Source organism: Bos grunniens, chromosome 4 (assembly GCF_055505025.1).
Source record: "Bos grunniens cultivar Pamir isolate PY7600 chromosome 4, Bosgru_T2T1.0, whole genome shotgun sequence".
Taxonomy (NCBI): Eukaryota; Metazoa; Chordata; class Mammalia; order Artiodactyla; family Bovidae; genus Bos; species Bos grunniens.
The window spans coordinates 14,648,491-14,752,024 of record NC_141168.1 but is presented as its reverse complement, the minus strand read 5'-3'; the positions used below and the strand labels follow the sequence as shown (position 1 = coordinate 14,752,024).

The following is a 103,534-nucleotide window of genomic DNA, read 5'->3' as shown; positions in this document are numbered from 1 at the left end:
CTGTCCCTAATGCCACTATATCTTCCCCTATAAATACTACTACTCATAGCACTAATGTTACTCTTCCAGTCACAACCATGTCTTACATAACAACTACTGCTGAAGTTTCAACGAGTACTACTGTCCCTAATGCCACTATATCTTCCCCTATAAATACTACTACTCATAGCACTAATGTTACTCTTCCAGTCACAACCATGCCTTACATAACAACTACTGCTGAAGTTTCAATGAGTACTACTGTCCCTAATGCCACTATATCTTCCCCTATAAATACTACTACTCATAGCACTAATGTTACTCTTCCAGTCACAACCATGCCTTACATAACAACTACTGCTGAAGTTTCAACTAGTACTACTGTCCCTAATGCCACTGTATCTTCCCCTATAAATACTACTGCTGATAGCACTAATGTTACTCTTCCAGTCACAACCATGCCTTATACAACAAGTACTGCTGAAGTTTCAACTACTACTACTTTCCTTAATGCCACTATATCTTCTCCTATTTATACTACTCTGGATAGCACTAATGTTACTCTTCATATCACGGACACCCCATACACAACAAGTGCTACTCAAGTTTCAACTAGTACTACTGTCCCTAATGCCACTATATCTTCCCCTATAAATACTTCTATGGATAGCACAGATATTACTCTTCCTATCACGGACATGCCATACACAACAAGTGCTACTCAAGTTTCAGCTAGTACTACTGTCCTTAATGCCACTATATCTTCCCCTATTAATACTACGACCGATAGCACTATTCTTACTCTTTCTGTCACAACCATGCTTTACCCAACAAGTGCTACTGAAGTTTCAACTAGTACTACTGTCCCTAATGCCACTATATCTTCCCCTATAAATACTACTACTGATGGCACTAATGTTACTCTTCCAGTCACAGACATGCTATACACAACAAGTGCTTCTCAAGTTTCAACAAGTACTACTGTCCCTAATGCCACTATATCTTCCCCTATAAATACTGCTACTGGTACCACTGATATTACTTTTCCTATCACGGACACGCCATACACAACAACTGCTTCTCAAGTTTCAACAAGTACTACTGTCCCTAATGCCACTATATCTTCCCCTATAAATACTACTACTGATACCACTGATATTACTCTTCCTATCACGGACACGCCATACACAACAAGTGCTACTCAAGTTTCAACTAGTACTACTGTCCCTAATGCCACTATATCTTCCCCTATAAATACTACTATGGATAGCACAGATATTACTCTTCCTATCACAGACATGCCATACACAACAAGTGCTACTCAAGTTTCAGCTAGTACTACTGTCCTTAATGCCACTATATCTTCCCCTATTAATACTACGACCGATAGCACTATTCTTACTCTTTCTGTCACAACCATGCTTTACCCAACAAGTGCTACTGAAGTTTCAACTAGTACTACTGTCCCTAATGCCACTATATCTTCCCCTATAAATACTACTACTGATGGCACTAATGTTACTCTTCCAGTCACAGACATGCTATACACAACAAGTGCTTCTCAAGTTTCAACAAGTACTACTGTCCCTAATGCCACTATATCTTCCCCTATAAATACTACTACTGGTACCACTGATATTACTTTTCCTATCACGGACACGCCATACACAACAACTGCTTCTCAAGTTTCAACAAGTACTACTGTCCCTAATGCCACTATATCTTCCCCTATAAATACTACTACTGATACCACTGATATTACTCTTCCTATCACGGACACGCCATACACAACAAGTGCTACTCAAATTTCAACTAGTACTACTGTCCCTAATGCCACTATATCTTCCCCTATAAATACTACTACTGATAGCACTAATGTTACTCTTCCAGTCACAACCATGCCTTATACAACAAGTACTGCTGAAGTTTCAACTACTACTACTTTCCCTAATGCTACTATGTCTTCCCCTATAAATGCTTCTATGGATAGCACTGACATCACTCTTCCTATCACAGACACGCCATACACAAGTGCTACTCAAGTTTCAGCTAGTACTACTGCCTCTAATAATACCACTATATCTTCCACTATAAATACTACTATTGATAGCACTAATGTTACTCTTCCGGTCACAACCATGCCTTTCCCAACAAGTAGTACTGAAGTTTCAACTAGTACTGCTGTCTCTAATACTACTGTATCTTCCCCTACAAACAGTACTGTCTAGCACTAATAGTTTTCTTCCTGTCACAATCATGCCTTTCCCAGCAAGTGCTATTGAAGTTATTAACACTAATGTTCCTAATTCTACTGTGCCTTTCCCTGCAAATACTACTACTGCTAGAACTAGTGCTACTCTTTCTATCACAGCTACTTCTTTCCCACAAGTACTACTGATACTAGCACTGGTACTACTCTCTTATTACCACTACTCATTCTTCAACAAATACTACTGCTACTAGCACTAATAACACTCACCCATTACCACTGTATTCCTACAGATACTGCTGCTGATACTACTAGCAATAGTTTTCTATTGTGACTAGTTTCTCTGAAAGTATTTATGATAAGAACACTACTTTTGCTACAGTAACCTCTCCTCCTACAGTAACCACTTCTCCAACTGCCAGCCTTGGTAATGATGCTCTGATTACAAATTATCCTTCCCCTACAACATCTGGGGACAATAGTACTAGTAATGCTTTTTCTACAATGACTACTTACCCTTCATAAACTCTTGCCATTTGCACTAATACTCCTTCTCCTGTGACTACTTTTTTTCTGTATGTAGGGGGGCTGCCAGCAATGGTAATATAATTCCTGATGAGTACTCTTTCTTCTCCAAGTACTGATGCTATTAGTACTTATTTATGAGATAATACTAGATTGTTGCTGTTCCCTCTAATGGTTGAATTAACTTACAAAGTGCTAACTCTTCTACAGACCAGAAATCACCCAGACAGAGATAAGTGTGTAAAGATATGACATAGGGGAGACAATCTCTACCCTGGGATCAGAGTTCATAGTTTTGTTTGCTTTGTCTTCTTCTTACCAGCTTTTCCCTTCTTGTTTTACTATCTAGACTCTCCTTCAGTGTGCTAAGACTTTCAGCATGTTCTTGGACTTTCATACCCACAATCACCATTTATTCCTGGTCTATTATTTTCTAAGATCACCCCTGTGCATAGGCTCATGGTCATAACCAAATATTGCCATTTAGGTGCTATTGAAGGCTTAACCCTAGGACAGTATTTTGAAAATGTAGTTTGGGGAACCAGGGGAGACCCCAGAACTCTTTCTGGGGTCTACAAGGTCAAGCCTCTTCTCACATAAATACTCTGTTGTTTTTGACATTTTCACTCATCCTCTCATTGATATACAGTGCCACTTTCCAGAGACTGTGCTCTGTGGTGTCACAATAGATGAATACGGAAACTGATGCAGGAATCCAGCTGTCTTCTATTAAGCCAGACATTAAACAGATTTACAAATTATACAACAATGTCATTCTTCTCACTAACTGTTTTTGCTTTGGAAAATATAGTGGTCTTTCATTAAAAATATATTATTTATGTCAACATGTATTTGATATATTGTTATTTTTAATGAATGAAGAAATAAATATTTCACAAAACATTTTACAAATGACTCCATTTTTCTTAATGCAGCAAATGTTTGGAGATATAATCCACCCAAACAAAGCACAGGGTCTTCACTAAATTTGAAAGTAAAGAGATCCTGAGACCAAGAAGTTTGAGAATCACTTCTCTAGGACAATAGTGTCCCAGCTTCACTGTCGGGTCCTGGTCACACATAGTGTGAAAACAAAACCAAGCAAAACTCATCATTCTAAACTGTGTCAAGGGATTTGCTCCCAGGCTCCCTCACGTGTATGTTTATTGAGGGAGCTCCAAGACATTTCTCTTGTTGGCACCATGAAACCTGATCCTGGACAAAGAGCTCTGTGTCCCATGGCATACAGGACCCTATGGCCAGGCTGCCACACGGGGGCAGATTCATTGGCCAAAGGCCTCACTTTTTTTTTTGAAGCCCTTGGGACTTGAAAGAGGAATTTGTTCAAACAACCATAGTTCTCTAGTTACTGGACTTCAATCCCATTGTGTATATAAATGGATTGTAATTATAAACATGGAATTTTGAAAAGGTAAGTGCTCCTGAAAAAAGAACAACAGCCAAAACCAACAAATACAGAGCTATATTTAGAACAGACAACCAACAAGTCCTACTGTACAGCAAAGGGAACTCTGCTCAATATTCTTTAATAACCTGAATGGGAAAAGAATTTTAAAAAGAATAGATACATGCATATGTATAATTGAATCACTTTGCACTATACTGGAAATTAACATACTATTGTTAATCAACTAGACTCCAATAAAAAATAAAGTTTTTAATAAAATAAAAAATCATGATCACATAAGCAACAACAACAAAAACAGAAAAAAAAAAAAAAAAAAGACAATCTGGCCTTACTTCAGACATTTGAAGAAACTTGAGAATTGAAACTCCAGTCCATGTACAAGATGTGGTCCTGGAACCAGGTTCAGAAAGCTGGGAGACGCAAGGGGTGAAAGAGAGCATTAGCTTGCTGCTTCTGAGCCTTAGGCTTTGACGACGCCTTAGTCGTCATGGTCTTAAGATGACACCTATGCTTACTTCTAAAATGCACGGAACCCTTCATTGGACCAGTTCTAGAAACACCACCTGTACAGACTGGTCCAGGGACGACTGCTTCAGGTGGACACCACTGTCTTTTACTTGTCTCAGTTTCCTCATCTACAAGGTTGAGTCAACATTGGAAATGCATTTTCATTCTGTAACACACTATACAAAGTTTTATTATGATGATTATATAATCCCTTGAGTCTTCTTATATCTATTTAAACTTTTTCTCACAGTAGTCAAAATCTCTTGCTTAGAAAAGCTGGCATTTTTCTAAATTGAATTTTTTTCTAGCTAACGCTTTATGTGTCTTTAAAATTTTCTTTTGCTCCATTTTCATACTCTCTTTGTGTAGATCTCATGCTTATTTCTTTTTTTAAAAATTAACATTTTTGTTTTGAAATAAGCTTGGAGAAAAGTTGCAAAAATAGCTAAAGACCTTCACTATCCTCTTCACCCGGTTTTCCCAAATATCATCCACAAATTGTAAATTATGTACCATGTTTACTCTCTCTCACACACACACATACTTAGACACACACACACCTGTGTAATTTGAGAGTTGTAGACACAATGTCTCAACATCACAAAATGCTTTGGTATAAATTTCCTAAAACACAAGGACATATTCTCACATAATCACAATACAATCAGACAAGTCAGAAGGTTGATATTCATACAGTGCCACCATATGATGCAGAGACATTAGTCAAATTTTGCCAATCACCCCAATAATGTTCTTTATAAAGAACACTACACACGGACTTCCCTGGCGGTCCAGTGGGTGTCCACTGACGTGGACATGGGTTCAATCCCTGGTTGGGAAACTAAGATCCTGCATGTCTTGTGGCACAGCCAAAAACATTTTGAAAAAGAAAGGAAAAAAACCTAAACAAGAATAATGACAAGGCACACATGTTGCATTTGCCTAATAGAATTTTTTTTGTTTTTCAGTCTTCTCTACTGTGGAACTATTCATCAGCCCCTCTTTTTCTTCTTTGATTTTGATGATTACAAGTCAGATCTTTGTAGAATATTCCTCACTGGGGGTTTGTCTAATACTTTCTCATGATTATATTGAGGTTGTATATTTCTTGGACAGATATAACATAGGATTGATGTTATGTCCTTGCTGGTATTCCTGTCAGGAGGTAAGTGATGTTTGTCCATGATTGGTGATGCCAGCTGGCTGACTTGGTGGAAGTGGTGACTCTCAGTCCTCTCCATGGGAAAGTTACAACTTTTTCTCATCATAATGAATAGCTATATTATGTGGAGATACTTTGAGGCTATGTAGCTATCTGGTTCCTCTTCTAGTAGTTTTTATCACCATCTATTGATGATTCTTATCTGATTCAATTATTACTATGAATTTATTAAATGGTGATTTTCTAACTTCACATTTTTTTCTGTATTTGTTACTTGGCATTATAAGGGCTCTTCTTTCTTTGCTATTTATTTTTTTAATTAATTTATTTATTTTAATTGGAGGCTAATTACTTTACAACACTGTAGTGGTTTTTGCCATACATTGACATGAATCAGCCATGGGTATACATGTATTCCCCATCCTGAACCCCCCTCCCACCTCCCTCCTCATCTCATCCCTCAGGGTCATCCCAGTGCACCAGCCCTGAGCACCCTGTCTCATGCATCGAACCTGGGCTGGTGATCTGTTTCACATATGATAGTATACATGTTTCAGTGCTATTTATTTTTTGAGTGATGTTTAGTAAGTAGCCACTTCCCTGAGTCCCCCACATGCACCCCTTCTCTGAGATCCCCATACGCCCTCACAATCTAACAATTAAAAGTCTAGCTCTTGTTCATGGATTGGAAGAATCAATATAGTGAAAATGAGTATACTACCCAAAGCAATTTATAGATTCAATGCAATCCCTATCAAGCTACCAACAGTATTCTTCACAGAGCTAGAACAAATAATTTCACAATTTGTATGGAAATACAAAAAACCTCGAATAGCCAAAGCGATCTTGAGAAAGAAAAATGGAACTGGAGGAATCAACCTACCTGACTTCAGGCTCTACTACAAAGCCACAGTTATCAAGACAGTATGGTACTGGCACAAAGACAGAAATATAGATCAATGGAACAAAATAGAAAGCCCAGAGATAAATCCACGCACATATGGACACCTTATCTTTGACAAAGGAGGCAAGAATATACAGTGGATTAAAGACAATCTCTTTAACAAGTGGTGCTGGGAAATCTGGTCAACCACTTGTAAAAGAATGAAACTAGAACACTTTCTAACACCATATACAAAAATAAACTCAAAATGGATTAAAGATCTCAACATAAGACCAGAAACTATAAAACTCCTAGAGGAGAACATAGGCAAGACACTCTCTGACATACGTCACAGCAGGATCCTCTATGACCCACCTCCCAGAATATTGGAAATAAAAGCAAAAATAAACAAATGGGACCTAATTAAACTTAAAAGCTTCTGCACATCAAAGGAAACTATTAGCAAGGTGAAAAGACAGCCTTCAGAATGGGAGAAAATAATAGCAAATGAAGCAACCGACAAACAACTAATCTCAAAAATATACAAGCAACTCCTACAGCTCAACTCCAGAAAAATAAATGACCCAATCAAAAAATGGGCCAAAGATCTAAATAGACATTTCTCCAAAGAAGACATACAGAAGGCTAACAAACACTTGAAAAGATGCTCAACATCACTCTTTATCAGAGAAATGCAAATCAAAACCACTATGAGGTACCATTTCACACCAGTCAGAATGGCTGCGATCCAAAAGTCTACAAATAATAAATGCTGGAGAGGGTGTGGAGAAAAGGGAACCCTCTTACACTGTTGGTGGGAATGCAAACTAGTACAGCCACTATGGAGAACAGTGTGGAGATTCCTTAAAAAACTGGAAATAGAACTGCCTTATGATCCAGCAATCCCACTGCTGGGCATACACACTGAGGAAACCAGAAGGGAAAGAGACACATGTACCCCAATGTTCATCGCAGCACTGTTTATAATAGCCAGGACATGGAAGCAACCTAGATGTCCATCAGCAGATGAATGGATAAGAAAGCTGTGGTACATATACACAATGGAGTATTACTCAGCCATTAAAAAGAATACATTTGAATCAGTTCTAATGAGGTGGATGAAACTGGAGCCTATTATACAGAGTGAAGTAAGCCAGAAGGAAAAACATAAATACAGTATACTAACGCATATATATGGAATTTAGAAAGATGGTAACGATAACCCTGTATACAAGACAGCAAAAGAGACACTGATGTATAGAACAGTCTTATGGACTCTGTGGGAGAGGGTGGGAAGATTTGGGAGAATGGCATTGAAACATATGAAATGTCATGTATGAAACGAGATGCCAGTCCAGGTTCAGTGCACGATGCTGGATGCTTGGGGCTGGTGCGCTGGGAAGGCCCAGGGGGATGGTATGGGGAGGGGGGAGGGAGGAGGGTTCAGGATGGGGAGCATGTGTGTATCTGAAATTAAAAAAAAGAAAAAAAAAAAAAAGAGAATCCCCTGTAATAGGCTATTAGAAAGGAACCCTCAAGCATATACCCTTTTGGGATAATAATCTCTAAATTGCTATTTCTCATTTCCTAAATATGAACATCATTAAATCAAAAGCTTTAAAACTAAAAAAAAAAAAAAAAAAAGTCTAGCTCTTGGAATTCAGGGAGCTTCCAGGGCTCCTCATTGCTGGTGTTCACTCAGACTGGTCAGCCCTTGTGCTGTCACCCCAACATGTGAAGCCAGAGTGGGATTCCTGCCCATTCAGGAAGTTGACTAGTTAAGAGCAATGGAACTTCTGGTTCAGTGGTCCTCAAGCTCAGGTGCATATTGGGAACACCTGGAGAGTGTAATGATGGATGCTAATGCCTGGACGCTGCCCCCATCACCCAGATGACTCTAACATGCCATCAAGGTTGGCAGCCACTGGGGTGGGGGAGCAATGGAGTTGAGAAGCTTTCTTGCTCAATCTCAGCTATGTATAGCAGGAATTGAGATGTGATGAGAACTCTAGCAAACAGGAGTAACAAATTAAGTTATCAACTTCATGAAGGAGAGGAAGACAAAAAGCCAGGGGAAGGACAAAGAAGTGGGTAGTGGGGGTAGGGGCAAGGAGCAGAGAAAAAGAGAAGAGATGGCAAGAGAGGAGAGAGAAGGAGAGAGAAACAGGGCAAAATGTAAATGCATAAAGCTCGTTTAAAGGGCTTATGGGAATTCTGGTGATGATAAATTTGAAATTGTATCAAAATATTATTCCACGGGAAAGACCAGAATCCTTGTAAACATTATGGGCCCTCTTGTCTTCTACGGCTTCCCAGGTAGCTCCAGTGGTAAAGAACCCTCCTGCCAATGCAGGAGACACAAGGAGATGCAGGTTTGATTCCTGGGTCAGGAGGGTCCCCTGGAGGGGGGCATGGCAACCCACTCTAGTATCCTTGCTTGGAGAATCCCACGGACCGAGGAGCCCGGTGGGCTACAGCCCATAGGGTCACAAAGAGTCGGACGTGACTGAAGCAACTTAGCACGCATACACCTCTTGTCTTCACACACAAAAAAGCAATGAGGGAATAAATAATTTATTTACCCTCCACATTTAAGATGGAGTTTTGAGTAGAGGAGGTAAGATGGAAAAAAAGTTACAGTCTCAGAGTCACTCAGAGCTGACCTGAACTTAGAGACCAACTGAGGGGTGAGGTGTGACAGACACCCAAGTACCAAGATGTTCTAAGGAGGAAGTAGGGGTCATCCTTTTCTACCTCAACACTGAGCCCATCTATTTGGAGTATATCATTAGGCTTTCTGGAAATAGTTACAAAAAATATAAATTGGAAAAAAAAAAACTTGAGGTCATATAATTCCCAGCAGTATTGTCTAACGTTCCATCGCCCAGTCATGTCCGACTCTTTGAGACCCCATGGACTGCAGCATGCCAAGCTTCTCTGTACTGTCTAAAAGTGAAAGTCTCTCAGTTGTGTCCCACTCTTTGCGACCCCACAGATTATACAGTCCATGGGATTCTCCGGGCCAGAATACTGGAGTGGGTAGCCTTTCCCTTCTCCAGGGGACCTTCCCAACCCAGGGATCAAACCCAGGTCTCCCACATTGCAGGTGGATTCTTTACCAGCTAAGCCACAAAGACCCCGGTATAATACATATGCATAAGATAAATGCATCCTCTTTAAATATAGAAGCACGTCACTATCCATAAGTTAATATAAATTATAGTTTCTCTCTGGAGGCAGTCAATGGGGAGAAATGGTCCATGTACTAGGAAAGGCTTAGAGGAGTGTGCCCTGAACCCAAGGAAAAAATGGCCAGCCAAGGGCTCCTAGAAGTTTGATCACAGCTCCACAAGGGTGGGGCAGAGGGGCAGGGAAGGTAGTGCTGTCCATTTCCTGTTCATTTCAGTAGCTCCTATTCTGACCTAATGTCAAGCTCACAGGTGGTGCTCAGTGAATATGTACATGATGACTAAATGCTGAGATCAGGAGATGGAGAGGAAAATAAAATGAAAGAAGGAAAACCAAAGTGGGTACAGAGGAGTGCAATAGTGTGAGGGATGTGCACCAGTCTCTGGGCTGGACAAATGGAGCATTGGAAGATTCTGACTGCAGAACTCTGGGGAGGTCACTCAGCTGACTTGAACTTATCAGGACAGACCTGAGAATAAGGCTGCAGCACAGACTGAGGTTTGACATCAGAAACCCATCCAGGAGGTTCTTCTATTTTCTTTTTGTTTTTATCTGAAAGATCGAGGGTGGAAGAATTTGTTTGCAGGGGTTGGGGGTGGGGGCGCTTGAAGTAACACAGTTTTGAATAGAAAGGTCAGACTTTTTTGTGAATTGGGCAGACCAGAGAAAAAAGGTCTGTTTTGCTTTTGTTTAATGTTTATTTATTTGTTTGCTCCAGGTCTTAGTTGTGGTACTATGGATCTTCAGTTGCATCATGTGGGATGGAATCTGTTTCCCTGAGGAGAGATTGAACCCAGGCCGCCTGCAATGGGAGTGCAGAGTCTTAGCCACTGGGCCACCAGGGAGATGCCCAAAAGGTCTGTTTTGATTGTTTAAGTTTCAGTCTAGATTAGTTTTGATCTGTGTGTTTCTTCATGCTGTAGAAAGTAATTTGTGGACCTCAAACTACTGCCAAAGGGCCTTAACCATGTTTTAATATTATTACTTAAAGAAAAGCCTCCATTTCCCTTGAATAGTGACCACAGCGAAGCCCAGTAGTGAACTCTGGCTTCGGGTAAGCCATGTTTTCTGCTTTTCTTGGAAACCCACTCCAGTATTCTTATCCGGAGAACCCCACGGACAGAGGAGTGCAGCTGGCTATGGTCCATAGGGTTGCACAGAGTTGGACATGACTGAAGCGACTTGGCATGCACACACGTGAACTCAAGCAGCGGCAAGAAATTTAGAGACCAGATCTCTACGGCAATTCACAGGCTGGCATGCCCTCGACCTGTTTTCAGAGCCCAGGTCAGCCTCCCTGGGCAAGCAGGCTCTTGACACCTGGTGATCTGAGTGTTGAGAATGTGATACATATTGAGGAACTAAAGATCACCTGGCAGTCAAGGCACAATTGAGGCAAGCGAACGATGCTGTGTTTGGGGCAACCGGATCCTCAGATGCCCTCTGGATGCCTCAGCCTAGGCCTTTAAGAGACCACCTTAGTGGTAGCTGCTTCACCTGGACCAAAGGCTCAAAGGAAAGAGATGGCACTGGGAAGTGATTTGAATTCTGTTTAATTTGGAGCCTTAAACTTTGTCCCTTATAAACAGAGCCTCTCCCTTCACCACAAGAAGCACACATGTGGCTGCCTCTGCCTCACAGGGAGGGTTGGACAAAGCTGTCAGCAGAAAAGAGAAACAGGAGCCCCTCCAGGGCCAGCATGAGCTGAGGAGAGTTTACAGGGCTCCCTCTACGCATTCAAGCACCCTCCTCCCCACACAGCATCTCCTTGAGTAAGCCTGGGTACCGGACTGCTCAGAGACCCAGTCCCTCACTCAGCCTTGAATTCAGATTTCGTTAGAGGACGTGTGGTCCTACCAGTGCTTCTAGGATGCTTTGAAGGATGGATTGTCAAGCTTGTCATGGGACAGGCTCTGTGGTCTCTGTGCCATGCCCAGGCCTCCAGTCATGACTGAGGTCATGGGAAGGGGCACAGATGGGGACTTTGGGGGCCAAGGGGGAGTTTGTGTGACGGTAAGGGGAGGTATGACCAGGGAAGAGGGCTAAGTATGTAGCTGAGGAGACGGTATCAGATTCCAGACTGCAGGGTGGCAAGGAGCCAAGACAGGGCCCCCTGCCCAAACAAGAGGGCGGCCAGGGGGAGGCACCTCAGGGTGGCACTGCTGGCCCTTGAGAGGACAATGGGGGCCTCCCTGAAGCCTGCAGGGGTTTTGTCCTGGGGTTCCACTTTGCCTCCAGAGGACTCCAAACAAGGACCCCGGGGAGTAGGGTTGATGTCCTGAATCCAGCCTGTTGTGTTTTCCACTAGCTCCTGCAGAAGAAGGAGGAAAAAGGGTGAAACTAGAAGCGCCCCCACCTCCTTTCATCTTCTAAGACCTTCCTTGGTCACCCCCAGTCCCTGCAGCCTCACAGGCTGACTGGGAGACGCCCACCCACACCCAGAGCAGCATCAGCCCTCCTCTGCTCGCTCAGCTTCTTCTCTGATCCAGCATTCCTGCCATTGTCATCCACACCCCCTTTCTCCTCTTTTCTTTCATCCAAACCATCCCTCACTCCTTTAGCCCTAACCCTGAGAGCGCAGTGTCTCCTGGGACACTTACATCAATGGTCTTTATTATCACTGTCTGCTGGGCCTCCTTGCAGGCCTTCTCAACCTTCTTAATGCTCTCCGGGGTCCACTCCACATTGCTCATGGCCATCATGCCCTCCATGGAGCTGCCAATGGGCAGAAAGAGCAGACACTAGTTCAGGGGTGACTTAAAGCTTTGCCAAAATGTGTAAAAAGTAGCCTCACTTTTGTTAGCATCAGTTCGATATCGGCGTAAACCATAAGGAATGTCTTACAACTCAGTAAGACAACCGTGAGCATGGCAGAAGGTGAAATCATCAGAATTAGAGATGAGAATTTTTTTAAAGTGAAAAAGAGGAAGTGCTGACTCTTTTAAAGAAGTGTTTCTTGATCTGGGGACCATGAAGTCCAAGAAGGTTGATGGGATGACTTATGGGAACCTATACATGTCCTGAAATTGTCTGTGAAATGGAATGTGTTTGCAAATATGTGCATTTTTCTTGGAAAGGAGCTTCAGCATTTTCATCAGAGCCTCAGGGAGGACCTTAGTCCCAAGTAATTAAAAGGTTACTGCATGCGTGCTCAGTCATTTCCAACTCTTTGTGACTCCATGAACTCGATAGGTCTTGATAAGTATCATGGTGAAGGCATTACATTAGTCAATGATTATCCATTAAAATTATTAATGTGTGAAAAGTGAAAGTTGCTCAGTCATGTCTGACTGTTTGCGACCCTGTGAACTGTAGCCTGCCAGGTTCCTCTGTCCATGGGATTGTCCAGGCAAGAATATTAGAATGGGTTGCCATTTCCTACTCCAGTGGATCTTCCCAATCCAGGAGCTGAAATCGCATCTCTTGTGTTTCCTGCATTGGCAGACAGAATCTTTACCACTGCACCACCTGGAAAGCCCCAATTAAAAGTCATTCCTTGAAAGCAAACAGTGTTCGAAGCAGGTAAATACATGAGAAAAAGGCAAATACTTTGCACACAAGTGATCTAACTTCTAGAAGTCAGTCTTGATCTTATCTTCCAGGATGACTCACTCTGATACCTCCTCCCCCAGCTCGTGGGCCACGTAGATGATGTCAGGGTACCCCTGGCAGCTGGAGACGTTGTTTCGGGGATAGTAGAAGAAAAAGATGAGGCACATCTCATTGATGGTGCTGGGACCCCCCTGGAGAAGAAGAGAGAGCTAGCGACAATCTTAGTGAGTCACTGACTGAGAAAATGCGAATCCTGGTACCCATCTTATAGTCATGGGATGTGAGAGCAACCCTAACCATTGGAGAAAGAAACGGGTTTCAACTGGAATCATCTGAGTCATGGGATAGCCAAGACCAGGGGTAAAGCTATTCTGAGGCTTATTGTCATTAACCACGGTGGGGAGATGGGTACTTACAAATGTCAAGGAGTTGCGGTCCAGCGTCTGGTAGCGACACTCTACCAGCAATTCATCCCCCTGTGCAGAGAGAAACAAACGCTGAAAGTAAGAGGCAGAAGGACCGGTCCAGCCTTAGACCTCTTGGCTAACAATAACAAGTGCTGATCCTGCCTTCTCCGGATGTCAGCCATGCCTCCCCCAGCCCGGCTCGCACCGGCTTGATCACCACTCGATAAGGTAAATCTCGAGTCTCCTGTAGGTTGAAGTCGTAGGCATCATCTTTACAGATTACGCGGAGTTGAGTTCCGTTTCTGGAGGGAGACAATGTGGGGAGAGGAGTAAGGTGAGGCCGGTGCGGGGAGGGGGGGGGGTCTGTCAACAAAGCAGCAGCATGTGGGCTCATTCTGTGGGCACAGATGGCCTGTGAAACAAAAACCTCCATCCTCCATCATCTCTACTCCAGGAACAGTTCTTGCTTCTCCTGCTCCAACCTCACACTGCAGAATAAACAACTGTTCCTAAAATTTATTTCCAAACACAGAAGGGAGTGCTTCCAATCTGTGTCTTTCTTACCTGTACTGCACCGCCTGTATAGCACGGCCAGCCAAGTGGGTGTGGAGCAGGTAGCCAAAGACCTGGATATCGGGCACTGGAGCCCCGTTCATCTGTGGCAGGGAGGAGACCACCTGGTCCGTTAGGAACTCTCCTCTGCTCTTCGGTTTCCTCCTTTACTATCTGACACCTTCCTCTGAAGATTGGAACATACCCCTTTAGTCTCTGCTGGGCCTCCTGGCCCAGCCATGACTCCCGCCTCCCCTGCACCAGCCAGGTTGGGTCAATTGCCCAAAGCACCAGGTGGTGGCCCTTCTCCAGCTTGGGGACTCGGGCTGCACGCTGGTGGATCACACTAGATCTATGATTGGGAACGGGGAATCTCAGGGGAAGTGGGCGGTGGGGGGAACACCTTCTGGCTTCACCTCTTCAAACTTCTCCGTCTTACACAGTCCGTAGGACATGAAGGACTCAGCGCCGGGGGGGATGAAGTGGATGGGGAAAGTGAAGACGCCCAGCTGCAGGACGCCCATGTCAAACTTGCGCAGGTGTGCGGTGTAGTATACTCGGATCCCCGAGGAGTCGTACAGACCTGGGGCAGGCGGGACCGATCAGAGGAGGCGGGGAACAGGTCACAGGCTGTGGAGAAAGAGGCCTGGGAAGGCAAGGGAGGGGCTGCGAGCAGGAGTCAGCAGGCCTCCTGCATCAATGCCTAGAGGACTCAGCCAGCCCCATCCACGGGCGCTTCCATAAATGCTCTAGAGGCTCACCAGGCAGATTGTGAAAATTGCTGTAATGAATCTCCAGGCGGATCCACTGGGGGTCCAAGGGCGTCCCAATAGAGATGCCCACGTCATCTGGAAACTGGTAACTCTGGTGGAAGGAGGGAGGTTTGGCAGCAAGAATGGCTGGGAAGTAGATGCTGGGGACCCCCAGGGGCTCACCCATGTCTTCTCACCTCCATCCCAGACCTCCCTTGTCTCCATCTTCCACCCATCCACCAATCCCCATTGCCTGACCACACATGTCCCCTTAGCCACCGATTTCCCTCATCACACAGACTCACTGTGCCCCCGACAGCCCAGCCCACGATGACCTGTGTGCAGAGGGAGAAGGCGGGGTCGGCCCCATAGCAGTCGCTGATGCCCGTGGGGAGAGCGCTGGCATTGCCACAGGCGTACACCAGGATGTGGTGCACAATCGTCTCATTGTGTTGGACCAACTTGGGCTCGAACTGGGCACCGGATGCAAGACACAGCACAGTCAAGATCTTCCGGGTCAAGTCCTTATCCCTCGAGCCCCCACCCCCACCTTGCTTTCTTTTCCTCAAATATTAATAAAACTATGCCCACGTCTCTACCCCTCTTCCTCTTCCATTTCCTCTGTTTCCTCCTTCCCCAACCTGTGATTTCCCTGGCACTCCACCTGACTCCTCTCTCAGCCCTCATTCTTTTTAAAACCCTTTTCCTGAGAACACAGCACAGGTCTAGCCAGGAATATCCCAAGACTTCCGATTTTCCTTTAATAACCTCATCAGTTCCCTATATCTGAGCATGTGGCCACAGCTTACTGGAGTCATGCTCTAAAGAAAACCATGGCTTGCACACTTTGGCCATTCACGATAAGGCCACACTTTCATTTATTCAATCAAAACTGTAATCACTCAAATGTGAAATCAGGTGACCGACCCGAGTCTCCTCTAGCCAGACTTTGCCGACCTGACAGCCTTTGGCCACGTGTCCTCACCCCCACCCCCCCCACCCGCCCACCAACCTGCACTTCCTCCAGGGCTAAAAGAACACATTTCTTGGCCCAGGGTAGGGCTCATCCTTTGGTCTTTGCAGGAACTTAGTAACTAATGACAATCATCAAAATCACTGTTGCACCATGGGACATGGGTAAAACAGTGCTGGGAGCTGTAGCTCTGGGCTCAGGAAATCCTGGAACTGCCACCTCCACCAGACCTGGCCTGGCCCCCAGGTCCTCCTGGACACGTTCATCCTACACCTCTTCAGAGTCAACCGTGCCCACTGCCTGTCTCAACCACCTAGACAACGTCCCGTCGTCTGGTTCACGGTACCTTGTAGATGTGGTGCTTCTTGCTAACGATGGGGAGAGGGAGGAAGGTGCAGGCGTACGTGGTGTCATCCTCTGGGATGAGGAACTAGAGGGGGACACGCAGAGGCTGAATGGGTGGGAGGGAGGCTCCCAGAGAAACAGGGGAAGGAACAGGTCAGGGAAGGGCAACCACTTGAGGGCCAGTTTGACCATCCTCGGGGGACCAAGGGGAGTCAGAGGAACCTGGGTTCCAGGAATGTACTGAATATTGGGTGCAAGAGGAAGGTCTGGATTGAGCGGAAGGCATGGAGGGGGCTGGAGGTGACTGAGCAGGAGGGAGGGGGTCTTACATCAGTGATCTCCAAGTCATGGATGATGGTGTCCTCAGGGGCATCGAGATCATCAGGGTGGACGATTTGGAGCAGGAAGATGGACTTCACAAAAGTACGTTCCCGATCCATCTTTGGGGTGTCATCCAGGCCGTAGGCGGCCAGTACCCTCACAGTGTCGCTCTGTGGGTGTCAAGGGCATCCAGGTGCTGCCACCCACAAGCAGCACTTTGCACACACCCACACCCAACCACTGACACAAGTCACTGGCTCACAGTGCAACTGATAGGGACAGAGTGAAGGGACAAAGTGGGTGATTAAATAGTTAATCCCACTAAGGGATTAAAAGTATGAGAGACCCCTGTGAATTAAAGATTACTCAAGAAAACAGGTTTGCGTATGCTAAGTCGCTTCATTCATGTTCGACCCTTTGCAACCGTATGGACCAGAGCCTGCCAGGCTTCTCTGTCCATGGGATTCTCCAGGCAGGAACACTGGAGTGGGTTGCCAGTGCTCTCTCTAGGGGATCTTCTGGACCCAGGGATGGAACCTGGGCCTCTTGCATCGCAGGCAGATTGTTTACCATCTAAGCCACCAGGGAAGCTCCTATAGGCCACCAGGGAACTCTGACCAAAGCAGGTTTACTTAGTCACAAAACCAAAGAGGCTTATTTAGCAACAAAACTGCAGCAGAAGCAGGAGACACGCACCCAAACAATAAAACAATGGTGGTGTGAAACACACATCCTGCCGGTGAGCTCAGTTAATGACCACCTAGGACATACTCTCTCCACACACAAAAAACAGTAATTTGTGGAAAGGTGACATGCGAAAGTGAAAGACCCTCATTGTACTGAGACCCGAAACAATTTTTCCATAGCACCATGACAGTCCTGTCTTGACCACGTAGAGACAAGCAAACTCCCCCACCTGATGCGGAGGAGGAACTGAGGATGGAAGTGTGATGTCTACTCAAGAATGAGGCAGAAGGTGGTCTTCCCCCCGCCTTCCCACTTTTCCTTTGATTATAAATCTGTAGTGCACTAGGTTCTCAGGGGCAGCACCCTATCACCCACCCGATGTAAGCGGGTATCCTCTTCTAGGATATCCCTTCTCATCTATCACTTTGCCTTTTGCTGAATTTTGTTCTGTGCCGAGACATAAAGAACCAGAGTTCCTTGGAGCTCTCCCCAGAACGCCACGTTGTAGTTTCAGAATGGAGAGGGCTTGAGATTAGGGATCAGAACTAGTTGGGTTCTGGTTCTGCCTAGAGGCTGACCTGTTGGAGATTCTGGGCAAGCCACACCCCCTCTCCCAGCCCATCTCTGAGCCCACAGGTGTGGGCTGTCACAGGTGGTCACCTGTCCACAGGTGGTTCAAGACACCCTGCAGTTCAAGGAGATCAGGCAAGGGTCTTCAAGAGGCGATGCCAGGGAAGGAGGCATGGGCTGTCAGGGGGAGGCCCATAGAGGGCTGGTGGAGTCACAGGCAGCAGGATTGGGGGGTGGCCATGCTGGGGAATGCTGAGAGAGATGGCGGCCCTGGGAACCGAGACTGGCTGCCCGATGGGCACGGCCACTCCAGGTTGGGGTGATGTCACCACCCAGGAGGAAAGGCTGCTTGCGACCAAATGCTCGTCTCCCCTCTCTCTTTTACCGTGATGTCTTGGTCGTGAGGGTCGCAGGAGCGGAAGGGCCTGGAGAAGCGCATGGTGGTGTAGACGGCATCTTCTGTTAGCCCCTGCAGCTCTGCATCCTGGCTCCCATCCTCCTCCAGCGTGTCTTCATCCACCAGGTGCTGGTCCTGGGGCCCAGGGAGGGTCACGGGGTGAAAACCAGGAGCCCTAAGTGCTCACGGCTTGGAGTAGCCTGAGTCCCTTTAGCCCCGCTAAGGTACCAAATCAGCAGAATATACAATATAGTTCACCCCTGGGACAGAGCATGGCGTCAAGGGGGGATTCATGAGGAAGAGGGAAGGCTGGTTATCTGATCCCGCTGTACTTCTCCCATTTCAAATCTCATCTCCACGAATCCTAATGTTCCTATATCCCCAAGTCTTAAAAACCCACTTATTCTCCAAAAGCTCTATGCTCTTCATCATTTCAGGGGGCTCTTAACATTGACCCTTCCCCATATAAATGCAGTTCAGAATGAGACTGGGAGACAGGTGAGCTGCTTCTTCATCCATAAAGTGGAAGAATAATCATCTACTTCCTGGTGATGCTGGGAGGTTTAATATGCAAAGATTTGGACCAACCCCTGCTTAACCAAAAGTGCATAACAATTTAAGCTATTATTATTGTGGGCACTGATGTCATTACTAGACTATTTTATGTGTGGTCTCTCAGCCTAAAGGTAACAGAAGATGACGACTGTACCCTAAACAGCTTGGATTCTCCCCCAGTGACCTGCACTGGGACTGTGGCCCAGGATGCTCTCTCTTTCAGTCCAATGCCTCCATTCCCTGGGCACTTTAGGGACATTCAGTCTGGAAGACCTAGATTCAACCTCTCCAACGGACCATTTCTGTAGGGAGAGGTCAGCCATCAGCTGGTGTTCTGGGCCTATGCTCAAATATGTTTGGAAAATATGGATCCTTCCTGGATTCAGAGTCATCTTCCACCCAGCAAGAGACCCAACATGCTTGGGAGAGAGCCACCCTCAGACTCACCGAGAAATAGACATTGCCGTCAGGCGAGACGCCTCCGACAACCAGGTCGCTTCCCGCTCTGCTGTAGCGATCTGTGACACCCAAACCCACCCAGCCAGCTGTCCGGACCTGGAGCTCGAAAGTGATGATCTCAGCCTCAAAGTCAAAGTCCCAGCGCAGGAAAACAGCGTTAGAAGGGTCTAGAAACCTGGAATAACGCAGACGCGGCATGGGGCCAAGGCGATTGCATTGGGAGGGAGTTGCAAGGGCTGTAAATAGGAGAAGCCAGGAGAGAAGGGCACAGGCCATGGCTTCTGGGGTCTGGAGCACCTCTCCTTAGATGGACACTCAAGAAGTACGGACTTATATGCTCCTGCATCTGCGCCAGGCACCATGCCACGGGGGAGGGGCAGACTGGGGCCCCTCTGATCTGATTATCTCTGGGTTCAGAGTGGAGCCACTTACATAACTCAGGAGGTGTGAGGTGTTCAGAGAGAAGGTGCTCTTGCCCTGGAGTAGGCACCTGGCGTGGAATGCTCAGGAATGAATCACTCTGGCTCTCCCCTGCCAACCCGAGGCAAGTGTCCTGCCCATGGGGACTCCGTGGGATCAAGGAGGTTTTGCTTCTCCCTTCCTCACTTTCTCTCCCTCCTTTTTTTATTTTTTGCAATGCTTCTCTCCCTTTATTTCTCTCTCTGCCTCCCTCCATTCTTTCCCTTCCTGCCCCCCATCCCTGTATTCCTGGATGTTCTTACTGAGCCCTCCCTCTGCCCTCTGGCACATGTTCCCCACCCCAGTTTTCATGAGCGTTTCTATTTTGTCTTTGCCCAGAAGTGATGCACAGACTGGGAGTGGGGGTGGGACTCCAGCCTCCCTACAGCGCAGGAAGGAGAAGAGGTGCTGGCAGGGGGCGAGGGGAAGGCTTCGATTTCCATCTCCCGGAGGAGTCTTGACTACTAATCCCTGGAAGGACATGTAGAGGTGAGGGAGACATAATCAGCTTTCCAGATGGGCAAGTCTGGGGCAGCTTCAAGTTTCTGCACATCACTGGGGAGGAACAAGGAGGATGAGATGGAGAAAATGGGGAATAAACATGAATTTGCCTTTGGGATGCTCTGCACTTTCCCCTTCTTCCCATGAATTGCCTTTCAGAGAAATCATATTCAGGGACCCTCCACCAGAGGCTTGGCCAGCTTCCCCGCTGGCAGCTGGCAAGCTGTTCAGTGCGATGCAAACCACAGAAGCCCAGAAGGAATATTATAGCATCGGAACACTGGGATGAAAAAGAACTTCAGATCCACTTGATTTTCCAAGCACCCCAGCCCATTTAATTTTTGGATGAGGAAATGGAATCATCAAGGAGTGACTTGATCAGTGTCTGAGCTCCCATCCAGTCAGTGGCAGAGCAAACATGAGACTCCAGGCGCCCGGGAGAGTGAATACACCCTTAGGTCACCGACAGGCACCAAGAACTCCTCTCCCTGCAGGCATTTCCACCATAGCTTGTCCTGGTGGAGGCAGCTGGTGTCATTCACTGGCTGCTCCTTAGGAAAGGGACAAAAGTCTCTCACCCTAGAATTCTTTCTTCCATTGTCTGATAGACCCCGTCCTCACCTGACCCTCAGTGTTCTTCCATCAGACAATGGAGAGGATCTGAAAAAACAAAACAAGGCTAGCCTGGAAGGCCTCCTCCATCACAGAGTCCAGGCCACACATTTCTACAGGAATTCAGCTTAAATGAGGGTGGATAGACACTGGAGCCTCTGTCTGAGCCTCCAGATAGGGCAGATGATTCTTCTCATCACCTGCTGAGCTCATCAAAGCTGGTAAGAACCTAGCTGAGGTTGTTTGCAGCTGCTGGGAGCACCTGAGTAGCAGCTGGGGTGCAGCTGGGAGAAAGCACCTTTCTCAAGAGGACAACCGTATCACCCACCCTGAGCAGGGCAGGGAAGGTAAGGAGCTAGGCAGCCATCTGGAAGGAAGAGGCTTACCTTGGCCCTGGATAGGAACTGGGCCAAGAGCAGAGCAGGAGCTTGGGGAGGCACCGAGCTTGAAGAGCAGGAGCCTGGGGAGGAGATAACAGGGGTGTCAGAGACATGCTGATCCCAATCGTATTTGGGGATTAAGGCGAAGGGAAAAGGGAGAAGGGGCTGGGAGACAGGACAGCCAGGCCTGTAAACCGAGATGGGCCCAGGATCCCTTTCCCTGCAATCTGCTCACTGGCCAGAGCACTGGCCTGGGGAGAGCCAGTAACCACTGCAACGGAGGGGATCCCTGCTCCTGGGTCCCCTCTGTGTGGCTTTTCATGAGGCTTTTCTCTACTCTTTCTCCCCTTTTCCCTGGATTACCATTTTCTCCCCTCTCCCAGCCCACTTTCCTCTCATCGTCTAAACCCCAGAGTGACTCTTATGGGAGCAAACATCAGGATTAAGTGCTTGAGTCTTGTGAGGGTGAGCACATATCTTGGCATGCCTGTTAGCCTGGTATTCAAGAGGTGTGATTTTGGGAATGCTTCCCTAAGCTCATTTCTCTCCTTCTCTGGAGTCCTGATGCTGGGAATAGGTAAGGGGGCTGAAGGCAAGAGTGACTCAGCACAGGAGATCAGAGGAGTGGTTACCTGAGAGAAAGGACATCAACAGCACGGTGATGGATGCTTACCAGACTTGTGATCACTTTGCAGAGTGTTCAGGTGTTGCATTATAATGCTGTACATCTGAAACAGGTCTTCCCAGGTGGCTCAGATGGTAAAGAATTTGCCTGCAACGCAGGAGACCCAGGTTCAATCCCTGGGTCAGGAAAATCCCCTTGAGAAGGGATGGCAGCCCACTTCAGTATTCTTGCCTGGAGAACTCCATGGTCAGAGGAGCCTGGTGGGCTACAGTCCATGGAGTCTCAAAGTGATGGAAACGACTGAGTGGCTGACACTTTCAGGCCTGAAACTTCTGAGAAATGGAATATTTCCTGCCATGTTGGTAAACAAAGGATGTCACAGTCATCAGAAATTTCAGCCACCACCATATGGTGAGCTGGTGAGCTCCAGGCTACTCAGGAAGAATACCTTCTATCTAGCAGCCTTCAGACTATAGCTACTTTCTACCGTGAGCCCTGAAGAAACTCAGGAAGTGAAAACACAGGATACTGGCCCCAGATAGCTGAGGTGGATTTCAAAAGAATGATTTCCAATACAAAGAAAAGTCTCAATTCCTTAACTCTAGATAGCTGGTTTTCTTTAATTAACAATTACCTATTGATGCTCAGTGGAGAAGGCAATGGCACCCCACTCCGGTACTCTTGCCTGGAAAATCCCATAGGCAGAGGAGCCCGGTAGGCTGCAGCCCATGGGGTCACTAAGAGTCAGACACGACTGAGTGACTTCACTTTCATTTTTCACTTTCATGTATTGGAGAAGGAAATGGCAACCCACTCCAGTGTCCTTGCCTGGAGAATCCCAGGGATGGGGAAGCCTAGTGGGCTGCCGTCTATGGGGTCACACAGAGTCGGACATGACTGAAGCGACTTAGCAGCAGCAGCAGCATTGATGCTCAGACTACCTGAACTTTGTTGCAAAACTCCAAATACCTTGGCTCCCTCCCTTGCTTCCCCCTCAGCAGTTCTCAGGGTTACTTGAGATGTACCCTCCTTGGCTTGAAGTCATAAAAATTCCATCAAATGAACCATAACTCTCAACTTTTAGGTTGTGAATAATTTTGTAGTCAACAGTTAAATATAAAAAAGGTAGATCCTTCCCCAACAACAAAAAAAGGGGGGAATCAGCACATGTTACTTAGAATATAGTGCAATTCACATTTTGTGCACATTTAGATTATGCAAACTTGAAAGTGTGATATAGAAAATATTAATGAAGTTACTTTATACATGTTGTTAGTGTTGAGTAAGTAAGTTGTGTTTATCTGACTCTTTGCAACCGCATGGACTGCAGCATGCCAGGAGATTAAAGACCAGTATGGGTGTGTGCTTAGTTGCTCAGTCATGTCCAACTCTTTGCGACCTCATGGACTGTAGCTCACCAGGCTCCTCTGTTCATGGGGATTCTCCAGGCAAAAATACTGGAGTGGGTTGCCACGCCTTCTCCAGGGGATCTTCCCAACCTAGGGACTGAACCCAGGTTTCCCACATTACAGGCAGATTCTTTACTGTCTGAGCCACCAGGGAAGCCCACAAAGACCAGTAAAAGTGACTATAATTGTCATATTTTTATTGAATTGGAAGTGTACAATTGCAACATTAGAGGTCAACTCCTACTAAGTGAGTCTTAGTAGGAGCTCTATTCTAAGAAATGTTCATGTATTAACCCACTTACTCCTATGAACTAGCTTCCAGGATTATTTCCATCTTACAGAGAAATGAACTGAGATCCAAGGCCACGCTGCCAGGAGGTGGCAGCACTGTGATTTGCTGGGACAATACAATAAAAAATAAGACTGACAGTTAAAGTCGTGCAGTCGTGTCCGGCTCTTTGTGACCCTGTGGAATATACAGTCCATGGAATTCTCCAGGCCAGAATACTGGAGTGGGTAGCCTTTCCCTTCTCCAGGGGATCTTCCTAACCCAGGGATCGAATGCAGGTCTCCCGCATTGCAGGCGGATTCTTTACCAGCTGAGCCACAAGGGAAGCCCTAAGAGAAGCAATAACTAGTCCTCAAATGAGAGGACTTGGCAGTCTGTTTTGGTAATCCGAAGTCCATGCTGAAGTCCCTGGGGAATTGGGGTGTCTATCTGTGTTTGCTAATCGGCTTTACCAAGGAAAAATAAATGTAATGGTATTTTTCTATTTTTTTCGCCACCCCCTGTGGCATGTGGTATCTTAATTCCCTGACCAGGGATCAAACCTGGGTCCCCTGCAGTGAAAGTGCAGCGTCTTAACCCCTGGACAGCCAGGGAAGTCCCTATATCATATCTTTATGAGGAAATCATTTTGCAATGTGGTGCCAGGCATCTGCTGTAGACCAAGTTAGGCTTATCTTCTTTGATGATTTTATTCCAAAGAAATGGTTGCAGGTCCTTGAGAAAGACATGCCTGGGTCTTAATACTGGAAAGAGGTGATTTAGCTTTTAAGGAGTGTATGGTATGTACATTTCAAAGAGACAGAGAAAGAACTTAGAAGTTTTCTAAATAAATGCTCTAAGAAAATGGAGGGGAAGGAAGTCTGTTCCCTTATTTTCTTCTGTTTTGTTTGTATTTGCTTTTACAGAGGAAAACACAGGTCATCAGAGATGAGTGTTCCTTACCTACCACCAAAGTTGCCCTGCAGGAGCCTCTATGCATATGGGAAAATGTCTGTTCAATCTGCAAGTTTGACTTGGTTGTTGTTTAGTTGCTCAGTCGTTGTCCGACTCTTTTGAAAACCCTATGGCCTATAGCCCTCCAGGCTCTTCTGTCCATGGATTTCCCAGGCCAGAATATTGGAGTGGGTTGCCATGCCCTCCTCCAGGGGATCTTCCTGACCCAGGGACCAAACCTGTGTCTCCTGCATTGGCAGGAGGATTATTTACCACTGAGCCACCATGGAAGCCCTGTGACTTGGTTTTATCGAGTTATTTTAATTCCTTGTGAAGATTTGAGACACAGATTCAGTGTCATGTTTCTAGGAATCTCTCTGCAAAGCAGCTGAGAGGGTGCAGGTCCAGGTACACTCACCGAGGCCCCCGGGGTGAGTGTGGGGAGTGTGTACGTGTGTGTGAGTGCGCTCTGGTGTGCTGAAACAGGAAACTCCAGTTTGAGGTTTGAGCTTCAGTGAGAAGATGAGACAAGATACTGAGTTTCCTGGAAAAGCCACTCCCTTTTGAGTGTCAGGCCCGGAGAGTCTCAGCCTCTAATCAGGCTTCCCAGGTCAGCGTCTGCTCTCCTGCCTGGTGGCCCCATCCCCCTGCCCTGCTGGAGAGGCGAGGGAATGGCCCCGTTTCCCATCCTGTGGGGCTGGGTGCTCCTGGCTGCCGTGAGTACAGGTCAGGGGCCTGGCAGAGACAACCACTTGGTGGACTTAGGGAGGAAAAGGGGGCTGGGTCACAGGGGTGCCTGTAGGTGCAGAAAGTTCTGCTCCGACCCCAGCCTTGCCAAGAGCGCCCTGCAGTCCCCTCACCCTGTGAAAGGACCCCTTCTGCAAGAGCCTCCTCCTGGCACTACTCATGGGATCCCTCTTCAGGTTTTGGCTGCAGCTAGAGATCTGGTGGTGACCACTGCCCCCAGGAGCTTCAGCCTGGCTGGCCTGTGTGTTTCAGATGCAGCCACGAGCTTGGTGGAGCAAAAGCCCAGGTGGGTCCTGGTACCTCGCGGACAGGCTGAAACCCTGCGGTGCATCCTGAAGGATTCCCAGTACCCCTGGATGAGCTGGTACCAGCAGGATCTCCGGGGGCAAGTACAGGTGCTGGCCAGTCTGCGACGTACCGGGGATAAGGAAGTCATAAACCTCCCTGGAGCGAATTACCGGGCCACGCGGGTCAGTGAGAGCGAGCTGAGCCTACACGTGGCCAATGTGACCCAGGGCAGAACGCTCTTCTGCACCTGCAGTAAAGACACAGTGAGACACCCTAACTGGGAAAATGAATAAAAACCACCCTCTGGGCGCCAACCCCAGACCCAGCCTCCTCCTCCTCTTCCCCCTCTGCCCTGATGGCCCTCCCCAACCTGGATCTTCCCTTCTGGCCTCTTTATTACAAACAGACTCTCCCTGTGCTTCAGAGAACACTCAGCCCAGTGAATTCAAGCTCGATCCATGGCCCCAGCAGCCACTTGTGACTCTGGGGAAGACTTCTTCTCCTTGAAGCTTAGGTTCTGTGTCTGCAAAGTACTGATGCTAACTCCTGACTCAGAAGGTTGCTTCTTGGATTAAACAACCCAGTTCAAGCGAAGCCTTTAGGAAAATACAGAGTCATGTAGGAAGGACTTGGTCACTGTTGGCTATTCTCTCCACAGTGGTGGTATTGTGCTAAGTTGCTTCACTCATGTCCAGCTCTTTGTGACCCCAAGGACCATAGCCTGCCAGGCTCCTCTGTCCATGGGATTCTCCAGGCAAGACTACTGGACCGGGTTGCTGTGCCCCTCTCCAGGGATCTTCCTGACCCAGGGATCGAACCTGGGTCTCAACGTCTCCTGCATTGGCAGGTGGGTTCTTTACCTCTAGTCCCACCTGGGAAGACTTAATCACTGTGAACTATTTTCTCCACATGTATAAGAAGCATATTGCATTTTAAGACCAGTATCAATGCCCAGAGGAAAGAAGGACACCCAAAGAGATCCTGGGAGCTCAGAAAAGAGGTAGAGTGAATATCTCAATGTATGACACACACACAGACACCCCTCCACCACAAACACTGCTTGCATAAACAAGCATGCACACATTTTCCCAATTAGATCTACATTCTCTGCACTCAGCACCTCCTGAACTTCTCACGCCTCAATCTCCAGTTGACCTTTTTAAAAGCAAGATCCACAGAGAGGGCCTGACCTAGAAAGGACCAGGGTCTGGGTTCCAGAGTGGAGGGCTCACCAAATATTGACCTAATGCCATGGCTCAGAAATGGATCTGCAGCCTGAGGAAGGGTACTTGTGGACTGAGGGCAGAACAGCAGGCTCAGCCCCAGATGAATGGCCGGGAACCACAGGGACGGGTGTTATGAGAAAGACGCCGGTCCTGAGACCCCTGCAGAGAAGGGAGACTGGACTGCCGTTGACCCACCCCGCTTCCAGCTCAGAGCTTCTCCATCCCAGACAGTGTGGTCCACACAGCAGGTGACTGGGATGCAGGGTGGGCGTGAGTTAATGCAGAGGCATTTCAAAGGCAGCCCCATCTCTGATGGCACAGTGGGTGGGTGGTTTGCCAGGCAGAACTACCAGCACCTACCTGCTCTTTCCTCTGCGCTTATGGGGAGTGAGAAACTTTCTCCACCAGGGGGCGCCATCTGCCCGCGGATCTCCATGACCTGCACAGAGGTCATGATGGCAGCCATAGTATTGATCTTCTCTCAGCCCTTCTCAGGTGTGGTGGTGAACACCTGCCTGGCTCCAGAAGACAAGGACAACGAGGAGGAGGAGACAGACAGCCTGGCATTTGGATACCCGAGTCCTCTCTCTTTGGCATTTTGGTTGAATTTTGCTCAGAGCAGTTGCCAGAAATCCCAAAGTGAGATAATCAAGGTGCCTAGTACTGCACTGAGTTTTCAAAGGGTCTGGGAGTGATGGCCTTGGGATTCCTCAATCCCTGGCTCCCCATCTTTAGCTTCCAGTGGATGATTTTTTTTTTAATTTAAAATTTTTATTATTGTCTTGCTCAGTTTCATCAAGAACCACAGCTTTGTTTTCTTTTGGTCACACTGTGATGGCATGTAGACACTTCCCTGATAAGGGATCAAACCCACACCCCTTGCATTGGAAGCATGGAATCTTAACCACTGGATCTCCAGGGAAGCCCCCAGTAGGCAATTTTATTCTATTCCAGTTGTCATAGCTGATGACTTAAAACCAGGGCTTTTTTCCCACCCTGGTTTCCTACTGAGCAGAACTCATTTTACGGTTTCTCAAACCCTCCCATCCTTGAAGGAAATACACAGAGGAAAGAAACTCTAAATTCTATGAAGTCTTTGAAAGCCTCATCATTGCAGTAGCTGCTGTTTATTTCTGTGCACAGGCGCAAGCTCTAGCCTGATCTTCACCTGGCTTTTGTATGATCCTGGCCCATCCAGTCACAGCTTTGGGGATCATAGCTTTTCAGCCTGGAGAATGGTGTTTATAGGAAGTATCCCCTTACTAATCAGCATGATCTTCAGATCCTAATGTCTTATTAGGATCTGAGGAGGCTAATAAGTGACACCCCTATTTTCTTTACAGAAATTCTGAACAAAGTGAGAGAGATAAAGGAGGAGGCAGATGAAGAGGGAAATTTCTAGCAACGTGACTTACAGAGCTGATAGAGAATATGGCTCAGACACGTGACAACAGCAGGCTTCCTAAGGCTGTGACTTACAATTAGAAAGACTTATCCCACCCTTCAGGATACTGAGTCATAGATGCCATCCTATTTTCTCTTAAAAATCCAACATGCAAATGAACAGAGAAGGCTTGAAGAAGAACTTTGCAGGGGTCACATTTTCTCCTCTTTCAGTATCATTTAGCTCCTACTAAAGAACTTTTTTGCATTTTAAAGTGTAATAGCTTGCTAAATGACTGAAGTGACTTAGCAGCAGCAGCAGCAGCTTGCTAAAGGAAAATAGACAATGTCAAGTTACTCATTTCACCTGCTTCTCCAACTCCTAAAATGGAAATGAATGACAACACGGTAATGTTTTGAGCCTTTAAGAGGATTCTTTCAAGGACTCTCCATTAAAATGGGATCCCAGGAGTGAAACCGACAGACAGGTCAAGTTATTTGACTGATAGAACCAAAAGTAGGCCAAAACAACCCCAACAGATTTGATAGCAGTGGAGTGATGTGAGTCAATAAGCTGAAGTATTCCAGCCTCCTTCTTCACTTGCAAACTTGTTAGTTATATTAACTGATTTAATTCCCTTTGAGCCAAAGAGAGCCTGGGTGCCCTAGAGCAGGGGTCCCCAATCTCCAGATCTACAGCCGATGATCTGAGGTGGAACTGATGTAATAATAACAGAAACAAAGTGCACAGTGAATGTAATGCCCTTGAATCATCCCCCAACCATCCCTGGGCCCTGGTCTGTGGAAAAATTGTCTTTCATGAAACCAGTCCCTGGTGCCAAAAAGGTTGGGAACCACTGCCCTAGAGAATGGATCCTGTGCTAAGACTGAGTCTTCTTTTAAGCCTATAAAAGAAGAGCCCCTATTTACTTGGTGACTTAGGCATGCTAGGTTGCTTCAGTCATGTCTGACTCTTTGTGACCCCATGGACTGTAGCCCATCAGGCTCCTCTGTCCATGGGATTCTCCAGGCAAGAATACTGGAGTGGGTTGCCATGCCCTCCTCCTCTTGTGATATTAAAACTCCTCGGAGAGATGCCACGAAGGAAGAAGTAGAATTGAATTCTTCTCAGGAGCCAGAAGATCAATCAACATTATCTAGTTCTCATTCCTGAGATCAAGATTAATGTGAATTTCTTGAGAGTGGCTGATGCTCTGCCCTGGTAGACACTTGGAAGGAGCAGAATGGGGACATGGGGATAAGCTATTTGAGGAAGAATTAATGTACTACAGTTTTTCAAGGTCAGTTTGGAGGAGGAAAATATGGTATCCCTGAGAATTCTCACCAAAATACTCTCACTGCAGAAGACTTGAATGAGCAGATAGACAAGCTGATCTGTTCTAAAGTCCTTCTTCATTGTTCTCATTGTTTTTAAATGGCTCCACAAGCAAAATGAGCAATGGAACCAAATGGAGCATGTGCAGAGACTTCTTGCAAAGACCTAATTTACAAAAATGTCACTGACCCATCTCACTCTTAATATAATACGGGTCAAAGGCCACTCCCCAAGGAAATCTATCAAGTAAAGCTCTCAGGTGGTAACTGGAGCTGCAGAAGTGAGATGAAAAGAGAAGAAGGAAGGAAGAAAAAGGCAAGAGTGTTTAACCGGGGGAGAATGAAGCTCCTGGGGCAGCTGGCATCATAGAAAGAGTACATTGGGAAAATCCATCCTGTGTTCTGTGTTCATCTGCTGTGTCCTAAACCCCAGTTACCTTTGGTATTAACCTCTCAGAGCTAAGTCCCTACTGAGAATGCTGCAAAATGAATGTCCAGAATCCATGTCTGGTGCTGAGAGTTGTGTGGGTAACACATGTCCCCCCTTAAACCTTCTTTCCTTCCTGGGAATTCTATTTAGTTTAATCCTTCTCAGACTTCCAGCTGGCATGTATAACTTGCCCAAAGCACATGTGATTGAATCAGTGCAAGTAGTAGGTGTTTTGTTACCCAAAATGGCAATCAAGTAACCTTTTTAAATTTTTTTCCCCAGTAAGGCAATGATCAGTTCATTAGCGAGAACACAGTCGCCACTTCATAAATTCCAAGAGGTGTGGAGTTTACCATCATCGTCAGTAGGGGAGGAGGAAGCGCTGCCATGCATAGTCACATACAGGGAGGTACCAGCCACCCACCCTGTGGGGCAGGAGTGAGACAGACGTGTGGGATGCAATTCAGGACACCTGGTTAATTCTGAGGCTGGATTTAGGAACGGGTGTTGTCACAGGGTCTAGAATTCCTGCCATGAGAACTCAGTTATTCTGGATGGTATTTTCAATCCAGGGTATGTAGTTAATGATCCTGGTATAGATGCCCACATCGGCTCTCAAAACACACCCATCCGCAAACGTCAGGATTCCTTGAAGTACGCCATTGCACACCGCTGGGGCAGCTGTGACTTCCTGCCAGGGAAAAGGAGACCGAGTTATTTTTCGGGCAAAGGATGCAATAAGATGGGGACATTAAGGCACAGAGAGCACACTACCTTGCAGGGCTGCCTCCGTCCTGGCACAATGCCCACGCACATCATACTGTCTCTGATGTGCATGTATTTATAGGCTTTGAGGCACTCAACTTTGGAGATTACAGATATATTCACATTCTGCAGTGAGTCAGGGTCCTTGTCTGGAAGAAAGAAAGAAATAGAACTTCCTTAAGAGTTATGAGATACCAATCTTCCTTCTTTCCTTTCCTTCGTTTTCAACATAGTTCCTTTCCTGGTAGAAACAAAAAAGAGTTCAAACACAGAGAAATCAAAACCGTGGCCACTAAGACAGTAGGAAGTGATCAGATTAACAATTTCTCATGATACAAAGCGTCTATTTATAAAAGAGGTTAAATTCTTGGAAGTTAGATGGGAATACAAGACATTTCTGCAATGAAGTGAAATAAATTACTTACAATTTTTTCTGGCAATTCAGACATTTTAAAAGCATCCTTTATGTTGGAATTTTTATTTATTCAGTTTAATTTTATTTTACTTTTTGAGCTTTCAGGTTTATGATTTGTCCCACAGTTTACACTCATCACCTATTCCTTTCTAATTTTTCAGTTGAAACACACTGACATGAAACACTGCATAAATTAGGTATACAGTATATTGATTTGACACATTTGAATATTGTAGTATTGAGTCAGAGGTAGATGCCCCCCCCTGCCCCCGCAATGGTAAAATGATAGGAGATTCATTCTCTGTGGACCAAAAACGCCAAGAGGAGAATAGTAGGGCGATTAAGGGAGGAGGCTGGGCCACATATGCATAGAAAGTTTCCTTAGAGGTCAAAGTGGAGTGATATCAAGGGATGCTCTACCCATAGGCCTTTGTGGTAGAATCCATCTTGGTTAAGAGATGCATGCCCACACATAGGAGAATCCTGAGATATACCAAATATGGACTGTGAGCCTGGCAAATCAAAATGATTGGCCTCAGGGAACCTGGAAAAAATGCCCCATACAAGTGATTTAACTTGCTATGAGGTCTCAACTCTCTCTTTCCCCGTCTGAGTCTGCCCGTGTGGCTATGAACACATACTGTACTCTTTCCTCCTAATACTTTACTTGTTTCACTACTTTCTGTCTTTGTGGGAATTCTTTTCTGGAAAACTGAAGAGCCACGGTCCTTGTCACTGACCACTGGTCTAGTGGCTAGAATTTGGTGTTCTCACTGCTGCAACCTGGCCTCACTGTTCAACCTGGCTGGGAACTCAAGCCCCACTTCAAGCCACTGGAGGTCAAGACCACTAGAGATCAATATGATTGGCCATAGTCCCCCTCTATCACCTCACAAAATTATAATTTCTTTTTTTCTTTTTTTTGGTGGGAAAAATTAAGATCTAATCCCTCGGCAAGTTTGATTATAATACAATGTCGCTATCTATATTCACTTTGTGTGCTTAGCTGCTCAGTCTTGTCCAGCTCTTTGCAATCTCATGGACTGTAGTCTGCCAGGCTCCTCTATCCATGGGAATTCTCCAGGCAAGAATAGTGGAGTGGGTTGTCATGCCCTCCTTCAGGGGATCATCCTATACTGTGTATTAGATTTCCAGAACTTATTTATCTACTAGTTGCAAGTTTGTACCATTAGACAATGTCTCTCTTATTAATATTTTGAGAGTCTGAAGGAATTTAGAAAGATCTAAGCCTAGTTTTTCATTCATCAGATCAAAAGTATCCAGTATCTGCTTAAAAAAAATCATGCAAAAAGTGGTTTCTCTTAAATCCATAAAACTTTGATTTTAAACTAGGTCTCCTCATTTCTAATTCAAATTATTTCCTTTATATCAGTGGTTCACACATATTGTGAACTCTGAAGATCCATAACAAAATTTTTCCAACCTGCAACAAAATGAGAGAAATAAGAACAAAGAAGTTTCTATGCACATGTTGGGTGTTCTTGCCAAGGATTCTTCTTTGGGAGGAAGTATATTATTTTGAGATTTTGCTTTTTAGGGGTGTGTTTATTTGAGTATCTTTATTTGAAAATAATATATTAATTTTTTAAAAGAAAATGAGATTCTTTGCCTTATTTTCTAATCTAGCAATAACTGTATAGCTCAACTTTTCTTTTGGAAAGGCCTTTTTAAAAAATGCTCACTTAACTACTTCATGAGCCAGATCAAAATAAACTGCATTTTTTGGTAAGTTATGTCTCTTTTTAATTAAAATGACATAACACAGATAAATAAAACATACTGCTTAACAGAAAAGCGTTTGCCTATTTCCAAAACTCAAGTTGTCTCTCAAAGGACAAGGAATTTCTACTTTTTTTTTTCTTTTACTGGAATACAGTTATTTATAATGTTGTGTTAGTTTCAGGCATACAGCAAAGTGAGTCAATTATACATATATCCTTTCTTTTTAAGATTCTTTTCCCATATAGATAATTACAGACTACTGAGTAGACTTACCTGCGCTATATATATAGATCCTTATTAGTTATCTATTTCATGTATAGTAGTGTATATGTCAATTCCAATCTCCCAATTTATCCCTTCCAATTTTCTGATGAAGTGAGTGAATATTCATTTTTAAAATGTTACCAGTTAAAAATCTTAAACTTTTGTTGATCTGTATCACAATTTTGCATAAAGAAGTTCTGCATGATTTAGCACAATATTGTGTATTTATCTTGTGTTTACTACATAAACATCATTTTGCTCTATTTCAGGGCTTTAAGTTTCTTTAATGCCTGCAATGGTTTGAAACCATCTAATGTAGTTTATGCCTCATTTCTGAATTAAGAAAATTAAGGCTTCAAAGGTAAAGTGACCAATGAGCTGTCATACAGCAAATGAAGCCCAGAATACAAATGTCTTCTTCCCACAAACACATCTATCAGATATGGAAGCAAAGATGTAGAAAGATACAGAAAAGAGGTCAGGACTCCTACAGTGAGACTCCGGAGAAGGGAAAGGAGATGAAAGGATGAATGGAAAGGTTAGAAGAAAGCTCAGTGGGAAAAACGGCAGGAGCTAAGGAAGAGTGGAAGTCGGAGGGGCGCGTGTCTGGTTCTGAGAGCCACCCACAGTGGTCACACAGGTTGTAGGCCCAGGTGGAGACGGTGCACGTGTCGTCTTCAGCGGCAGGCTCTTCGGGCAGGCTGACTATTTTCACGTAGTTGTTGAGTTCAATATGGGTTTGCAGCTTGATTAACATGAGGTTGTGCTCAATAGAAGTGATGGAAAATTGTGGGTGATGAATCATCTTCTCATAACCAACCACTTGTACATATTTTTCTTCATCTATATTGGATGGTTTTGTAACTCCCAGTATTAACTGAAGCCTCCTAGAACAATAGAGATGTTTGTGAGAAGACTGAACAGACATGGATTATCCATCCTTCTGGACTTTTATGGGGCTTTCCTAGTGGCTCAGATGGTAGAGAATCTGCCTGCAATGCAGGAGACTTGAGTTCAATCTCTGGGTTGCAAAGATCCCCTAGAGAAGGAAATGGCAACCAACTCCAGTTTTCTTGCCTGGAGAATTCCATGGACAGAGGAGCTTGGTGGTCCAAGCTCCATGAGGTCACAAAGAATCGGATATATGACTGAGCAATTAACACACTATAGGCCTTGATGAGCTCCTCCACAAAGCCTTTTCTCTACTACTGAACATCCCCAGGACATCTCTCAAATCCCATTTAACTGAGTGGACCCCAGGGAGGATTCTGGTCTGTGCCCAACCTGAGAACTCAAAGCATAGGGTGATGTTGGAGGCTTCTTACTCACGGTAAGTTACAGTTTGCAGCTGTGATCACCCAAAGAGGGTGGATCAGGACTCCAACACAAGGCAAGTAATCAGACTTCAAGTAGATCAGGTAGGGGGGAGTGATGGCGTCTTTGAAGTTTGGATCAAAGGTCAAAGCAACTGGACAGAGACACGTAGAGCACAAATTCTGAGATTGTTTTTCAGGTATTATTTGAAAAAAACAAAGGAAGAGAACTCAATAGACACATTGCCCCACCCTTCTCTCCAGGAATTTTATCTGTAAGTTGAATATGTAAACTGGATCAGTTTGTTCTAAAACATGAAGAAAATGATAAAAACATATATATTTCATAAGATGAAAGGTGTTTTCCCTTTTAGTTGTCATTATGTGCTCTTCAAAGTATTGATCAAATACAACCTTCCTTAAATACCTTCCAAGATTCAGTAGGCATATGACACATCAGCTCATGGAGAACTTCCTATCTTTGCCATGTTTAGAATGCTTTGGCCAATATTATCCCTTTCTCCTGAAAATGCAAGGCTGAATGATAACGTTTCATTTGAAGAACAGAGCAAATGCTAACAGAGTCTGACAAGGGAGGTAACCATTCATTCAATGAATAAATATTGAGCATCTAGTATGTGGCAGGCTCTAAGGGCTTGGGCTACATAGTGAACAAAACAGAGATATGCCCCTGCAGTCCTACATTCTGATGAGTGGAGACATTCAGTAATAGTAAATACAGGAATACATCAATGGTATAGTATGTTGAGTGGCAATTAGTGCAGGGAGCAAGGGAGGGGAAGTATCAGAGGTGTGCATGCATGTGGGTATGTGGGAGCCATTGTGCAGTATTGCATCAGCAGTTGGGAAGACCTCAGGGCCAATGTGAGAGGTCAGCGATGTAATGAAGACGTGGGAGTTAATCGGGTGTCTAGGGAAAGGAATTCCAGTGAGAGAATATGTCTGGAGCAAGAGTCCTCAGGCCTGTTTAAGGCACATCAGAGAGGCCAGGGAGAAAGGCAGGAAGGAAAGAGGCCATGAGGTGATACAAGATTTTGTAGAGTGTTGTAAGGACATGAACTTGTCTCCTAAGTGACACATGGAATCGCTTCAGGGTGTTGTGTAAAGGATGATAATTTCCTTACAGAGAAGTGTGGCATGTAGGTTTATAAAGCAAAGAACCCTGTTAGGAGAATGATTTGGTAATAAAGACAGAAGAGGGTGTCTTGAGCCATAGCGATCCATGGAGGTGGTGACATGTGATTTGATTTAGGAAATGTTTAGAAGACAGAGACAGCAACAGGTTCCGATCAGGTTGATATGGGGTATAAGAGGGGGTTCATGAATACTTCCAGGGTTTTTGTTTGAATAACTGGAACCATGTCTGGACAAGACCTAAACCCCTGAATGTTCTGCTTTGTCCATTAGCTGGACCCCTGTTTTCCACCCTGGACTCCACTTTTCATTCGCCCATACCAAGCATCAGTCCTGTTCGCCACAGGCCCAGAGTCAGGCCCCTGTCTTCCTTAGAGAGTCTAGGGTCAGGTTTCAGGGTCCATGCCTCCCCCAAAAGCACTCAGGCAATCACCCTAAGGCAAAGACACAGGAAGAAACCTGGTGGGGAATGCTGAAGAAGAGTCAGTCCTGTGCTTGCAGTCTGGAACCTTGCTCCTGTCTTCACCCATCTTTCGTGATTCCCTCAGGATTTCTCTTGGGCAATTAAGGAGAAAGATATGCAGTTACTCACCAGGCAGGTTCAAGAGAGCCCACAGAAGGATTAAATTCATAATCATGTTGAAAGCCTTTTCAAAAGATGAGGTTCAGTGCCTTGAAAAGGATGCCAAGGAAGGAGAGAAGAACACTAAGATGAAGCTGGAAGCGGTTCTAGGCTTGGAACAACTGTCATCTGAATTCTTTCAATTGCAGGATTGAGTTCCAAAAGAGTAGGATGTGGTGCCAGATATTAGAGGTCCTTCAACAAAGACCAGATGACTTGGTCTTCAACACAGTGGAGAACAGATCTGGAATCCAGCATTTCTCTCCCCCTTTTCAGGGAAAGATGCACCTAATTTGAGAGATGCTGAAATTCACAGTGCTCCCTGCTGTGTAAGTCTCTGACACCATGTCTCTCTCTGAACTACAGACTGGTTCCTCCTACCTTTGTGATGCTAACCCTCACCTGTGTGACACTGACATTTATTTCCAGTGACCATCACCCCAGCCTCGGGGGCTGATCTTGACCCATTTCCCTGACACTAAACTCCTCATTGAGATACGTGAGTCCTTTCTTCCATGTCACTACTTGTCCATTTATTTTCTCAGCCAGCCAGTGATTTACACTATGTGTCTGATGTGTGCGGGCTGTATGCTGATGTAAGAGGTACCCAGATGTGAAGACACTGCCCCAACTGCAAAGAGTTATAGACTAGTGGGAACAACAGGTCTATAAACAGGCAATTGCGAAACAAAATATTCAGAACTAAAAATCTAGATATACCCCTCTCTAGGGAGAAATATTTGCCAAACATGTATCTGTTAAATGATGTGCATCCAAAACATACTATGGAATCTGAAAATTCAACAATATGAAAAACAAACAGCCAGGTTAAAAAGTGGGCCAAAGATCTGAACAGTTTACCAAATGCATTAGCCTGCCCAAGCTGCTATAATGAAATACCACAGACCAGGTGGCTTCAACAACAGACTTTTATGATCTGTTACGTAAAACATGAAGAAAATAATGGAATCAGTTGTAGTAATTCAACACGCATGATCAAGGTACTAACACATTCAGTTCCTGGTGAGAGCTGTCATTCCAGTTTGTGGCCAGCAGCCTCTCACCTTATTATAATATGATCTTTTCTGTCTATAAGCAGAGTAGTAGTAATAGTGCTCGGTTGCTCAAAGAGTGAGCTGCTCACGGGGTCATGTCTGACTTTTTGCAACCTCATGGACTATAGGCCTCTAGGCTCCTCTGTTCCTGGGATTTCCCAGGCATAAATACTGGAGCGGGTTGCCATTTCCTCCTCCAGGGGATCTTCCCAACCAAGGGACCAAACCTGTGTGTCCTGCATTGGCAGGTTGATTCTTTACTACTGAGCCACCTGGAAAGGCCCCAACTGAAAGTTACATGAAGTTAACTGAATCACTTTGCTGTAGGCCTGAAACTAACACAATGTAGTAAATCAAGTATGCTGATGCTGCTAAGTCACTTCAGTCGTGTCCGACTCTGTGCGATCCCATAGACGGCAGCCCACCAGGCTCCCCCGTCCCTGGGATTCTCCAGGCAAGAACACTGGAGTGGGTTGCCATTTCCAAATCAAGTATAGATCAATTTAAAAAGAAAAAAGTAAAAGAAGTGATCAGATGAGCATTTTATTAAAAACTCTGGAACAAATAGAGATGTGATTCAATAAAGAGTGCTGGGGGCACTGGTCAGTGAGTCAGAGACAGGAAGCAGGGTATAACTAGAGACAAGCCCACTGGAGAAGACAAGCAAACAGAGGGGCTTGTGGTTTAGATGGACCAAAGATTACAAGACAAAGAATCGGTGTTGAATTAAATGAGGTTAGTGTCCAAAGTGTCCGGAGTCGGACACGACTGAAGCGACTTAGCAGCAGCAGCAGTGTCCAAATTTGAGAATTTGGTTTTCCTGTATGTGCCAGGATAAGCTGTGGTGTTCATCATAACCCAGCCATTTTTTTTCTGTTTTGTTATTGTTTTATTTTGTTTTGCTTTGCTTTGATAGGAGAAATGCATCCACACTCAGAGGGTATCAATATAAAAAAACCAAACCGTCTCAGCAATCTCTGCAGATACAGATTCACCATGTCCCTCATGAGATGAACTCCAAATCTCTTTACTCTTTGCAGTCTTTTTCTCCTCTGGGGTGAGTCTCTCTGTTCATCTCTCTGTTCCTTTTTCCCTTTTTAACAGATAATCCCATGTCACGCTGTCCCTCTCCTACATGTAACTCCATGCTGCTGCTGCTAAATCACTGCAGTCGTGTCCGACTCTGTGCGACACCCAGAGACGGCAGCCCACCAGGCTCCCCCGTCCCTGGGATTCTCCAAGCAAGGACACTGGAGTGGGTTGCCATTTCCTTCTCCAGTGCATGAAAGTAAAAAGTGAAAGTGAAGTCACTCAGTCGTGTCCGACTCTTAGCGACCCCATGGACTGCAGCCCACCAGGCTCCTCCATCCATGGGATTTTCCAGGCAAGAGTACTGGAGTGGGGTGCCATTGCCTTCTCTGTGTAATTCCATAGCCTCTCATATGTAACTCCATAGTCTCTCATATATCACTCGATCCCCTATTTTTAGGTCATTTGACATCTTGTCAATTCTGTAATTTTAGGTGTCTTGGTCTATGGGTTGGGGATGCTGTACATTGCCACTTTATGCCAGTGTGAGAGATGCACTTAACATGGATCAAAGATCCTCCCAATAGCATAGAAATTTACTTAAGTCTGCACTTACTGCCTATAAACACAGAAACCGCCTCATTGTTTCATTATCATCAGAGATCCAGATCTTTGCTAGAAATGGCCACCTCTATTTCCTTCAAGGATCTCAAATATAGCATGCCCCACCTTGCTCCTGATCCATTACAGATGGAAACATTACTTCTCTTTATATTACCATCTAGAGTTCTTGCCTGGAGAATCCCAGGAACAGGGGAGCCTGGTGGGCTGCCGTCTATGGGGTCGCACAGAGTCAGACACGACTGATATGACTTAGCAGCAGCAGCAGCAGAACCACCATCTACCTTGTTGTTCAAGTTAGAAACAGGGGTGATCCCTGACTCTGCCCCTTCTGTTTCTACTCACAGTCACTGTGTTTAAAGCTTACAGACTCTGTGTTCTTACATCTCCCAACTCAGACATTTGATGTTCTATTTACCATGGTGACTTTAATGACTAAGCCTCTGATGCCTACAAGATAAAAAAAATCTAAATTCCTTTACCAAACAGGTCAGGCCTTTTGCTATCTAACCCTTACCTGCATAAATAATACTTTTCTATCACATTCTCTCTTCCCTTCTATGAACAATTTATTTTCCACCTTTCAGTATTACTTATTTACATGTATTTTCCAAAACATAACGGTTTGTATGCTTTTCTTTTACCTAACTATACCTCAGTTCTATAATACTCTCCTCTAATTTGTTGGCCCCTTGATGGTACCTCCTGTGCCTCTGACACCCTGATTTTTTCCTATATTCTCATGGAACTTATTGCTCATCTCCACTGTAGTAATTATCACTAGGTAATAGAACTGGCTAATTGATGGCAAAGTCTGCATTATATCTACTCTTGTACCCCTAGCATATGTGCATGCAGGCATGCTCAGTTGCTCAATTATGTCCAACTCTTTATGATCCCATGGACTGTAGTCCTCCAAGCTCCTCTGTCCATAGGATTATCGCAGCAAGAATACTGGAATGGGTAGCCATTTCCTCCTCCAAGGGATCTTCCCCACTCAGGGACTGAACCCGCATCTCCTGTGCCTCCTCCATTGCAGGTGGATTCTTCGACACTAAGCCACCTGAAAGCCCCAGGCATATGCAGTACCTACCAAACAGCAGACATTTCAACAATTTTTGAATGAACAAATGGTTGGGAAAGTTGTTAGATTTCTCATCATGTTTACAGTTTATATGATAAAGAAATAAGTTTTTAGTGCCACAGCGTTTTAGCGTCATTTCTTTTTAATAAATTCTGGTCAAGAACAAGAAACATAATAAAAAGGGTTGTAGATCCAGGGTGGAAATCATGAAGATACTGCACTGAGGGGATGGAGGACCAGAGACACCTCAGTAGCTTTCAATGATGCTCATGATCCATCTTGAATAAGAACTGATTTCTGTGAAGAATCCTTCATTTCCAAGAGTGACACTTCCTTTTGCCCAACTCAAGATTCCATGCACCCTCCCACCGCAGATGGCCGGAGCTGCCGAGACTTCCTGCCAGAGAGAGGGAACAGGGGGTCAGCGTTGCTTTGTTCCTCATCCAACAAGGATTTATTCTAAGAAGTGGGACATTGTGATAGCAGAAGCTTCTACCAGACTGGAATCATTTTCTTGAGAGGGGAGAACCCTCTCTTCACATCCATGCAGGTCTCACCTCTCTAGGTTTGAATTTGACCAACCTGAGTGCAAGTAGGAGGAGAAAGGACAAGTGACTCTCCCCGGACTCTCTCCCACTCTAAAGGAAGGCAGGGGACTGGATGAGCAATCCACAGACTGAGGAGGCAGAGGCAGACCGCAGGCCTTCTGCTTGGGTCCCGTTTGGTCTCCTACGGGCACCTTTCCTCTAGGGCCCCTTGCTCTGCGCTTGTCTGGTGGTAGCAGAGATACCTTAGCATCAGACAGGGTCTTTAGAGGCTGCCCCACACACAGAACGTTTGCTGCCATTCTTTGGTCTTGCATGTTCTGGCACTCATCGTAGGGACGAGTATATTGGTTTATCCAAGTCAGGATGTCAGGGTCACTAACTGCGGGAAAGAGAGAAGTCCAGGGTGACTCTCCTTATCACATATACTCTTGTGATCAGCCTCTGCTCTGTGAATACATTGTATGTATTTATAGTAGGTATCAGACATTCCATCCTTCTTAGAGCCCCTTGTTCAGTATCTCTGTGTCTGAGCAGTGGATTCAAAGCGTTACATGAGCCTTACATCAGATATCATCAGATCTATAATTCTGTCTGTACTGCACATAACTTGGAAAGCTTAAAAAACCCACAGGAAAATTATGAATGCTTGTGAGGAGAGAGAGACAGAAAGCTGTTGTCCATAAGAAACCTTCCTTTTGGGGACCTATTTCATCATCTTTACGTTTAATCATAAAGGGGGAAAATGATTTTTAATGTGTTTTAAACTGCATTTTTTATAGTGAGATCATTTATAAGTGGATTATTTATAAGTATGTATGTATATGTATAAATATACATATATAATTTCCCCTAAGAAGTAACATTGCTCATCTTACTTATTGCAGTTGTTACTATACTGTTAACCTCAGGATGTAAGGAGTCTAACCACCACATTATATAATTTTAATCTCTGGTGGAGAGTAATACGGAGGAAGGAAGCAAAAAATCAACTAGAGATCTCTCAAGTTAAACCTAGCATTACTTATAAAGCAGAATATTTTAGATACATTTCCAATCTAATGTTTTAAATCAAATCAGACCAGGAAGTGTCAGGTCAGAAAAGGATGAGAAGAGTTATGTTCAGTTTTAACTTTTTTGGAAATCTAATTGAAATACTTAGAACAAGTTAGGTGAAAGTAACCTACTTACTTGAAATAGTGAATTCTTAATAGATATTGGGAGGCTGGCCCTAGAGAGCTTATGGAATTGATTTGTCACTGTGATTCTGACATGACATGCAGAGCCTATGTGATGAAACTTTTTGTAGTTTTATTTTGTTTTCAAGTGGTGTGTCGTAAATTACTTTGTAAAATGTGAAGTAGTTACTTTGAATAAGATTTAAAAGCTTCAATTTGTTCAGAAAATATATTCACTTAGATTCTCTAGAATGTTGCTTCTAAATTGAAGTGAAGTTGCCAAATTTCATTGGCACTGAGAATACAAAAGTTACCTTCCCAAAACAGACTGAGAGACCAAAACAGCATCCTGCTTTTTATTTGTTTTTATAGAACATATGAATTGTTCTGTAACCACAGGAGAAAGGTTTAAACCTGATTACTAGCCACAGCTTGCCTTAGTGAGTAGGCTTTAACAAGCCAATCAGTGTCAGTCTTTAATGTCAGCATGTTAGACTCCTCCAATAGATAGCAGAGTGCCAACCAATCAACAACACTCTCACCCAGGTAATCAAGCCTCCACAGATGACATCAACTCTCTTCAGCCTCTGAAAGTCCTCCAAACTCTCAATGGAAAGCTTCCCACAAACCCCATATAAGCACTGCTTAGTGCTCTGTACTGCTCACTGAGATGGTGTCTGCTCAGCATTGCTCTTCTATAATAAGCAATAAGTTCAGCTTTATCATTTCAGATATCAAGTGGTGGTTCCAGTATCCTCTGTTAATGAAAGGGAGGATAATGGTGGTATAAGGTAGTATAAGCTGCATCCTTCATGTATGTGTGTGCTGTATGCTCAGTCATGTGCGGCTCTGTGACCCCCATGAACCTGCCAGGCTCCTCTGTTCATGGGATTCTCCAGGCAAGAATACTGGAATGGATTGTCATGCTCTTCTCCAAGGGATCTTCCCAACCCAGGGATTGAACCCTCGTCTCTTGCATCTCCTGCACTGCAGGCAGATTCTTTACCACTGAGCCGCACCTGAGAAGCGCTTCAGGTTTATCCCTCCTCATTTTCCCCAGCACCAAAACCTTCTCAGGATGAAGAACACAGAGTCAAACACTTACGGTTTTTATATTTACTCCAGGTCCAGGTTGGGATAAAGCAGGATTCATTAAGTGATAAGGGTTCCATAGCTATGGCTATGGTTCCCACTTGGGTGGTGACTTTAGCAGCCTCAGGCAGTTTTATCATCATCAGGTCATTGCTCAGATATTCTGAGTTGAAGTCAGGGTAGGGCACAGTCATTGAGTAACTCTGGGTCTGCTCGTGCTTATTTTTGATGTTGGGTTGATAAATTCCCAATCGGATTTTAACACTATGGAAGGAAAGAAGGCAGGGAGATTAAAAAAAAAAAACAAAATAGGGTTTACAGAATGTCAGAACCACAAGAAGTGTCATAGGTGACTTTCTTTAATCATCTAATCATCTTAATTTTATTTCTTAGACCTGAGAACCCAAGTGACCTGCCTTGGCCTGTAAAATAGTAGTAACAATAGTTGATAGGATTGTTGTATTAGAGTCAATGTAGATACATAAAATCGGGCATGGTATCTGTCACCTAGAACGTACTCAGTGGAATCTAGTTGTTGTCGTTGATGATATTAATGATCACAATGACAACCTGGATAATCTGAATGAATAGGTAACAGATATGGCACCAGAATCCATTATTCCAGAGGTCTTTGCCTGCCCTCCACTGTCTGAAACAACTCTGGAGCAAGTATATTGTACCTGCTGTTTCTGGACAGTTCTAGGCCCTTTCCAGCTCCTTTTGGGCCCATATCTTTGTATTTATTGCAATCTGCCTACATTGATTATAGATTCAAAAGACTCTTAGCAGTCTAACAGGACTCCCACTGACCACTTTCTACGATATTTCCTGGACAAATTCAAACCCACCCACTTCTATTGCCAGGAGTCTGGTCATGTAACAGACACAGGAGCCACTGCCTGCCAAAAGACAGTTTGTGCATTAGGTCTGGCTGAGAGAAGAAAACCCAATTTTCCAACGCCAGTTCTTGGAGTGGATGGACTATATTTCCTGCCTATATTTCCTTTGTATTTCTCACTGACACAAAGCAGGGGTTAGATCTGTGTTTGAATGAACTGTCTTGAACAACCAGATGGCTGAAAACTCTGAGTTAGAAGTGACCCTTGTACATTTCTGAAACTGCGACTAGGTTCCAATTATCTAACACTTTGTCACACACAACAGAGATACAGGTTTGTAAAGGACAGCATCATCTCATGCAGAGCTTCTTCATTCTTCTTCTCTTACCTGTATCACATGGCTTCTGCCTAACACTTCAACCTCAGCCTGTGAACACCCACTCCTACTCATGAGATTCTCTGTACACTCTTCCCTCTGCCTGGAATTTCCCCCAGAATTAATTCAACCTGGTTGCATCCTCCTCTTCGTGTAGGTCTCATCTCTTCAAACAGACCTGATATGATCACCCTAACTAAAGTAGGTATCTTGTTTTATTCCTGTGTTTTGCAGCTTGGTACTCCTTTCAATGTTTTATTTTGGAACTTTTATTTGCTTTGACATATTTCCTCTACCAGAATGTGAGCTCCATGAGGGAAGACTAATTACCATCTTGCTCCCTTGCTGCTTTTTCAGTTCATTAAGCAGTCCCTGGAATATGGTAAAAGTTCCAGAAGTATGTTGGATGAAAGTTGAAAGTGTTAGTCATTCAGTTGTGTCCAACTCTTTGCGACCCCATGGACTGTAGCCTGCCAGGCTCCTCTGTCCATGGAATTCTTCAGGCCAGAATACTGGAGTGGGTAGCCATTCCCTTCTCCAGGAGATCTTCCCAACCCAGGGATCGAACCCAGGTCTCCTGCATTGCAGGCAGATTCTTTACCATCTGAGCCACCAGGGAAGCCCTCAAGTAGGTTGGATGGATGTCTATTATTTATTTTCCACGAGAAAGAGACTTCTGACATCTTCCTCTTCATCTCCTCCTAAACTGCCCAAATGTGTATCTTTTTCCCCACTGGGAAGATGACTCTCTCTCCTCCTGGGTCTTCTGATTCCCTGGGATGCTGTTAGAACTTGCTAGGATGCCTCACAAGACCTGCTTTTAAAATTTATTTATTTATTTTTAAGTGAAGGATAATTGTTTTACTAATACTGTGTTGGTTTCTGCCATACATCAACATGAATCAACCATAGGTATACCTATGTCCCCTCCTTCTTGAACCTTCCTCCCATTTCCCATGTCTCATCCAAACTCAACTGGGTTGAGGTCCCTGAGCCATATAACAAATTCCCATCTGTTATCTATCTTACATATGGTAGTGTATATGCTTCGATGTTACTCTCTGTATTTGTCTCACACTCTCCTTCCTCCCCTCACCCCTGTGTCCATAAATCTGTTCTCTATGTCTGCCTCTCCATAGCTGCCCTGCAAATAGTTTCATCAGTACTGTCTTTCTAGATCCAATAAATATCCATTTATATACGGTATTTGCTTTTCTCTTTCTGACTTCCTTTACTCTGTGTAATAGGCTCTAGGTTCATCCACCTCATTAGAATTGACTCAAACATGTTCCTTTTTAAGGCTAAGTCATATTCCATTGTATATATGTACCACAGCTTCTTCATTCATCTGTTGATGGACATCTAGGTTGCTTCTATGTCCTAGCTATTATAAATAATGCTGCAAGGAACATTTGGGTACATGTGTGTTTTTAATTTTGGTTTCCTCGGGGTATGTTTTAGCAGTGGGATTGCTGAGTCATATTGTAGTTTTATTTCTAGTTTTTTAAGGAATCTCCATACTGTCATCAGACCTGCTTTTGTTTAAATAGATCCCCCCTGGCTCTCAAGAGCAGAGAAATACTTACGGAGAGGGGCAGTGAGCAGCAGTCAGTACCCACTGTGGGTGAATGAGTGTCCCCACACAGGGTTCTGGGAAGGCCTGCAGGTAGACCATATAAGGAATAGTAAAATCTACTTCATTCCTCTTCTCAGTGTTAGAATCTGCTGCCAGAATGACTCCTAAAGAATCAGTGGGTCACAGATAGAGAGATAGGGCAAGAGGTGAGAGTTGGCCAGGATAGTTTTTCCCACCCTAAGGTTTTCAAACTAAAATAGTCTTCTGTTGCTAAGTCGCTCAGTAGCGTCTGACTCTGTGCAACCCCATAGACGGCAGCCCACCAGGCTCCCCCGTCCCTGGGATTCTCCAGGTAAGAACATTGGAGTGGGCTGCCATTTCCTTCTCCAATGCATGAAAGTGAAAAGGGAAAGTGAAGTCGCTCAATAGTGTCCGACTCAGCAACCCCACAGACTGCAGCCTACCAGGCTCCTCTGTCCATGGGATTTTCCAGGCAAGAGCACTGGAGTGGGTCGCCATTGCCTTCTCCGACCCAAGCTCCACACACTAAGAAAACTGACACGTGTCTTTGCTTGAGTTGGAGGTATACTGAAGTTCTGTGAAACTAATGCAAAGGTGTATCTGAGGCTGATCGTAAACCCTGATTGGCAGTGCTGTGTATAATAAAAATGTAAAAAAGGATTACTACTTTAAAAATAGTATTCTAAATTCACTTTTGCCAGGAATGAAAGTAAAAAGTTAAATCCTACCTGACTTTGGTGCTGAAAGGAGTGGAAGAGCTTGGGGGAGGGACCTGAGAGCTTGGGGGAGGGACCTGAGAGCTTGGGGGAGGGACCTGAGAGCTTGGGGGAGGGACCTGAGGCTCTCATGGCCCCTGACTCACCCCTCTTCCCAACCTGTACTTACTCCTCCAGAGTCCATCTGCCCAGAGAAAGGGAAGATGTACTTCTCTGCTCTCTGTCCAGGAGTCCTGGGAGAGTGCAGGGCACTTATAATGACATATGGTAACTTGCTCACAGGTGCAGAAGAAGCTTAGAGAGACCATTGATGGGGTGAGCCATGCATCAAGAGTGGTACCTTTCACTTCCATTAACAGTTAATTGAAGGAAATGGCCACCACCTCCTCTCTCTTCAGTTTTGGCCAGCTACTTCCCTCTCTGATCCATGTGCATGTGTGCATGCTCAGTTGCTTCAGTCGTGTCCAACTCTTTGAGACCCTATGAACCATAGCCCACCAGGCTCCTCTGTCCATGGGATTCTCCAGGCAAGAATACTGGAGTGGGTTGCAGTGCCCTCCTCCAGAGGATCTTCTCAACCCAGGGTTTGAACCCATGTCTGTTATGTCTCCTGCATTAGCAGGTGAGTTCTTTACCACTAACACCTCCTGGGAAGCCCCATCCTCCTGCACATCACCACATCACTCCCTAAGCAGCAACAAGATCTACACTCACCAGCCGTGCTCATGAGCATGAAGAAGACACAGCACTTCATGACAGTCTGGGATCTCGCCAGCAGCAGACAAGTCAGATAAGGCTCTCGGCTGTCTCAATCTTTAGTCCAAATAGCCTTGGCAAGAACAACTGAGGGAGAAATATTACTTTGTGGGGGTATGGAAGGAGCAAGGATGCTAGAACAATCTTCAAACTAGCCCTTATCAAAATCCAGTTAGAAAAGGCACAGCTGGGAGCTGGCTCTGATGTGGGTGAAAGAGGAAGGGGCAGACAAGTCCAGCCCCTGGTGCCTCTTCTCTGACCCTAAAGGTCTCAGGAGTCATGATGTACCTGCTGACATTCCCCTCCCCTTTCTGTGACATAGTCATTCTCTGTTGTCCCCTCCTCCCTTTGTGACTGTGAACCTTATTCCCTGCCATCACTTGTCTTCTCCGTTTCCCCAAGAGTCCCTCTTCTCTTCTCAGAGACTCCTCAAACATTGGGGTATGAAATAAAGTTAACAAGGCATCCTCCCCTTCCCATTTCAGTGACGAGGATGCTGTGGTCTCCATGGAAGTTAGCAGCAAAGTTGGGACTTGAAACTGAGTCTCCAGATTTCCTCTGATGTGTTGAATTGTATCTGAGTCCTGTGCTCCCAGAAAACAGTGGTAGGTGAAAAAGTTTTGGCTTACCACAAAGAATGACCCTTCCCCACGTTAGTTTGAAGAGACTCTGCCCACTCTTTCTCAGGGCTCCCATAGGACTTTGGATGACTTCTTTGTTGAACTGTGACAAGGTCAATCACAGGCCTTTCCCCTTTTTCACCTGAACACACTGACATAGCCAGACATGGACCCTCCAATTCCCCAATCTGTCTCTCATCAATGATTAGCTGAGCTTGCAACTGTTACCTCCACCCCACAACAAATCTAACTAAGACTAGAGATAAACACTTACTGTTCAGCTGACTGAGAATTCCCTGATTGTAATACAACCTCAACTGTTCACCTCTCCAGCTGTGACTTGTATATATCTCCCTACAAAAGTCTTAAGGTAAAATCATTCTGCCGAAACACTCTGATCTTCAAATACCTCTTATTACAGTAATCTGAATAAAATAAATCTCCTTACCTGTTCAGTTTTTGTGTTGGATACTTGCTACTCTTTTTAATGTTACCCCACTCCTTTTTATAAGTTAGCCTTAACTTTCTGACTGCCCATCCAGAGATAAGTAACTAATAACGGGTTCAATCATGGATATTGGTCTATAGTTTTCTTGTGTTGTTTTTGGCTTGGGTGTCAGGATAGTGCTGGCCTTGTAAAATGAGTTTGGAAGTGTTCTCTCTTCTTCAGTTCTTGGAGGAGTTTGAGAAGGGTTGGTGTTCATTATCTGAATGTTTGGTAGAATTCTCCAGTGAAGCTCTCTGGTCCTGTCTTGTTTTCTGTGTTGAGAGGTTTTGATTACTGACTTGATGTCTTTACTCATTATTGGCCTGTTCAGATTTCCTATTTATAAAGTGCTTAGAACAGTGAGTTCTAATGGTAAATAGTAAGGCTATATAAACACTTGTTAAATAACAATAACCTTAGGATCCCCATATTTTTCTGGGGACACCTTTTGCTCTTTATGTCCAAGTATTGCTGTTAAGTCCTTAAAGCTTTGTAAAATTTCCATATGTATTAATAGTAGTGAAGAGCATAGACTCAGGAGTTAGTTCAGGCTTCAATTCCTGGCTTTAGGACTTTTTAGCTGTCTTGTCATGATAAAAGCATCCAGCCTCTTTAAGCCTCAGTATTCTAATCTATAAAATGGGAGGAATATTAGTATGTACATCATAGGATGGGCATCTTGGTTGCTCCCAAGCTTTAGTGGTTATAAATTAAGCTGCTATATACATCCATGGGCAGGTTTTTGTGTGGGGACACATTTTCAACTCCTTTGAGTGAATAGCAAGGAGTGTGATCACTGGATCATATGATAAAAATATGTTTAGAAAGTTTCCACAGCTTAGATGGAGTATAAATTTTAAAAAGTGATTAGACTTTTAATAAATGAGTATTTTTAAGACTAAATGAGTATTTTTGAGACTAAATACTTTTGTATTTGCATTTTTTTCAACAAGGTAGACATTCTTTCTTGACTTTTAAAGAGAAGACTAAAGTCATAACCAAGATAGTAAATATCTTATGTATTTTTAAAGTCTTTTAAAATTTGATTTTGAAACTAAAGTTACTTGCCATAAAATAAAATAATTACAATCATTTTCATTTAAATAAAGAATTAAACTTCTAGGGGAAAAGAGGCTTCTATTTACTTTATTAAAACAAATATTCTTAGATAAATTCATCTTGAGTATGCCTTGAAATTCTTTGCTTGTTAATGGGAAAACCAGTAGATTATGGAGTGTGCCAATTTGGAGTGAATTTACTTTTACCCTGCTTTTATCCCATATGAAATACATTTACATTAAGAAGCTAAACTTTCAAGAGCAAAGATTACTTTTACAGCGCTATTGAAGGTCCTAACCATGAAGCTGGCAGTTGAGAGCCAACTTAGTTTTCAGAGCAAGTGATAAGTAAAATAAATGTATCTGTTACTGTAATGAGACACAGCAAGCAAAAAAACTTTTCCTAATCTCAGACGGGTACCTCTTCGTTGTTGTACATTGCCTTATTTTTGCTATGAAATATCATGTCTTTCTGGATTTTATTGAATCATGAATTAGGTATCTGTATGTTGTAAACATAGTCAGGTGAGAGATACCTTTTCTGACCCTACAATATGGATTTTTATTTTAAATTGTAGTATGCTTTCATAGGCCTTTTGATGGTTTTTTTTTTTTTTTAATTACACTTTGAAAGCAGACTTTTGTTTTCCATCTGTCCATTCTTTGATCCCGTTTTCCTTCCCTGTGGCATTTGCATTGATTAGCATTATATTCTGTAGTCTCTATGTGTTGTTTCCCCAGTGAGAATGAATACACCGTGAAGGCAGGGTTTTAACTGTTTTGTTCCCTGCTGTATGTATCTTTAGTGGATAATACATTGTTAGGCATGTAATAGACCCTCAATAAGTTTAGTAAGTGGTTGGATAAATGAATAGATATATTGTCTCCACTGTACAACATGCCAGGTTTATTTAATCAATCTTCTATTAATGAGTGTTTAAGTTATTTCCAGATTTTCAGGGTTATGTAGAAAAGTACATCAATAAGCATCCGTGGTTACTCTGGCAGGGATTGTGGCTGCCTCAATGTTCACTCCTCCACTTTTTTGATAGCTAACCTTAGAATTACTCAGTTCAGTTCAGTTGCTCAGTCATGTCTGACTCTTTGCAACCCCGTGGACTGCAGGACATCAGGCCTCTCTGTCTGTCGCCAACTCCTGGAGTTTACTCACACTCATGTCCATTGAGTTTATAGTCCTACTCTCACATTCATACACAACTACCAGAAAAACCATAGCTTTGACTAGACAGATCTTTGTTGGAAAAGTAATGTCTCTGCTTTTAAATATGCTGTCTAGGTTGGTCATAACTTTTCTTCTAAGGAGCAAGCATCTTTTAATTTAATAGCTGCAGTGACCATCTGCAGTGATTTTGGAGCCCAAAAAATAAAGTCTGACACTGTTTCCCCATCGATTTGCCATGAAGTGATGGGACCAGATGCCATGATCTTAGTATTCTGAATGTTGAGCTTTAAGCCAACTTTTCCACTCTCCTCTTTCTCTTTCATCAGGAGGCCCTAACCAAACATATACCAAGTAGACCATGTTTATTGAAAAATGAAAAGTCTACTCCTTGCTTGGATGGTGTGCCATGTAACTTGATTATAAGTTTCAACAGTATAATCTCCTTCAGTGATTGGCTCAATTATGTGCAAGTGACCAAATTCAGTTAAGGAGACACCTACGACATTTGACAGGGACTCCTGGGGAAAAAGCTGCTTTCTCCCTAGATACAGGCAAGGGGGCTGAGGTGATTAGGTGAACAGGTGTATACTGGTGGTGGTTATGGGTAGGATAAAAAGACATTTCACGGGGAACAAGAAAATCTTGAAATTCATTTGTTTCTGTAGGGAAGCCTGAGATCTTTAGATAAGATAGACATAAGGTAGCATTAAAAAAAAAGTTACGTGTGAAATTATTTTAGGCCATAAGTAAACATAAAGTCAATTCAATAAAACTAAGGAAACACACAGGGAAGATTAGTTATAACTGAACATTTAAGAGCCTTGAACTCAAGGCTAAGGAATTTGGGCTCCATCCTAGTGGCATGATAAGGCAATATTAAGACCTCAGGACTGCTTGGTACAAATGTGCCATCCAGAGGTATACAAAGGCGTAGAAAATTGGTAGAAGTAATATACATCTTGCCATACCTTCCTCTTCTAAGATACCTGTTATGGACTGCATATTTGTATTCCTCACTACTAAAATGCAAATATTCAAAGTCTAACACCAAAGGAGATGTTATGAGAAGGTAGAGCCTTTGGCTTTGTTGCTGTTCAGTCGCTCAGTCCTGTCTGACTCTTTGCAACCCCACGGACTGCAGCACGCCAGGCTTCCCTGTCCATCAGCATCTCCTGGAGTTTGCTCAGACTCATGTGCATTGAGTCAGTGATGCCATCCAACCATTTCATCCTCTGTCGCCCCCTTCTCTCCCTGCCTTCGATCTTTCCCAGCATCGGGGTCTTTTCCAATGAGTTGGCTCTTCACATCAGGTGGCCAAAGTATTGGAGTTTCAGCTTTAACATCAGTCCTTCCAGTGAATTTTCAGGGTTGATTTCCTATAGGACTGACTGGTTTGATCTCCTTGCAGTCCAAGGGACTCTCAAGAGTCTTCTCCAGCACCACAGTTCAAAAGCATTAATTCTTTGGCACTCAGCCTATTTTATCATCTAGCTCTCACATCTGTGCCTGACCACTGGAAAAACCATAGCTTTGACCATAGGGACCTTTGTAGGCAAAGTAATGTCTCTGCTTTTTAATATGCTGTCTAGGTTTGTCACTGCTTTTCTTCTAAGGAGCAAGCATCCTTTAATTTCATGGCTCCAGTCACTGTCCACAGTGATTTTGAAGCCCGAGAAAATAAAGCCTATCACTGTTTCCATTGTTTCCCCATTTATTTGCCATGAAGTGATGGGACCAGATGCCATGATCTTAGGTTTTGAATGTTTTGGTTTAGGCCAGCTATTTCACTCTCCTCTTTCACCTTCATCAAGAGACTCTTCAGTTCCTCTTCACTTTCTGCCATTAGGGTGGTGCCATCTGCATATCTGAGGTTGTTGATATTTCTCCCGGAAATCTTGATTCCAGCTTGTGCTTCATGCAGCCGGGCATTTTGCATGATGTACTCTGCATATAAGTTAAATAAGCAGGGTGACAATATACAGACTTGATGTGCTTTTTTCCCAATTTTGCACCAGTCCATGTTCCATGTCTGGTTATAATTGTTGCTTCTTGACCTGCATACAGATTTCTCAGGAGACAGAAAAGGTGGATTGGTATTCCCATCTCTCTAAGAGGGAAGGAAGGCTTAGATGAGGTCATAAAGGTGGAGCCCCCATGATGGAATTAGTGGTCTTACAAGAAGGCAATACTGTCACCAGACACAAGTCCCTATGCCCAACGCGCAATGAAGCCGAACAATACCAAGACATTGGAGTATGGAGAAGAGAAAAGTTTATTGCAGGGCCATGCAAGGAAACAGGTGGCTTAAACAGGGAGTTTGGCTTAAACCCCAAGCTCCCTGAAAGCTGTCAGCAAAGCCCTTTTATAAGAAAGGTGAGGGGTGGGGTGTGGTTAGTATAAACATCTTGTGTCAGAGCCTTTGTTCTTAAGGTAGGATCATGGTCAGTCACCACATTGCTGTAAATCTCCACCAAAACAAATGTTATTCTCTGTTCTGACAAGAAAGGGCAAGGTCTCAAGGCTCTACTTTTGCCTGCCAAGGTCCAGGCCCTGGCTAAGAAAAAGGGATGTCTGTCCAGGTCGGTTACCTGGAGTGTTCAACCAGCATCCAATCTGCATCTCCCCACTAGTGCCCAGGCTCAGCTGATGAGACAGAGCCCACCTGGCTCCCTTGGGATTAGGTCCCCAGACCCTGCCCAGCTGTCATTACTGAGTGTGCCAGGTGCCCAGGACCCAGCTGGCCCTCAGGCTCCTCAGGCCACCCAAAGTTGCAGGGTGGGGTGTGTACCATGGACCCATGCAGACAGCCCCAGCCTTTAGGTTGCAGAGGAAGTGATGGGAGAGAGACTCTTCCAGCCAGGGGGTGGCCGCAGTGAGGGCTCCGCGCTCTGCAGGACACAGCCCCCAGTCTGTCCCCCCCCCAGCCCACCCAGCTTACCAGCCCACTCAAGGTGGGAAGGCCTGGAGGGGCTTGAGGAGAAGGTCTCCACTTACCCCTTACCACACTCTCCTCTGGGAGGACCACAGCACAGACAACCATTGGCCAAGGGCAACTTCCACCCACCAGGTGAAAGGTCTCCTTCTAATGATCTGGTAGTAATGGTTGCTTGGTAACAGGGTAACAGCTGTGTGCTATTGGCTGCATTCCACTCACCCCTATTAAAGTACCAGAGTCAGCTCTGTCATATATGTGAGGATACAAAAAGGCAGCTATCTACAAGGCAGAAATTGGGCCCCCTCCTGTGTCACCTTGATCTTGGACTTTCCAGCCTCAAACACTGTAATTAATGTCTGTTATTTAAGCCACCCAATCTGTGGTTTTCTGGTTATAGAGCACCAACTAAGATAACACCCATCCATCATCGTATCATGTGATCCTACTGGGGATTACAAACATTTTTACCTTTCAGACCTCCTCTTCCTATTCCAATGCTTTTATGTTTACACCATATTGTATCTTTTTTCCTGTGTGTGTGTGCCAAGTTGCTTCTGGCTGGCCCAACTCTTCGCGATCCTAGGGACCGTAGCCCCCCAAGCTCCTCTGTCCATGAGATGCTCAAGGCAAGAGCACTGGAGTGGGTTGCCATGCCCTCCTCCAGGGGATCTTCCTGACCCAGGGATCCAACACACATTTCTTATGTCTCCTGCATTGGCAGGCAGATTCTTTACCACTAGCGCCACGTGGGAAGCACCTTTTTTCTTGATTCATATCAAATACACATAGGAATCATGTGTTGAGACCTGTACTCCTAGTCATTCTCTAAATGATCCAGGGAGCAGTGTTGAAGAGCTAAAGGAGTTGCCTGTGCTTCCTCTTGGGATAAGGCTGAAAATAACAGAGAACAACACCCTTGTAAGCCTAGACTTTTATGACTGCAGAGTAATAGATCAATATTCCACAAACTTATCTACATTTTCACCTTTTAAAAACATTATAGTTCAAAATGGTACATATTTTGGGCTGGAGTTTTGGGGGGTGGTCTAGTGGGGGAGAAGGGTACAGATTGCTGGCAGGAATCATGCCTGCTGGAGCAATAAAATTCCTTATGGAAAAGAAGAACATCTTGGAGAATAAAAGAAATAGGTAGGTGAACCCTTGGAAAATATAGGATCTGTTATTTTTTAAAACATTCTCCATCTAGCCTTTCCCTTAACCTAGTCTCACAGAGTTTCAGGTAGATAAGAAATGAAGGAAGAGAAGGAAGTCATGACAATAGCAAAGCCTTGGGAAAAAAGACAGCTGGGAAGGAAGGTTCAAGAGGGAGGGGACATATGTATATCTACGGCTGATTCATGTTGATATATGGAAGAAAACAACACAATGTGTAAAGCAATTATCCTCAAATTAAAAATAAATAAATATACAAAAACAAATAAAGACTGCTGGGGCTTCATCTCAGCCTCATAGCTAGTCCAGTGATTCTGGGCAGTTGGTTTTAATGTTTTGCATTTAAGTGTCATTATCTGTGCAACAATGTGATGTAGCAGAGACTGATAACCTTATCCATCTTTATAGCCTCAATATTCACACAGAGGCTTGCATATGGTAAGTGAGCAGTAATTTATTTTGATGCGGCTGAATGAATGACTAAATCACCTTTCAAATTCCATCTTCATATAATAGTTCAACTCTAAGTCCACCATCTTCTCAACAGCCAGATTGAAGAGAAAGTATGTAAAAATCAACCAATTTCACTTGAACATATTTGGTTTTATAAATGATTTTATTTAAGTAGTGCATTCAGGATGGGAAGAAGATGAAGCTGGCTAACAGGGAGGGTCATGAAGAGATGAAGCTGTTTAGTTGGAGGCGATGGTCTGCTTAATCCAGCTCACGTAGTTGCAGACCTTGGTGTAGACACCAGGCTTGTTTTTCTGAGCGCAGCCATAGCCCCAGGAGACAATGCCCTGGAGCTTTCCACTGCAGACCACAGGGCCACCGGAGTCACCCTGGGTGAGAAGGAAGAGCCAGTTACAACCCACAGCTCTGCCCAGAGGGGAGAAAGGCTCAAAGGCGTTCCTCCTTTCCCCGGGGACCACGTTTCCAAATGCTGATCCTCCATGAGCCCAACTCTTTCCCAGGGAAATCAACTCTCATTCTCCACACTGTACTCCTATTCTTCTCCTCCCTCCTTCTCTCTCCCCTTTTTCCTCAACTGCAGGTCTGTGAGGCCAAGAAGAGATGAGGAACGGGAAGTTCGATGCTGCCCATCCAGCCAGGCTCCTTTCAAAGTTCTCTGCTCCTATATTCTTCCTCAGAAGGGCACCAGGATATACTGTTTGCACAAGATCTGTATATCTTTTCCCCTGAACCTTAACCATTAACACGGCAAAAAGAAAACTTGTTATTTTTCCCCAGCCTATCCTGAGCCTTCATGATCAGTCCCAGAGACAATGTTTTAATGTTCTGAGTTTCAGGAACTGGGGTGGAGATACGTGAAGCTGAGCTGAAGGACAAGGAGCATGAAGCAGCTCACCTGGCAGGAGTCCTTTCCGCCCTCCAGGTAGCCCGCACAGAACATGTTGCTGGTGATCTGGCCTGGGTAGGCACTTTTGCAAGAGCTGTCAGATAGGATGGGAGCCTTCAGACACTGCAGGACATTAGGGTAGCTGGCTGTTGGGGATGAGATTGAATAGAGAAGAGGATTACCCATACATTCTGGGAAATGTCTTTCTCAGTACCTCTCCCCATCTTCCCAATATTCCCATTCCTTCCCTCTAATTGCTAGTAGCGTCTATTTTGGAAGAACAACCATTATCTGGAGGGTCTTCCAAGTGGTTTTAGTCAGCAAATTGTCCTCTCCCTAATACTAGTATCTGGAGAAGGAAATGGCAACCCCCTCCAGTACTCTTGCCTAGAAAATTCCATGGATGGAGGAGCCTGGTGGGCTACAGTCCATGGGGTCACAAAGAGTCGGACACGACTGAGTGACTTCACAACAACTAATACTAGAGTCAGGACCACATATCTTCAACCTAGAGACTTTATTTCTGAAGCAGGGCTGTACTTTGAGCAGTTCCAACCTCAGCCTCTGTTCTACGTACCTCCTCATTCTTTGCTTCTCTGCAAATCACGATTCATATTTTAGCTGCATGTCTGGCAATGTTAGCATAGTGCTTTCTTTCTGTGTTGTCAAGCAGACGGAGCCTACACATTTCAGTTAAATATCCTAAGATTCCACAGAACCCCACTCTCCTCTGGGAACGCTGCCTTGAGTGACATAGGGCTACCTGACCCTGAACCTGGTTTTCACCTCTAGGATTCTCAGACCTGGGGACCGTGTTCCCCGTGAGACTTACTGCCACTGCTTTTGGTGTTGCCCCAGCCAGAGATGAGACACTGGGTGCCAGCAGAGGCACAGGATGTTGGCAGAGAGATAGAGGCTACTCGGCTGTTGAGACTGGCAGCTGATTTCAGTTTAATCAGCATGATGTCGTTGTTTAAGGTGTTTGAGTTGTAGCTGGGATGGACGATGCTCTTGGATGCGCTGATGAATTGCTCATTGCCCTCAGCGACATTAATGTTGTCTTCTCCCAGACGCACTTGGATTCCGCTGGATCAAAAGATGACAAGTTCTCTAAGTCTCCAGTGTGAGAGCCTCCCCCTCCCCATGGAGCCCAGTCTTGAGCATAAGCACAGAGGGAAGGCCCTTACAGTGCGCATGCGCGCGCGCACACACACACGTCATTGTTCATTCAAGGTAGCGCTACCACGTATGGTTCAGGGTAGAGGATTCCTTAGGTAGGTGTCAGTCCAAGGCCAGACTCACAACCCAAGAGGCTTAAGATGTTGAAACAGCAGTGTGCACTGCGTATGTCTGCAGATAACTAAATCTGATTTGTTGGAGAAGATTACAGGGAGCAGGGGTGATCAGTGTACAAACTGTTAAGAGGAAGAATCCACCCTGAATTGCAGGTACTGTATTCATTAGGTATGGGAATGGGAACCAAATGATGCCAACAATAGAGGAGATGAAAAGGGACATGGTGTTGATTAATCTAGTTGCAATTGTCAATTACTGTACAGAGATGTGGCTGGCCTCAGAAATATGACAGTATTAAGTGAACATAATGAGCTGTGATTATCTTCAGGTTGTACTGGAAATCGCCTTTGTTTGTTTCTTCCATATGCCACTTTTCTCCTGGTTGGGTCATAATGATTAGAGCTCCTACGGTACTCTAGGTATATTTAATCACTCAGTATTTCTCTTCCTATGTCTTTATGGCCCTCATTTGGAAAGACATCAGTGAACTCTCAGGGTATGTTTTTGTGGGTAAGTGCCCCAAAGCATACAGTGCCTTGGAGTAGGGGGATAGTGAGGTCTTGGAATCTGAATGCTCCCCCTTAAGCATGACTCTGTAGTTCACCATGATTGTCTTTGGCATGGTTGAGGATGCCCTGACCTCGGAGAAGAGCACTGTGAGTATTGGTTACTTACGACTTGTAGCAGTGAGCCGCAGACACCACCCACTGGCTGTTGATGAGGGAGCCCCCGCAGAAGTGGTAGCCAGAGTTCAGGGACACTTGGTAGGGGACAGTATTTGCCCCACAGGTGTAGCCGCCCACGATCTTGTCATCATCGTCCACGGGGAAAGCAACTGACAGAGGAAAGTTGGAAACTCTTTATAGAACTGATTCATTGTGGAATTTCTACTCAGTAGCAAGGTTTTGCAGATGAACCAGAAAAAAAAAAATAAGTCCTATTTTCTTATCAGGCATAATCAAGAATCTGTGATTTTAGCATTACTATTTTCAAAATCTTATTGCTCCATACACTTGACACATATGCTAAATATTTATGTTATTATAACTATTAATGTTTAATGCATGCTTTACATTTGATCAATATACTGATTTCTTTTTTTTACATATGTGATACACACACACATATCAGAGACTCCTTACACAATAAACGCCTTGAAGCCCACTACCTGAGAATATAAAGAATATTTTTGACACAAAGCCTTGCTAAGGAGACATTTAAGTATATGTTCAATAAAGCTTTGCAGTCACCATGGTTGTGTTTATTTGTAGAGTTCAGTGTAGCATAAACACCACAAGAGGTAACAGAAAGCAGACTCTTAAATGCCACCTGAGTTGTTCTGACCTATAAAAGAATAAGGAGTTTTGTACTTTTGTTCCCCCAATTTCTTCTTGGTTCTCACCTAAAATATTCACTAAATAATCTCATAGAACATTATGAAGTTTCTCTCTCCAATCTTTCTCCTCATCCCAATCATGTTTCCAACATTTTAAATTTATTCAGCACTGTAAATTTTGGACCACTGACTTACTATGGTTCCTAAAAACTCTAAATATCTGGGATTGTATGCTATATGCCCCATTGTTCATATTTTCTAAACTAACTTTGAGATAGACACTTTTGATATATAAGTAGGCCTACTGAATTCATTTATAATAATCAAATTTGAGGAAATTTTGTAATAAGTTTGAAGAATACAATTACATTGAATAGTATAACAACTGAATAGTCTTTGTGTTACTCCAAAATTTCATTAGTGAAGATGTGGTAAAACCCAGCCCAAAGATTTTATTCATAAGAAATAGAGTGTCTTTGCCTGTTAAGCTCCCTCATAAGAAGCTTTTTAGTATAGAGGAGACTCAGATGAGATATTCACAGCCTCAAGGAGCTCAAGAGTAATCATTTGTTCCAATTGTTAGCTACAAATTCTTTTAAAGATCAAAACAACATTTCCTTAATGTTGACTATCTTTTCTTTTTCACACTTCATAGACCATACCTGAAATTCAGGGCAAATTCTTCCTCTTGATGCTTTCTACACTGATCACCCCAACTTTCCATAATCTCCAACAAATGATATTTAGTTGTCTACAGACATGTGTACTATACACTGTTATTTCAACATCTTAAGCCTCTTGAGTACAGAGATTATATATGGCATTCACTGTTGGCTTCCAGAGTACAAAGTACAACCTTAAAAAAGTCATAGACCCCTACTGATCACTTATTTGTTAAGACTCACCAGCGGCTCCCAAGACAGCCAGAAAGATGAAGGTCTTCATGGTTGCTCACCGGTTCTGGACGAGGGACTAGGTTGCAGGGTTTCCATCCACAGCTATTTATATGTCCAGGTTTGTCATTGACATCCATGGCCATAGGTGCCAGGAATGTGATTTTCCTGGAAAATCACAAATCCAAATTTAGAATTCAATTCCATGCCACACTGAAGATAATTCAGCATCCAATTTAAACATCCGCCTGTGTCCACTTTTCCAGAAGGTTATGGGAATGGAAGAAATGAGTCCACCTGGTGGACACTGCTCCCCTAAATAAAAAAGTAAGTTGGAGAAAGATCACAGAACAGGGCTACAGGTGGCTTGATTCCCAGACAAAAAATTTAGGTCCTCGGTTGTCTCAAATGTGAACTTTTACTCTGAGGACTATCTTGAGAGCTACACCCTTGATGTTTAATTAATATTGCCTGTTTCACAATTATATTATCTGTCTTGTGGTAGCTCTGGCCTTGTATACCCATGTTAATGTTTTGTTATTAATAGGAACACTTGTTGTCCTAAGAAAAGAACAAAATTTTATTCAAAACCACAATAGTTCAAAATAGAAAAGAGAAAGTGAGCCCAATTTATACTTATCTGAGCTTACTGTTTAATAGGCATATTCTAAATACTTAGCCTATGTTAAAGTAGTAAATCTCTAGACAAACCTACAAGATCCCTCTTATGATTCCCATATTACAGATGGGAAAACTGAAGGCTCACAAAAATACAAGGGACTTTGCTAACATTACAAGGCAAGTCCATGGTAGGGTCAGGATTCCAGCCTTGGAAATCTGGCTTCAGTGTCTATGCTCTCAACCACTATGTAACACTCCCCTATTCCGTTCACCAAAATCTGGAGGCTGAAATGCTACAGAATTCTTGGCCAGTGAAAAGACAATGGGAATTTATTGAGTGCTTATAATGTATCAAACACTGTGGACGGGCCTTCCATACATCAGCTCATTCAGTCCTTGCTGCTGCTACTGCTGCTGCTGCCGCTAAGTTGCTTCAGTAGTGTCCGACTCTGTACGACCCCACAGATGGCAGCCCACCAGGCTCCCCCATCCCTGGGATTTTCCAGGCAAGAACACTGGAGTGGGTTGCCTTTTCCTTCTCCAATGCATGAAAGTGAAAAGAGAAAGTGAAATCACTCAGTCATGTCCGACCTTCAGCGACCCCATGGACTGCAGCCTACCAGGCTCCTCTGTCCAAGGGATTTTCCAGGCAAGAGTACTGGAGTGGGGTGCCATTGCATTCAGTCCTTACAAACAGCTTTGTGAGTGCTGTGTTCTAAGTTTTGCCATTTTTATAGATGGAGAAGTTGTACTTAGAGAAGCTAAGATTTTTTCCACCAATTTTCAGTTCTGTGAGGTGATCCATACAGGATTCAAACACAGCAAGCCTCACTTCATGATGCCTTCCACATGATGCCATACATATAACACAGGAATGATGAAATAAGGTATTTTAAGGCAGGACAGCAAAAAGTAAACAGTTTTACATTCTCTTTGTGTCACTTTGGACTTCTTCCTTTCCTCCTAATGTGCAGTGTGCTTCTGCTTTTCATAGCTCCTCAAAAATGGAGTGGTTGCAAGACAGTAAAGTTGTTTTTTTTTTTTTCCTTTATTCTGAAGGTAGCAATACAACCCACTCCAGTCTTCTTGCCTGGAGAATCCCAGGGACAGAGGAGCCTGGTGGACTGCCGTCTACAGGGTCACACAGAGTCGGACACAACTGAAGCGACTTAGCAGCAACAGCAGCAACATAACTTCTTAAAAGTTTTATGTTTTTTCCCAGCTCTGTAGGGGTCATGATGTCTTGCTGCTCGCTTTGTACGTGCTTACCTGGACTGTGTATCCTTGGTGAACTTCATGTAAACTATCACCATGTCATTTCAGTGTATGATCCTGGAACTCGAAAATGCGTATAACTGTGCCTTTGATGTCTAACAGGCGGAACAGTCTTCAGAGCTTCTTAGAGTCTGTCTCACTGGTTGTAATCCTCAGCTTGGGTTGTGTAAAATTCTCCTTTTCCCCTCTTAATTTGATTGCTCATTGAATTTTTCTCCATAGGAGAGAACTCTGAATTCTACCAAATTAAGGGATGATTACAAGGAGCATATGAAATCCTGAAATACCCAAGAAATGGATTCTTGGAGCAAGAATTGTCATAATAAATATGGCACAGCAGAGTATCCAGGAGAGGTGAATCTAAGTGAGAATGAACCTCTAGCTGGATTATAGCAAGATTCTTTACCTATACAATGCATCTGAATGGCATCCTAGAATGCTGTTTCTTCTTTAGCAAATTGTCACTCCTAAAGTAGGTTCTATGTCTTTTTCGTTTGAAAGTTTTCTGATATGAAGATAACTTAGTAGAAGGCAGAGTTTCTCCACTCTGGCACTGTTGATAGTATGAGCCAGATAATGGCTGTCGGGTGTTGGCCTGCACACTGCAGGATATTCATCAACATCCCTGGCCTCAAGTTACAAGTAGCACTAATCTTCCTCTAGTTATGACCAAAAGTGTGTCCAAATGTCGCTGAATGTTCTCTCAGGGGTCCATTTCATCCCCAGTTGAGGATGACTCAATGGAGGTAAAATACAGCAGAGCAGCTTCTAAGGATGCAGCCATGGAAAGTGCCTTATTGTCCTTAATTGAACTCATACCCACTGAGTACATTGTACACGAGGCAGGAAGCTACCATTCACCAATTTCTAAAAATCAAGAAATGCTAAGGAGTAAGAGGAGAGCCAGGTCCAGAATTAAAAATGGGGTATCTTCTCATCGTATTTAATTATCTTCCATTTTGTTACCTCTACAACGAGGTGTTGTGTGTTATATTATTCTATATCATCCCTGAAACTTCCCCCCAAACTTCATCAAGGCTCTTAACCCATACGAAAAACACATTCTAGAGAAGAGTTTGCCCAATAATTGGCTTGTGTGCTTCTGTGTCCTAGAGGTCTCTGTATGGTGGTACCCTGGGCTTTTTGACTTGAATTCCTTCTATCGGGATGGGAAAGAATGAGGGTTGCAAGTTAAGGACAGTTATCTAGGAAGAAAGGCAAATTCCCAACAAAACCCCCTGAGACCTCTCTGGCTGCAGTGTGATGGTTCTTCACTCATCTAAAGCAGTAGCAGGAATATAAGAAAAATGCCAAGTGATGATTTCCAGACTTCAGTAGTTCCCATACAACTTTTCAAACATGTTGCATGTAAACTGCTTACATAGTGCTTGTACTGTAGTTACCTTCTCACTTTCTTTTTTTTTTTTCTTTTTAATTTATGTTTTAATTTAGGGATAATTGCTTTACAGAATTTTTTTGTTCTCTGTCAAACCTTAGCCTGGATCAGCCATAGGTATACATATATTCCCTCCCTTTTGAACCTCCCTCCCATCTCCCTCCCCATCCCACCCCTCTAGGTTTGATACAGAACCCCTGTTTGAGTTTCCTGAGCCATATAGCAAATTCCTGTTGGCTATCTATTTTATGTATGGTGATGTAAGTTTCCATGTTACTCTGTCCATACATCTCACCCTCTCCTCCCCTCTCCCCATGTCCATAAGTCGATTCTCTGTCTGTTTCTCCATCGCTGCCTTGTAAATAATTTCTTCTTTTTTACTGAAGGAATTTTTATTCTAAAAATCTAGAAATTTTCTAGATTCTGTATATGTGCGTTAGAATACGATATTTATCTTTCTCTTTCTGACTTACTTCACTCTGTATAATAGGTTCTATGTTCATGCACCTCTTCAGGACTGACTCAAATGTGTTCCTTTATATGGCTGAGTAATATTCCATTCTGTATATGTACCACAATTCCTTTATCCATTCATCTGTCGATGGACATCTAGGTTGCTTCCATGTTCTAGCTGTTGTAAATAGTGCTGCAGTGAACAATGTTTGGCTTCCTTAGGGTATATGCCTAGGAGTGGGATTGCTGGGTCATATGGTGGTTTTATTCCTAGTTTTTTAAGGAATCTCCATACCATCTTCCATAGTGGCTGTATCAATTTACATTTCCACCAACAGTGCAAGAGTGTTCCCTTTTCTCCACACCCTTTCCAGCATTTGTTGTTTGTAGACTTTTTGATGACGGCCATTCTGAACAGTGTGAGGTGATATCTCATTGTGGTTTTGATTTGCATTTCTCTAATAATGAGTGATGTTAAGCATCTTTTCATGTGTGTTAGCCATCTGTATGTCTTCCTTGGAGAAATGTCTGTTTAGATATTTTTCCCACTTTTTGATTGGGTTGTTTGTTTTTCTGGCATTGAGTTGTATGAGCTGCTTGTATATTTTGGAAATTAATCCTTGGTCAGTTGTTTAATTGGCTATTCTTTTCTCCCATTCTGAAGGTTGTCTTTCCACTTTGCTTAGTTTCCTTTGCTGTGCAAAAGCTTTTAAGTTTAATCAGATCCCACTTGTTTACTTTTGATTTTATTTCTGTTACTCTAGGAGGTGGGTCATAGAGGATCTTGCTTTGATTTATGTCATTGAGTGTTCTGCCTATGTTTTCCTATAAGGGTTTTATAGTTTCTGGTCTTAACATTTAGGTCTTTAATCCATTTTGAATTTGTCTTTGTGTATGGTGTTAGGAAGTGTTCTAATTTTATTCTTTTACACATAGCTGTCCAGTTTTCCCAGCACCATTTATTGAAGAGGATGTCTTTGCCCCATTGTATATTCTTGCCTCCTTTGTCAAAAATAAGGTACCCATAGGTGCATGGGTTTATTTCTGGGCTTTCTATCTTGTTCCATTGGTCTATATTTCTATTTTTGTGCCAGTGCCATACTCTCTTGATGACTGTAGCTTTGTAGTATAATCTGAAGTCAGAAAGGTTGATTCCTCCAGCTCCATTCTTCTTTCTCAAGGCTGTTTTGACTATTCAGGGTCTTTTGTGTTTCCATATGAATTGTGAAAATTTTTGTTCTAGTTCTGTGAAAAATGCCATTGGTAATTTGATAGGGATTGCACTGAATCTGTAGATTGCATTAGGCTGTATAGTCATTTTCACAATATTGATTGAGGAAAGTGAAAGTGGAGAGTGAACAAGTTGGCTTAAAGCTCAACATTCAGAAAACGAAGATCTTGGCATCTGGCCCCATCATTTCATGGGAAGTAGATGGGAAAACAGTGAAAACAGTGTCAGACTTTATTTTTCTGGGCTCCAAAATCACTGCAGATGGTGACTGCAGCCATGAAATTAAAAGACACTTACTCCTTGGAAGAAAAGTTATGACCAACCTAGATAGCATATTCAAAAGCAGAGACATTACTTTGCCAACAAAGGTCCTTCTAGTCAAGGCTATGGTTTTTCCTGTGGTCATGTATGGATGTGAGAGTTGGACTGTAAAGAAAGCTGAGCACCGAAGAATTGATGCTTTTGAACTGTGGTGTTGGAGAAGACTCTTGAGAGTCCCTTGGACTGCAAGGAGATCCAACCAGTCCATTCTGAAGGAGATCAGCCCTGGGATTTCTTTGGAAGGAATGATGCTAAAGCTGAAACTCCAGTACTTTGGCCACCTCATGTGAAGAGTTGACTCATTGGAAAAGACTCTGATGTTGGGAGGCATTGGAGGCAGGAGGAGAAGGGGACGACAGAGGATGAGATGGCTGGATGGCATCACTGACTCGATGGACGTGAGTCTGAGTGAACTCCGGGAGTTGGTGATGGACAGGGAGGCCTGGTGTGCTGCGATTCATAGGGTCGCAAAGAGTCGGACACGACTGAGTGACTGAACTGAACTGAAATGAACCCAGGAACATGGAATACCTCTCTATCTGTTTATGTCATCTTTGATTTCTTTCATCAGTGTCTTATAATTTTGTGTGTACAGTTCTTTTGTCTCCTTAGGTAAGTTTATTCCTAGATATTTAATTCTTTTTGTTGCAATGGTGAATGGGATTGATTCCTTAATTTCTCTTTCTGATTTTTCATTGTTAGTATAGAGAGATACAAGTGATTTCTGTGTATTGATTTTGTATCCTACAACTTTGCTAAATTCACTGAATAGCTTTAGTAATTTTCTGATACTATCTTCAGGGTTTTCTATGTACAGTATCATGTCATCTGCAAACAGTGAGAACTTTACTTCTTCTTTTCCAATCTGGATTCCTTTTATTTCTTTTTCTTCTCTGATTGCTGAAGCGAGGACTGCCAGGACTATGTTGAATAATAGTGGTGAAAGTGCACACCCTTGTCTTGTTCCTTATCTTACGGGGAATGCTTTCAATTTTTCACCATTGAGAATAATGTTTGCTGTTGACTTATATATGGCCTTGTGTTACTGTGTTGAGGTAGGTTTCTTCTATGCCCATTTTTTGAAGAGTTTTAATCATAAATGGGTGCTGAATTTTGCCAAAGGCTTTTTCTGCACCTATTATCATATGGTTTTTATATTTCAATTTGTTAATGTGGTATATCACATTGATTGATTTGCATATATTGAAGAATCCTTGCATTCTTGGAAAAAACCCAAGTTGATCATAGTGTATGAGCTTTTTGTGTTGTTGAATTCTGTCTGCTAAAATTTTGTTGAGGATTTTTGCATCTATATTCATCAGTGATGCAAGACTTCACTTCACTTCACTTCACTTCACTTCACTTCATCAGTGATATTGGCCTGTAGTTTTCTTTTTCTGTGTTGTCTTTGGTTTTGGTATCAAGGTGATGGTGGCCTCATAGAATGAGTTTGGAAGTGTTCCTTCCTCTGTAATTTTTTGAAAGAGTTTTAGAAGGATAGGCATTAGCTCTTCTGTAAATGTTTGATAGAATTCTCCTGTGAAGCCGTCTGGTCCTGGGCTTTTGTTTTTTGGAAGACTTTTGATCACAGCTTCAATTTAAGGGCTTATAACTGGGTTGTTCATAATTTCTATTTCTTCCTGGTTCAGTCTTGGAGATTGAGATTTTCTAAGAATCTGTCCATTTCTTCCAGGTTATCCATTTTATTGCCATATAGTCATTCATAATAGTCTCTTATAATCCTTTGTATTTCTACATTGTCTGTTGTAACCTCTTCTTTTTCATTTCTAGTTTTGTTGATTTGATTCTTCTCTCTTTTTGTCTTGATGGGTCTGGCTAAAGGTTTGTCAACTTTGTTTATCTTCTTAAAGAACCAGCTTTTAGTTTTATTAATCTTTACTATTGCTTCTTTCATTTCTTTTTCATTTCTTTCTGCTTGGATCTTTATGATTTCTTTCCTTCTACTAATTTTGGGGGGTTTTTGTTCTGGTTTTTCCAGTTGTTTTAGGTGTAAAGTTAGGTTGTCTATTAGGTGTTTTTCTTGTTTCTTGAGGTAGGATTGTGTTCTATAAACTTCCCTCTTAGAACTGCTTTTGCTGCATCCCACAGGTTTTGAGTTATTGTGTTTTCATTGTCATTTGTTTCTAGAAATTTTTTGATTTCCCTTTTGATTTCTTCAGTAACCTGTTGGCTATTTAGAAACGTGTTGTTTAACCTCCATATGTTTGTGTTTCTACAGCTTTTTTTTTTCTCTTGTAATTGATATCGAGTCTCATAGCATTGTGGTTGAAGAAGGTGCTTGATACAATTTCAATTTTCTTAAATTTACTGAGGTTTGATTTGTGACCCAAAATGTGGTCTATCCTGGAGAATGTTCCATTTGTACTTTAGAAGAAGGTGTATTCTTCTGTTGGACAGAATGTCCTGAAGATATAAATGAGATCCATCTCATCTAATGTATCATTTAAGACTTGTGTTTCCTTATTAATTTTCTGTTTTGATGACCTGTCCATTGGTATGAGTGTGGTGTTTCCTATTATTATTGTGTTACTATCATTTTCTCCTTTTATATCTGCGAGTGTTTGTCTTATGTATTAAGGTGCTCCTATGTTGGGTGCATAGATATTTACAATTGTTATGTCTCCCTCTTGGATTGATCCCTTGATCATTATATAGTGTCTTTCCATATCTCTTGTAATCTTCTTTATTTTAAAGTCTATTGTGTCTGATATGAGGATTGCTACTCCAGCTTTCATTTGCTTCTCATTTGCAAGGAAGATATTTTTGCATCCTCTCACTTTCAGTCTATATGTGTCTTTAGGTCTGAAGTGGATTACTTGTAGACAGCATATATATGGGTCTTGTTTTTGTATTCATTCAGCCAGTTTGTGTCTTTTGGTTGGAGTATTTAATCCATTTACATTTAAAGTTCAGTTCAGTTGCTTAGTCGTCTCTGACTCTTTGTGACCCCATAGACACACCAAGCCACCCTGTCCATCACCAATTCCTGGAGTTTACTCAAACTCATGTCCATTAAGTCGATGATGTCATCCAACCATCTCATCCTCTGTCGTCCCCTTCTCCTCCTGCTTTCAATCATTCCCAGCATCAGGGTCTTTTTAAAGGAATCAGTTCTTTGCATCAGGTGGCCAAAGTATTGGAGTTTCAGCTTCAACATCAGTCCTTCCAGTGAATATTCAGGACTGATTTCCTTTAGGATGGACTGGTTGTATCTCCTTGCAGTCCAAGAGAGTCTCAAGAGTCTTCTCCAACATCACAGTTCAAAAGCATCAAATCTTCAGCGCTCAACTTTCCTTACAGTCCAACTCTCAAATCCATACACGACTACTGAAAAAACCATAGCCTTGACTAGATGGACTTTTTTGGCAAACTAATGTCTCTGCTTTTTAATATGCTGTCTAGGTTGGTCATAACTTTTCTTCCAAGGAGCAAGCGTCTTTCCATTTCATGGCTGCAGTCACCATCTGCAGAGATTTTGGAGACCCCCAAAATAAATTCTATCACTGTTTCCACTGTTTCCCCATCTATTTGGCATGAAGTGATGGGACCAGATGCCATGATCTTAGTTTTCTGAATTTTGAGCTTTAAGCCAACTTTTTTACTCTCCTCTTTCACTTAAATCTAGAGGCTCTTTAGTTCTTTGCTTTCTGCCATATGTGTGATGTCATTTGCATATCTGAGGTTATTGATATTTCTCCCAGCAATCTTGATTCCAGCTTGTGCTTCATCCAGCCCAGCGTTTCTCATGCTGTACTCTGCATACAAGCTAAATAAACGGAGTGGCAATTTACAGCCTTGATATACTCCGTTCCCTATTTGGAACCAGTCTACTGTTCCATGTACAGGTCTAACTGTTGCTTCCAGACCTGCATACAGATTTCTCAGGAGGCAGGTCAGGTGGTCTGGTATTCCCATCTCTTGAAGAGTTTTCTACAGTTTGTGGTAATCCACACAGTCAAAGGCTTTGACATAGTCAATAAAGCAGAAATATATATATTTTTTGTACTCTCTTGCTTTTTTGATAATCCAACGGATGTTGGAAATTTGATCACTGGTTCCTCTGCCTTTTCTAAAATCCAGCTTGAACATCTGGAAGTTCACGGTTCAGGTACTGTTGAAGCCTGGCTTGGAGAATTTTGAGCCTTACTCTACTAGCGTGTGAGATGAGTGCAATTGTGTGGTAGTAGTAGCATTCTTTGGCATTGCCTTTCTTTGGGATTAGAATGAAAACTGACCTTTTCTAGTCCTGTGGCCACCGCTGAGTTTTCCAAATTTGCTGGCATATTGAATGAAGCATTTTCATAGCGTCATCTTTTAGGATTTGAAGTAGTTCCACTGGAATTCCATCACTTCCACTAGATTTGTTTGTAGTGATGCTTCCTAAGGCCCACTTGACTTCACATTCCAGGATGTCTGGCTCTAGGTGAATAATCATACCATCGTGATTATCTGGGTTCTGAAGATCTTTTTAATATAGTTCTTCTGTGTTTTCTTGCCACCTCTTCTTAATATCTTCTGCTTCTGTTAGGTCCGTACCATTTCCATCTTTTATGGAGTCCACCTTTGCATGAAATATTCCCTTGGTATCTCTAATTTCTTGAAGAGATTTCTAGTCTTTCCCATTCTACTGTTTTCCCCTATTTCTTAGCACTGATCACTGAGGAAGGCTTTCTTATCTCTCCTTGCTATTCTTTGGAACTCTGCATTCAAATGGGTATATCTTTCCTTTTCTCCTTTGCTTTTCGTTTCTCTTCTTTTCAAAGCTATTTGTAAGGCCTCCTCAGACAGCCATTTTGCTTTTTTGCATTTCTTTTTCTTGGGGATGGTCTTGATCCCTGTCTCCTGTACAATGTCACAAACCTCCATCCATAGTTCATCAGGGACTCTGTCTATCAGATCTAGTCCCTTAATCCTATTTCTCATTTCCACTGTATCATAAGGGATTTGATTTAGGTCATACCTGAATGGTCTAGTGGTTTTCCCTACTTTCTTCAATTTCAGTCTGAATTTGGCAATAAGGAGTTAATGATCTGAGCCATAGACAGCTCCCAGTCTTGTTTTTGCTGACTGTTTAGAACTTCTTTATCTTTGGCTGCAAAGAATATAATCATTCTGATTTCAGTATTGACCATCTGGTGATGTCCATATGTAGAGTCTTCTCCTGTGTTGTTAGAAGAGGGTGTTTGCCATGACCAGTGCATTTTCTTGGCAAAACTCTTTAGCCTTTGCCCTGCTTCATTCTGTACTTCAAGGCCAAATTTGGCTGTTACTGTAGGTATTTCTTGACTTCCTACTTTTGCATTCCAGTCCCCTATAATGAAAAGGACATCTTTTGGGGGTGTTAGTTCTAGAAGGTCTTGGGGTCTTCATAGAACCGTTCAACTTCAGCTTCTTTAGCATTACTGGTTGGGCAATAGACTTGGATTACTGTGATATTGAATGGTTTGCCTTGGAAATGAACAGAGATCATTCCGTCATTTTTGAATTGCATCCAAGTACTGCATTTCAAACTCTTTTGTTGACTATGATGGCTACTCCATTTCTTCTAAGAGATTCTTGCCCACAGTAGTAGATATAATGGTCATCGGTGTTAAATTCATCCATTCCAGTCCATTTTAGTTCTCTGATTCCTAAAATGCTGACATTCACTCTTGCCATCTCCTGTTTGACCACTTCCAATTTGCCTTGATTTATGGACCTGATGTGAAGAGCTGACTCATTTGAAAAGACCCTGATGCTGGGAAAGATTGAGGGCAGGAGAAGAAGGGGATGACAGAGGATGAGATGGTTGGATGACATCACTGACTCAATGGACATGAGTTTGGGTAAACTCCAGGAGTTGGTGATGGACAGGGAGGCCTGATGTGCTGTGGTTCATGGGATCACAAAGAGTCGGACATGACTGAGTGACTGAACTGAACTGAATGGACCTAACATTCCAGGTTCCTATGCAACATTGCTCTTTACAGCATCAGACTTTGCTTCCATCACCAGTCACATCCACAACTGGATGTTGTTCTCCCTTTGGCTCTGTCTCTTCATTTTTTCTGGAGTTATTTCTCCACTGATCTCCAGTAGCATATTGGGCACCTACCAACCTGGGGAGTTCATCTTTCAGTGTCCTATCTTTTTTCCTTTTCATACCATTCACGGGGTTCTTAAGGCAAGAATACTGAAGTGGTTTGCCATTTCCTTCTCCAGTGGACCACATTTTGTCAGAACTCTCCACCATGACCCGTCTGTCTTGGGTGGCCCTGCATGGCAAGACCCGTAGTTTCATTGAGTTAGATAAGGCTGTGGTACATGTGATCAGATCGATTAGTTTTCTGTGATTGTGGTTTTCAGTCTGTCTGCCCTGTGATGGAGAAGGATAAGAGGCTTATGGAAGCTTCTTGATGGGAGAGACTGACTAAGGGAGAAACTGGGTCTTGTTCTGATGGGTGGGGCCATGCTCAGTAAATCTTTAATCCAATTTTCTGTTTATGGGTGGAGCTATGTTCCCTCCCTGCTATTTACCTGGGGCCAAACTATTGCACTATTGAGAAGGCAATGGCACCCCACTCCAGTATTCTTGCCTGGGAAATCCCATGGACGGAGGAGCCTGGTAGGCTACAGTCCATGGGGCCGCTAAGAGTTGGACACGACTGAGTGACTTCACTTTCATTTTTCACTTTCATGCATTGGAGAAGGAAATGGCAACCCACTCCAGTGTTCTTGCCTGGAAAATCCCAGGGACAGAGGAGCCTGGTGGGCTTCCGTCTATGGGGTCGCACAGAGTCGGACACGACTGACATGGCTTAGCAGCAAACTATTGTGGAGGTAATGAAGATAATGGAGACCTCCTTCCAAAGATCCCATGCATGCACTGCTACACTCACTGCCCCCAACCCTGCAGCAGGCCACCACCAACCCATGCCTCTCCTGGAGACTCTTGGACACTCCCAGGCAAGTCTGGGTCAGTCTCTTGTTGGGTCACTGCTCCTTTCTTCTGGGTCCTGGTACACAAAAGATAAAGGTTGGGCTTCCCTTGTGGCTCAGCCAGTAAAGAACCCGCCTGCAGTGTGGAAAACCTGGGTTCAATCCCTGGGTTGGGAAGATCCCCTGGAGAAGGGAAAGACTACCCACTCCAGTATCCTGGACTAGAGAATTCCATGGACAGTATGTCCATGGGGTTGCAAAGAGTCAGACACAACTGAGCAAACACCAAGTAGGAACATTTAAAGTAATTGTTGATATGTATGTTCCTATTGTAATTTTCTTAATTGTTTGTTGTTGGTTTTGTAGATCCTTTTTCTTCTCTTGTATTTCTTGACTATATACATCCCTTTAACATATGTTGTAAAGCTGGTTTGGTGGTACTGAATTCTCTTAACTTTGCTTGTCTGAAAAGCTTTTTATTTCTCCATCAATTTTGAATGAGATACTTGCTGGCTAGAGCAATCTTAATTGTAGATCGTCCCCTTTCAGTACTTTAACTATATCCTGCCATTTCCTTCTGGCCTGCAGAATTTCTGCTGAAAGATCAGCTGTTAAGCACATGGGATTTCCCTTGTAAACCTGTTGCTTTTCCGTTGCTGCTTTTAATATTCTTTCTTTGAGTTTAGTCATTGTTAGTTTGATTAGCATGTGTCTTGGTGTGTTTCTCCTTGGGTTTATCCTGTATGGGACTCTTTGTGCATCTTGGACTTGATTGACTATTTTCTTTTTCACGTTGGAGAAATTTTCAACTATATCCTTTTCAAACATTTTCTCATACCCTTTCTGTTTTTCTTCTTCTTTTGAAAGTGAAAGTGAAGTTGCTCAGTCGTGTCCGACTCTTTGTGATCCCGTGGACTGTAGCCCACCAGGTGCCTCTGTCCATGGGATTCTCCAGGCAAGAATACTGGAGTGGGTTGCCATTTTCTTCTCCAGGGGAATCTTCCTGACTCAGGGATCAAACCCAGGTCTCCCGCATTGCAGCAGACGCTTTAACCTCTGAGCCACCAGGGAAACCTGGGACCCCTATAATTTGAATGTTGGTGTGTTTGATATTGTCCCAGAGGTCTCTGAGACTACCCTCACTTCTTTTCATTCTTTTTACTTTATTCTGCTCTTTAGAAGTTATTTCCGCCATTTTATCTTCCAGTTCACTGATTCATTCTTCTGCTTCAGATATTCTGTTATTGATTCCTTCTAGAGTATTTTTAATTCCAGTAATTGTGTTGTTTGTCTTTGTATGTTTATTCTTTAATTCTAGGTTTTTGTTGATTGATTGCATTTTCTCCATTTTGTTTTCAAGGTTCTTGATCATCTTTCCTATCACTATTCTGAATTCTTTTTCAGGGAGTTTGCCTATTTCCTCTTCATTTATTTCAACTTCTGTGTTTCTAGTTTATTCCTTCATTTGTGTAGTATTTCTCTGCCTTTTCATTGTTTTTTTCATTATTGTGCTTGAGGTCTCCTTTTCCCAGGCTTCACAGTTTAATTCTTTCTTCCTTTTGGTTTCTGCCCTCCTAATGAAGGAAATTGCAACCCACTTCAGTACTCTTGCCTGGAAAATCCCATGGAGTGGAAGCTTACAGTTCATGGGGTCGCAAAGAGTCAGACACGACTGAGCGACTTCACTTTCACTTCACTAATGATGGTACAGGGGTTTGTGTGAGCTTCATATAGGGTGAGGTTTGTGCTGAGTTTTTGTTTGTTTGTTTTTCCTCTGATGGACAAGGTTGAGTGAGGTGGTAATCCTGTCTGCTGATAATTGGGTTTGTATTTTCATTTTGTTTGTTATTTAAATGAAGTGTCCTGGACAAGGTGCTACTGGTGGTTGGGTGATGCCAGGTCTTGTATTCAGGTGGTTTTCTTTGTGTGAGTTCTCATTATTTGATACTTCCTAGGGTTAGTTCTCTGGTAGTCTAGGGTCTTGGTGTCAGTGCTCCCACTCCAAGGGCTCAGGGCATGATCTAGTCTTTGTCTCTACTACAGCTTCAGCTGTCCACTTGACACTATTCCAGTCAGCTGGATGGAAGAGGACGTCTGCTGGGAACTTCTGGAAAGGATCTTTTTTCCTTACAGTGGGACAGATGTGCAGAGTACTCTCTGGTACAACTCCTTCACTCTTCCCACCTTTAATGTGGACATGGAATGCTCTCATGTGTGGAACTGCAGCAGCCACCATGTGGCCAGTGTCACTGACAGAGCGAGGCTGACCCACCTGCTTCAAGAGGCAGCAGGTTTGGGCCATCCCAAGCTGGCTCCCCTGGCCTGGACACAGGCTTCCTCATGCTCCATCTAAACCTCAAACAGCCACCTCTACCTTCTCATTTTCAAATTACACTTCTTTTCTTTTCTGCTTCTTTTCTTAAACAAAGATGTTGATACAGTGTGTCTTCGTGAATTTTAATCTAATGCACATCTAAATGAGCACATGCCATTTTAAAAGGCTATTTTTAAGTAAAAGTGGTCACCCATGAATTACCTAAAATCATGCTGAAGAATCGAATGATGCACATAACAGCATGGGACTAGTCAGATGTTTGGACAGCATGAAGGTGGGGGAAACCAAGGGTAGCAGATGGTGGGGGTGGGGAGGTAGGTGGAAGGGGTAGGGAGCAGAGTAGACCTGTTATTAAGTGAAAGAGCTTTGCATTCTAAGTGAAAGTCATGAGGAGAATGGTCCCTGTTGAAGAGGCCAGGGATGAGGGTTAGTATGACATAGCACACATCTATGTATGTGTGCTTGTCATTTCTGTGAAGCAGGTTAACAAATCTGAAGAAAACATCTTTGCATGGTTGTGCAAGAGCTTGGACCCTCAAGATATTTTATTCTTCTGAGATATTGAACTATTTCTGTGAAGTTTGAACCTAGGGAACTGAGTTGGGTCCCAGACTAAATAAATATTCTTATCCGCATTTTATATGGCTTGGTACTTATACTTCTTTTCCTAACTTCAAACATAGAGTGGCCCAGAAGTATGCATCTGTGTTCATTAATCTGTATTTGTCACCTGTATTTTCCATGCACATGGCTTTGTGGCCTTGGAGGATTACTTAAACCTGTGACTAGGTTGGGTGCTGATTGGGCTCAAGCAAACATATTGATATTTATATTGGCAATAACAGGAGTCATTGGCCTCTAAAGGTAATCTTATGCCCTTTGCTTCAGTGAATCTGCATTTCCTTTTCTTTGGCTTCCCTAGTCACTTTTCCCGGCTAATACATCACCAGTCACTGAGGCTGAGTTGTTCTGGCTCTTTAACACTCCAATGTATAGGGAAATTTTAAATAAGAATGTCTCCCTTGAAAAAATGATATACTAAGAAACTTACTAAAAAACTGAAGGAAGCAATCAGAACAACTCAAGGTTAGTGCATAGCATGTTCTTTTTTACTTACGTGAATTCTAGAACCAGGCTGCATTTTCCTTGAGAATCTCATTCACAGGTCCCATTAGTTTGGGGACCTTTCTATTTTTATAGCTGCATGTGTTTTTCTCCATATTTTATGTGCAAGGTCAGAAACCTTTTCCTTTTCCTGTAAAGGGCCAAATTGTAATTGTTTTAGGCTTTGCAAGCAATATGTAGATATAGATAGATATATCATATCACATATCATATATCATAACTACTCTGCTCTTGAACATGAGCAGCCCTAACGAATAGGTGAATGAGTGAATGCAGCCATGTTTTTTTGTTGGGGGAGGTGGTCTGGACATTAATATTCTCATGAATAACATGAATATCCAGAGGAAAAAAGGGGAAATGGGAGAAGTTAACAATCATTGACCTACATATCAGAATTTTGTTGAAGTGCCAACTGAATTCAATTATGTTTCTGTCAGAATTCACATTGCTGTCTTGTCCCACTTGCAGCAACATCCTACCTCCACTCCTCAAGGTTAGGTTGGTAAAGCAGACTTAATGGAAGGACAATTAATTTTTATCATAGAGGTTCCCAGGTATGTAACCTGAGACCACAGTTGCCAGAAGAGCACGTGCAAATGCCATCATGAAATAATTTGGAAACTTTCCTCTTCTGAATATGATGGCCTGGTGAGGCATTTCTTAAGAGAAAACATTCTGCTGGATTGGAAGGAATTGAGACAAGGAAGAGAACCAGAGAAAGTTGGAGGTAAATGTGATGGTGAATATCAAAACAGAGCATCATAAATGGAAGATGACAAGAAAGAAGGAGAATTATAGTACACATGTGTGTGCACGCACGCTCAGTCGTGTCTGACTCTTTGTGACCGCATGGACTGTTAGCTTGTCAGGTTCCTCTGTCCATGGGATGTTCCAGGCAAGAATACTGGAGTGGGTTGCCACTTCCTCCTCCAGGGATCTTCCCAACCCAGGAATTGAACCCATATCTCCTGTGTCCTCTATATTGCAGGTGGACTTTTAACTGCTGAGCCACCAGGGAAGCCCATTATGGTACATACCACATAGCAATTTTTTGAAAAAGACAATTTTATTTCAACTATATTTATATCCCCACCATGAAAACATTTTCATGATTTGTCTCGGAGCTCCATCATCCCAACCTGTTTCAATGCATCCACCTTGCTTTTATGTGATACATTTCCTAAATCAAAGTAATGGGTATCCAAAAAACCAGTAGGCATCTTGAATTCCACTCTAGGAGGAAGACATAGTCCTGGGACATACAATGATGAGCAACTTTTCACAAGTGCTGTAACTTTCAGAACTTTTAGTCACTATCACTTTCCTACTTTATCCTTGTGAGTTACAGCCATTAGACAGGTTTACATTTAGCAAATGTAGCAGAGAAGACAGGTTCACACAGTACAAGTCATGTCAAGCTGACCCCATTTTCTTTGGCATGAGCTCATTAGATTAAAGAATTTAGAGAAAAATTGGAATCTTGCCTGTCTTGTTCAGCAAAGTACTTGACAATGTTTCCATGGTATTTTTGCAGTTTCCATGGTATTTATGCAGGTATGCAGCTGATACATGCTCTTGCAGCTGCACTCCAAGGTAGATTCCCATATGAATCTAGAAAAGTAATTAACAAATTTCTCCTAAATGCTATCTCAGAGTCCATGTGAAATGTGGCAGGAAGTCCCTGAGACCTCTGACTTGAGATGACAGAAAGCCAAGTAGCTATTTGCTAATGACCCAGAGCTGAGAAAACGCTCAGCCCAGCTGGCGCTAGTGGTAAAGAACCTGCCTGCCAACACAGGGAGACTTAAGAGACACTGGGTCGATCCCTAGGTCAGGAAGATCCCTTGGAGAAGGAAATAGCAACCCACTCCAGTATTCTTGCCTGGAGAATCCCATGGACAGAGGAGCCTGGAGGGCTACAGTCCCTAGGGTTGCCCAGAGTTGGACATGACTGAAGCAACTTAGCATAGCATAGCACACAGCACAGAGCTGAGAAGAATCAGCACAACAGATGACCAGATCAAGGCACCAAAGAGATAATATCCAATGTAAAAATCTCCCTGACTTGTCCAAGTAGCTCTCCAATTATCTAAATCACTTAAGTGCTACTATCAGAATCAGCTTAGACTCACATTTTCATATAATTGCAGTCCTGGACAAACAGGATATAAGGAGGCCAAGCCCAATGTCAGAGCTTCAAGTCACATTAGCCAATCATCTTTCTGGGCTTTTGTCTCCTCTCTGCTCAAGAATCTTACTTGTCACCATTATCTTGTGGCAAAGTCCTCCTTTGATACACCATCGCCAGTACATGGGTTTCTCCTGTCCCTAATATATTTGTGTCAATACCCACTTGGTACCCCAGGTTCTTAGAGAAAGGGTTCAGTCTTGCTGGCACCAGTCTGAAGCCAGACTGTCAACACCAAACCCAACTTACTGCTTCTCTGCTTCCTGATTGGCTCAATTTAGAAAAAATTTCATCGAGTAAGTAGATTTTAAAAGTAAACTAGCACATGCATTGGAGAAGGAAATGGCAACCCACTCCAGTGTTCTTGCCTGGAGAATCCCAGGGACAGGGGAGCCTGGTGGGCTGCCGTCTATGGGGTCACACAGAGTTGGACACGACTGAAGCGACTTAGCAGCAGCAGCAGCAGCACAAAATTTGAATTTGGTTTTCCGCTCTATAAAGAGGACAAGTTTTCTTAAAATATTGAGTTGCCTTTGATAACAGATTTTAAGTTTACTTTCTAAGTGACCTGTTCTATATTTGCCTTTGAAATCTTTGATTGTCACTTTGGTTAAGTGAGTCAGTATTGTTTCATGGTGAAAATTGTGCCATGAGGATCCAGATGACAGGATTGGGACCAGGAAGTGGATATTATGAAAGAGTGTGTGCGTGTGTGTGTGCACGCGTGCATGTGCATGCTCAGTCATGTCCAACTCTTTGTGACTCCATGGACTGTGGCCCACCAGTCTCCTGTGTCCATGGATTTTCCAGGCAAGAATACTGGAATGGGTTGCCATTTCCTTCTCCAGGGTATCTTCCTGACCCAGGAAATGAACTCATGTCTCTTGATTCTCCTGCACTGGTAGGCAGGTTCTTTACCAGCTGAACCATCAGGGAAACCCACATGAAAGAGCATACCATGACTTAATGGAGCAAAGACCTTCTTAACAACAGATGGAAACCATCCGGGCGCAGCAAGAGGCTCCCTCTGTGTGATTAATGGAGAATAAATCTAGCAGTACTTTCATTAAAAGAAAGTTAATGTTCTTTGGTAAGCTTTGTTTTATCTTAGTCTTTATCACTTGAATATAAATTAGTATATTTTGGTGTTTGAAACAGTATTATCTCTGCAGTTACCAGTGGTACAGCCTGAAAGAAAGTCTGAGTTTGTGATTGTGTTGCCCTGATTAGGCTTTGTTGATTGCAGAGTAACAGCAAGCTGAGCTGAAGAAGGGTTCCCAGAGGAAGAAAAGAATCTCTGGGCCAAGCCTCCCCAACACTGGGAGTTCGTAAGCATTGTATGCAGGTGGTGGTTACAAACACAGAGAAGTTTTGATTCTTGGTAGGGACCAGGAATTTATAGTTTTAAAAAGCTCCTCGGAATTCTTCTAGTGTATTTGGTTTAGGGACCTTATTTTGTGAAGCTCTTCTATACACCTTTCTCCTGAAACTGTCCAATTTGGAGGGATGGCACCATGTGAGCAAAGGTATTTTATTGACACCTGTATGTGAGAGATCAGGCTTCCTGGTGGCTCAGACAGTAAAGAATCCGCTTGCAGTGTGGGAGACTGGGGGTTGATCCCTGGGTCAAGAAGATCCCTGAATAAGGGAATGGCTGCCTGCTCCAGTATTCCTGGGGCTTCCCAGGTGGTTCAGTGGTAAAGAACCCGCCTGCCAATGCATGAGATGCTAGAGACATGAGTTTGATCCCTGGGTCAGGAAGATCCCCTGGAGAAGGAAATGGCAACCCACTCCAGTATTCTTGCCTGGAAAATTCCATGGATAGTGGAGCCTTGTGGGCTACAGTTCATGGGGTTGCAAAAAGCTGGACAAGACTGAGCAACTAACACCTTAACTTTCTTTCACCTCATGTGAGAGATCCGAGGTCTCCCGAGGTAAAACAAGTTGAGAGTGGGGTCCATGCTCCAGAATTGATTCTCTTTACATAGTCATCAGGCTTGTGTTGGCAAGCATAGCCTGCACCCCAGGAAACAATGCCCTGAAGTGTCCCACTGCGGGTTACAGGGTCACTCAAATCACCCTCAAGTGAGAGGAAGAGAATGTCAGAAGGATGCCCATCTCCTTACTGATGCAGGGCTCCAAGCAGGGATGAGGACAAATCCACATGCCAGGCATGTTTTAACCCTTAGGAAAGTCCCAGCAGATCATGCTGCTGTTAATCAAGTCTCAGCGGGCTGGGTGGCACATGCTGTTGGAGAGCATAGGACCCTTCATGCTTTCAGAGAGTTATAAAGCCTGGACCCAGCCCTTTCTCCATTTTTTGTCTTTTACTATTGGATAAAAGTTGGCTTAAAGCTCAACATTCAGAAAACTAAGATCATGGCATCCGGTCCCATCACTTCATGGCAAATAGATGGGGAAACAGTGGCTGACTTTATTTTTCTGGGCTCTAAAATCACTGCAGATGGTGATCGCAGCCACGAAATTAAAAGATGCTTACTTCTTGAAAGGAAAGTTATGACCAATCTAGGCGGCATATTAAAAAGCAGAGACATTACTTTGTCCACCTAGTCAAGGCTATGGTTTTTCCAGTGGTCATGTATAGATGTCAGAGTTGGACTGTAAAGAAAGCTGAGTGCCGAAGAATTGATGCTTTTGAACTGTGGTATTGGAGAAGACTCTTGAGAGTCCCTTGGACTGCAAGGAGATCCAACCAGTCCATTCTAAAGGAGATCAGTCCTGGGTGTTCATTGGTAGGACTGATGTTGAAGCTGAAACTCCAATACTTTGGCCACCTCATGCGAAGAGTTGACTCGTAGGAAAAGACCCTGATGCTGGGGAGGGATTGGGGGCAGGAGGAGAAGGGGACGACAGAGGATGAGATGGTTGGATAGCATCACCGACTCGATGGACATGGGTTTGGGTGAACTCCGGGACTTGGTGATGGACAGGGAGGCCTGGCGTGCTGCGGTTCATGGGGCTGCAAAGAGTTGGACACAACTGAGCGACTGAACTGATGGGATATCTCATTTCTGCACAAAGTGCATGGCAATGATTGCTATCTATAGACACTGAAGAACACTCACCATCCACAGATATGGACTTCTCCAGCCTGGTTCTCCAAACTCTCCAGAGAGGCAGGTCCCCACAAAGGGCAGCAATAAGCCTTTCATGATGGTGATGATAACAACAGTTCTAACATATCTTGAGCACTTACTATGTGCCCTTTACTGTCTAAAGCTCATTATATCCCTAAACTCAAGTAGTGAGCTAGGTTTTTTTTTATCCCCATTTTACAGTGAAGGAAACCACAGCAAACAAGTCAAACCAAGATAGGTGATGACACTGGACAGTCAGTATATAGAATGAGAGAAGTAAGCAAGCTCTATATTTTTAGAAGTTACATAATAGAAACTGAGCTTTGCATCATCCCATAGAGGTCTTAAGAATTGGAGCCAAGGCTAAACCTCGTTTTCTTAACTCTGAATACAGTGCATTCTCTTCATACTCCATTTCCTCCTGTCCAATAAGTTGAGGTTATTTGCACCTGAAAACAGCCATTTTCTGGGGGGCATTGTCTAAAAGTCCATACTAGAATGTTCACTTTGTATCATATTGACTGTGTGTGCAGTCCTCATTGAGAGAGAAGGAAATGAGACACCTTTTTGTGACAAGAGAAAGACCAAGAAAACATTTTCTTTACTTCCCTATCTTTCTGTTGGAGAAGACATAATTCCTGGAGTGAAATAATTTTAGGAGCTTTTCTTTATGAAGGGATGGAGGAAGAAAGGAAAAAGGAAAAACAAGATACTATAGATCTGAGGGATATGCTTAAACTTGGAAATGGTCTGGGGGCGAAAACAGGGTTTTTGGTACAAAGATGTATCCTTAGGCTCTTTGTCTTGATCAAGGAGGAGGAGCATTTTGGCTCTGTCCAGAAGCTAACAGCATCAGGAAGGATGTGACTTAGGGAGACTCCAGCCAGTTCACATGAGAGGCTGTCTGTTTCTAGCCAATAGGCAGATATTTTCAAACTCTGGCAAAATCTTGTAACTTTTTACTTTAATTTTATATGAAGAAGGCCCAAAGCAGACACATCTCTGGTTGCTTATCAAAAACTGAAACCAGGAATACAGTGGAGAGGAAGCTGAGAGGGACAAGAGTCAGTGACATTGACCTGTTGGTACATGTAAGTTGACCCCAGGTCTTGTTTTTCTAGGGACAGTTCTGGTTTATGCATGCTGCCTTGGAGCAACTGTCAACTGTGCCATCTTTCCGTCTCAAAATTGTCCCAGTTTGATCACTGAATTACATGGTTGCACTGGTTACATAGCATGGTCTCAGATAATCCTCAGAATTGGATGAGTAAGGGAGAGGTAGGGTTAGAGTTTGCTGTTATCTGTTGCATGCTCTTTGTCTCTAAAGGGAGTTGAAATGTACAGAAGTAGACCCCATATGGTTAAGAACTACTTTTGGCTTTCTTGGTTTATTGGGTAATGGTAATGACACAAAGAAATATTGAACAGAACTCAACAGTTGAACAGACTCTGCATCACTTGCACAATGAAATGCTTCTAACAGATTAATGCATAAATTCTGTTCTCAATGTGCATATTCCCTCTCTTCAGATTTGTAAAAGGTTATTTCTTATAATACAGAATTTTGTCTAATATCAAAGCTTCCCAGCCTCCTGAGCTATGAAAAATTAATATTTGTGGTGTAAGCCACCTAGTCTATCTTTCTTTGTTATAGCAGCTCAAACCAACTTACATAATACACATCCTTCACCTTATCTCTGGAATGGCAAACATTTCCCGCTTTCAAACTTCTTCCACCTGGTCCAATGATTTCATGCTCAAACCCCATTATACTTTTCCCTTGATCCATACCACATTTGCACAGGAACACCGTGCTCCAAATATTCTCTGGATGACCCAGGCGACAGTGGAGAGTTCAAGGAGCGCTGAAGGACAGAGAACACACCTGTGGCCAAGACTTTTATGTCCTCAGAGTAACAGATCTAATTTTGTCAAATGTATCTGCATTTGTACTTTTTTTGGTTGCTATTCAAAATAGTACATGGTTTGGGCTGGGGTTTGGGAGGTCTACTTTGGGACAGTGGTACAGATTTCTGGCACAAATCATGCCTGCTGTAGCAATAAAATTCCAGACAGAAACAAGAATATCTTGGAGAATGAAAGAAATAGGTAGGTGAAACCGTGGAAAATAAAAGATCTGTGATTTTTTTTTTTTTTTTTTTTTTAGGATCTGTGATTTTTTTAAACACTCTCCAGGGTCAGAGCATAGCAAAGTGATGAGACTAAGAACAGCGGAGACTTCATCTCAACTTTACTACGACAAGGGCAGTAACTCTCGGAAGTCAGTCTTAACATTCTACATCTTAGTGTCATTATCTCTGTAAAAATGTGCTGGTAACGTAGACCCATACCCTTATTCATCTTAATAGCCTCAACATCCACACAGAATTTGGCATAGAGTAGATGAATATCAATTTATTTTGATGCGGCTGAATGAATGACTAGATCACCTTTCAAATTCCATCTTCATATAATAGTTCAACTCTAAGTCCACCATCTTCTCAACAGCCAGATTGAAGAGAAAGTATGTAAAAATCAACTAATTTCACTTGAACGTATTTGGTTTTATAAATGATTTTATTTAAGTAGTGCGTTCAGGATGGGAGGAAGGTGAAGCTGGCTAGCAGAGAGGGTCATGAAGAGATGAAGCTGTTTAGTTGGAGGCGATGGTCTGCTTAATCCAGCTCACGTAGTTGCAGACCTTGGTGTAGACACCAGGCTTGTTTTTCTGAGCGCAGCCATAGCCCCAGGAGACAATGCCCTGGAGCTTTCCACTGCAGACCACAGGGCCACCGGAGTCACCCTGGGTGAGAAGGAAGAGCCAGTTACAACCCACAGCTCTGCCGAGAGGGGAGAAAGGCTCAAAGGTGTTCCTCCTTTACCCAGGGACCATGTTTCTAAATGCTGATCCTCTATGAGCCCAACTCTTTCCCAGGGAAATCAACTCTCATTCTCCACACTGTACTCCTATTCTTCTCCTCCCTCCTTCTCTCTCCCCTTTTTCCTCAACTGCAGGTCTGTGAGGCCAAGAAGAGATGAGGAACGGGAAGTTCGATGCTGCCCATCCAGCCAGGCTCCTTTCAAAGTTCTCTGCTCCTATATCCTTCCTCAGAAGGGCACCAGGATATACTGTTCGCACAAGATCTGTATATCTTTTCCCCTGAACCTTAACCATTAACACGGCAAAAAGAAAACTTGTTATTTTTCCCCAGCCTATCCTGAGCCCACATGATCAGTCCCAGAGACAGCGTTTCAATGTTCTGAGTTTCAGGAACTGGGGTGGAGATACGTGAGGCTGAGCTGAAGGACAAGGAGCATGAAGCAGCTCACCTGGCAGGAGTCCTTTCCGCCCTCCAGGTAGCCCGCACAGAACATGTTGCTGGTGATCTGGCCTGGGTAGGCACTTTTGCAAGAGCTGTCTGATAGGATGGGAGCCTTCAGACACTGCAGGACATCAGGGTAGCTGGCTGTTGGGGACGAGATTGAAAAGAGAAGAGGATTACCCATACATTCTGGGAAATGTCTTTCTCAATACCTCTCCCCATCTTCCCAATATTCCCATTCCTTCCCTCTAATTGCTAGTAGCGTCTATTTTGGAAGAACAACCATTATCTGGAGGGTCTTCCAAGTGGTTTTAGTCAGCAAATTGTCCTCTCCCTAATACTAGTATCTGGAGAAGGAAATGGCAACCCCCTCCAGTACTCTTGCCTAGAAAATTCCATGGATGGAGGAGCCTGGTGGGCTACAGTCCATGGGGTCACAAAGAGTCGGACACGACTGAGTGACTTCACAACAACTAATATTAGAGTCAGGACCACATATCTTCAACCTAGAGACTTTATTTCTGAAGCAGGGCTGTACTTTGAGCAGTTCCAACCTCAGCCTCTGTTCTACATACCTCCTCATTCCTTGCTTCTCTGCAAATCACGATTCATATTTTAGCTGCATGTCTGGCAATGTTAGCATAGTGCTTTCTTTCTGTGTTGTCAAGCAGACGGAGCCTACACATTTCAGTTAAATATCCTAAGATTCCACAGAACCCCACTCTCCTCTGGGAACGCTGCCTTGAGTGACATAGGGCTACCTGACCCTGAACCTGGTTTTCACCTCTAGGATTCTCAGACCTGGGGACCGTGTTCCCGTGAGACTTACTGCCACTGCTTTTGGTGTTGCCCCAGCCAGAGATGAGACACTGGGTGCCAGCAGAGGCACAGGATGTTGGCAGAGAGATAGAGGCTACTCGGCTGTTGAGACTGGCAGCTGATTTCAGTTTAATCAGCATGATGTCGTTGTTTAAGGTGTTTGAGTTGTAGCTGGGATGGACGATGCTCTTGGATGCGCTGATGAATTGCTCATTGCCCTCAGCGACATTAATGTTGTCTTCTCCCAGACGCACTTGGATTCCGCTGGATCAAAAGATGACAAGTTCTCTAAGTCTCCAGTGTGAGGGCCTCCCCCTCCCCGTGGAGCCCAGTCTTGAGCATAAGCACAGACAGAGGACCCTTGCAGTGCACGTGCACACACACACACACACACACACACTTATCTCCTGCGTCCCCTGCACTGGTAGGGTGATTCTTTACCACTGAGCCACCTGGGAAAGAGCTATGTTAGAATACTCTAGACATATTTAACCACTCACCGTTTTTCTTCCTGTGTCTTTACTGCCTTCATTTGGAAGGCCTCAATGCATACAATGTCTGGTGGGGGTGTATAATGAGGTCTTGGAATCTGAACGCTCCCCCTCAAGCATGACTCTGTAGTTCACCCTGATTGTCTTCGGCATGGTTGAGGATGCCCTGACCTCAGAGAACAGGGCTATTGGTTACTTACGACTTGTAGCAGTGAGCCGCAGACACCACCCACTGGCTGTTGATGAGGGAGCCCCCGCAGAAGTGGTAGCCAGAGTTCAGGGACACTTGGTAGGGGACAGTATTTGCCCCACAGGTGTAGCCGCCCACGATCTTGTCATCATCGTCCACAGGGAAAGCAACTGACAGAGGAAAGTTGGAAACTCTTTATAGAACTGATTCATTGTGGAATTTCTACTCAGTAGCAAGGTTTTGCAGATGAACCAGGAGAAGATAAGTCATGTTCTCTTATGATGCATAATCAGGAAACTGTGATTTAAGTATAATTGTTTTCATAATCTTATTCCATCACATATGCTTCTTACACTATTATAAGTATGTAACTTTTAGGTTTTAATGCTTTAAATTTTATCAATATAATGATTTTTACATTTGTAACATACATACACAGACAAATAAGAGATTCCTTACATAATAAATGTCCTGAAGCCCATTACTTGAGGTTATAATGAATACTTTTTACACAGAACCCTGATGAGCAGACATTTAAGTATGTGTTCAATAAAACTTTGGGGTCACCGTCATTATGTTTATTTATAGAGTTCAATATAGGATAAACACCATATGAAGTAACAGAAAGGAAACTTTTAAATGCCATCCAAGAATGTTCCGACCTGAAAGTAATGGAGAGTTTTATTCTTTTGTTCCCCAAGTGTCTCCTTGGTTCTTGCCTAGATGTTCATCAAATGATTTCATAGAACATTATAAGGTGTGTGTCTCCAATGTTTCCCCTCATCCCACTTGTCTATCTAACAATTTAAATTTATTCAACATTGTAAAGTCATGACCACTGAGTTGTTATGTTTTCTAAGGACTCCAATATCAGAGAGTGTTACATGTACCCTATTATTTGTGTATTTTATAGTAATTTTAGGAAAGAAATTTCTTGGTATATAGATAGATGAAATGAATTTACAACTATGCAATTTGGGAAAATATGGTAGTAAGTATGAATTGTGTAAAAATTAGCAGTATAAAAATAGAAATAGTAATTTTATATTTCTTTTCATGATTGCATGACATATCATATTATATCAGAGGGATATCATTAGTGAAGATGTGGTAAAATCCAGACCAAAGCTTTTATTCATGAGAAATAGAGTGTCTTTGCCTGTTGAGATCCTACCTAAGGTGCTCTTTAGTATAGAAGAGATGTAATGCTCACAAGACTAGTCCCAGTTCTTAAATGCAGATCCTTAGAAAGGACAAAACATTTCCTTAACATTGACTATCATTTCTTTTTCACTGTTGCTTCATAGATAGTACCTTGATGTTCAAGGCAAATTCTTCCTCTTAATGTTTTCTGCATTGATCACCCCTGCTAACCATAATCTCTCACAAATGAGATTTAGTTATTTACAGACATATGTATTATTACAATGTTATTTCAACATCTTAAGCCTCTTGAGTATAGAGATTATATTCAACATTCATTACTGTCTTCCAGAGTAGAAAGCACAACCTTAAATACATCATAGAACCTACTATCAAAACTTACCAGCAGCTCCCAGGAGAGCTAGAAAGATGAAGGTCTTCATGGTTGCTCACCGGTTCTGGACTAGGGACTAGGTTGCAGGGTTTCCATCCACAGCTATTTATATGTCCAGGTTTGTCATTGACACCCATGGCCACAGAGGCCAGGAATGTGATTTCCCAGGGAAATCACAAATCCAAATTTAGAATTCCATGCCACACTGAAGATAAGTCAGCAACCAATTTAAACATCTGCCCATGTCCACTTTGCCAGAAGGTTATGGGAATGAAAGAAATGAGCCCACATGGTGACATGGTTCCTCAAAATAGAAAGTAAGTTACAGTAAGGTCACAGAACAGGGCTACAGGTGGCCTGATTCCCAGACAAAAAATTTAGGTCCTTGGTTGTCTCGAGTGTGAACATTTATCCTGAGGACTATCCTAAAATCTACACCCTTGAAGTTTAACTAACATTGCTGACTTCACAATATATAATTTGTCTTGTAATAGCTCTGGTTTTATATATCCATGTCAATATTTCATTATTAATAGGAACACTTGTTCCAATGAGAAGAATAAAATCATTCTCATTTGAAATCAAAATAGACCAAGACAGCTAGAAGAAAAGTACAAAAAAGTACAAAGTGAAGTCGTTCAGTCATGTCCGACTCTCTGTGTAGCCTACTAAGCTCCTCCATCCATGGAATTTTCCAGGCAAGTGTACTGGAGTGGGTTGCCATTTCCTTCTCCAGGGGATCTTCCCAACCCAGGGATTGAACCCGAGTCTCCCACATTGCAGGCAGACGCTTTAGTGTCTGAGCCACCCAGAAAGCCAGCTAGGAGAAAGAATGAGCACAATTTATATTTATCTGGAATTGCTATTTAATAGGCATATTTTAAATACTTAACCTATGTTATTTAGTAATCCTCATGACAACACTTTAAGATACCCATTATTATTCCTTCTTAATCAATGGGAAAACACGTACACACAAGTATAAAGGACTTTGCCAAAATCACAAAGCAAGAACACGGTAAGGTCAGGATTCCATCCCAGGAAATCTGGTGTCAGCATTTGTGCTCTTAACAACTGGGTAACACTTCCCTAGTCAGTTCACCCATATCTAGAGATCACAAAAATACAGAATTCTTGGCCAGTGAAAAGACAATGGACTTATTGAGTGCTTACTGTGTATCAGACACTACAGTTGGGATTTTCCACAGAGCAAATCATTCTGTCCCTAAAAACACATTTTTAAGTGTTGTGCTGTAATTTTTGCCATTTTCTAGATGGGATGGTTGAAGTTTAGATAAGGTGTTTTTCTCAAATTTTCAATAGTATAAAGTAGTCAATACAGGGTTTTGACACAAACACAGCCCTTTCACTTCAGGGTCCATGGCTTCCACTGTGATGCCATACACATAATCAAGGAGAACAATCTGAACTCTATCAAAATAAGGCATGACTCAAAGGGGTATATGGAATTCTTGGTAGTGGTTTTCAGTCAATCAGTTGTGTCTCACTGTTTGTGACCTCATGGACTATAGCACACCAGGCTTCCCTGTCCTTTTCCATCTCCCAGAGCTTGCTCAAACTCATATCCTTTGAGTCAGTGATGCCATCCAACCATCTCATCCTCTGTTGTCCCCTTCTCCTCCTGCCTTCAATGTTTCCCAGCATCAGGGTCTTTTCTAATGAGTTGGCTCTTCGCATCAGGTGGCCAAAGTATTGGAGCTTCAGCTTCAGCATCAGTCTTTCCAATGAATATTCAGGATTGATTTTCTTTAGGACTGACTGGTTTGATCTCCTTGCTGTCCAAGGGACTCTCAAGAGTCTTTTCTAACAGTTCAGTTCAGTTGCTCAGTCGTGTCCGACTCTTTGCGACCCCATGAATTGCAGCACACCAGCCTCCCTGTCCATCACCAACTCCCAGAGTTCACTCAAACTCACATCCATCGAGTTGGTGATGCCATCCAACCATCTCATCCTCTATTTGCCATGAAGTGATGGGACTGGATGTCATATCTTAGTTTTTTGAATATTGAATTTTAAGCCAGCCTTTTTGCTCTTCTCTTTCACCTTCATCAAGAGTATCTTTAGTTCCTCTTTGTTTTCTGCTCTAAGGGTGGTGTTATCTGCATATCTGAGGTTATTGATATTTCTCCCGGCAATCTTGATTCCAGCTTGTGCTTCATCTAGCCCAGCATTTGACATGATGTACTCTGCATATAAGTTAAATAAGCAGAGTGACAATGGAATTCTAGAAATTCTAGAAAATGCAAGAAATGGGTTCCTGGAGGAGGAATTATCAAAATTGCTGGGATATGGCAGATGTTTCCAGAATAAGTGAATCTACATGAGAACTAACTTCTACCTAGATACAGCCATTCTACACCAAATAACACATCTGAATGCCATACTAGTATGTCAGTTCTTCTTTAGCAAGTTGTCACTCCCGGAGTAGTTTCTGTGTCTTTCATAGCTGAAATTTTTCTGATATGAAGATGACTTAGTAGAAGGCAGAGTTTCTCGATTCTGGCACTATTGATAATATGCGCCTGAGAATTGTTATGGGATGTTGGCATGCACACTGTAGGATGTTTATCAGCATCCTTGGCCTGTAGTTACAAGTAGCGCTAGTTCTTCCCCCAGATCAGTTCAGTTCATTTCAGTCACTCTGTCGTGTCCGACTCTTTGTGACCCCCATGGACTACAGCATGCCAGGCTTCCCTGTGCATCACCAATTCCCAGGGCTTACTCAAACTCATATCCATTGAGTCAGTGATGCCATCCAACCATCTCATCCTCTGTTGTCCCGTTCTCCTCCCGCCTTCAATCTTTCCCAGCATCAGGGTCTTTTTAGATGAGTCAGTTCTTCGCATCAGGTGGCCAAAGTATTGGACAGCATTAATGTGGGAAAAGCCAAGGACAACTGATGGTGGTGGTGCCTGTGAGTGGGAGGAGAAGGGGGCAGAGTAGACCTGAAAGAGCTTTGTATTCTAATGAAAGTCACTAGAGAAATCTCTCTGTGGAACAGGCTAGTGGAATACTGGATCCAAGGCAGGTGTCTCTATCCACGTATGCATATTTGTCATTTATGCAAAGTTGGTGAGCAAGTCTGAGAAAGACATCCTTGCATGATTGTGAGGGAGCTTTTTTGAACCTCAAGGTCTCATACTTCTGAGATGCTGAAAACTTTCTATGAGGTTCGATCCTGGAGATAGGAATAAAATTCCCAAACTCAATAAATATTCTTGTCTGCTCCTTCTGTGTGCAAACCTCCTTATCTCAATAACTTCAATGATTTCTCATTTAGGATCAACACAGAACATGCCATAATGTGTGGTGATCTTCTTCAAACTCTTCCCATAAAAGAACCATAAGCTATGTATGGGGAATATACATATTTTTTTTACCCCCAAATGTGGGTTGGTGTCTATACTACTTTTCCTAACCTCACACATACGATGGCCCAGAGGCATGTGTCCATATTAACTAATCTGTATTTTTCTCACCTCTCTTTCCCATGCATGTGTCTTAGTGACCTTGGAGGCACTAGTTTAAATAATCCTCCAGCAAACATGTTAAAATTTGTATTGGCAGGAACAACAGTCACTGGTCTCTAAAGGTAATTTATGCCCTTTCCCTCAATGAGTCTGTTTTTCCTTTTCCTTGGCTTCTTCTGCCATTTTCCTGGTTAATACATCACCAGTCATCAAGGCTAAACTGGGCTGACTCTTTACCACTACAATGTGAAGGGAAATTTTATTAAGGATTCCTCTTCTTGAGAAAAGATGTACTAAGTAGTGTACTAAAAACGGAAGCAAACAATAAGGCAGCAAAATACAAAAGGATCAAGTTTCATAGCATATGCGTCTGTAACACCCTCGGTGCTGACCTGAGAGTCTGCACTAAGCCGAATTTCTAACGCTGCCAAAAAGGAAATCACGGTTAGTAAACAGGATGTGAAAGGAACCCTGGAAACCGGCTGGGTTTTCCTTGAGAGTCCTGCTCAAGGGTGGCATTCGTTTAGGGACATTTCTATTCTAGCTTCGTGTGTTTGCCCCCACATTTTGGTTGTAGCATCGGCAACTTTTTTCTGTAAAAGGATAGCTCGTACATGCTTTAGGATTTGCAGGTAGTATGCTGTCTGTCACAGCTACTCTGCCCTTGACCATAAGCCACTCTAAACAGTATGTAAAGGAGTGAGCACCGCTGTGTTGTAGGACAAGCTTATTTACTAAAACAGGCTACAGGCCAGCTTATTTCTGGGTCACAGTCTGTCAACCCTGCTTCAGAAGATAGGGATGAAACCATTAAATGCCCCACATCCACACTTGAAGGCTTAGTGCTGAAGAATTGATGCTTTCAAACTGTAGTGCTGGGGAAGACTCCTTGGACTGCAAGAGATCAATGCAGTCATTCCTAAAGGAAATCAATGCTGAATATTCATGGGAAGGATGGATGCTGAAGCTGAAGCTCCAATACTTTGGCCTCCTGATGCGAAGAGCCAACTCATTAGAAAGGACCTTGATGCTGGGATAGCTGGAGGGCAGGAGGAGAAGGGGACAACAGAGGATGAGATGGTTGGATAGCATCACTGACTCAGTGGACATGAGTTTGTGCAAACTCTGGGAGACAGTGAAATACAGGGAAGCCTGGCATGCTGCAGTCCATGGGCTCGCAGAGTCTGACACAACTGAGTGACTGAACAGCAACAAACATTCAGACTTGAAATTAAATGGTGTTCATTTTCAGTGATCAAGTATGACTTGAAATAGTACCATCTAATTTGTTGCCTTTTCTTCAAGCAATATTTTAGGTAGAAAAGAAGAGAGGGGTTGAGGATTTAGAGCCAGAATGTTGGAATGACAGAGAACAGGGCAGGAAAAAGGAAATTCTGACAGAAATAGATCGTTTTACCAAAGAAGGAGCAGTGACAACATATTGGAAAGCAATGTTTAGATCCGGGACCAGAGTTCTAGCCTTCATTCAGTCAGTAGCTTTTTGCCTTTTTTTTTTTTTTTTTGGTCCCTGAACTTTAATATCCTCATGGGTAAAATTAATAGCCACAGAAAAAATTTGGTGAGATGCAGAGGTTGACATGATCTTTGATTCACATAATAGAGTTTTGTTGAAGTGCCAACATAAATAAATCATATCTCTGTCAGAATTCACATTTCCATGCAAATTTTAAAATTATTTGTTCTAGCCCTACTGATGAGGCAGAAGGGGACCTGGAGCCCCATCTGACACTCCAGAGTATCAGGGGGTTACAGTTAAAAGGGCTTTATTCATACCCCTCTATTGGGTGTTCCTCCTCCTTCCTGGAATAAGAGAGCTGGGAGCAATGACAGGAAATCACACTTCAGGGTCTGATAAAATGGTTTCATTAAAATATCAGCAACAACCTTTCTTCTGGACTTCCATCTCTGTCAACAGTGATGCCTGGAACCTAGAACTGTCCACACATGAAAACAGTTGATGCCAAAAGCCTAGAGATAGAAGAGACAGACATCCAAGAGATAGATCTAAATATGACTTTTCACTTTGTTTTAACTGAAGGCTTCTGTTTCATAATAAGTTAAGGAATTTAGATTTGAGCCAACTCATTTGTCCATGCTCAAATCTAATTTTTTAACTTATTATGAGCTACTTTTAAAATCTGTTGAAAGTTATAAACATTAGAAAATACAAGAGCACATACCTCTAAGCTCAATATTGAATATTCAGAGTGACTACCTTTGACTTAGGGGTTGAGAACTCAGGGTCCTCTGGACCTTCCTCACTCCCACCCCAGCAAAACATCTACACCGTCTTCCTTTAAAGCAAAAATAAGGTGAGATCTACTCATTTTTGAAATGTAATAAGTAACACCTTCACATCATAGTATTGTGTTTAACATTTGTCAATTGTTGTCTGTATTACTTTCAAAGACCTAACGCTTAAACATTTGTGATCCATATAATAATAGAAATAGTAAATGTAAACATTTTAAGTTAGATGAGATTTCAAAGGCTAAATAGGTAAGTGGCATTAGCTTATTAGGTGAAAGGTACAGACTGTCCCATCTGGTTGTAATCTGGATTTTCATTTAGAAAAACAATGGCCTTTGGTCCACCTCCAGGAATTAACATGTACATTGACTTTTGTATTTTTGTCAATAAGAAAGGAGATTTCTTTTCAAGGTCAGAGCCACCAACAACTAGCAGCCAGGTGAGTAGAATGGAAGGTAAACCAGTCTTTGTCAACCTCACAAACCTAAGAAGCTAATTTTGAGCACCAGTAAAGAAAGAGATGAAATTTGATGACACTGAAATCTTCATGGGACTCTGCTCAGGTAACTAAATTCAACAGAATTGGGATCATGAGATTTTTCCTTCCATCCCACTCTGCCATAGCACACAGCTCAGTCCCACCTACCCCGCCACCTTTTTAGAGAAGTGGTGAAAAGGGACAGCTCTGTCAGGAGAAACCCTGCTACTGTGAAACTCATAGAAAGCAGAGGCTGGGGTGGAAGTTTTGGTTCCAGAATGGGAGGAGGGTTGAACTTTCAAAACATGCTAATACATGCCTCTTCCCACTAACAAAACTGTCCAAATATGAGAAGGAGTTCAAATATCAGACAGCCAAAAATACGGCCAATGTCCAAAACACACATCCTGATATTGTTTCAGCCTGTTTCTTTTTTGCTCTACTTTCTCCGGTCTTCTGCCTCAGCACCAGAGTCCTATGACTCTTCACCTTTTTGTGGATAAAATGATCTTCAAGCTAAAATCACTGTATTTTCTTCTCCTGTTTACATTCTCGCTGTAATTAAACCCTGCACTTCCCAGACATCCCAGCATTAGCCCCCCATTCTCCCTGCAGAGGCTTCTCTGATTTAACTGGACCTATCAGAAAAGAAGCACAAAGAAGCTATTTCTTTGTTCCCCTCATTCCTTTGGGCAATTATTGAAAGGCAATGGGAAAAACAGTGCTTTCAAACTCCCCCGTAAAAAGCAGAAAACAATAAACAGAACTGACATAGCTCATGCGAGGCATGTTTCTTTCCATAAGTTTTCTTCTGGTATCTCTTTGGATGATTTGCACCTGATTTTTCAAGAGTATGTGCATGAAACCCAATATAAGTAATTCATTTGAAATCTACTTTTTAAGAAGAGGGCTTCCCTTGTGGCTCAGCTGGTAAAGAATCTGCCTGCAATGCGGGAGATCTGGGTTCAGTCCCTGGGTTGGGAAGATCCCCTGGGGAAGGGAAAGGCTCCCCACTCCAGTATTCTGGCCTGGAGAATTCCAAGGACTGTATAGTCCGTGGGGTCGAAAAGAGTCAGACACGACTGAGTGACTTTCATTCATCATTTTTTAAATGACCGTCACTTCTATGGTCAGAATCACTAACATATGTAGCTTCCTGTCAGTTTCATTTTTGACTCTTCTTTCCATCTATCCTTTCTTCTCCCTGCCTTCTTCTCTTCCCTCTTTTCTTTGAGTAGCTTCACATGTGAGTCGTGTGATATAATCAGGTAGGTACCCGGGATATCAGATGCGTGAGAACCACCAGCCAATAAACATCTCGTGCTGACCCTGGTTGGTAGTGTGTTAGTCGCTCAGTCCTGTCCAACTCTTCGTGACCCCGTGGACCGTGACCCACCAGGCTCCTCTGTCCACGGAATTCTCAAGCCAAGAATACGGGAGTGGGCAGCAGTTCCTTTCTCCAGGGGATTTTCCCAACCCAGAGACTGAACCTAGGTCTCCCACATTGCAGGCAGATTCTTTACCATCTGAACCACCCCAGGGAAGCGGATGTATAAGAGCCATCAGCAACAAACCTCTAGGGCTGCCCCTGGTTGCTGCTGCGGCTGCTAAGTCGCTTCAGTTGTGTCCGACTCTGTGCGACTCCAGAGACTGCAGCCCACCAGGCTCCCCTGTCCCTGGGATTCTCCAAGCAAGAACACTGGAGTGGGTTGCCATTTCCTTCTCCAATGCATGAAAGTGAAAAGCGAAAGTGAAGTCGCTCAGTCGTGTCCTACTCCTAGCGACCCCATGGACTGTGGCCTACCAGGCTCCTCCGTCCATGGGATTTTCCAGGCAAGAGTACTGGAGTGGGGTGCCATTGACCCTGGTTAGGATCATACAATTTTAAAACCAGACAGAGACTTAGACATTATTTATTACAGCTCATTGTTTCATAGATGAAAAAATGGGAAACCATGTTCAGGACAGTATTTAACTGTATTAATACTGATTACATTTCTAACAACTATAAAATATATTTTATGTTTCTGGTCTAGGGTAATCTGTAAATTTCTTTTTGTCATCAGAAGATAAACATCATGAGAGGAGAATATTGTCTTACTCCGGCTTTGCACTAAGCAACAATTCAACGATGCCAGCACAGAAAGCTTGCTTTCCGGGACAGAGGTCATTTCTGTTTTGTTCACTGTTACGACTCTAGTGCTTGTTCTGCGCTCAGTGAAAATCAAATGAACCACTGGGTCTGTCTCTGGAGGTCTTTCACTACTAGCTGACAGTGTTGCTATACGTTGTGCACTTGTGTGTCTGTGTGTGTGAAACGTCCATGGCGCTTGGTGCCCTGGTTTTACTCAGGGTCCTTGCTGACAGATACTACTCAGGGCTGCGGGAGAGGGAGTCCCAGGAGCATCGAGATCTGAGAACTACACATTTTTGACCGCTAAGAGGCGCTGCAGCCCCATGGAAACCCAGAGGCTGGTGGAGGAGGGCAAGGACCCTGAGAAAGAAAAAAGGGAGGGAGGTTCTTAATGGAGCAGGAAGTGGCAACCTGCTTCTGTATTCTTGCCTGGAAAATTCCATGAACAGAAGAGCCTGGCGAGCTACAGTCCTTGGAGTGGCAAAGAATCGGACACGGCTGAGCACACAGTACAGGTTCTCAATGGGGGTGACGCCACAGTCTGGGAACAGTTTTCGCTGTCACAACAGGGGTGGGGAGTGCTACAGGCAGGCAAGGCAGAGAGACCAGCGGTGCTGCTAAACACCCTACAGCCCCGCAACCAAACATTATCCTTGCAGTGTTTCAGTAGCATGGAGGCTGAGAACCACCAGGCTGGGTTTTGAGCTTTAATGCATGCTTTGTGTGCCCAGTCGTGTTGCAATTCCAGGGACTCTACCCCACCAGGCTCCTCCATCCATGGGATTTCCCAGGCAAGAACATTGGAGTGGGTTGCCATTGCCCCCTGGGGGAGGTGGGGATCTTTCCAACCCAGGGATCGAAACTGTGTCTCTGGCAACTCCTGCACTGGCAGGCAGATTCTTTACCTCTGAGCCACCTGGGAATCCCTATTGAGCTGTAAACTTTGTACCGAAAGGGAACGTGACCTATAGACAAAGCAAGGGCAGTAATATCATCCTGTTTAGATTTTCCCAACTTCGTGTTATTATTCTCCTCTCTAATCTCAAGTTCTGGTCACCTGCCGAATTCTTATTTCCCTCTATTCCATTCGTGGCTCCACCTCTCTAACAGAGAACATCACTGGGAATAGGGCTTCGGTTTATTCCTCTCAAAGGCTCATCAGCAGAGTGTGCTCCTAACTAAGAGCAATGCATGATTGTGTGTGGTCTGCAGCTGGTTCTCGGGGAGACCTCAGAGTCAGTCTCTTGATGATAACCGAAATAATTAGCATAAACCACACATTCAAGGGAGCCAAGATGTGAGTGGGGTTGCCCTGCATTATTGTGATGGAGAAGCAGAAGATCCAGAGGAAGGAAACCAGCCTGACTCAGGGAGGGACATGGCATGGGGTACCAAGAAGGAGGTGGCCAGGTCCTGGGGCAGGGAGAGAGGAAGGAGGCAGCTGCTGGCACAGAATGACCATCAGAGAAGCATCCTTGAGGCCACTTGCTCGCCGTACTCATAGTATCCCTAGGAATCCCAAACTCCTTTGAAAGGAATAGAAATGAACCTCGCTTTGCACACAGCGAGTGTAACCACGGAGAAGGAGGGGAGCAGGTTAGAGGAGGCCTGAGGATGAGGAAGTCATTCTGGGCTGTGACGTCACAGGCCCAGCCCCTGGGAGGGCAGTGAGCATGGCAGCCTGGTCTTCTTACCACTGAGGACCAGCGTCCTGGGCCAGGGCTCCCCCATGGACTCCAGGCTCCTCTGCTGTGTGGCCCTCGGGCTCCTAGGAGTAGGTGAGTCCCGGGTCCAGGCGGCTGGATCCCTCTTTGAGTCTCTAAGTCCACCCATCAAGCCTCCAAAGCCTGGCTATTTCCTGGGACTTATCTGAGTTCTGTTTCTTTCCTTCTCAGGTACCTGGGGCACAGGGGTTTTCCAGACTCCAAAATATCTCCTCACACAGATGGGAACTAAGACATCCCTAGAATGTGAGCAAAAGCTGAACCATGATAGTATGTATTGGTATAAGCAGGACTCCAAGAAATTGCTGAAGGCTATGTTTAGCTACAATAATAAGCTACTCGTTGGAAATGAAACGGTGCCAAGTCGTTTCTCACCGGAGTCTCCTGACAAAGCTCATTTAAACCTTCACATCGACTCCTTGGAGCCAGGCGACTCTGCCATGTATTTCTGTGCCAGCAGCTAAGACACAGCCCTGCAGAGTCACTGCCTGCTCGTGCACAAAGCCCCTGGCCTAGGCAGGAAACCTGTGGGACTATGCGTTCACCCAGCTCAAGGCTCCCCAAGAGTTTCCATCTGCAGGGCATCCTGGAGCACACCGCATGTTGTTGTTCTACAGTTAGACCCACAAAAGCCTTACAGAATTGTACTTCTCAGCCGGAGCAGAGAAGCGGAATTAAAATTCTCGAGAACACTCAGGACTCCACAAACAAGAAAGGACCCTGTCCCATGCCCTGAAGATCTTAACTGAAGGGAGAAGCCATTCCTTGCCCTCCTCTGCTATACATACTGCAGAGCACATTGTTCTGACTGAAAACACACTATTCGCAAAGAATGCTTGATGAGCAAAAGTCAAAAGGAGGAGGAGGTGAAGATAAAAGTTTCTAAGACCAAAAGGAAATTCAGATTATCAATGAGTTCACTGTTTAATGGAAAAAAGATTTGGAGAAGCAGGAATGTCCACGGTGACAGGCGTATGGTCAGGCCACTTAAGATGGCTGTTCTCTTGTTCTCTGAACAGCCTCTGCTTGTCCAGGCCATGCTCCACTCACATGACTCTCCAATCCTCCTAATTATAGTGCTTAGTCCCTGCAACTGATGCGCCCACCTGACATCAATTCCCCTATAAACGGTAGCGTCCTCCCCGAGTAGCTAAGACTGCTGCCACGTCCTGCCTGTGCACGAGGGGGTGTTGCTCCAGCGCCCTTTGTGTATGATCTCCTGTCCAGTAAACCACTGACGTCTCTGTCACTGTCTCTGGACTCATTCTTTACTGTCCTGGACGACCACAGGGCTTGCAGGCCTGCAGGGTGCAGCCCAACAACAGGTGACCTAGAAAGGGTGAGCCAGAAGCACCGGCCGAGGCAGACTTGTCCACTGCAGACTTCCTTCTTCCAAGAAGGAATACAGGACCATTCATCCCAATTCTGATTGAGTGTCATATTTGAAGCTTCCTGGAGATCAGGAAGTACCCAGATGATGCAGGGTATTAAGGATGTGGAAAGGAGTTTTCACCACTAATCTCTTGGCAGGAGCTAGACAGTGGTCCTACCTTAAGCGGGATAACACGATCAACATATTTTGGTATAGGAACGCTGGTAGCAGTATGCATCAGAAGGGAGATAGAGTCCGGGTGGGATGTACCATTAGAAGACAAGTGAAATATTCTGCTTTAAAGATTATGAAGGGGATGCTGAGGGATCTTGTGGGTGATGTAGAGGAGAGGCTCTGGTTTTATCCTGGCAGATCTGATTGTGGCATTTGCTAGGAGCAAATACTCTTAGGGGCTTCCCAGGTGGTGTTAGTGGTAAAGAATCCACCTGCCAATGCAGGAGACATCAGAGTCGTGGGTTCGATCGCTGGGTCAGGAAGATCTCCTGGAGGAGGGCACGGCAACTCACTCCAGTATTCTTGCCTGGAGAATCTCATGGAGGAGGAGCCTGGCGGGTTACAGTGGCAAAGAGTCAAACAGGACTGAAGTGACTTAGCACACACACACACAATCCTCTTAGGGAGCCCTAGCGTGCGGGCTCATTATTACCAGTGCTTTGTCCTGGGGTCTTTGTGGGACTCACAGCTTGTTCACCAATGTCTCTCTCTCTCTCTCTAACTGGGACAGGCCACTGTCTTCCAGCCGAGTGTCTTCAAACAGCAACAACATAGAGTGACTCACCTTGGGTCATCTAAGCTAGTCCCGGGTTGGAAAGCTGTCTGGACAGCGTATGGGCCTGGTTTGGTGTCTAACATGCTAGCCATGCACAGGGCTTTGGAGATCATTTCGGCTCAGTTCCTGTGTTGTAGCAGCTGCAGCAACTGTAAATATGCTGTCACATGCATGAAGTGATTAAATACTGAAACACTGGCGCATTTCTCAAACTTCATATGAGATACATTTGAGTCCCTAGTGGTTGTCCGTGACTAAGCGGAAGTGTGCGTGTGTGATAGTCACTCAGTCCTGTCCCACTCTTTGTGACCCCACAGACTGAAGCCCACCAGGCTCCTCTGTCCACGAATTCTCCAGGCCAGAATACTGGAGTGGTTACCATGCCCTTCTCCGGGGCCTTCCTGATGCAGAGATCGAGCCCGGGTCTCCTGCATTGAAGGCAGATTCTTTACCATCTGAGCCACCGGCGTAATTACCCCATCACAATAGAATTCCAGGGGGGAACGTGTTGATGTTCTGTGCTTGCTCCTAGCTGTTGCTCAGTGAGTATTCATTGAACAAATCAAGATGGCCTGTAAGCTCTACAGGGACCTGGGTAGTAGCTGCAGGTCTGAGTTTTGTTCACACCTAGGGATCCAGACACAACAGATGTCTGTTGGGTAAAAACTGGAATGCCCTAGTTACGTGGATGGATGGAACTGTTGCCGACTGTTTGGTTGTTTCAGGTGCTTCTTTCTTCTTCGTGATTCCCTGGAGCCTCGAATCTATCACGGAAGCTCCTGGTCTGTGGAACAGATGATAGATCTGGGCTGCAGGCGCTGTGGGGGTCAGAGGCCTGCGATCTGGAGAATGTGCTGCTTTGGCCACAGGGAGGCGCTCTGGCTCCGCAGAAACGCCCAGGCTGGTGGGGGAGAGGCCGAGGGGGTGGTGAGGAGGGGGTGAGGTAGGGAGCAGGGAGTTTGCCTTCCATCCTTACTATCAGTAGGGTGCGTCATTTGTAGACTTCTCAAAGACATCAAAGTCATTTTCAAACTGAGATCCGTTTGCCTTGTGCTGTTGTCCTGTGGCAACCTGTTTGCTTTAAGCCCAGCCAAGCCCTGTACCCTGAATACAGGCACAAGTGAAGTGAAGGTCGCTCAGTCGTGTCCGACTCCTTGCGACCCCATGGACTATACAGTCCATGGAATTCTCCAGGCCAGAATACTGGAGTGGGGAGCCTTTCCCTTCTCCAGGGGATCTTCCCACCCAGGGATTGAACCCAGGTCTGCTGCATTGCAGGCAGATTCTTCATCAGCTGAGCCACAAGGGCAGCACCTTAACAGGAACAAAGACTGGCCTATCTCTTGTATGGCCCTCTCAGCACTCTTCCCAGGGTCTGGCTTCTGGCTGGCATCATGGTATCATGCCTTTTAATGATGGGCACAGGTCCAGAACAGGACTATGGCCTTTCGGTTCTCCTCCCTCCACACAGCTGGGCAAAGGCGCTCCAGGGAGTTAGTTGTTCAGTCGCTCAGTCATATGGGACTCTTTGCGACCCCATGGACTGCAGCACGCCAGACTTCCCTGTCCTTCACTATCTCCTGGAGTTTGTTCCAACTCCTGCTCCGAGTTGGTGATGCCATCCTATCATCTCATCCTCTGTTGTCCCCTTCTCCTCCCGCCTTCAATCTCTCCCAGCATCAGGGTCTTTTCCAACGAGTCAGCTCTTTGCATCAGGTGGCCAAAGTATTGGAGCTTAGACACTGAGAGAAATGGTGTTTTGAATGTTGTCCTGCCTGACTGAGCAGGGAAGAAGGAGATGTCTTGAAGGGGATATAGTTTGTCTGAGAGCAGGTCTTGGAAGGGAGCGGGACAGGGGGAGAATCTATATAATGAGGAGAGCAGCTAATAGCCAAAGAGCTGACTGTCAGAGGACTATCCCAGCCCAGTGGATTCAAATCTACCTTCTATCAGAATCTACATAAGGCATGAAAAGGGGAAGAAGAAACGTCCCTCGGCACTGGGGAGACTGACAGGATACTGACGTCACAGACAAAACCGCCAACCAAGGCCGAGGAGGCCAGAGCCCACCCACCCCCACCCCCACCCCACACACACCCAGGGCACCCACCTTGACCCTGATCCACCATGGGCTTCAGGCAGCTCTGCTGTGTGGTCCTCTGTCTCCTGGGCATAGGTGAGTCTGGAGTTCACTCGGGCTGTCCCCGGACCCCATACCATTTCCCTGTGGCTGCAGCAACACCTTCCCCTCTGGCCTTTGTCTGAATTCTGTCCTTTTCTCCCAGCTGTCTGTGCGGACCCTGGGATCACTCAGATACCAAAATACCTAGTCATGGGAATGACGGACAAGAAATCTTTGACATGTGAACAACATCTGGGACATAATGCTATGTACTGGTATAAACAGAGCGCCCAGAAGCCGCCAGAGCTCATGTTCATCCACAACTACCAGGAACTCGCTGGAAATGAGAGTGTTCCAAGCCGCTTCTGGCCTGAATGCCCAGACAGCTCTCAGTGCCGCCTGGACCTGAACGCCCTGAAACCACAGGACTCCGCCGTCTATCTCTGCGCCAGCAGTAGAGACACAGCCCTGCAGAGGCAATTCCTTCCTGTGCACAAACCTCCAGGGTCCAGACAGGAAGCCGTGGGGGCCATCCCAGTCTTGGTTTGGCATTTCCCATCAGACCATAGCCCTGCCTGTAGGGTCACCTGGCACCGTGGTGGAGAGTTTCTTCCCAGACATCAGCAGTGTTTGCCGGGCTCGTCCTGAGAAAGACTGTGCCAAGCCATTCAAGTTTGAGCAGTTTCTTCATCTGCCTTTCCCAATCGCTTTGATCCTCTGGGAACCCTTTCATGAGACCCTTGACCCTCTGGCCACAGCAGTCCTACCTACCCTCCTTCTAAAAGGTGCTTTTTCTCCGACTTCGCCTTCCATCCAAGCTAGACCCCGGATCTCAGCCCAGATCCCAGCTCCAGATATGCTCAGACCTTCTTCAAAGCACCTCGTTCTCTCTCCAGGGTCTCTGTCCGTTCCTGCCCTTGAGGACCATGGACCCCCGATCCTGTTGGGATCGCTGTTCTCCAGTTCACCCTCCTGGCTGCTTGTTCAAGGGCTCAGCTCCTCACTGGCCTCTCTTCCACTCCAGCCTTAACCCTTCAGGCTTGATTCCTTTCTTCTTCTGTCTCTTCAGGTCTTCACACCCTGCCATATCAGCCATAGCGTCCCATGTCCTTGGATCATTGGTCACAACAGGCGGTGAGAACAGGCAGCGGCCTCCTGACGTTTCGGAGCAGGACTTTGTGTTTGGGGTTGTCTTTGCTGAACCCTGTATCTTCCAGCCTCGGGGTTGCACATACCCACAGCCCAGGGCTGGTAGAGAGCCCTGCGTCCTGGAGGGTGAGCTGTCTGCCATCTACACAAAGGTTCCCTTCTCTTTCCTACAGAGGGCCCTCCATGGATGAGGGCCCCTGATAGAGCCTCAAACCATAACACCTCTGGCCAAGTCAATCCACACAGTGACTCTATTCTATGTCTTTAGAGTGTGGGGATTTTTTTTTTTTTAAAGCTGAGTGTCACAATGCCCTGGCAAATAGTTAAAAGATAAACACATCCCGATCTAGTATTCTAATGCCTTGCTTATTGTGAAATAAACAAGCCTGCTGTTAAGTGGATGCTTTGGCTTAAGGTTTCACAGGGATCCTCCAAACAAACACCAGCACCCCCAGGATCCTCTAAACAAATGCCAGCATCCCAGGATTCATGCTCTACACGGGGCCAGAGGATAAGAAGGATTCTGCTGCCCTGTGGGGGGGTGCATTGCTGGGAGCTCAGCAGGTGCCTGGCTTCTGTGCCTCTCCTTTTCAGGAACCCCTGCACCCAAGGCTGTGGTCACCCATGGCCGAGCAGCATGGAGCTTTGGGAATCAGAGAAGGACTCCCAGGCAAGGGTCCACGGGTGGAGTCCCCACAAAGGACAGTGAGAGACCCAGCTTTGGGAAGCAGGTGTGAGAAATCTGTCCTCTGTCTTCACCTGTTCTCTTATCCTGTAATCCAGCTCATTTGTTCTCTTATTTGTCCTTTTCCCACTCAAGGCTAGAACCTGAGTCCTACCCTGATCAAAGTCCCACATCTGCACAGGCCTTTGCTCTCAACCCCTCAGGCAGCCACCAGGCCCCTGCACCCCTCGCTGAGGGCTGGCATGCTGGGCTGGGTGCTTACTTTCTCGCCTGCTCTCCCTCCCTCGCACTGAAATGTCCTTCCAGGTTTCCGGTCTCAACTTCTCACTGCATTTCCTCTCCACAGTGACACTTGTAGGGTTATTCTTTTTGTTTTGTTTCCTTTGGTCTCTTCATTCCC

General features: G+C 44.0%; 5 protein-coding genes, 2 long non-coding RNA genes and 1 gene segment (V, D, J or C); 2 read left to right on the top strand and 6 right to left on the bottom strand.

Moving 5' to 3' along the window:
- Positions 1–11,278: 11,278 nt before the first annotated feature.
- On the bottom strand, positions 11,279–19,729 carry LOC147373653 (putative DBH-like monooxygenase protein 2). The gene is made up of 13 exons (XM_086398102.1): positions 19,442–19,729; positions 18,428–18,574; positions 16,794–16,955; positions 16,466–16,549; positions 15,452–15,619; positions 15,156–15,258; positions 14,811–14,977; positions 14,407–14,498; positions 14,048–14,144; positions 13,852–13,911; positions 13,496–13,626; positions 12,484–12,598; positions 11,279–12,194 (listed from the first exon to the last, which is right to left on the bottom strand). The coding sequence occupies exons 1-13, from the start codon at positions 19,727–19,729 to the stop codon at positions 11,952–11,954; spliced, it is 1,857 nt and encodes a 618-aa protein (XP_086254228.1). The 3' UTR covers positions 11,279–11,951.
- Positions 13,872–15,740, top strand: LOC147373654 (uncharacterized). 2 transcript variants are annotated; one of them, XR_015163054.1, is made up of 3 exons: positions 13,872–14,070; positions 14,838–14,933; positions 15,446–15,740. It is a non-coding gene; the product is annotated as an uncharacterized LOC147373654 (long non-coding RNA). The 2 variants fall into 2 exon arrangements; XR_015163053.1 differs by having other exon boundaries at positions 13,882–14,070; positions 15,466–15,740.
- Positions 19,730–25,180: 5,451 nt separating the features above from the next.
- LOC147373652 (T-cell receptor beta chain V region E1-like) lies at positions 25,181–26,666 on the top strand. The segment is given in 2 exon segments: positions 25,181–25,387; positions 25,661–26,666. Coding segments are annotated over 2 exon segments (384 nt in total).
- A 3,731-nt stretch (positions 26,667–30,397) lies between these two features.
- On the bottom strand, positions 30,398–36,255 carry LOC147373651 (putative inactive serine protease 58). Its single transcript, XM_086398055.1, has 5 exons — positions 36,252–36,255; positions 34,587–34,725; positions 33,885–34,144; positions 30,845–30,984; positions 30,398–30,761 (listed from the first exon to the last, which is right to left on the bottom strand). Exons 1-5 carry the CDS (start codon positions 36,253–36,255, stop codon positions 30,612–30,614), a joined length of 693 nt encoding a protein of 230 aa, XP_086254181.1. The 3' UTR covers positions 30,398–30,611.
- A 4,005-nt stretch (positions 36,256–40,260) lies between these two features.
- On the bottom strand, positions 40,261–53,673 carry LOC147373650 (serine protease 58-like). Of its 2 annotated transcripts, XM_086398355.1 has the most exons (6): positions 53,578–53,673; positions 47,194–47,322; positions 45,753–45,906; positions 42,965–43,215; positions 40,927–41,063; positions 40,261–40,533 (listed from the first exon to the last, which is right to left on the bottom strand). In XM_086398355.1, the coding sequence occupies exons 2-6, from the start codon at positions 47,231–47,233 to the stop codon at positions 40,384–40,386; spliced, it is 732 nt and encodes a 243-aa protein (XP_086254481.1). In that variant the 5' UTR covers positions 47,234–47,322; positions 53,578–53,673; the 3' UTR covers positions 40,261–40,383. The 2 variants fall into 2 exon arrangements, with proteins under 2 accessions (XP_086254481.1, XP_086254482.1); XM_086398356.1 differs by lacking the exon at positions 53,578–53,673 and having other exon boundaries at positions 47,194–47,507.
- Positions 53,674–55,288: 1,615 nt separating this feature from the next.
- LOC147373649 (uncharacterized) lies at positions 55,289–56,450 on the bottom strand. Its single transcript, XR_015163151.1, has 2 exons — positions 56,061–56,450; positions 55,289–55,533 (listed from the first exon to the last, which is right to left on the bottom strand). It is a non-coding gene; the product is annotated as an uncharacterized LOC147373649 (long non-coding RNA).
- A 398-nt stretch (positions 56,451–56,848) lies between these two features.
- Positions 56,849–59,628, bottom strand: LOC147373648 (serine protease 1-like). The gene is made up of 3 exons (XM_086398054.1): positions 59,589–59,628; positions 58,023–58,182; positions 56,849–57,137 (listed from the first exon to the last, which is right to left on the bottom strand). Exons 1-3 carry the CDS (start codon positions 59,626–59,628, stop codon positions 56,849–56,851), a joined length of 489 nt encoding a protein of 162 aa, XP_086254180.1.
- Positions 59,629–83,097: 23,469 nt separating this feature from the next.
- LOC147373647 (serine protease 1) lies at positions 83,098–87,117 on the bottom strand. Its single transcript, XM_086398101.1, has 5 exons — positions 86,928–87,117; positions 85,392–85,551; positions 84,711–84,964; positions 83,889–84,025; positions 83,098–83,361 (listed from the first exon to the last, which is right to left on the bottom strand). The coding sequence occupies exons 1-5, from the start codon at positions 86,965–86,967 to the stop codon at positions 83,212–83,214; spliced, it is 741 nt and encodes a 246-aa protein (XP_086254227.1). The 5' UTR covers positions 86,968–87,117; the 3' UTR covers positions 83,098–83,211.
- Positions 87,118–103,534: the final 16,417 nt, after the last annotated feature.

Bases quoted from the DNA above. Each gene is read 5' to 3' on its own strand.
- LOC147373653 (XM_086398102.1), bottom strand. From the start codon at position 19,729: ATGGCCTGTGCCCTTCTCTCCTGGCTTCTCCTATTTACAGCCCTTGCA. The intron at 15,259-15,451 runs GTGAGTCTGTGT...TCCTTCCACCAG, and splicing joins GCTGGGCTGTCGGGGGCACA to AGTTACCAGTTTCCAGATGA. The intron at 14,145-14,406 runs GTAAGAAAGACA...GTCTCCCTCCAG, and splicing joins ATACAGGCGGTGCAGTACAG to AAACGGAACTCAACTCCGCG.
- LOC147373651 (XM_086398055.1), bottom strand. The intron at 34,145-34,586 runs GTGAGTAAGAAG...CTATTGTTCTAG, and splicing joins GCTGCAAACTGTAACTTACC to GAGGCTTCAGTTAATACTGG. The intron at 30,985-33,884 runs GTGGGTGGCTCT...TCTTTCTTCCAG, and splicing joins CTACAACCTGTGTGACCACT to ACAAGGACCCTGACTCACTG.
- LOC147373650 (XM_086398355.1), bottom strand. From the start codon at position 47,233: ATGAAGTGCTGTGTCTTCTTCATGCTCATGAGCACGGCTG. The intron at 45,907-47,193 runs GTGAGTGTAGAT...CTGATTCTTTAG, and splicing joins CATGCTCATGAGCACGGCTG to GAGTCATTCTGGCAGCAGAT. The intron at 40,534-40,926 runs GTATCTCTGCTA...TCTCTCTGGCAG, and splicing joins AGACCCTGTCTGATGCTAAG to GAAGTCTCGGCAGCTCCGGC.
- LOC147373648 (XM_086398054.1), bottom strand. From the start codon at position 59,628: ATGAAGACCTTCATCTTTCTGGCTGTCTTGGGAGCCGCTG. The intron at 58,183-59,588 runs GTGAGTCTTAAC...TTCCTCTGTCAG, and splicing joins GGCTGTCTTGGGAGCCGCTG to TTGCTTTCCCCGTGGACGAT. The intron at 57,138-58,022 runs GTAAGTAACCAA...CTTTTGATCCAG, and splicing joins GCGGCTCACTGCTACAAGTC to CGGAATCCAAGTGCGTCTGG.
- LOC147373647 (XM_086398101.1), bottom strand. From the start codon at position 86,967: ATGAAGACCTTCATCTTTCTAGCTCTCCTGGGAGCTGCTG. The intron at 84,026-84,710 runs GTAAGTCTCACG...CGTCCCCAACAG, and splicing joins CAACACCAAAAGCAGTGGCA to CCAGCTACCCTGATGTCCTG. The intron at 83,362-83,888 runs GTGAGCTGCTTC...CTTCTCACCCAG, and splicing joins GCGGAAAGGACTCCTGCCAG to GGTGACTCCGGTGGCCCTGT.